The sequence below is a fragment of the Euprymna scolopes genome, chromosome 45, assembly GCF_053919585.1.
Source record: "Euprymna scolopes isolate OS-2025 chromosome 45, ASM5391958v1, whole genome shotgun sequence".
In the NCBI taxonomy this organism is placed as follows: Eukaryota; Metazoa; Mollusca; class Cephalopoda; order Sepiida; family Sepiolidae; genus Euprymna; species Euprymna scolopes.
The window spans coordinates 10,162,859-10,292,309 of record NC_136526.1 but is presented as its reverse complement, the minus strand read 5'-3'; the positions used below and the strand labels follow the sequence as shown (position 1 = coordinate 10,292,309).

The 129,451-nt window shown below is 33.3% G+C and overlaps 2 protein-coding genes across 3 annotated transcripts in view; both read right to left on the bottom strand.

The window, feature by feature from the left end:
- Nucleotides 1-7,849: 7,849 nt before the first annotated feature.
- Nucleotides 7,850-67,689, bottom strand: LOC145269243 (developmentally-regulated GTP-binding protein 1-like). Of its 2 annotated transcripts, none has more exons than XM_080124865.1 (8): nucleotides 67,357-67,689; nucleotides 23,492-23,657; nucleotides 18,838-18,968; nucleotides 15,752-15,821; nucleotides 13,328-13,497; nucleotides 11,881-12,066; nucleotides 9,729-9,841; nucleotides 7,850-7,991 (listed from the first exon to the last, which is right to left on the bottom strand). In XM_080124865.1, the coding sequence occupies exons 2-8, from the start codon at nucleotides 23,655-23,657 to the stop codon at nucleotides 7,865-7,867; spliced, it is 963 nt and encodes a 320-aa protein (XP_079980991.1). In that variant the 5' UTR covers nucleotides 67,357-67,689; the 3' UTR covers nucleotides 7,850-7,864. The 2 variants fall into 2 exon arrangements, with proteins under 2 accessions (XP_079980991.1, XP_079980990.1); XM_080124864.1 differs by lacking the exon at nucleotides 67,357-67,689 and adding an exon at nucleotides 27,181-27,204.
- Nucleotides 67,690-112,362: 44,673 nt separating this feature from the next.
- The window catches only part of LOC145269049 (developmentally-regulated GTP-binding protein 1-like), a gene marked incomplete at its 5' end in the record, with an annotated part of 20,664 nt that continues 3,575 nt past the window's right edge, over nucleotides 112,363-129,451 (bottom strand). Inside the window, 5 exons of the mRNA XM_080124651.1 lie at nucleotides 112,363-112,472; nucleotides 116,873-117,006; nucleotides 125,017-125,139; nucleotides 126,877-126,989; nucleotides 129,029-129,214. Of these exons, the coding sequence (XP_079980777.1) occupies nucleotides 116,907-117,006; nucleotides 125,017-125,139; nucleotides 126,877-126,989; nucleotides 129,029-129,214 (522 nt within the window). The remainder of the gene's footprint in view (nucleotides 112,473-116,872; nucleotides 117,007-125,016; nucleotides 125,140-126,876; nucleotides 126,990-129,028; nucleotides 129,215-129,451) is intronic.

Here is a 129,451-nt window from a genome sequence, read left to right as displayed (position 1 = left end):
TTAGGGTTATGAAATGACAAAATGTAGGACAAATCTCTGGTGATTCAGCAAAAATCAGTCTTTGCTTAAAAAAAAATGTCAACTCTGGATAGTTCAGTCCTATCCGATTGAAATAATGAAGAAATAAAGGAGAAAAGATTTTGATGGTTGTTTATTTTGTTTTTTTAAACAAACGCATTTCAGGTGAAAACATTACATACTTGCATGTCATGGAAAAATTAGTATAAATTACAAACAAAAGAAAATGATCCAGTAGAAAAAAATTAAAATTAAAAAGAGAATTTATTCCGTTTTATCGTCTGTTTTTACGTGAAAGAGTTGTGCAACCAATTCAGTATCAAAAACAAGGGGGATAACCTTTGACTTAAATTGATAAATTAAAGGTCATCCATTTTAAAACCAAACATAATTTTGGATGACTTTTTTGTCAAAATTACATCTAGCAAAACTTCTAACGAATCATGTGTCGTAATTTTTAAAAATTTATTCTAAATTCACCATGACACGTAAGTATGTAATAATCGTTTTATTTTTAACTAAAAAAAAAAAAATCAAATTTCATGAGTAAGCAAAAAGGGACAGTTTCTACATCGCCATCTTGAAGAAACATAAGATAACTCCACAATAATTTAAACTTGTGAGATTAGTCTAAAATTTAGTATTAATCGTTTCAAATTATCTAAAAATGATTTTCTTTCTGAAAATAAAACTACCTGATTTATGTGACTTTTGGAATATGATCTTTTTGTTCTATCACGGAAACATACATCAAAGATTTTTCTCGGCAACCATCCAATATTTATTTCTGAGAAAAGTGTTAATTTGTTGCATATGAAAACTGTATATGACATGTGCATTGAAAGTTGGATCAAAGGGGGAGAACTTTGTCGTATGTTTCGCTAAAGTTACCCAATTATTTTCACATATCAAAAAACAAAAAAAAACAGTAAACAACCCCAAGAATACGAAACCAGAAATGAGGCCATCCATTTTTAAACCAAACATAATTTTGGATGACTTTCTTGGTCAAAATTACATCTATATATATATATATATATATATATATATATATATATATATATATATATATATATATGACACATGCATTGAAAGTTCAATCAAAGGGGGATAACTGTTGTATGTTTGACTAAAGTTATTCAGTAGGCATGAAGTTGTCATGTCACAGTAATGAACATATCCAAAACTTAAAAAAAAACGATGAGATAGAAAATTAATTATTAATGAAAACTGTTTTTGAAGACAATTAGCGAAAACAAAGTTTTGCAGAAAAAAAAGAAAAAAAAACATTACTAAGCTACCACCTTACATTCATTAATCCTTATCCTCGAATGGCCATTGGACCTTGATAAATGGTGACTCCCAAGTAAAAAAAAAGGGGGGCAGTTGTGTGTGTGCGTGTTCGATCAGAAAGTCAGAAACTACACAGTGCACATTCACAAAGTTCATATTCTTTTTCGGCATTTTCTCACAACGAATACGAACATACCTTGTTTCTTCCCTGTTAATGTACCTATTCACAATGCCTCCCAACGGGAAAGAGTTAGACACCAGGGTCGTTTTTTAATGTGGAGAAAAGGTACAAAAATAAAAAAATTGTCTCAGTCGTGAAGGACTGCTCCTCCACCGAAAGAGAACAAGAAATGGAAGCGCATCATCAGAAGAACAGATACTACACTTTGATCTTGGCCAAGAAAATTCGAAATATTGAATTTCAAACGAAACCAATGGTATCTACTTAATTGTCATGTCCCAGTAATGAGCATATCCAAAAATTATGAAAAACGATAGGGTAGAATATTAATTATTAATGAAAATAGGTTTCGAAAATTGAGTTTTGCAAAAAAAAAAAAAAAAAAAAAAAAAAAGGGAGGGGGGATGCGAGTTTTAATTTTAACAAAGGGGAGGTAAATATTTTTCTGAAAATCTGGGCCAATTTAGCAAAACTTAATTTCCCCTAATCGTCTTCAAAAGCTGTTTTCATTAATTACTAGTGAGGGGTACCCGGCGTTGCCCGGGTGTTTTTCGGGGTATGTGAAAAAACCCAGAAAATGTGAAAAATAAACGAAGCCTTCACGACGCACAGTTGGAAAAGTGTTTTAAAAAAAACAGGTGCGCGTTTTTGATTGACGTGATGGCGATAGGTATTCAGCAGTTAGAGTTTTGTGCGGGACAGTTTTGAATGAGGTGAATAAATCGGTTTATTTGTTTTTAAAAACCCGCTCCCTGTTTATTAGGAGGAGCGAAATGAAAGCTACAGTCTGATATGACGAAGTCGACATTGAACAAACGTTACTTAGTTCTCTTGAGACAACTGGCTTTCGGCCTGTGATTAGAGTCAAGTTTCGCTTTTTTTTATACCGAATGTAACGCGTGCCGATGCGGGAAATGTGGAATAATTAACGTTTGAAAGTCAATAAAATTAAATAGACAGGCGAGCTCCATGGGTAACTCTGAGATATTACAATTTATAGATGATATAAAAAGTTTTAAGAAGTTGCGAAATGAGCGCTTCTCTGAAAGAAGCCTTTTGCGGACATCGAGGAAAAGCGTACATACATACACACATACATTTTCGCTTTTATATATATAGATTATCGTTTCGTAATTTTGGTTTGTTGGTTGTTTTTGTTTTACGGCATATCAACCCCTTTTCAGGTCATTTAATGCCAAATCCAATGATTTTGAAGAAAATTTTTTTTTAATAGAATATATTTGCTTTTTTTGTTTTTCAAGTCGGTTTCTATTTAACCCATAGTTGGGACCCTAACAGGTACTACCACTCTGGGTCAGAGTGGACCTGGAAGTGATGGCAATTAAAGAGTGGCTCCACACGCTCCAAAACCCACAAGCTGGGGCCTCACCATCAGATATAGTTTAAGGTCATATCCAGGACCATGTAATTTTGGGATATTTTCATTACCGTGACACGACAATTCAGTAGATATCATTGCTTTCGCTTGAAATTCGATATTTCAAATTTCGCTAAAATAACGAAGAAGACAAAAAAAGGCAGTTGTTTGTGTGTGTGTGTGTGCGTCCCATCTTTAAATCAGAAACTACACAGTGTACATTCATGAAGTTTATATTCTTTGTCAGCATTGTCTCACACAGAATACGGACATATCTTGCTTCTTCTTTGTTAGTGTAGTGAAGTTTGAAAATTTGAAATATTGAATTTTAATTGAAACCAATGGTATCTACTGAATTCTCATGTCGGTAATAATTTATGAAAACTTAATTTTCGCTAATTGTCATCGAAAACTGTTTTCTTTAATAATTAATTTTCTACCTTATCGTTTTTCATAATTTTTGGATATGTTCATTACTGTGACGTGACAATTCAGTAGATACCATTGGTTTCGTTTGAAATTCAATATTTCAATGTTAGAATTTCGCTACACTAACCAACTAAGAAACTCAACAAAATCAAACACTCGGTTGAGTTGGGTATTCTTGGGTTCTATTATAACAAGGATTAGTTGCACCACATGCAGAACAACAGGTAACTGGTTGGTTGGTTGTTTTTGTTTTACGGCATATCAACCCTTTTCGGGTTATTTAATGCCGAATCCAAAGATTTTGAAGAAAAATTTTTTTAATAGAATATATTTGTTGTTTTCACGTCGATTTCTATTTAACCCATAACAGGTACTACCACTCCGGGTCAGAGTGGATCTGGGAGCAATGGTAATTAAAGGGTGGCTCCACACTCCCCAAAGCCCATAAGCTGGGGCCTCACCACTGGATATAGTTTAAGGACCCCCATTGAGGGACTTTTACCCTCTGCAGGGGGGCAGTCGGCGTATTCTAATGTCCTACCGACAGGGCCACAGGTAACTGGACTACACTATGTCACACTTTGATGATGGCAAACCATTCCTGTAATGATCGGGTCCCTGTTGATTTTGTGGTGGGAGTTTAGTTCTGTGCAGTTCTAGGAGGTCCAGGCTTCATCTTTCTTAGGCACCCTTACAAAGGAATGCCAACGGGGTTGCTAGGCACTTTTTGCAGGGGCACTGACTTATCAATCACACTTTCTGACCCTGGTGTCGGAGTTCTTGCAGTGGGGGAGAACTAAACATAATTTATAGTGTGTGTGTGTGTGTGTGTGTGGGGGGATATTGTAAAGAAAGTTTTTGATGCAAGGGAAGTAACTCTCGATCAGCAAGAAATTTATAAAGTTGTTCCAAATAGGAATCAGACGCTAAAACCAACCTAACTTGTAGTAAGTGACTAGTGTTTAGTCCGTAGTAGAACCAAGCCAAGCATACAAGGTCCCTCTCCACAAGTGAAAAATTTACTTTCACCATGACTAATGTTTGAGCAAAATTTAAAAAAAAAAAAAAAAAAGTGTGTGGTCATTGAGAAAAGTGCAAAAAAAAAAATTAACAGATGGAACGATTCGGGAGCAATTTTTACCCCTATAATGGACCCTGGAAGAATAACCAGAGTTATTCCGGAAAAGCCATTCTGGCAAAAAATTGATTTTCATCATAACTAATGTTTGAGCAAAATTTCAAAAAGAAAAAATAAAACAAAAAAACAAAACCAAGGTGTAGTGATTGAAAAAAGTGCGAACAAATGAACAGATGACGATTTGGGGCCAATTTTACCCCTTTAATGGCTGCTTGAAGGGCAACGAGAGTTATACCAGAAAATCCATTCCGGCAAAAATTTACTTTCACCATGACTAATGTTTGTGCAAAATTTAGAAAAAAAAAAAAAAAAAAAAATCCATGGTGTGGTTATTGAGAAAAGTGTGAACGGACGAACGGGAATAATTACTAGGTCCAATTTCTTTGTTGGAGGATGAAAAACAAATACACAATCAAATAAAACATAACTAAAACACAAATTACTAAACATAGTTTGTAGTGTAAAAGAAAGGTAGTTTGACATGTTTAGTTGTACCTATTTACAATGCCTCCCCACCGGACAGAGTTAGACACCAGGGTCGTTTTTTAACGTGGAGAAAAGGTACAAAAATAAAACTTGTCTCAGTCGTGAAGGATTTCTCTCCCTCTGAAAGAGAACGAGAAATGGAAGTGCCGCATCTGAAGAACAGATACTACACTTTGATCTTGGCCAAAAGGCCAAGTTTGTAGATATAAAAGAAAGGTGGTGATGCAAGGGAAGTAACTCTTGGTAAGAAATTTATCAAATTGTTCAAGATAGAAGTTGGATGCTAAAACCAACCCAACTTGTAATAAGTGAACAGTTCGTATTATAAAATTAAATACAAAATCAAATAAAGACTTCATCTTATATGGGGTGGGGGTGGGGGTCAAAAACAAAAATCTGTATAATGTATGTACCCATGACAGAATGAAAAATGTCATATTCCAAAAGTCACATAAACTGATCAAATAGTATTAGTTTTAACTAAGAAAACAACATTTTATGAGGATGTGAGAATGAAGTGTGGCGCTCTACCATCTTTAAAAAATAAAGGGAGATAATTTGAAATTTGAGAGATCAAAATAAGCCTTGTAATGGCTACGATTTGCCATTAATCACTTAAAATTGTAAAAAATAAAATAAAATAAGAAAATATTTTTTTATATAAAAAAGAAAAACTATAACAGCCGTTGCATTGTTGTTGTTATAAAAAAAAAAAATGTTTGATGCTAAAAGTAGATAGTGCATCCTTTGCTCAGATGGACGCAAACCTGGTTAAGATTTGAAAATTTGGTACGTGTACAGTTTTAATGAAGACATTAAAAATGGAAATATTTTAAAAAAATGTTATATTGTACGTACTCGTTATGGAATTGAGTTCTCTGAAAATAAATTCCACTTAATTTGAACAGGTATTTTTTGGGACAGCGAAAAAACAATTTTTTATGACAATGAGCTGAAGGTAGCCATGTTTGAATTTAAACATGTAGACGGAGGGAGGGAGGGATACGAGAAGATAACTCAGTATAAAGTGCGAACACCTCCCCTCTCCCCATGTTAAATAATAGTTTCTCTTCCTTCCTCGAGGTCTCAAAATCGAAACATGGCTACCTTTTGCTCGGTGTCATAAATTGTTTTTCTGCTGTAAAAAAAAACAAAAAAAAACTACCTAATTAAATTTTTTTTTTATTAACATGCTTAGTGTAGCATTGCAGACATCTTGATAGACAACTTCAAAGAAATGACCAATTTCTGCCTTCAAGTATGTGGATATTTTATAGTTAGACTAGCAAGGGTACTGGGCGTTGCCCAGGTTTTTAGAACAAGCGAAGTAATAACTCTGTTTAAATATTTAAAAAACGAACAAAAACAAAAAAACGTTTTAGGATGAAGGTAGGCTCGAACCCAAAGCCTTGAGGTTAATAGCCTGATGACATAACGACACAGCAAAGACTAACTTTAGATGAGTCGAAAATAAGTGTTTATAAACCCAGGTGGTTTTCTAGGTCAAATCTCATGCCATAGCAGCAGCAGCAGCAGGAGGAGAAGCAGGAGGAGCAGTAGAGAAAAAACGAATTCACATCTCAAATTTTGTTGTAAGATAAAAGTCGTTGAAATAAAAGACTTTTACTACGTCATTTCGTAAGCGTTACATATTATGATCTAGATAGCATATAAAAAGTTATAAGAAATAGTAACCCCCCTCCCACCTGGAATCCCAGCGAAAAAACTTTTGCGTACACACACACATTTTCGCTTTTATATATAAAAGTTAGATAGTCATTTTGTTTTTCATCCTGTTAATTGAACCTGGTTTAGTCACCGATAATCATAGCATTCTGTCAAAAACAATGACAATCTATAATATAAATCTCATCTGTCTGTTTAAATGTATGTATGTATGTTTGTATGTCTACCTAAACACACACACACGGTGCTAGTTGGCCGTTGACCCCGAAAAAGGGTTCATTCGCCCTTTGGTGTGTGTTTGTGTGTATGTGTGTGTTGGGGTGGAGAGGACTCCTGTAAACCGTGGTGAAGGTAACCTTTCTAGGAGAAGCAAATCCCTGATTTAAAAGACCATAAAGCGGGAGACCAGTACCCACATTAAGCTGGTCTGCAGTTTAACTTGTTGCTGGCTATCTTGCTCTTGCTTTTTGCTGGATCTCAACATTTTGAACCGAGAGAGAGACTTTGCTGTCGTACAAAGCTAAGACTCTGTAACATCATCTGTGTATGGATACTCCCTCAGGCATTTGTCTATAAAAGTGGTCCTGTGGCAATGGAAAAATTGTGATGCATGGAGGCTTGAAATTCTGGAAGCGTGTAATAATTGATCTCAATGACCGTCTTCGGTGTCATGCTTGCTTGAGCGTATGAATTCATTAGTAGGACTAAAAGAAAAAGTCATTTTTGGGCTCATTGACTTTAAGTGTCTGAGGGAGTGGCACTCGTCTGACAAGACGTTGCTATCATCATGTCTACCTAAAACTTTCAACAGAGGTGATGGACTTTCACGAGATTGGTATCGTTTTGAAGCTCAACCCTTCGGACGAATTGATTAAGTCGTTTTTCTTTTAATTAAGATTAAACAAATTTTATGAGCAAACAAAAAGAAAAAAAAAAAAAAGGAATTGTCTCGCATCGCCAACTTGAAGAAACAAGGGTAGATAACTCCACAATAATTCAAACTCGTGAGATCAGTTTTGTAATGCCTAAAATTCACCATTAATTGCTTAAAAAATTATTTTTTTTATAAAAATAAAACCATTAAACCAATTTACATGATTTTTGGAACATGATCTTTTTGTTCCATCACGGATGCATCACATCATAAGAATTTTTCTGTATTTTTTGTCTTTTAACATAGGGGAAAATTTTGCACAAGAACTTAAAAATTTTGTCAAGTCTGAAAATGAAACATAACCAAATAAAAGAGTAACACTTACTGCTTGAATTCACGCATAATATTCCGATGTATTTTATCGCAAAAGTCCTCAACGCTGCTATGGCCTTCTTTCAGTACGACGGGCGCGCTGTAATCTGGTAGTTGACCCTTTGGTTTTGTGTAACTAGAAATTTAAACAATAAAAATTATGACAAGAAATTGAAGTTGGAAGATAAAAAAAAATGTTCTGTTATGTAAAAAGAAGAATCGAAGAAATTATTATGAGATGCTATAATATGGTTCGTACAGATTTGCAATGTCCATTTTCAAGGCTTTTCAAAGTTCCTCAAGGCTTTCTCCTCACAAAATTCAAGTTTTCAAAACAAACTTTGGGGTTTATTTTTTGGACGAACATAAGTGTCTAATAAAGCGGTAAAATAGTGCTGGAGTTTATACAGGTTTTCAAAGTCCGTTTACAAAGTTTTTCAAGGCTTTCTCTAGACAAACAGTTTTCAGAACAAAATTCAATTTACAATCGACAACAATTTGAAGCAGTGGTAAAAAAATCAAATATATAACAAATAAAAGTTGCTTTAAAATCCACTTGCATAATTCTCTCTGATGTTCTGATTATATGCGAAGGTGGCCAACATGGCCCATCCTGGCTTTGAACCGCCTTTCTCAGTGGGGGCAGGCTGTTCTATTTTCACCTGGAGGATTAGCTTGCGAGCGTTCTTCTCTCTGATGACACTCAAATACATTTTTTTTTTACTTTTGAAATCACAACTCTATAATAATATGAAATCTGGACCAAATAAAATATCATACTTAAGTGTATTTTACGATTGGGCAAATTGTTTTGAAATTTAAGCTTTGTTTTACAACAAGACAGAGGTACGAAAAAGTGGTAAACAAACAAATATGCAACAAATAAATGTTACCAAAGGCAAGATAAGTTACTCAAGATTAGTTTTTGGCGTTTTAACTGATTTTAAAATTTGTTTTAAGTGTGAAACGTAAGTTGTGCTGAGCGCTTCAGTTGAAAAGAAACCAACATAGCGACAGGATGTTCTTTGGTGTCCTGTTAATTTGTCCAAAAACCGATAAAAAAAAAAAACAAGCAAAAGGAAAAAAAAAAAAAGCTGACATATCCCCTGAATAAATGTTACAATGTCACTGTGACATTTATTTGGTGGATTTCTGCCAGTATCAATTTTTGGGGGCAGTTTTTGACCAATTAACGAGATTCTAAAAGCAACAACATCCTGGCGTCATATTGGTTTTCGTTTCAACTGAATCAGCACAATTTACGTTTCACGCTTAAAACAAATTGAGAAAAGTGCAAGCAAATGAATGAACTTTTTATATATACTCCCTAGATTATAATATCTACGATTTACGAAACAAGGTTGCGTCTATCTTTTATTTGAGTGACTTTTGCACACTATTTTCACGGTATTTCTTATTCTCCACGTGTTTGTTTAGCTTTTCCGTATATGAGGGAAACTGAATCTGTATACAAACGAATCTCCCTGGCACTCGAGCTTTGATCAATGCGGGCAAAACCCGTCATATCAGGCAATTGCTATTCATTTGGACACTCCCCTTTTTTATGGGGAGCTGGTTTTCCCCAACATCTCGGGGAAACTGGCTTGCAGCCAAAGTTAAGTGCGGGATTTCATTCCCGTATGGCGTGATGTTTGACCTCATTAAATTCACACACCTGTCACTTAAATTTTTAATCGTTTAATTTCAACCATTCTCATTGCCGCTTCCCTCGTAGCGTCGCAGTAAGTTATCAGGCTATTCGCCTCAAGGTTCGAGCCTACCTGCCTCTCAAAACTTTTTTTTTCTTTTACACCTCCAAACACCTGGGCAATGCCGGGTATTCACGTTAGTTTATATAAAAGAAATTACTTACATCCTAACGAGCTGCAAATAATCCCAAAGTTTTTCCAAAAGGTCATCAAAGTTCCATTTATGATGAGCGGACAGCGGAACACAATGTGGGATCCGGTAAATAATATCCAGTTCCTGGCAACAGATGAAATGAAACGAAACAATTAAGGGGCACAACTATAACAACAATCATACAACTATATTGTCCTTTTGACTACTCTACACTCTTTAACCCTTATCCTTGAGTGGCCTATCGGCCTTGATAAGTGGTGACGTCTATGAAAAAAAAAAAAAAAACTTTATTGGGATTTTAGGGATTTATAGCACATAAACCTTGAAGGTCATTTGGTGCTTGTACAGCCGACAGAACAATTTTTTTTATATCGTTTTCGACATACTTCATTGCCATGCTGAAAATAGTAATATATCCAAAAATTACGAAAAATCAGAGTATAAGTATATTTATAATTAAAAGTAATTTATACGGAAAATGGGGTAAAATTGCATTTTTCTTAGACTTTATTGAGTAGATTGTAAGCATAAGGCACAGAGGCTGTTCTTGGTCTTCAGGCCAGGAGCGGAAAAGGAAGTAATCAGTTTTGGTCAATGTGGGGGGCAACCCTTCATATCAGACAATTGCTAATTTTGGATCCTTCCAGAGTGCCCCCTTGGGGGAGCTGGTTTTTCCTCCCCACATTAAAAAAAACGCCTCGTGCCTAATTTTCTCAGTGGGGAAGCAAATAAATAAAAAGCATCTAAATGCAGGGGACATAACTCCGAAAGGAATATTTTAGATTATTTGTGTTATGGCTGCAATATTCGTTCCTATTTACAGTGCCTCCCCACGAACAGATACTACACTGTGATCTTGTCTTGAAGGCCAAGTACGGTGTATCTGCAATATTTGTTACCTATAGCGATAGACTATTTATTTTTTTACTAAAAACACAATAGCAGTTGTTCTACTACATAAATTTTCATAATTTTTGGATATATTACTATTTTAGACATAACAATTAAGTATGTAATATTGTCTTTGCTTAAAACGATATATTTAAAAAATCGATTTGTCGGCTGTCAAGCACCGGTCATTTTGCGCTATGTATTTATATCATTTAAATAATTATTTAAATAATTTAGAACACTAAATAATCTGTATACCTAAAACAACACATGAACCTTCCTGGTCATTTCTTGCCGACAGATTGATTTTTTTTTAAAGCAAAAACAATTATGACATACGTAATTGTTATGCTGAAAATTGTAATATATCCAAAAATTACGTCATAATCACGTTCACACATCGGTTCCTGTAAGCAACGTTGAACCTGGTCAAGGTGCTGTTTTAGTCTCTACTTCAATCCCACATATAAGACCTTGGTCAATGTAGGGGCAACCCTTCATACCAATTGTCACTATCCAGCTCCCCTACTCCCCGGGGACTTGGTCGCCATTTCCCCTACACTCCTCACTTTAAAAATCGGCCTCGTGCCTAATTTGCTCAGTGGGGGAGCAAATATATACCTCAAAGTGTAGTATCTGTTCTTCAGATGCTGCACTTCCATTTCTTGTTCTCTTTCGGTGGAGGAGAAGTCCTTCACGACTGAGACAGTTTTTATTTTTGTACCTTTTCTCCACGTTAAAAAAACGACCCTGGTGTCTAACTCTGTCCCGTGGGGAGGCATAGTAAATAGGTACACACACAGACACAGCGACGAACGGACTTGGCGACGTTAAAAAAACGACCCTGGTGCTAACACTGTCCCGTGGGGAGGCATTGTAAATAGGTACAATTTGTCACTGTGAAGAGGGAGACAACTCTCGTTTACTAAAAGATTTGTCCATTTTTTTTTCATCTCATAATTTAGGACACAATATTTTTTTTTTTTTAAATCAAAACATTAAAAGAAGAAAGCTGCGACAAATTTTTATTTTAATCTAACAAAGTTGATAACACTAATACAAAATTACTTAATTTTACATAGATAACGTTCAAATTTGATCTCGAATAAAGTTCAGTTTAAGTAGTAATCGAACTGTGTTCCTTTTTCTTTTTAAAAATAAAGGAACAAAAAAAATAAAAATAAAGAAACAAAAACAAAAAAATAAAGAACAAAAAAAATTTAAAAATAAACGAACAAAAAATTTTTTTAAAAGATGGCCGATAATGTTACCTCGACTGAAATCTGATCAATTTTGTTGAGAATGTAGATGCAAGGAATGTAAACTCTGTTTCCTTCCACAACATCAATAAGGTCTTCGGCAGTGGCATCGTAGCGCAAGACAATATCTGCATTGTGGATGCGGTATTCTCCTAGGATCGTCTTCACAGTATCCAAATCCAATTCAGATTGGGACGTCTGGAAAGAAGATGAAAACGGAAATGATCAGGTTGAAACGAGCAATTAAAAGAAGGAAAAATTAAGGAAAAAAAAAAATGGGGAAAAAGAAAAAAAAAAGAAAAGAAAGCGGAAAAGAAAAAAAAACAGAAAAGACAAAAGAAAAAACTGAAAAGAAAAGAAAGAAAAACGGAAAAGAAAGAAAAACAGAAAAGAAAGAAAATAGGAAAAAAAGGATAAAAAAAGGAAAAAAAATAAAGGAAAAAGGAAAACAGAATAAAAAAGGTAAAAAGGAAAAATAAAGCAAAAAAAGGAAAAATAAAGGAAAAAGGGGCAAAAAAAGGAAAAGAGGGGAAAGGAAAAAAAAAGGAAAAAAAAGGAAAAATAAAGAAAAAAAAGGAAAAATAATAAAAAGGAGAAATAAAGGAAAAAAAGGGGGAAATAAAGGAAAAAAAAGGGAAACAAAAAAAAAGGAAAACAAAAACAAATCAAAGCAAAGAAACTTTTTCCATGCAAAATACGATCAACACAAGAAATGCCCTTTTTTCAACGCTTTTTTACAATTTGTCATTGTTCTGAGGGAGACAACTCTGTTCTACTAAGAGATTCATTCATTTTTTTTCATCCCGTAATTTAGAACGCTAATAATTCTGTCAATAAGTTTTCACAAGCAGTTTACAAAAAACATACTTGGAGAGAGGGGGGCACCACAACACTTCACCCCCCCCCCCTCCATAATGTAAACAGAATCTTTATGAAATACGAAACGGTTTTTCTGCTCAGTTAATGTCGGCGCGTTACTTACAGAAAAACGGTTAATTAAACTGCAGAAGCACCTGACTAAAAATCTATACAAGTTCTATAATTAAATACCCTTCCGCCAAGAAAAGGAACGAAAAACATAAAAGTATGTTTCTGTAAAAAATACTGCGAGCATTATTAGCGTCCTAGATAATGAGATGAAAAAAATGAACGAATCTCTTTGTAAAAGAGAGTTGTCTCCCTCAGAACAATGACAAATTGTAAAAAAGCGGCGTGAAAAGGGCATCACCTACTAGATTTCGAATGACAAATTGTAAAACAGCAGTCTTTTCTTCCCTGTACGTTGTGAGTCTGTTCCTACTCTATCATTATTTTCATGGCAAGTGCTCGCCTGAGCTTCAATCTATGATCCCCCTCCCTAGCCAAACTTTCACAAGAAACCCTTGTCTAGCTATAAGCTGGTTCTTACGACTCTTAGTGATAGCCAACAGACGGACAAGTAATAATGAAAGGTTCTTACCGTTGAAGTGAGATTAATTCCTCCTTTATCTTTCCGTCGGAAGTGAATGTTTGGTGGTGTTTTGTTGAGTCGGATACCAAATCCTTCCAATTCATATTCTATAAGTTTTTTATGCTGCAACGGCTTCAAGACATCGAGCACGATAAAGATAAGACTGCACGTACGAGCAACTGAAAAGCAGATAAACCGAATAATACCCATCAAAAACAAAATTTAAACCGCATTATCAGAATAGCCATGAGAGTACCTGGTCTTCAAATATGGCTAAGACAAATATACACAAACTTTTATTTTCTTTATCCAATGAAACCTGGTCTCACTTTTTTTATTTTTACCGGGGTGGGGGTTGGGTGTACGCCCAGCTTTTGCCCTGTCGTAAAATACGCTTAAATATGATATTTTAATTTGTCCAGATTTTGTATATATTTTTATAGAGTCGTGATTTCAAAAGTAAAGAAAAAATATTTGGGTGCCATCAGCTAGAATTGAAACCAAAAGCAAAACTGTAGCATTCAAAGCTGGTGATGTTACCACATTACCAACGTGACATGCATATGAACTGATCTGTATATCTATAAAAGTGAACGTGTCTGTGTGTCTGTCTGTCTGTGTACATTTCCCTATGCAATAACTCTGTCAATTTTAAGTCTACAGACTCGAAATTTGATATACAGGGTACTGAGATTTGGGAAAATCTTTATGATCAGTTTTCGGACAGAAATTTGGCTGTTAAGGGATCAAAGTTCAACAATTTGACCTTTGAGATCTCTACTAAACTCCTCTGGCAATTTTGGGTCTAAACACTTGAAATTTTAGATATAGGTTCCTTCGACATGGATCTAACTTAATAACTTGATTTGAGCTCAAAACAATAAATTTTAAGGGGTCAAAGTTAACAAAAATTGACCATTTTTTCTTTTTTTGCTCAACATACACCTCGAAACACCCGGGCAACGCTGGGCTGAAATGCTAGTTAAAATTAAAAAATAAACTAAGGGACAGGCAATTCTGGGAAAGAAGCTTTGTTCATGGAATCTGCATTTAGATTTAGGCACAGATAGAGAGTGGGGGAAATCGTATATAGTGGTTGAAGCTAGTCAAGTGTTTTTTTTGTGAAAGTTTGGCAAGGCGGGGAGGAGGGAGCCATAGATTGGAGTTCAGTCGAGCACTTGCAATGAAAATAAGGATAGAACAGAGACAAGCTCGCAACGTCCTTTATATAATGCATGGTATTAGCTACACAAACTCAAACGTTAACTCCAAAAGCTTAAAAAAAAACAAGTGAAGCATGCATGGTCCCCCGTGAATGCACAGTGAACGAGGCATAAAAAATGACTAAGTTCAGCATTTGCCCCCTCTCCCCCATTTTGCCCCAAAAGTCTCCAGGGAACGTCAAATCCTAGTGAAAATGAACTGTGAAGTTTTAGGCTTCAACAAATGTAAATTTGAGTTCTGCACCATGCAAAAAAAAAGAAATGACCAAGTCCATCACTTGCCCCTCCCCCATTTAGCCCCAAAAGTCCCCAAGACCATAACATATTTAAATTTGAGTTCAGCACCATGCAAAACTGCTAAGTAGGCATACACAGAAAATTTTGGACAAATATGGTAAAATAGTCCCAAAAGTGGACTGTTTTTATTAGCCCTAAAAGAGCCCCTGGGTCACATCCAAGAGTTATTGCGAAGTACAGACAAACAAAATTATACAGAAATCAGTTCGTTACAACTTTTAAGAAAGTTTTATAAAAATCAAAGGCAATAATAATAAGCACAAAAGTGTCAATTTTAGCCATTTTGACCCGAAAGGCTCCCCTAGGGAGGGGAGCAACCGGAGTTTTCCCCAAAAATCTGTTCTGTTACTTTTTTATTCATGTCATGTTTAATGTTTGTGCAAAATTTCAAAAAATTCCAAGGCGTAGTTATTGCGGGGACCAATAAAAGGGACGATTGTTTATATTGATTGGATTATTGTTCTCATCTTGAGTTTTTATTGTGTAACGTTCTTTGACCATCTTCATGTTGGTTGTTGTTTCGAAAAAAAAAAAAAGAAAAAATTACTAAGAAGACTATGCTTAGATTTTAATAACATTTGGGAGCCTCTAATTATAGAAAAAGAGCAAACATTGTACACCCTTAAAAATTTGGTGATGGAGGAGAGATAATCCCCTATTGAGTTTGACTAGAGTTGCCTTCCCTTTGTCAACCAATTTTTACACAAATTCGAAACTATAACCATAAAATAGAGACTAACTCACAGCATACGAAAAGCATATACGGAGTAACTTTTCTCTTTTCTTTTCCAAACAACAACCAGCATGCCCGAAGACGGTCGAAGGCCAATCCGACAGGAACGCTGCACAAATAACACTCAGGATGAGAACAATAGTCCGATCAATACAAGTAATATAAATTAAAGGGACTTACCAGCAATGACCTGTTTACCCCGACCTTTACCGTCTTTGGCTCCTTCAATAATACCAGGCAAATCAAGAAGCTGAAATGGAGAGAAAATAAACGGTAAATCCAGCAAAGAATAAAAGTGAACAATTATATATTACTTGGAGGAGAGACTTTGCCCGGTCGTAAAATACGCTTAAATATATTTTAATTTGTCCAGATTTCATATATTATAGAGTCATGATTTCAAAAGAAGAGTCTTATATTATTATAGTGTCATATATTATTATAGAGTCATATATTATTATAGAGTCATGATTTCAAAAGAAGAGCCTTATATTATTATAGTGTCATATATTATTATAGAGTCATATATTATTATAGAGTCATGATTTCAAAAGAAGAGTCTTATATTATTATAGTGTCATATATTATTATAGAGTCATATATTATAATAGAGTCATGATTTCAAAAGAAGAGTTATATTATTATAGTGTCATATATTATTATAGAGTCATATATTATAATAGAGTCATGATTTCAAAAGAAGAGTCTTATATTATTATAGTGTCATATATTATTATAGAGTCATATATTATTATAGAGTCATGATTTCAAAAGAAGAGTCTTATATTAGTATAGTGTCATATATTATTATAGAGACATATATTATTATAGAGTCATGATTTCAAAAGAAGAGTCTTATATTATTATAGTGTCATATATTATTATAGAGACATATATTATTATAGAGTCATGATTTCAAAAGAAGAGTCTTATATTATTATAGTGTCATATATTATTATAGAGTCATATATTATTATAGAGTCATGATTTCAAAAGAAGAGTTTTATATTATTATAGTGTCATATATTATTATAGAGTCATATATTATAATAGAGTCATGATTTCAAAAGAAGAGTCTTATATTATTATAGTGTCATATATTATTATAGAGTCATATATTATAATAGAGTCATGATTTCAAAAAGAGACTTATATTATTATAGAGTCATATATTATTATAGAGTCATGATTTCAAAAGAAGAGTCTTATATTATTATAGTGTCATATATTATTATAGAGTCATGATTTCAAAAGAAGAGTCTTATATTATTATAGTGTCATATATTATTATAGAGTCATATATTATAATAGAGTCATGATTTCAAAAGAAGAGTCTTATATTAATATAGTGTCATATATTATTATAGTGTCATATATTATTATAGTGTCATATATTATTATAGAGTCATGATTTCAAAAGAAGTTTTATATTATTATAGTGTCATATATTATTATAGTGTCATATATTATAATAGAGTCATGATTTCAAAAGAAGAGTCTTATATTATTATAGTGTCATATATTATTATAGAGTCATATATTATAATAGAGTCATGATTTCAAAAGAAGAGTCTTATATTATTATAGTGCCACTTTGAAGTAGGGGGCTATTTGTTTGGGGTGAAAATTGAATTATAAAAAATAAAAAATTGCACAGAGTGGCATTAAAATTGGTGCGCAGGTTGTTGTCACCAGAATAAAAGGTCCTCTGTGTTCACGTTGCACAGGACCTTGTATGATATTATTTCTATTTACTTTCCTCGTTTACTGTGAAAATGAGATAAACGCCACCCCTGTCACAGGATCATAGGTAAACTAAACCTGGGTTTGTTGTAGACGCATACACTAAAATATGAAACATGGTAATATGTTAAAGATTGTCTTTGCGTCCTTTACTTATTTATTTGTTTAATTGTTTAATTTACGATTCTTTTTACTTTAAATTTTTTGTGTTCTTACATACGTGTTCTTACTTATATGTGTGTGTGTGCATTCTATTCTTACCCAGTTTCTTGCACAGGACCTTCTGGATACTGCAAACACTGATTCTGAATTTCTGAACACTATAACTGGAGATGAATCATGGATGTACGGGAACGACCCAGTGTTAAAGATTTCGCGTTTGCGTCCTTCTTATTTTATTTATTTACTTCTTTTACTTATTAAACGTTAATTTAACGATTCTTCTTACTTTATGGTAAAGTCTGCGTGTTCTTATTAATACGTGTTCTTATCTATATTGGTGTGTGTGTGTGTGTGTGTGTGTGTGTTCTATTCGTACACAGTTTCTTGCCTTGAAGGGTCTCGACATGTATGCGCAAATATATAATGTGTACATACCTGCTTGCCTTGTCCAGCGGATGATATCTTCTTGTCACTGGCTCCATCTCATGGGGAGCGGTACTTACTGCTGCAGATGCATCGATAACACAAGACGGATTGAAGCTTCAATTTGTTTCATTAAAAAGGCAAGTCTATGTCTCGAACCAATGGTTGTCAGAGGAGAGACCCTAATGTCACGTCTGCTTCATCTGCAGTCCAAAACCAACTCTAACCCATGGTCGCCAACCGGAAACCTACGACCACAATTCCTGTTACCCCTAATTTCCGGTGCATCTAACTAAGTTGACAAAAGGTAACTTGAGTTTGACGACTGTCAAATCTAACCTTCTGTGACCCCACTAAACTGGCTGGTGGGAATTGAAAATATATCTACATAACTTGCTATTTCTACAACTACCTGGATAGCATTTAAGCTAGGATTACAAATCCTACAGACGTTGAAATGGATTGGTTGTTTTTGTTTTACGGCATGTCAACCCTTTTCAGGTTATTTAATGCCAAATCCAGTGATTTTGAAGGAAAGTTTTTTTATAGAATATATTTGTTTCTATTTAACCCATAGTTGGGACCCCAACAGGTACTACCACTCTGGGTCAGAGTGGACCTGGGAGCAATGGCAATTAAAGGGTGGCTCCACACTCCCCAAAGCCCGCAAGCTGGGGCCTCACCATCGGATATAGTTTAAGGTCATGTCCAGGACCCGTTGCAATGGAATACTTTGAATAATTGCAAGGTCAAATACTTTTAGACAGGCCTCGTAGAAATAAATGAAATAGTAAACTAATGCCCCTTTTGTATATATTAATCGAATTGTGAACAGACAGACAGACAGGACTACAAATTTATATATATAGATTAATTTTTCAAGTATTTCTAGCATCATCAGCGAACTTGTGAACGGAAATGATGGGAAGCTGACTCACCTGAATTTTAGCTCCCTTGTACCTGATCACACCCGGAACTGTGGTCAACGTGGTGAACTCATAGGCGGCCACCTCGGAATAGACTCCGGCCAAATTGCTAAGGAGAGTTGATTTGCCCACCGATGGGAAACCTGGAATGAATACCAACACGCGTCAATTTTTAGTCAACTTTTGGGAAAGAAATCTATACGAAAGAGCCATATTTCTGTCTATCCGGCTCGCATCGTTTATTTTATACTAGTGATATGATATTTTAATTTGTCCAAATTTTATATATATTATTATAGAGTCGTGATTTCAAAAGTAAAAAAAAAAAAATATTTGGGTTCCATCAGCTAGAATCGAAACCAAAAGCAAAACTGTAGTATTCAAAGCTGGTGATGTTACCACAGGACTAACTTAAATATATTTTAATTCGTCCAAATTTTATATATATATTATTATAGAGTCGTGAACTCATAGGCGGCCACCTCGGAATAGACTCCGGCCAAATTGCTAAGGAGAGTTGATTTGCCCACCGATGGGAAACCTGGAATGAATACCAACACGCGTCAATTTTTAGTCAACTTTTGGGAAAGAAATCTATACGAAAGAGCCATATTTCTGTCTATCTGGCTCGCATCGTTTATTTTATACTAGTGGGGTGGGGTGGGGGGGTGCCTGGGTGTAAAATACACTTAAATATGATATTTTAATTTATCCAGATTCTGTATATACTATTATATATGTATACATAATTATAGAGTCGTGATTTCAAAAGTAAAAATAAAATAAAAATTAGGGTGCCCTCAGTTAGAATCGAAACTGAAAGCTGGTGATGTTACCACTATCATCTCATCTCCGTCATCTTTCAGGACGCTTCACCACTGAATCTACACGACTTCTCCAGTTCTCTCGATCTCGCATGATAGTTTGCAGGTGGCAAACACTTTCCAATCCGGTGTCCTATAACAGGTTATCAATATAGGTTATTCTTCTTCAACCACAATTTGGGTGTCCATCTGTTGGTATCCAGAGAACTAGCTTGATGGCTTCCTCTTTGCTGTGCCTCATGCAGTGGCCAGCTACGCTCCTCCTTCTCTGCTGTACTTTCAGTGATACTGGTACTGGTGGTTTGTTTGTGTGGCTCCTCCGTGATGTATTAAGGGCCATCCTGAGCATCTGAGTGTAACAGCCAACTAGTCTCTTCTTCAGCGCATCTTCACTGTAACAAATACTTTTTTTTACTTTTGAAATCATGATTCTATAATAATACTAGACTGCCCGTGACCCATTGGGTCAGTATGTGATATTAGCTATGGAAGTCATGTATGAGCGTGACGCTTGTGACGTAAAGAAAACAGTTTTTTTGTTGAAATAACAGAAAAATTTCTATGAAAGTATATTAAAATGAAAAAAGAATATACATAGATTTCTATGAGTCGTTCTGTTTATTATAATTGATTATTTTTGAAAAAAAAATACCGTTACTGAATTATAAGTGGTTGACCATACTTATAGGTAAATGTGCACTGAACAGATACCATAATACTTATTATAGTTAAATTCAAATTTTGATATCTGTTTTTTTTTTTTACATCGTTCATTTCTGTATTACATTTAAGTTATTCTAAACCCCACTCTTCCCATGTTAAATAATAATTTCGAAATAATAACATTAATATTTCAGTGCGCAGGTTATGCGCTCATGCGCAACCGGATGTCGTAAGCCGGAAAGTGGGTTACATACATCGTTACAAGGTCATTTGAGTTTTATAATTATATAGATATACGAAATCTGGACAAATTAAAGTATCATATTTAAGCATATTTTATGCCTGGGCAAAGCTAGCTGCCCCACTCCCACTAGTTTAGAGTTGAGGAAAAAAAAACAATACAAAAAGGCATATCTTTCATTACTGCAACAATAATTTCAAGTCCAGAGTATAGAGTGGCAACATGAATAAATATAATTTGATGCTAGTCCACAACCCATCGTTATGAACAAAAACAAATTTTTATAATGTACATACCTGTGATGGAAAAAAAATATTGTACACCTAAAATCACATAAATTGATTAAGCAATTTTATTCTATGTTTCTGAATTTTTGAGATGAGGATTGATTATTCGTATCATTTGGATTCATCGGACTACAGTTCTCATCTTGAGTTTTATTTTCACAACGTTTCGGTCGATGTAAACTTTTTCAGGTGCATCTTGTCAAACTCAGGAATCGGGACAGAATTTTGAATGGAACCCTTTTATTTACTTCAAATGGATAGTATGTTCTTGTTCTGTCAGCCATGACATGAGAAGTGTGGCAATTACACTCCATTAACCTTAGAGGTAGGACATAGTTTCAGTGGTAGTAGGTACACTATGTGTAGTATCAAGTCTTCTGGAAGGACATTTGAAAAAACTAGCAATCCCTGATATGACTTGGGCGGTCTTAAGACCACTGCTATTGTTGATACCACCAATATCCTTAGGGGAAAAAGCCTCGTCTTTGAAGCTCCTGGTTTTGAGTCAGGATTGAGGGAGAGTCTTCTGAGAATGAATCCCATTTCTTTTCAGAGTCGTTATAAAACAAAATCAGAATTATCATTTGTACTCACTAGGAGTTCTCACACAGGTAACCATCAGAGATTACTTACTGACAAAAACTGGTAGTGTTTCCTGGAGTCTGAGTGACAAAACGTTTCCTCAGATATCCAGTATTATTTACAATTGATTTTTCCAAGTACTTTAACCATTTCACCACAGGTTTTTTTAAACGAATGTGTTTTCTAATGCTCTTTACCATGTTAAGAATGGCTTTCTAAAATCTCTCAAAGTTCCTCCCTTAACTTGCAAAATGGTGCAGAGAGAAAATTTGATTTTAAATATAATATTGTGATTAATGCAGATTTCCTATTTATTATAATACTAGCGGCGGGATGGGGTACCCGGCGTTGCCCGTGTGTTAAAAAGAGGTGTAAAAGAAAAAAAAAATTTTGGTCGGAAGGTAGGATTGAACCCCAAAGCCTTGACACGAAGGTGGAAACGAAAGCGAAAAAAAGCCAGTCACCTAACCATCTCGGCCACGAGGGAGAGGAACTGATAAGGGCGTCATATGAAGGTTTACGAAGCGAAATAAACAGGTGCGAGGAAGTGGTGTGGTGTCTGACCTAGTTTTGTGCTGCAGGCCAGATAATTCGCTTTCGCTTTTCAAAGACGCAACGAACTGATAAAATTCGGGCTAATTAAATACACACGCGACCCCCGTTGTTAAGTCGTAGTTATGATGATTTAGACGCGATATAAAAAGTTTTAAGTATGAGCGAGCCTACCCAGAAGGCCTGGGAAAAAAAGTCTTTCGCGGACATACACAAAAAGCAAACACACATACACACATTTTCGCTATTATATTTATAGATTACTAGCGAGGGGTACCCGGCATTGCCCGGATGTTTGGAGGTGTGTGTGGAAACTCCGGGGGGGGGGGGGGGGGGTAAAAAAAAAATGTTTTGGTAGGTAAGGATCGAACCCGAACCGATGAGGCAAAGTTGTAAATTAAAGTGTGAAAAAAAAAAAAAAAAAGTGCGACGTTAACGATTGCCCCACCGCGAGATGCTAACGGAAACACGTTTGAATTTATTTAATTACTTGGATTTGGCAGGTGCCCGTTTTATTGAGTTAATGACGTCAAGTTTGCCTGCGGGATAGTATCATTTACTGCGGGAACGCTCCCCAAGATGTTATAGGAAAAAGACTAACCCACATGCGGCGAGCGACAAATGTTGAATATTTATCTTCCCGAAATCGAGAAAATTAAACAGATAGGCGAGCTTTGTTGTTAAGTCTGAGATATTACGATTTATACGTGATATAAAAAGTTTTAAAAAGTTTTGAAGCGACCGACCGCTTCTCTGAAAAAAGCCTTTTGTAGACATACAGAAAAAGCGAACACACATACATACATTTTCGCTTTTATATTTATAGATAATGACCTGAATTGTAACTATCACGGAAAGCAAAGAAATGCTTATATTCCAGGTCAGGGAGTTAGAATTGCGTAACGCAAAATAAAGATGAACAATTAAATATTTAAAATATTTACATTTCTGGAATGTCAGTTGATGTATTTATAAAACACGAATAACATAAACAAAAACAAAAAAAGGCTTCCTTCAGCCTTGACAGACTATGCTAAAACCCAAATATAAAATTTCACATGGGTTTGAATAACCTATATATTAAGTTTTATGTCTGTAGACCAAAAACTGACAGAGGAGTTTAGTATGCAAAATTTTTTTAAACAAATATACATACGCATACATAAATATATATAGAAAGAGTTTTGTGTTTACTATAATCTTTATACGCAAATATTACGCAAGTATAAATCATGTAGAATATCTGCATGAATATAATTACACGTAATAGTTAACTAAAGATGATCATCCCATAAGAAAACCGAAAAAACTAAGAGGGAATTCATTAAAATGAATGTTTAAAAGAATATGCAAATTAGCTAGATCTTTTGCTAGGTGAATGCAATTCCACAATCCATACATAACAAAGTTGTATTTCATTTTTTAAATAAATAAAAAAAAAGGGGTTTTAAATATGAATATCAATACACACACACAAAAAAAAAAATTTATAGGACAATAGATAAAGCCATGCTTACCTACAAAACCAATTCTGGCGTCTCCAGTTTTGGCCACATCAAAACCTTCACCACCACCCCCACCACCGCCTTTTGGTTCAATGAGCTCACGCCTTAATTTGGCCAGTCGAGCCTTCAGCAGACCCAAATGCCCCATGGTGGCTTTGTTTCTTTGGGTTTTGGCCATCTGAAAGACAAAGACGAAATATAAAGATGCAAAATACCTTTGGCATTTTAAAAATAAAGTAAAATAAAATTGGTATGTGGGGTTTAGGGCTAGGAGCATGAATATACTGGTTCTTATTAATTCCCGGCAGGTGTCAGATATGTTAAGTATGTATGCATATATATATATATATATATATATATATATATATATATATATAATATATAATATATATATATATTTTTTTTTTCTTTTATTTATATATTTATCTAATAAAAACGCGAAAACTTTAAACTTATATCATTGAGCATAAAGAGCCTAATTAATTGTAGACGTATGTTTGAACTGCGTTGATATTACTCGTGGACGTATGTGAGATGATAAATATGTTGGCTGGATACATTCTGTCTTTTTTTTGACATGTTCATTTCTGATGCTTGGATTGTATCTTCTGTTTGTATTTGTAATAATGTTTCATTATTGAATTGTATAATTGTTCATAAATTGGTTGACACGCAGATTTTTTTTCTTTTTCCTTTTTCTATATACTGTCAAATTCTTACTTTCTCTCTTTCTCTCTTTAACTAGATCTCATCATTCTTTCCTTTCCTTTCCCTTCTAGTCCTTATTCTCTTTATAATAACCATATATATCTTTTTTCTTTTCTTCTCCATATTATATATATATATATTTTTTTTTCTCTCTATTTTTTTTCTCTATTTCTTTCTCTATTCCTTTTTTTTCTCTTCTCAATCACTCTCTCTCCATTGTAATCTTTTAACTTTATTTAAATTGCCCCTCCCTCTTTACATTTTATAATTAAAGTTCTGTTTTTTAAGTTTTTTAAATCCAACTTTTAAAGAGTTCCTACCTAAAATAAAAATCCATTATTCATTGAACTTTTGAATAGTCAAGTCGCTGCCTGATGATATCTGTTGTTTGATTGAAACAAGTGGCTATTTGTAGCAGAGGGATGTGAGCATGTTTATATAACAATAAACAAGTAATATATATATATATATGTATTTATTTTTATTGTAAAATTTTTCATTAATAATGCTGTTTTCTTATATTTTATTTCAATATATTGCTTTACAAGAGAAATACTGAAGAACAATAAAAGTGATGAAACTGATCTTATATATATATATATATAAAATCACTAAAATAAAAGATAGAAACAAACTCCTTTTGTAAATCAGAGATATTATAATCTAGGGAGCATATAAAAAGTTCTAAGAAATGGTACCCCCCCCCAAAAAAAAGCCTTTGCCGGACATACAAATAAAGCACACAAACTAACACACATTTTCGCTTTTATATAATAGATATATAAAATTGATATATATATATATATATATACATTATATATATATATATATATATATATATAATATAAAGCTGAATGTCTGTGTGTGTATGTGTGTGTGTCAGGTTACGAATAGGCTCCTATATGGTTGACTATTTTAAAAAACTCATTACATATAATGATAAAAGATGTATCGAGACACATGTTTGATCTGGCAGAACAGTGGTTCATTAAAATTGTGGGGTCTGCATTCGCGTCTGGTTCACAAAGTATGGAAATAAAAAATTAAAAAAAAAACGTTTACAAGTGTTTTTGATATAGATGTACATAAGAATACTTTGATAAGTATGTTTTAACTTAAATAGGGATGGTATAATAAAATTGTGGAGTCTGCATTCGCACCTGGCCTCCATAGAAGGGAAATAGGCACAAACTTTAATAAAGACTTTTCATATCTATCTGTGTAATAATAATTCATAATTATGTTTCTGTTTGAATAAATATGGTATAATAAAATTATGGGGTGTTCGTTCGCACCTGACCTCCATAGAATGGAAATATGTCACAAAGTTTAACAAGGTTTTTTAATATATATATATTAGCAAAAGTACCCATCGTTGACTGGGCTCAAAAACAGTCTACAGAACATGGACTCTGATTTATGAAAGTATGATAGGTTATGAAAAGGAAGGGTTGTAAAGAGATAGCTCCGAATTTGGGGGTATCAAAACCAAAGCAAAATATGATGAAAGTAAAAATAAAATAGATAAACCCCATAATTTATTATACCATACCTGTTCACACTGAAACACTTATCACAATATTCTGTGGATCTATATATGAATCATCATTATGCCAGATCAAACATACCCATTCCTGTGTCTTAATACATTGGCAATGTGCCTTGTTTGGGGTGAAAATGTAATAAAAAAAAAAAAAAAAAAAAAATGTAATCAGTTTTCTATAATAGTCATCATATAGGAGCCTATTCATGACCAGACACACACACAGACGTTCAGCTTTATATTATAGATATATATATATATATATATATGTATATAAAATCAATAAAAATATATATATCTATAAAAGTGAAAGTGTCTGTCTGTCTGTGTGTGCATGCGTGTCTGTCTGTCTGTGTACATTTCCCTACTCAATAACAGTCTACAGATTCGAAATTTGATATACAGGGTATGGAGATTTGGGAAAATCTTGGTAATCTGTTATCGTACAGAAATTTTGCTGTTAAGGGTTCAAAGTTCAACGATGTATGCATGTCTGCCTAAAACTTTCGACAGAAGCAACGGATTTTCACAAGATCAGTATCGTTTTGAAGCTCGGCCCTTCAGACGACAAATACCGAAAAATTGGCTAAAGACATTAATTTCTTCACCCTCAGCTGGGCACTTTTCTACAGAGAGGGGCCGCTTTTTTCACCAATATTTTCGAAAGTCGTCCCCTCTTTTCCAGCCTTATTTAGCTTTATTTCTAGCCTTAATTTAAACCTACATCACTTCCGGTTTCACAGTGGTCATAACAGCAAAGGCGTCACAATTTTTCCTCCTTCATGGTAAGGGTTCAAGCCTGCCCCTTTCTACAACCACTGTTTCTTTTTTTTTTTTTTGCTCAACACACACCTCCAAACACCCGGGCAATGCCAAGCATCCATGCTAGTATATATATATATATATATATATATATATATATATATATATATATACTAGCATTTCAGCCCGAGAGAGCGGCAGCAAGAGTGCCTGTCTGTGGATTTTGGCTTAATTGGTTTATTGAAGAAAAATTAGGCTTTTTAAGGGATTGAAGTGGCTCCCAGAAAGACTATAATATAAAAGCGAAAATGAGTGTGTGTGCATTTTTTTTTTGTATGTCCGGCAAAGGTTTTTGGAAAGTGGGGGGGGAGTCACTGTTTTTTTTAGAACTTTTTATATCCTCCATAGATTATAATATCTGCGATTTACGAAACAAGGTTATCCTATATCTTTTATTTGAGCGACTTTTATGTTACAAAATTTGCGCCGTGATTTCATTTCTCTATGGCGTGATGTTTGACACGTTCAAAAGTTTTTCAAGGCCTTCTCCAGACAAAATTCAAGTTTTCACAACAAAATTTGATGTTCACTTAAAAATCCACAGCGATTCGAAAACATGGTAAAAAAAAAAAAATCAAATATACAAATAAATGTTACCATAGCCAATAAAAGTTACTTTGCAACCTACCTGCATCATTTTGTGGTATCTTTTAAAGTTGTTTTAAATGTTTTTTATTTCAACTCTTTTTACGGCTTTTAAATTTCAAACCAAGATGGTTGCTGTTTAATCAATTGGGGGGGGGGGGATCGCCATTAGAGAGTCCCGTTCGCACAAGGAAACTATTTTTTTTTTTTAGAGGGGAGGTGGATAATTTTATTTATAGTGGCTGCCACTAATCCCCCCCCAAAAAAAAAATAAATTAAATTATAAATGAGAACAAAAATAGACGGATATTTTAATTTTTATCCCAAAACTACTAAAAGTAGTTTATCATAAAACTACCTCGGGTAGTTTTATGATAAAGGGACATAATTCTTGTTTCCACAATAATACAATGTAATTTCAGAACAATATATTTTGATTTTGTTTTCAATATTTTAATGGTATTTTTATTAATATTTAAAAAATAATTTAATAGTATTTATTTCGATTTTATTTTTAATATTTTAACAAATTTTTACTCAGCATGATATAATTTTCAAGTCCTTTTCAAGCAATTTTCGAGACATTTTCCATATTTTCAAGGATTTTTCAAAGTAATAAAAGAAATAAAGCCTTTTCAAGGCAAAAGTCAAAATTCCAGGAATTTTCAAGTCCGTACGAACCCTGTCATTTTAAAGGCTCCAAAGTTACTTCTGAATTTGAACAGGTCACAAAGTAAAAATACACAAACCATTTTCAAATGTATTAATAATTAATCATTGCTGACATTTGTGATCCTTTGTAATTCAAGTGATTTTGAAGCCTTAAAACTGTTGATTAGAAATTTAAAAGATCACATCCAAGGAAAACAAGTTTTTTTCGATTGTTTATCACCGTGCACATCAATATCCTTGGACCTCTATTGTTCCTGATATTCATAAATGACCTCCCGACAACATTGCCTCTGAGATGGGTATATATGCTGATGACACTACACTCTATGGCAGGCACGACAGGAAGACGAATGAACACATTTCTAAAGAAATGGCAGAAACACTAGAGGAAGACCTCCAATCTGTAGTGGAATGGGGACAAAAGTGGTTGGTCGCGTTCAATGCTGCCAAGACTAAACTAGTTTCATTCAATAATTACAAGAAACCCTATCTACCACCCATAGCAATGGCCAACGACTCTTTATCTGAGAGTCCATCTTTCAAACTCCTTGGCCTAACGTTCACAGGAAACATGAGTTGGAACAATTACATTGAAGGCATTGGCAGGACCACTGCAAGAAAGGTGGGCTCTCTCTACCGTGCTAGATAACTACTAACACCCGAAAGTATCCTGTACCTCTATAAGGCCACCATTCTCCCATGTATGGAGTATTGCTGGTGCATCTGCTACTAGTCTCTCGCTCCTTGACAAGGTTCAAAAGAGAGTCGCAAACCTGATAGGCCCTGAACTGGCATCTAAGCTTCAGCCTCTGTCCCATCGACGTAATGTTGCATCCCTCTGCCTTTTCTACAAGTATTTTAGTGGTGAATGCTCTGACGAACTGCAATCACTTGTGCCCCCACGACGTGAGCACCCTCGACAAACCCGACAGGCTGCTTAATCCCACCCCCACACTGTAGAGATCCCTAGATGTAAAAGATCTTTTTACTCCAATAGTTTCTTCCCCAGAACCGCTAGACTCTGGAATTCCATTCCAGGTCCCTGCTTCCCCAACAGTACTGACGTGCAGAAGTTCAAGTGTAACGTGAACCGACACCTTGCTGCCCAAATCCCTACATAGTACCCCAGTACTTGTACCCCTGATAGTAGCTCCCTACACCAAAGTGGCAATTTGCCTTGTTTGGGGTGAAAATGTAATAAAAAAAAAAATAAATAAAAAAAATAATCATCAAGTGGTGTCCGGCATTGATGTCTATGGTTTCCCATCTCTCTCCCTCTTGAGGCATTCATGAATTCATTGTTGTTCATCATTATTAAAGTTGCCCAGGTATTCAGACTGTCAGCGTATGTTTCTCGCTGTCGTCCTCTGCTTCTTCTACCCACGATCTTTCTTGCCAAACTAATCTGTTTTATTCCGCTTTTTTTCTGTAGACCCATGAATCTCGTTTGTCTTTTTCATACTGTTCTTATTAGAGACCTTTCTGTGTTTGCCATTTCTAATACCTCCTGGGTTTTCTTTTCTGTTCAGGATATCTTAAAAATTCTCCCCAGGAGCCATTCGTTGACATCTATGCTGATGACACAACCATCTATGGCAACACATCAAAGGCCATAAATGACAAAGTTCTCTCTGATTCTCCCTCCTCTGATCTCGAGCACGTGGTACAGTGGAGGAAGAGGTGGCTGGTTACTTTTAATGCATCTAAAACCAAGTTCCTATCTTTACATCACCAACGCTCTGATCCCCATCTGGCATCAATTGAAATGGATGACTCTCATCTATAATTTTCCCCACTCTTTATCTGTGCCTAAATCAAAACGTACATTCCATGAACAAAGCTTCTTTCTTAGAAGTGCACGCCTGTGGAACTCTCTTCTGTTTGCCTGTTTCTCACCTGACTACAACTTGGATGTCTTCAAGTCCAACATAAACAAATTCCTGATCAACCTCCCCCTTAAGGCACTTTATCAAATCTCCAATACTAACGATTACTACGATACTATCCCATTGATACATGCAATAACCCTTATCCTCGAATGGCTTCCGGGGCTTGATAAGTAGTGACCACCGTGTAAAAAAAAAAGTTTCAGTTGCCTCTAGTCTTTTCCTCGTGGTGTTGGTGATTGTCCAACACTCACAATCGTATAATAGAACAGACCCTACGATACTATCCCATTGATACACGCAATAACCCTTATCCTCGAGTGGCTTCCGGGGCTCACAATCATATAATAGAACAGACCATACATATAGTAAGTATTGTACACATAGGGTATCTCAAATGCATGACATCATAAAGAATGAATGGTAGACGAGAGAGTTTGAAAACAGCAGCAACCATAACCGCTGGCTACTGCTAATTTATCAACCAATATTAAAATCAAGATCATATATTTAATTGCTGTAGGGGGACCTTCTTAGATATTAGGCTTTATTAATGAAAATTCTGCCTACATCGCCTCCCTCCTGTGGGCCCTAATATCTCCCATATTAATTACTGTTTCCTTTATCACGCAAATGTTACTAGAAATGGAGTTTATTATTTTCTTTAATTCTTCATTAATTGTGTCTGAGTGTACGACACAATCACGTTGACACACCGGTTCTTGCCAGATCATCGAAGTTAAGCAACGTTGAGCCTGGCCAGTACCAGATGGGTGACCAGTTGGGAAGGCTAAGCGCTGCATGTACCGAAAAAAGAACTCAGTCGCTACAAAACCATCTACAAAAGTTGTAGATGGCCTATGCCCCTCCAGATGGTCTATGCCCCTCCAGATGGCCTATGCCCCTCCAGATGGCCTATGCCACTCCAGATGGCCTATGCCCCTCCAGATGGCCTATGCCCCTCCAGATGGCCTATGCCACTCCAGATGGCCTATGCCCCTCCAGATGGCCTATGCCACTCCAGATGGCCTATGCCCCTCCAGATGGCCTATGCCCCATGGCTATGGATGGATGGTGTGTCTGAGCACGTGTGTTGGTATATAAAACGGTCTCTACACAAACTATATCATTCAAACACGGTACTGTTTGAATATATGGTTATGTGGCAGTTTTAGTTGTTTAGAACTGCTTTAAAGCTTCACCGCTCACTCATTTTTCGACCAAATTTCAAACAATTATTACAGTTTATAGATCACCTTCTCAGCTATATTGTGAAAATTTTTTTTCAATTTTCGTTCAGTAAAACAAAAGTTATGATGAATTTTCTGCCGTTCAAAATCATAAAAAATATAAAGAGGTGAGTGACGTTTTTTATGACTGGTTTTCATAGCAACCACGTTGCTTCAGCGACTACTGTTGCTATTAATTCACTAATGAAAGCATGAAAAGAAGAAAGTTGGGGAATTTTATTGAAAGCAGACAAGTGTTATTACATATGTGTTTATGGGGGCAAAAAAATAAGACTGAAATTAAACAAAGAACAAGTGAATTTACTGGAAGCCTGGAAAAATGAATTACAATAGAAAAATGCGAGCATGAAAAGTAATATGGTTAAGCTTAAACATGGAAAAGTAAAGGGCTAGTTGTTAAAACTGGAAAAGGACATGATATTCTAGTAAAAAATATAATAAATTTATAACTTAAAATATTGCAGCATTAATTTTTTTAAATTCAATTTATAACATTATATAATCAATTCTTTATGCTGCAATATTTTAAGCTATAAATTTATTATATTTTTTGCTCGAACATCTTGTCCTTTTCTTTTCCAGCTTTAACAATTAGTCCTTTACTTTTCTAAGTTTAATCCTAACCATGTTACTTTTCATGCTCGATTTTTCTATTGTAATATATATATATATATATATATATATATATATATACATATATATATACACACATGTTATATATATATATATATATATATATATATATATATATATATATATATATATACACACATATATTTATTAACATTATATAATCTATTGTAATAATATATACAAATACTGACCCAACATCATGTTTAATATAATACCGAAATTGATAATTTTGTCTGCGCAATAGATTGGTACATCGTGAATAAGATGAGAAGTAGTGGGAGGAGGGGAACATGAATGCATTACATATAAAAGTCTCATAATCTTAAAACTGTGGGTTCAATCCCAGTACAGTGTAGTACATTTTTTTATAATTTTATCTTCAATCCTACTTAAAAAAAAAAAAAAAATAGCTTTTTTTATCAGTCTATACTTTTTTTTTTTTTTTAAATACAACTTTGGGGTATTTAGCAGAGAAGCCAAGAAACAACTATACGAAAAATAAATAAGCGCGCATACCAAGATGGCCTGTAGCAATAACATAAGAAATAAATAACATTACTTAATATATAGAAAATTACTTATTTACGGAAAATTGGGTAATTTAGCAGAGAAGCCAACAAAGAACTATATGAAAAATATATATATACAAGAAATAAATGTTATCGTAGGCAATCAAAGTTAATTTAATATCTACCTGGCTCATTTGTTTTGGTTTTCAAGTAGTTTTATTGATCTTTAATCTAAAAAAATTGTTTTTCCGAGCAGATTTTTGGAAAAAAAATTTAAAAAAATAAAAAAAGATAAAATAAATTGGAAAAAGGAAACCTCGTTTTGAATTTTTCAAACTTATCTCTGCCCAAGTCTTTATTTATCCTTCTTTCTCACAAGTTACCGAACGAACTCACACAGACACACAAAGTGACTTGTATATGATAGTATATGTATATATATATAGCCAGTAGAGTTTAGTTTCCTAGAAGTACATCCAATGAAACAACATGTGTCTACCAAAATAGTGCTCAATGAGTGAACAGAGCAGGTATATTAATTTTATTTTGACTTTTGACGGTAATTCTTGGCCTGAAGACGTAATCCCCCAACGTGGGTGATTACAGAAACATGTATGCACATATGTAGCCATTAATGTATGTATAAATAAAATTAATATATATATATATATATATATATATATATATATATATATATATATATATATATATATATATATATACTATCATATATAAGTCACTTTGTGTGTCTGATATATATATAGATATAGATTTGAGGTGTTTAAAAGTCGGGACTAAGACAACGAGGTTGTTAGATAGTGCTCAATAAAAATTTTTTTTTATTATTTGAGGGTAAACAGTTACATATGGTCGCTACAAATAGCCATCTGTCTCAGTCAAAGAGACTTCCTCAGGCGATCTACGACCTCTGGACGCCAAAAAGAACAAAAAAAAAAGGGCTTTTTTGTTGGTTTTTTTTTTCTGTTTTTGGCGTCAAGAGGTCCTACGTCGCCTGAGGAAGTCGCTTTGACTGAAACAGATGGCTATATGTAGTGAGCATATGTAACTGTTTACCCTCAAATAATAATAATAATAATAATATATATATATATATATATATATATAATAGTTTACCATGGGGTCCCGATTTTGAATCTCGTTAGATTTAGCCACTCTGATGAGTCGTAGACGACGAAACACATGTCAATGGATAATTACATTTAAAAAACGATGCATACGCCGCTTCCTATTTGGGGGTACCAAATGGGTCAAAAGGGAAAATTATTCCGAATTTGCATTTAGGTAAAAATGCACTTTCGTTAAAAAATTATTGCAAAACCAAATACCGTCTATATATTGGAAGAGGGCAATTTGACTTTATCGTTAAAGCAAGAAATAAGCCAAACTTTTGTATTTATTTCTTTAGATTTTAATAAGCAGCAAAATTTATTAGAAGTGGGGGGGGTCACTAAAAAAAAAATAATTACATTAAATTTATTTTCATGGCAAATGCTCATCTGTGTTCTAATCTATGGTCCCCCTTGCCAAACTTTCACGAAAAAAAAAAAAACACTAGTTGGAGAGAGTAGTTGCAGGAAGGCCATACAAGGTGCCTTTAATAAGTTTCCAGACTTTTTTTGTACAGGCATTTAAAACTGTCATGGACTCTTGAAAATTCAGTATGTTATTAATATCCACCTTATGAGATGACTGACCAATTTTTATGATTTCAAATTCAAATGAACAGCTACAGCAGGAATTGAAGTGCACGCCTGTGGAACTCTCGCCGATTTGCCTGTTTCCCACCTGACTACAACTTGGATGTGTTCAAGTCCAACGTAAACAAATTCCTGATGAACCGCCCCCTTAAGTAAGACACTTTATCAAATCTCCATTACTAACGATTAACGTGATACTATCCCATTGATTACTGTGCACGCAATAACCCTTATCCCTGAGTGGCTTCTGGGCCTTGATATGTGGTGACTAAAGCCTGATTGCCATCGTTTCAAAAATGCAATCTGGATGTTAGGACATTTTAGAAGAACGATGGACAGCACTGCATTTTGCAGATTTCATTTCCTGGGAGACTAGCTAATTCGCATAGCAAAAATTATAAAAATCATGAAAAAAAACAACAAATAATAAACAAGAAATACTGGCTGAAAACACTATCAATAATTTTCCCCACTCTTTCTTCTTTCTTTGAACTGCACGGCTGTGGAACTCTGTTCTGTTCTTCTGCTTTCCAACTGACTACAATATGGTCGTCTTCAAGTCCAACATAAACAAATTCTTGATGAGCCATCCCCTTAAGTAACCCAATTTATCAAATTTCCGCTACTAACAATTACTACAATATTGTCCCATTGATTTCTGTACACTCATTAATCCTTATCTTCGAGTGGCCTCCAGGCCTTGATACGTGGTGACTTCTTATATAAAGAAAAAAAAAGTAAGCTAAATATGTCAAACAATAAAACGTTTAATAATATAGGATTGGAATGTTTAGTTTTAATAAACAAAGATATGAGAGAAAAAACCAGGCAAGGATCTTTGGTTACGTAGATACATGACGTAACAAGTTTAGAGATGCTTTAGAAAGTTAGTTAGTATTGAATCTGTAGCAGGCAGCCAAGAGAGATCTATAGTTGCCTCTTGCAAAACTTTCACGAAAAACACTCGTCTAGCTAAAACCACTATCAATTTCCCCCACGCTCTATCCGCGCCTAAACCTAAACATGGAATCCATGAACAATGCTTCTTTCTTAGAAACTGCATGCCTGTGGAACTCTGTTCCGCTTGCCTGCTTTCTAGCTAACTACAATTTGGTAGTCTTCAAGTCCAACGTAAACAAATTCTTGATGAACCATCCCCCTTCAGTAATCCAATTTACCAAATTTCCACTACTAATGATTACTACAATACTGTCCCATTGACTACTATACACTCTTTAACTCTTATCCTTGAGTGGCCTCTGGGCCTTGATTCATTGACTACTGTACTGTAGTATTGGGAATCCCAGCTTAATTGCTACATAGGTAGTTTTAGAAATAGAAAGTTATATAAGCATATTCTGATTTCCCATCAGCGATTTAACAGGGTCAGAAGGTTAGGTTTGACAGGCATCAAACCCAAGTCACCTTGAATGACCTAGATTAGATGTACCGGAAATTAAGGGGTAAAATGGGAATTGTGGTCGTAGGCTCCCAGTTGACGACCACATGGAAGAGTGGCTTTGGGCAGCAGAGAATGCAGACAGGAGATTTCGGGTCTCCGACAACCAGGGTCCGAGATGTTAGGCTTGCCTTGAATAAAAAAGATTGAAGCTTCAAATTCCATCTTGTTGTTCATTGATGAATCTGTCTGCAGCATTCACTCCCCAGCAAGACGGAGACCAGCGACCAAGAAGGCATCATCCGCTGGCCAAGGCAATCAGGTATGTTCGCATTACATTTGCACATACATGTCTCGGAAACTTCCAAGGCAAAAAGCACTATAAGAATAACACACACACCCACACACACATATAACAGTGAACTGCATGTTAGATACGTAAGAACATACACACCCACACGTATGTATGTAAGAACGTACACACCCACACGTATGTACGTAAGAACGTACACACGCACACGTATGTACGTAAGAACGTACACACGCACACGTATGTATGTAAGAACGTACACACACTTATATACGTAAGAACATACACACACGTATATACGTAAGAACATACACACTCACACGTATATACGTAAGAACATACACACTCACACGTATATATGTAAGAACATACACGTATATACGTAAGAACATACACACACGTATATACGTAAGAACATACACACTCACACGTATATACGTAAGAACATACACACTCACATGTATATACGTAAGAACATACACACACGTATATACGTAAGAACATACACACTCACACGTATATACGTAAGAACATACACACTCACATGTATATACGTAAGAACATACACACTCACATGTATATACGTAAGAACATACACACTCACATGTATATGTAAGAACATACATACACGTATATACGTAAGAACATACACACACGTATATACGTAAGAACATACACACACGTATATACGTAAGAACATACACACACGTATATACGTAAGAACATACACACACGTATATACGTAAGAACATACACACTCACACGTATATACGTAAGAACATACACACTCACATGTATATACGTAAGAACATACACATGTATATACGTAAAAACATACACACTCACACGTATATATGCATAATAGAGAATAATAGTAAACACAAATCCTTTTCGTTACGGTAACAGTACACTCATTAACCCTTATCCTCGAGTGACCTCCAGGCCTTGATAAGTGGTGACTCGTTTGCAAAAAAAAAAAAAAAAAAAAAAAAACCTCTACATTCTGTCGCACCATTTTTTTTTTTGTTGATGTAAATAATGGGACAAATAATTGGGTTATTTTGCGACTCAAAACAATGAAAAGACCGACTGTACTACAAGTGTGTGTGTGTCACGTCATGGTGGTGAAGGGGGATTACAAAAGACTTTTCTCTTGTTTTTAGATTAGTTTTTAAATTCAGAGAAATGCTATCTCCATCTCCACCATTGTATAAAATTTTGTGTGTGTGTGTGTGTGTGTGTGTTTGAGAATGTGTGTGTGTGTGTGTTCGAGAATGTGTGTGTGTGTGTGTGAGAATGTGTGTGTTTGAGAATGTGTGTGTGTGTTTGAGAATGAGAATGTGTGTGTGTAAGAATGTGTGTGTGTGTGTGAGAATGTGTGTTTGAGAATGTGTGTGTGTGTGTGAGAATGTGTGTGTTTGAGAATGTGTGTTTGTGTGTGTGTGTTTGAGAATGTGTGTTTGAGAATGTGTGTGTGTGTGTGTGTGAGAATGTGTGTGTGGGTGTCTGTGTGTGTTTTCTATGGATTCGAAAACGTCTGGGCTGATTTTTATGAAATTTCGCACAAAAGTACTTTATATGCCTGGCAGTGTTCTTGTGTGTGTGTGTGAGCGTGAGTGAATGTGTGTGTGTGAGAGATTGTGTGAGAGTGAGAGTATGTGTAAGTGTGTGTGCGCTTGCGCGCGCGCGTGTGTGTGTGTGTTTTATATGGATTCGAAAACGGCTGGGCTGATTTTCTATATATATGAAAGCGAAAATGTATGTTCGTTTTCTGTGTATGTCCAAGAAAGGCATTTTTCAGAGAAGCGGTCGGTCGCCTAACAACCTTTTAAAACTTTTTATATCACATGTAAATCGTAATATCTCAGATTTAACAACAGAGCTCGCCTGTCGATTTAATTTGCTCGACTTTGGGAAGATAAATATTCAACAGTTTTCGCTCGCCGCATGTAGGTTAGGCCTTTTCCTATAATGTTTTCCTCCAACGTCTTGGTGAAAAAAAAAAAAAAAAGCATTCCCGCACTAAATGAAATGCTACCCCGCAGTCAAAAGTTGACCTCATTAAGTCATTAAAACGTGCACCTGCCAAATCCAAGTAATTAAATAAATTCAAACGTCTTTCCATTAGCATCTCGCGGTGGCCCAATCGTTAAAACCGTCGCACTCTTTTTTTTTCACACTTTAATTTACAACTTTGCCTCAAGGGTTCGGGTTCAATCCTCATACACCCGGGCAACGCCGGGTACCCTTCGCTAGTATTATATAAGTCTCATCTGTCTGATTAAATGTACACATGTATGTCTGCCTAAAACTTTCGACAGCAGTGACAGATTTTCACGAGATCGGTATCATTTTGAAGCTCAACGTCTCTGACGACAAATATTGAAAAATTGGCCAAAAACATTAATTCCTTCACCCTTGACTGGGCAGTTTTCTACAAGGAGGGGTCGATTTTTTGCGAGCCATTTTTGCAAGTCATTGTATCAGTTGGATTGACTTTGCCTAATTTTAACGTTCCGAACTGCCGGTCGTGTCATGGAGTAGCGGTAAGACGTCAGATTTTCTTTCGCTTTCTTTTCTGCCTTCGCGTCACGGGTTCAAGTCTACCTGCCTGTCTACTACCACTTTTTTTTTTTGCGCAACACACACCTCTAAACACCCGGGCAATGCTGGGCACCCAGGCTAATTGAACAAAAAGGTCACCTGTAATGTTTATTGCATTTTTGGTCTGGGAGCCAATATCTTCAAACAGCCTGATCTAGTAGCACCGGATGCCCTGACAGATATTACCACTCTGAACCAAAGTGGATCTGGAAGCAATGGTAATTAAGGGGCAGCTCCACATTCTCCAAATGGGCCCTCACTACTCGATGTTCTTAAAATCATACCCATTTATAACATACTAGCCTGGGTGCCTGGCAGTATGTTTAAGGGTGTTAGTTGAGCGCAAAAAAAACAAAAAAAAAAAAAAAAAAACTAAGAGTAGCAGGCAAGCTCAAAAGTGCAGGAGGAAAAGGAGGCAAAAAAAAGCAAACGGTTTTATCGATGCGCCCACCATGATTGTGATGTCACGGGCGGTCGTAATAACGTGTTTTGTGCAACGTCGTTCAATTCAAGGTTTCAATGACTTGCAAAAAGGTTGACAAAACAAGCACCTTGCCGTGTAACAAACAGCCCAGTTGATGGTGAAATAAATAATATTTTTGGCCAATTTTTCGATATTTGTTGTCCAAGACATTGAGCTTTAAAACAATACCAATTTTGTCACGGTGGACGCGTTGGTCGAAAGTTTTTGGCAGACATACAAACACACACACATACATACATTTTGCTTCTTATTATAAACTAGCCTGGGTGTTTGGAGGTGTGCGTTGAGCAAAAAAAAAAAAAAAAAATGGGGGGGGGGTAGCAGGCTCAAACCCGTGACATGAAGGCGGAAAAGACAATGTAAAAAAATCTGACATCTTACCAATATTCCATGACGCGATCAAAGTCTAAAGCGTTTAAATTTAACATAGTCAATCAGAAACAAAAGATGACTTACAGAAAGGCATTGCTTTTAAACCTCCCACGAAGGTCGTTTTTAATGCAGCTTCCCCCAAAATAGTAATTGTCTCAGTAGGAAGGGTTTCCCTTACATTTAATAAGGATTAAAGCGTTTTTAATGTGGGGAAAACCAGCTCCCCCCAAAAAGAGGGCATTCTGGTAGTATCCAAATAAATAGTTATTGTCTCCCCTACATCTCAGTATGAAGGGTCTCCCCTACATTGACCAAGGACATATTACCTTATCAGAACAGACTACTCGGCCCGAAGGCCAAGCAGTTGCGTTCCAATAGTTTCGCTCTATTTATACGAAAAACACAAACACTGGAAACGATGGCATGGTGGGAATTTTGTTTAACGCTATCAAAAAAAAGACAATGTCCGTTTGCAAATGCGAAATATTACAATCTGGGAAGTATGCGAAAACTTCTCGCGGAATCTAACCAACGTGAGAAGCCCGACGCAAAAAAGCCTTTCGTGGACGTACACAAATGCTCATGCCCATTTTGCTTTTTCTATATTAGACTAGCGGGGGTACCCGGCGTTGCCAGGGTGTTTGGGAGTTGGAGGGGGGAGATGAATCAAAACAAACTGGAAAATAAAGAATAAGCGAACGTAATAATCCCGTTTAAATATTATTAAAAAAACTTCTTAAAAAAAAAATCGGAAAAACAAAAAAAAACAACAAACGTGATGGAAAAATTTTTTAAAAAATGAAAAAAATCGGAAAAACAAAAACAAAAAAAATAAAATAAAAAAACAGCGAACGTGATGGAAAAAAAAAAAACAAACGTGATGCAAAAACAAATGTTAAAACTTCTTAAAAAAAAAAAATCGGAAAAACAAAAAAAAACAACAAACGTGATGGAAAAATTTTTAAAAAAATGAAAAAAATCGGAAAAACAAAAAAAATAAAATAAAAAAACAGCGAACGTGATGGAAAAAAAAAACAAAAAAAAAACAAACGTGATGCAAAAACAAATGTTAAAACTTCTTAAAAAAAAATCGGAAAAACAAAAACAACAAACGTGATGGAAAAATAAAAAAAAATGAACAAAAAAATGGCATAAATAACCCTGTTTCAATATTAAAATCAAAATCAAAAAAAGAAAAATCTTACATCATGCAATCTTAAGATAACGATGCTGCTATTTAACCGACTGAGCTATGATCACGTCAGCGAAATAGGGTCGCTTTTTTATTTACATTTCAACTAATTCAAGAATGTTTTTTTTTTTGCACATGCTTGTTTGGTTAAATTGTCATGAAGGAACGATTTTCTGCTACCCCTCCCTGTAGAAAAGTGCCCAGTTGAGGGTGAAGGAATTAATGTTTTTAGCCGATTTTTCGATATGTGTCGTCCGAAGGGTCGAGCTTCAAAATGATACTGATCTCGTGAAAATCTGTCTCTCCTGTCGAATGTTTTTGCGAGACATACAAGCACACACATTTTACCTTTTATATATATAGACTAGCGGGGGTGCCTGGCGTTGTCCATGTGTTTTGGAAGTGTGAAAGAAAAAAAAAAGTTTTGGTAGGAAGGTAGGCTCGCACCCAAATCCTTGACACGAAGGTGGAAAAGAAAGGGAAAAAGAAGGGAGAGGAATGAAAACCATTTTAATTTAACGACTAAAAACTTAAGTGACAGGTGTGTGAATTTAATGAGGTCAAACATCACGTCATGTGGGGAAACTTAACTTTGGCTGCAAGCCAGTTTCTGCGTTTCCCACAAGATGTTGGGGAAAACCTCCCCATAAATAGAGGAGTGCCAATATGAATAGCAATTGTCTGATATAAGGCGTTTCCCCCGCATTGATCAAACCTCATTGCTTTTTTGGACATCCCTGTCACGAGTGTCAGAGAGCTGTGTTTATGGTACGGATTCAGTTTCGCTTTCATACTGAAAAGCCAAACAAACACGCGTAGACCAAGAAATATGGCGAAAGCGTGTAAAAATCGCCTAAATTAAAGATACATGCGAGCTCGTTTTGTAAATCATAGATATTATAATCTAGATAGCATATAAAAGGTTTTAAGAAAGAGTTACCGCTCTGAGCGCTCCCTCTCCAAAAGCCTTTGCCGGACAAAATTTTTATATTATAGACTAGCGGGGGTGCCCGGCGTTGCCCGGGTGTTTGGAGGTGTGTGTGTGTGTGTGTGTTCGGGGGGGCGGGGCGGGGTAGAGCAAAACAAAATGGAAGCTAAAAAATAAGCACAGTAATAACCGTGTTTAAATATTTAAAAAAAAAAACAATGTCAAACTTGTTAAAAACGAGTGGAAAAACAAAAACAAAAAAAAAATAGTGAAAAAAGTTTTGGGAGGGAGGTAGGCTCGAACCGGAAGCCTTGAGGTGAATAGTCTGATGACTTAGCATGACGCCACAAAGCCAGGGACTTGGGAACAGCCGAAAATCAACGTTTAAAAATGCAGGTGGTTGAATGTCAACGTATGGTTTTCTAGGTCAAATATGACGCCAAAGTAGTGGTAGAGAAAATGAATTCACGGCACAAATTCTGTAAGATAAAAATCGCTGAAATAAAAGATTTTTACGACATCGTTTCATAAATCATAGATATTATCATCTAAGGAATATATAAAAAGTTTTAAGACATAGATAGTAACCCCCCAGAGAACTCCCGCCCAAAAAAAAAAAAAAGCCTTTGCCAGACATACAGAAAAAATGCACACACACTAGCACACATTTTTCCTTTCATTGGATCCAATATATAGTAATGATTTAAAATGTTATATAAAAAAAAAAAATGACTCGTGGCACACCACTGAGAATCTAAACCAAAACATTTAGTTTACAATTTACTTTTTTCCTTTAACGTTAATGCCTGAGCGAATGAGGACACGTTTGCTGCAAGGCTAAAAATTAAAACATGAGCCACTAGCTATTACGTTACGCATGCATATTCTTAATGCCGTCATTTAACCAACACCTGGCAAATTTCATTTCTTAAATTTTCACATATTTGCACGGATTTTAGCCAGCTAAAACCTAAACAAAGTTTTGCGTGGGTTCGAATACTCTATATATTAAGTTTCATGTCTGTAGACCAAAAACCGACAGAGGAGTTATGTAAGCAACATTTTTTTAAACAAATATATATATGCATACATTAGATTAGCCGTTTTCAGATTATTTAATGCCGAAATCGGTCAATTTTGGTTAGAATTATTATGCTTCAAGTTCTTAATATCTCGAAATATTTATTCATGGTGTTTGGTAACTTTCCTATTCGGCGAGTAAATAAAAATATTTAGTTGTCAGAGGTCAACTAAAGATAAATTTGTCCTTAGAGCCCTGCAGTTTAAACAAAATGAAAAAAAAAAAAGACAAGAAAAATTAGACACACATTTTTACAATTCCAATACCCACAAAAGTTCTGATTTTCCCAGATTCCTGATTAATCGTCCCTACACTAATACTTAACCCTTATGCTACGCTGGCTGTTAATTTTTTAACACCTAGTTTTTACGATTACAAACAAGTGCAACAATGGTGTCTTCAAGGATTATGGAATTCGTTGTCCTGCATTAATCAATGAATGAAACCCGTGTTTGAATATTTGATTAAAAAATTATTTTTCAAAGACCCTAGTCTTGATTTTATGTAATGTGAAAAAATTCACACCCATCGTAGGCAATGCATGTAAAAATACCATCGCAACCCAAGGGTTAAAGCCAAATTTTCCACTTGCATATTAAGAATGGCTTTCTATTTAGAAAACTATTCTTAACTTGGGGAAGGGGAATTTCACAAATTATTTTTGATTTAACAAATTTCACGTTTTCATTGAAACTTGTCTTCCGACATCTGATTGGATAATCGCCTCAGCATCTTCTGGTTGTTTAACCTGCCAGAAGATACTGATAGAAAGTTGTTAGAGATTAGGTCATAAACTGGCTAAGTACTATTGTTGGGACGATTATTCGGAATTGGGAATCGGAAAAAATCGGAACCAGAATCGGAAAAAAAAAAAAAATTTCTGCCTGTTTTCCGATGCCAAAGACGATTTCTTTATTTATCTTTTTTATTTGATTTTGTTTAATCCTTAGTCTACACTAGTTGTTAATTTTTTAACACCTAGTTTTTACGATTACAAACGACTGCAACAATGGTGTCTTCAAGGACTATGGAATTCTTCTTTGCCCTGCATTAATCAATGAATGAAACCCATGTTTAAATATTTGATTAAAAAATTATTTTTCAAAGACCCTAGTCTTGATTTTATGTGATGTGAAAAAATTCACACCCATCGTAAGCAATGTGTGTAAAAATACCATCATAACCCAAGGGTTAATGCCAAATTTTCCACTGATGGTAATAATGATAAAAATAATAAATATTTATTGATTTTAACTAACAACTCTATTGTTAAGAATTTAGAGATTTATAAAGAATTGGAATTGGTAATTTAATTGAGTACGGAATCGGTAATTGTATTGGAATCGGAAATTTAGTACGGAATCGAGGGAAAATATTGGAATTGTCCTGTCACTAGTAAGTACCAAAAATTCTTGAATCATTATTTACATAATGCTAAAAATCACAATGACTAATGTATACCTATTAACCCTTATCCTCGAGTGGCCTCTGGGCCTTGATAAGTGGTGACACCCTTGTAAAAAAAAAAATAGATAATAGATTATCCACTCATGGAGGAGTAGCCAATCAAAACTTTAAGAGTGGACGCCCATCTCAGCATAATGGAACATTCCAGACTCATCAGGAACAAAATAAGGGAGTTAAATCGCAATCCAGAGATTCTGCAATCTGTCATGAATAATGTTTTGGAAAAAGCGCAAATATGCGAAGCTGAAAATGGACAACATTTAAAAGACATTATTTTTCATGAATAAAAATTGTTTGAATTGCTGGCTGTTAATTTTTTAACACCTAGTTTTTACGATTACTGCAACAATGGTGTCTTCAAGGACTATGGAATTCTTCTTTGCCCTAACTGCATTAATCAATGAATGAAACCCATGTTTGAATATTTGATTAAAAAATATTTTTCAAAAACCCTAGACTTGATTTTATGTGATGTGAAAAAATTCACACCCATCGTAGGCAATGTGTGTAAAAATACCATCATAGCCCAGGGGTTAATTGCAAAGGGAAAAGAAAAAAAGAAACAGCGAAAAATTTACTTTCACCATGACTAATGTTTGTGCAAAATTTCAAAAACATCTGAGAAGTAATTATTGAGAAAAGTGTGAACAAACGAACAATTTGGGAGCAATTTTAACCCTATAATGGCGATTAGTGAGGCAACCAGAGTTATTCTGGAAAATCCGTTCTGGCAAAAATTTACTTTCACCATGACTAATGTTTGTGCAAAATATTTAAAAAATTCAAGCTGTGGTTATTGAGAAAAGTGCAAACAGACGAACGGAAGTAAATTATTAGATCTAATCCCTCCTTTGTTGACTTTTGCAAAGGAAAAAAAAAAAAAAAAAAAAGCCAAGCATGCAAGGTCCCTTCCACGAGTGAAAAATTTACTTTCATCACGACTAATGTTTGCGCAAAATTTCAAAAAGGGAAAAAGAAAAAAGCAAACAATAACATCAATGTTTGGTACCTTTTTATGTCAAAAAGCCGGTATCTTCATACAGCTTAAAAACAACTAGCAAGGGTACCACTAAAAGCCTTACGACAGTCAAGGAACTTCTCAACAAGATCAAACACCCAGTAAAGTCGGGGATGCTGTGGTTTTTCTACCACGACGCTCAAAATAATACAGGCGGTCCACTTAAAAGTAGCCCAACCTCTCTAATCTTTCTCTTAATGACCAACTGACACCACAAGACAAAATGCAATTCTTTTTCCAACAAGATGGCGCTACATGCCACACGTCTCACAGATCATATGACATGAGTTCATGACATGTTTACGGAAGAGAGAACAATAAGCAAAGGGTTATGGCCAGCACGTTCCCCGGACTTGTCATCATGTGATTTTTTTTATCTTTGGGGGACTTTAAAACAAAATGTTTATGCAAATAATCCTCACAATCTAGACCAACTAAAGGAGAACATTGCCAACGTTATCAGGAGAATCGCAAGAGAAGATCTACAGGCAGTATCTGCAAACGTTGTTAAACATGCCTACATGTCGACGAGTAGCACTTTCAGCATCTTTTATAAAACTACAAGTAATTTATATATATAAAAGCGAAAATGTGTGCATGTATGTATGTACGTGTGTTCGCATTTTGTGTATGTCTGTAAAAGGCTTCTTTCGCTGGACTTTCATAAAACTACAAGTAATCTATATATATATATAAAAGCGAAAATGTGTGTGACCATTTTGTGTATGTCTCGCAAAGGCTTTTCTCGCACGCGCTCTCGGTGGGGGGAGAGGTTACGATCGCTTAGAACTGTTTATATAGGCCGTAGATAATAATATCTAGGATCTGGGAAATGCAGAGCTGTCCATCGTTCTTCTAAAATGTCCTCACGTCCAGATTGCATTTTTGAAATTAACCAGCTTTTACAATAAGGCTTTAGTAGGGTGTATTCCAATTCCTGCTGTAGCTGTTCCTTTGAACCTGAAATCATAAAAATTGGGCATTCGTCTCATAAGATGTATAGCAATAACATACTGGATTTTCAAGAGTCTATGGCAGTTTAAAATGCTTGTACAAATTGGTAAATTGGATTACTTGGTAAATGCCTGTACAAATTGGATTACTTAAGGGAACAGCTCATCAAGAATTTGTTTAGGTTGGACTTAAAGACAACCATATTGTAGTCAACTGGAAAGCAGGCAAATGGAAGAGAGTTCTACAGGTGTGTAGTTTTCTAAGAAAGAAACTTTGTTCATGGAATCTACGTTTTAGTTTCAGATAAAGAGTGAGGGAAATTATTGATAACGGTTTCAGCTCGACGAGTGTTTCTTGTGAAAGTTTGGCAAAGGGGGGACTAAAAATTGGAGCTCAGACGAGAGGACCTTTGTTAAGAGTTAAATAGAGAGAATAGTTGCAGGAAGATCATATGAGATGCCGTCAATAAGTTTCAAGATTTTTTTTTTTTTTTGTACAGGTATTTAAAATTGTCGTAGACCCTTGAAAATTCAGTATGTTATTGCTATACATCTTATGAGATGACTGACCAATTTTTATGATTTCAGGTTCAAATGAACAGCTACAACAGGAATTGGAATACAGCCTACTAAAGCCTGATTGTCACAGCTGGTGAGGTTCAAAAATGCAATCTGGACGTGAAGTCGTTTTAGAAGTACGAAAGACAGTAGTGCATTTATTTATTTAGAGTTTAATAAATAAATTCATCAGAAAGAGGAGGGGTCGACTAAAACAAATAATTATATTCAATTTATTTTCATGGCAATTTCTAAACTTTTACAAAATAATGCTAAGTGGAGAGAAAGTAGTTGCAGGAAGGTCATACAAGACGTCTCCAATAAGTTTCCAGACATTTTTTGTATAGTCATTTAAAATTGTCATAGACTTTTTTTTTTTTTTTTACATAGGTATAACCACTTATCAAGGCCCAGAGACCACTCGAGGATAAGAGTTAAGTGTACAGTAGTCAATTGGACAATATAGTAATTGTTAGTCATGGAAATTCAGTAAATTTGTTAACTTAAGTGGAACGACTCATCAAGAACTTGTTTACGTTAGACTTGAACACAACCATATTGTAGTCAGCTGGAAACCAGGAAAACGGAAGACAATTCCACAGGCGTGCAGTTCTAAGAAAAAAGCTTTGTTCATGGAATCTACGTTTAGGTACAGATAAAGAGTGGGGGGAATTATTGATAGTATTTTCAGCTAGACGAGTGTTTCTTGTAAAAGTTTGGCAAGGGGGGACCATAGATTAAAGCTCACTCGAGGACTTGCCATGAAAATAACGATAAAGCAGAGACAAACTCGCAACATCTCTTCTGTGAGAAAGAGGTTGCAGGGAAGAGAAAAGGACATCTCTTGAAAATTCACTATGTTATTGCTATACATCTTGATGACTGACCAATTTTTATGATATCAGGTTCAAATGAACAGCTACAGCAGGAATTGGAATACACCCTACTAAAGCCTGATTGTCACAGCTGCCGAATTTCAAAAATGCAAGTAATTGTCTGTATTTTTGAGATGAGGTGTTTTCATTGATTGGAAAATGTTCATGTCCTCAAAGGTTAAAGAATGTGCTGATTCTGGAATCATTCATCTGTTATTTTTAATGTTTCCTATCGAATCGAAAGCTTTTAATGCTATTCTTTGGTATTTTTTGATGATTTTCTTTGATTTAGACATAAAATCAATACAAAATTAATACCTTGAAAAATTGGAAAATGTTCATGTCCTCAAAGGTTAAAGAATGTGCTGATTCTGGAATCATTCATCTGTTATTTTTAATGTTTCCTATCGAATCGAAAGCTTTTAATGCTATTCTTTGGTATTTTTTGATGATTTTCTTTGATTTAGACATAAAATAAATACAAAATTAATACCTTGAAAAATTGGAAAATGTTCATGACCTCATAGGTGAGAGAATGTGGTGATTCTGGAATCATTCATCTGTTATTTTTAATGTTTCCTATCGAATCGAAAGCTTTTAATGCTATTCTTTGGTATTTTTTGATGATTTTCTTTGATTTAGACATAAAATAAATACAAAATTAATACCTTGAAAAATTGGAAAATTTTCATGTCCTCAAAGGTTAAAGAATGTGGTGATTCTGGAATCATTCATCTGTTATTTTTAATGTTTCCTATCGAATCGAAAGCTTTTAATGCTATTCTTTGGTATTTTTTGATGATTTTCTTTGATTTAGACATAAAATCAATACAAAATTAATACCTTGAAAAATTGGAAAATGTTCATGTCCTCAAAGGTTAAAGAATGTGGTGATTCTGGAATCATTCATCTGTTATTTTTAATGTTTCCTATCGAATCGAAAGCTTTTAATGCTATTCTTTGGTATTTTTTGATGATTTTCTTTGATTTAGACATAAAATCAATACAAAATTAATACCTTGAAAAATTGGAAAATGTTCATGACCTCATAGGTGAAAGAATGTGGTGAATCTGGAATCATTCATCTGTTATTTTTAATGTTTCCTATCGAATCGAAAGCTTTTAATGCTATTCTTTGGTATTTTTTGATGATTTTCTTTGAATTAGACATAAAATAAATACAAAATTAATACCTTGAAAAATTGGAAAATATTCATGACCTCAAAGGTTAAAGAATGTGGTGATTCTGGAATCATTCATCTGTTATTTTTAATGTTTCCTATCGAATCGAAAGCTTTTAATGCTATTCTTTGGTATTTTTTGATGATTTTCTTTGATTTAGACATAAAATCAATACAAAATTAATACCTTGAAAAATTGGAAAATGTTCATGTCCTCAAAGGTTAAAGAATGTGGTGATTCTGGAATCATTCATCTGTTATTTTTAATGTTTCCTATCGAATCGAAAGCTTTTAATGCTATTCTTTGGTATTTTTTGATGATTTTCTTTGATTTAGACATAAAATCAATACAAAATTAATACCTTGAAAAATTGGAAAATGTTCATGACCTCATAGGTGAAAGAATGTGGTGAATCTGGAATCATTCATCTGTTATTTTTAATGTTTCCTATCGAATCGAAAGCTTTTAATGCTATTCTTTGGTATTTTTTGATGATTTTCTTTGATTTAGACATAAAATAAATACAAAATTAATACCTTGAAAAATTGGAAAATGTTCATGTCCTCAAAGGTTAAAGAATGTGGTGATTCTGGAATCATTCATCTGTTATTTTTAATGTTTCCTATCGAATCGAAAGCTTTTAATGCTATTCTTTGGTATTTTTTGATGATTTTCTTTGATTTAGACATAAAATAAATACAAAATTAATACCTTGAAAAATTGGAAAATTTTCATGTCCTCAAAGGTGAGAGAATGTGGTGATTCTGGAATCATTCATCTGTTATTTTTAATGTTTCCTATCGAATCGAAAGCTTTTAATGCTATTCTTTGGTATTTTTTGATGATTTTCTTTGATTTAGACATAAAATCAATACAAAATTAATACCTTGAAAAATTGGAAAATGTTCATGACCTCATAGGTGAAAGAATGTGGTGAATCTGGAATCATTCATCTGTTATTTTTAATGTTTCCTATCGAATCGAAAGCTTTTAATGCTATTCTTTGGTATTTTTTGATGATTTTCTTTGATTTAGACATAAAATAAATACAAAATTAATACCTTGAAAAATTGGAAAATATTCATGACCTCAAAGGTTAAAGAATGTGGTGATTCTGGAATCATTCATCTGTTATTTTTAATGTTTCCTATCGAATCGAAAGCTTTTAATGCTATTCTTTGGTATTTTTTGATGATTTTCTTTGATTTAGACATAAAATAAATACAAAATTAATACCTTGAAAAATTGGAAAATTTTCATGTCCTCAAAGGTGAGAGAATGTGGTGATTCTGGAATCATTCATCTGTTATTTTTAATGTTTCCTATCGAATCGAAAGCTTTTAATGCTATTCTTTGGTATTTTTTGATGATTTTCTTTGATTTAGACATAAAATCAATACAAAATTAATACCTTGAAAAATTGGAAAATGTTCATGACCTCATAGGTGAAAGAATGTGGTGAATCTGGAATCATTCATCTGTTATTTTTAATGTTTCCTATCGAATCGAAAGCTTTTAATGCTATTCTTTGGTATTTTTTGATGATTTTCTTTGATTTAGACATAAAATAAATACAAAATTAATACCTTGAAAAATTGGAAAATATTCATGACCTCAAAGGTTAAAGAATGTGGTGATTCTGGAATCATTCATCTGTTATTTTTAATGTTTCCTATCGAATCGAAAGCTTTTAATGCTATTCTTTGGTATTTTTTGATGATTTTCTTTGATTTAGACATAAAATAAATACAAAATTAATACCTTGAAAAATTGGAAAATTTTCATGTCCTCAAAGGTGAGAGAATGTGGTGATTCTGGAATCATTCATCTGTTATTTTTAATGTTTCCTATCGAATCGAAAGCTTTTAATGCTATTCTTTGGTATTTTTTGATGATTTTCTTTGATTTAGACATAAAATCAATACAAAATTAATACCTTGAAAAATTGGAAAATGTTCATGACCTCATAGGTGAAAGAATGTGGTGAATCTGGAATCATTCATCTGTTATTTTTAATGTTTCCTATCGAATCGAAAGCTTTTAATGCTATTCTTTGGTATTTTTTGATGATTTTCTTTGATTTAGACATAAAATAAATACAAAATTAATACCTTGAAAAATTGGAAAATATTCATGACCTCAAAGGTTAAAGAATGTGGTGATTCTGGAATCATTCATCTGTTATTTTTAATGTTTCCTATCGAATCGAAAGCTTTTAATGCTATTCTTTGGTATTTTTTGATGATTTTCTTTGATTTAGACATAAAATAAATACAAAATTAATACCTTGAAAAATTGGAAAATTTTCATGTCCTCAAAGGTGAGAGAATGTGGTGATTCTGGAATCATTCATCTGTTATTTTTAATGTTTCCTATCGAATCGAAAGCTTTTAATGCTATTCTTTGGTATTTTTTGATGATTTTCTTTGATTTAGACATAAAATCAATACAAAATTAATACCTTGAAAAATTGGAAAATGTTCATGACCTCATAGGTGAAAGAATGTGGTGAATCTGGAATCATTCATCTGTTATTTTTAATGTTTCCTATCGAATCGAAAGCTTTTAATGCTATTCTTTGGTATTTTTTGATGATTTTCTTTGATTTAGACATAAAATAAATACAAAATTAATACCTTGAAAAATTGGAAAATATTCATGACCTCAAAGGTTAAAGAATGTGGTGATTCTGGAATCATTCATCTGTTATTTTTAATGTTTCCTATCGAATCGAAAGCTTTTAATGCTATTCTTTGGTATTTTTTGATGATTTTCTTTGATTTAGACATAAAATAAATACAAAATTAATACCTTGAAAAATTGGAAAATTTTCATGTCCTCAAAGGTGAGAGAATGTGGTGATTCTGGAATCATTCATCTGTTATTTTTAATGTTTCCTATCGAATCGAAAGCTTTTAATGCTATTCTTTGGTATTTTTTGATGATTTTCTTTGATTTAGACATAAAATCAATACAAAATTAATACCTTGAAAAATTGGAAAATGTTCATGACCTCATAGGTGAAAGAATGTGGTGAATCTGGAATCATTCATCTGTTATTTTTAATGTTTCCTATCGAATCGAAAGCTTTTAATGCTATTCTTTGGTATTTTTTGATGATTTTCTTTGATTTAGACATAAAATAAATACAAAATTAATACCTTGAAAAATTGGAAAATATTCATGACCTCAAAGGTTAAAGAATGTGGTGATTCTGGAATCATTCATCTGTTATTTTTAATGTTTCCTATCGAATCGAAAGCTTTTAATGCTATTCTTTGGTATTTTTTGATGATTTTCTTTGATTTAGACATAAAATAAATACAAAATTAATACCTTGAAAAATTGGAAAATTTTCATGTCCTCAAAGGTGAGAGAATGTGGTGATTCTGGAATCATTCATCTGTTATTTTTAATGTTTCCTATCGAATCGAAAGCTTTTAATGCTATTCTTTGGTATTTTTTGATGATTTTCTTTGAATTAGACATAAAATAAATACAAAATTAATACCTTGAAAAATTGGAAAATATTCATGACCTCAAAGGTTAAAGAATGTGGTGATTCTGGAATCATTCATCTGTTATTTTTAATGTTTCCTATCGAATCGAAAGCTTTTAATGCTATTCTTTGGTATTTTTTGATGATTTTCTTTGATTTAGACATAAAATCAATACAAAATTAATACCTTGAAAAATTGGAAAATGTTCATGTCCTCAAAGGTTAAAGAATGTGGTGATTCTGGAATCATTCATCTGTTATTTTTAATGTTTCCTATCGAATCGAAAGCTTTTAATGCTATTCTTTGGTATTTTTTGATGATTTTCTTTGATTTAGACATAAAATCAATACAAAATTAATACCTTGAAAAATTGGAAAATGTTCATGACCTCATAGGTGAAAGAATGTGGTGAATCTGGAATCATTCATCTGTTATTTTTAATGTTTCCTATCGAATCGAAAGCTTTTAATGCTATTCTTTGGTATTTTTTGATGATTTTCTTTGATTTAGACATAAAATAAATACAAAATTAATACCTTGAAAAATTGGAAAATGTTCATGTCCTCAAAGGTTAAAGAATGTGGTGATTCTGGAATCATTCATCTGTTATTTTTAATGTTTCCTATCGAATCGAAAGCTTTTAATGCTATTCTTTGGTATTTTTTGATGATTTTCTTTGATTTAGACATAAAATAAATACAAAATTAATACCTTGAAAAATTGGAAAATTTTCATGTCCTCAAAGGTGAGAGAATGTGGTGATTCTGGAATCATTCATCTGTTATTTTTAATGTTTCCTATCGAATCGAAAGCTTTTAATGCTATTCTTTGGTATTTTTTGATGATTTTCTTTGATTTAGACATAAAATCAATACAAAATTAATACCTTGAAAAATTGGAAAATGTTCATGACCTCATAGGTGAAAGAATGTGGTGAATCTGGAATCATTCATCTGTTATTTTTAATGTTTCCTATCGAATCGAAAGCTTTTAATGCTATTCTTTGGTATTTTTTGATGATTTTCTTTGATTTAGACATAAAATAAATACAAAATTAATACCTTGAAAAATTGGAAAATATTCATGACCTCAAAGGTTAAAGAATGTGGTGATTCTGGAATCATTCATCTGTTATTTTTAATGTTTCCTATCGAATCGAAAGCTTTTAATGCTATTCTTTGGTATTTTTTGATGATTTTCTTTGATTTAGACATAAAATAAATACAAAATTAATACCTTGAAAAATTGGAAAATTTTCATGTCCTCAAAGGTGAGAGAATGTGGTGATTCTGGAATCATTCATCTGTTATTTTTAATGTTTCCTATCGAATCGAAAGCTTTTAATGCTATTCTTTGGTATTTTTTGATGATTTTCTTTGATTTAGACATAAAATCAATACAAAATTAATACCTTGAAAAATTGGAAAATGTTCATGACCTCATAGGTGAAAGAATGTGGTGAATCTGGAATCATTCATCTGTTATTTTTAATGTTTCCTATCGAATCGAAAGCTTTTAATGCTATTCTTTGGTATTTTTTGATGATTTTCTTTGATTTAGACATAAAATAAATACAAAATTAATACCTTGAAAAATTGGAAAATATTCATGACCTCAAAGGTTAAAGAATGTGGTGATTCTGGAATCATTCATCTGTTATTTTTAATGTTTCCTATCGAATCGAAAGCTTTTAATGCTATTCTTTGGTATTTTTTGATGATTTTCTTTGATTTAGACATAAAATAAATACAAAATTAATACCTTGAAAAATTGGAAAATTTTCATGTCCTCAAAGGTGAGAGAATGTGGTGATTCTGGAATCATTCATCTGTTATTTTTAATGTTTCCTATCGAATCGAAAGCTTTTAATGCTATTCTTTGGTATTTTTTGATGATTTTCTTTGATTTAGACATAAAATCAATACAAAATTAATACCTTGAAAAATTGGAAAATGTTCATGACCTCATAGGTGAAAGAATGTGGTGAATCTGGAATCATTCATCTGTTATTTTTAATGTTTCCTATCGAATCGAAAGCTTTTAATGCTATTCTTTGGTATTTTTTGATGATTTTCTTTGATTTAGACATAAAATAAATACAAAATTAATACCTTGAAAAATTGGAAAATATTCATGACCTCAAAGGTTAAAGAATGTGGTGATTCTGGAATCATTCATCTGTTATTTTTAATGTTTCCTATCGAATCGAAAGCTTTTAATGCTATTCTTTGGTATTTTTTGATGATTTTCTTTGATTTAGACATAAAATAAATACAAAATTAATACCTTGAAAAATTGGAAAATTTTCATGTCCTCAAAGGTGAGAGAATGTGGTGATTCTGGAATCATTCATCTGTTATTTTTAATGTTTCCTATCGAATCGAAAGCTTTTAATGCTATTCTTTGGTATTTTTTGATGATTTTCTTTGATTTAGACATAAAATCAATACAAAATTAATACCTTGAAAAATTGGAAAATGTTCATGACCTCATAGGTGAAAGAATGTGGTGAATCTGGAATCATTCATCTGTTATTTTTAATGTTTCCTATCGAATCGAAAGCTTTTAATGCTATTCTTTGGTATTTTTTGATGATTTTCTTTGATTTAGACATAAAATAAATACAAAATTAATACCTTGAAAAATTGGAAAATATTCATGACCTCAAAGGTTAAAGAATGTGGTGATTCTGGAATCATTCATCTGTTATTTTTAATGTTTCCTATCGAATCGAAAGCTTTTAATGCTATTCTTTGGTATTTTTTGATGATTTTCTTTGATTTAGACATAAAATAAATACAAAATTAATACCTTGAAAAATTGGAAAATTTTCATGTCCTCAAAGGTGAGAGAATGTGGTGATTCTGGAATCATTCATCTGTTATTTTTAATGTTTCCTATCGAATCGAAAGCTTTTAATGCTATTCTTTGGTATTTTTTGATGATTTTCTTTGATTTAGACATAAAATCAATACAAAATTAATACCTTGAAAAATTGGAAAATGTTCATGACCTCATAGGTGAAAGAATGTGGTGAATCTGGAATCATTCATCTGTTATTTTTAATGTTTCCTATCGAATCGAAAGCTTTTAATGCTATTCTTTGGTATTTTTTGATGATTTTCTTTGATTTAGACATAAAATAAATACAAAATTAATACCTTGAAAAATTGGAAAATATTCATGACCTCAAAGGTTAAAGAATGTGGTGATTCTGGAATCATTCATCTGTTATTTTTAATGTTTCCTATCGAATCGAAAGCTTTTAATGCTATTCTTTGGTATTTTTTGATGATTTTCTTTGATTTAGACATAAAATAAATACAAAATTAATACCTTGAAAAATTGGAAAATTTTCATGTCCTCAAAGGTGAGAGAATGTGGTGATTCTGGAATCATTCATCTGTTATTTTTAATGTTTCCTATCGAATCGAAAGCTTTTAATGCTATTCTTTGGTATTTTTTGATGATTTTCTTTGATTTAGACATAAAATCAATACAAAATTAATACCTTGAAAAATTGGAAAATGTTCATGACCTCATAGGTGAAAGAATGTGGTGAATCTGGAATCATTCATCTGTTATTTTTAATGTTTCCTATCGAATCGAAAGCTTTTAATGCTATTCTTTGGTATTTTTTGATGATTTTCTTTGATTTAGACATAAAATCAATACAAAATTAATACCTTGAAAAATTGGAAAATGTTCATGTCCTCAAAGGTTAAAGAATGTGGTGATTCTGGAATCATTCATCTGTTATTTTTAATGTTTCCTATCGAATCGAAAGCTTTTAATGCTATTCTTTGGTATTTTTTGATGATTTTCTTTGATTTAGACATAAAATAAATACAAAATTAATACCTTGAAAAATTGGAAAATTTTCATGTCCTCAAAGGTTAAAGAATGTGGTGATTCTGGAATCATTCATCTGTTATTTTTAATGTTTCCTATCGAATCGAAAGCTTTTAATGCTATTCTTTGGTATTTTTTGATGATTTTCTTTGATTTAGACATAAAATCAATACAAAATTAATACCTTGAAAAATTGGAAAATTTTCATGTCCTCAAAGGTGAGAGAATGTGGTGATTCTGGAATCATTCATCTGTTATTTTTAATGTTTCCTATCGAATCGAAAGCTTTTAATGCTATTCTTTGGTATTTTTTGATGATTTTCTTTGATTTAGACATAAAATCAATACAAAATTAATACCTTGAAAAATTGGAAAATGTTCATGACCTCATAGGTGAAAGAATGTGGTGAATCTGGAATCATTCATCTGTTATTTTTAATGTTTCCTATCGAATCGAAAGCTTTTAATGCTATTCTTTGGTATTTTTTGATGATTTTCTTTGATTTAGACATAAAATAAATACAAAATTAATACCTTGAAAAATTGGAAAATATTCATGACCTCAAAGGTTAAAGAATGTGGTGATTCTGGAATCATTCATCTGTTATTTTTAATGTTTCCTATCGAATCGAAAGCTTTTAATGCTATTCTTTGGTATTTTTTGATGATTTTCTTTGATTTAGACATAAAATAAATACAAAATTAATACCTTGAAAAATTGGAAAATTTTCATGTCCTCAAAGGTGAGAGAATGTGGTGATTCTGGAATCATTCATCTGTTATTTTTAATGTTTCCTATCGAATCGAAAGCTTTTAATGCTATTCTTTGGTATTTTTTGATGATTTTCTTTGATTTAGACATAAAATCAATACAAAATTAATACCTTGAAAAATTGGAAAATGTTCATGACCTCATAGGTGAAAGAATGTGGTGAATCTGGAATCATTCATCTGTTATTTTTAATGTTTCCTATCGAATCGAAAGCTTTTAATGCTATTCTTTGGTATTTTTTGATGATTTTCTTTGATTTAGACATAAAATCAATACAAAATTAATACCTTGAAAAATTGGAAAATGTTCATGTCCTCAAAGGTTAAAGAATGTGGTGATTCTGGAATCATTCATCTGTTATTTTTAATGTTTCCTATCGAATCGAAAGCTTTTAATGCTATTCTTTGGTATTTTTTGATGATTTTCTTTGATTTAGACATAAAATAAATACAAAATTAATACCTTGAAAAATTGGAAAATTTTCATGTCCTCAAAGGTTAAAGAATGTGGTGATTCTGGAATCATTCATCTGTTATTTTTAATGTTTCCTATCGAATCGAAAGCTTTTAATGCTATTCTTTGGTATTTTTTGATGATTTTCTTTGATTTAGACATAAAATCAATACAAAATTAATACCTTGAAAAATTGGAAAATGTTCATGACCTCATAGGTGAAAGAATGTGGTGAATCTGGAATCATTCATCTGTTATTTTTAATGTTTCCTATCGAATCGAAAGCTTTTAATGCTATTCTTTGGTATTTTTTGATGATTTTCTTTGATTTAGACATAAAATAAATACAAAATTAATACCTTGAAAAATTGGAAAATATTCATGACCTCAAAGGTTAAAGAATGTGGTGATTCTGGAATCATTCATCTGTTATTTTTAATGTTTCCTATCGAATCGAAAGCTTTTAATGCTATTCTTTGGTATTTTTTGATGATTTTCTTTGATTTAGACATAAAATAAATACAAAATTAATACCTTGAAAAATTGGAAAATTTTCATGTCCTCAAAGGTGAGAGAATGTGGTGATTCTGGAATCATTCATCTGTTATTTTTAATGTTTCCTATCGAATCGAAAGCTTTTAATGCTATTCTTTGGTATTTTTTTGATGATTTTCTTTGATTTAGACATAAAATCAATACAAAATTAATACCTTGAAAAATTGGAAAATGTTCATGACCTCATAGGTGAAAGAATGTGGTGAATCTGGAATCATTCATCTGTTATTTTTAATGTTTCCTATCGAATCGAAAGCTTTTAATGCTATTCTTTGGTATTTTTTGATGATTTTCTTTGATTTAGACATAAAATAAATACAAAATTAATACCTTGAAAAATTGGAAAATATTCATGACCTCAAAGGTTAAAGAATGTGGTGATTCTGGAATCATTCATCTGTTATTTTTAATGTTTCCTATCGAATCGAAAGCTTTTAATGCTATTCTTTGGTATTTTTTGATGATTTTCTTTGATTTAGACATAAAATAAATACAAAATTAATACCTTGAAAAATTGGAAAATTTTCATGTCCTCAAAGGTGAGAGAATGTGGTGATTCTGGAATCATTCATCTGTTATTTTTAATGTTTCCTATCGAATCGAAAGCTTTTAATGCTATTCTTTGGTATTTTTTGATGATTTTCTTTGATTTAGACATAAAATAAATACAAAATTAATACCTTGAAAAATTGGAAAATGTTCATGTCCTCAAAGGTTAAAGAATGTGGTGATTCTGGAATCATTCATCTGTTATTTTTAATGTTTCCTATCGAATCGAAAGCTTTTAATGCTATTCTTTGGTATTTTTTGATGATTTTCTTTGATTTAGACATAAAATAAATACAAAATTAATACCTTGAAAAATTGGAAAATTTTCATGTCCTCAAAGGTTAAAGAATGTGGTGATTCTGGAATCATTCATCTGTTATTTTTAATGTTTCCTATCGAATCGAAAGCTTTTAATGCTATTCTTTGGTATTTTTTGATGATTTTCTTTGATTTAGACATAAAATAAATACAAAATTAATACCTTGAAAAATTGGAAAATTTTCATGTCCTCAAAGGTGAGAGAATGTGGTGATTCTGGAATCATTCATCTGTTATTTTTAATGTTTCCTATCGAATCGAAAGCTTTTAATGCTATTCTTTGGTATTTTTTGATGATTTTCTTTGATTTAGACATAAAATAAATACAAAATTAATACCTTGAAAAATTGGAAAATTTTCATGTCCTCAAAGGTGAAAAGAATGTGGTGATTCTGGAATCATTCATCTGTTATTTTTAATGTTTCCTATCGAATCGAAAGCTTTTAATGCTATTCTTTGGTATTTTTTGATGATTTTCTTTGATTTAGACATAAAATAAATACAAAATTAATACCTGTAAAAATTGGAAAATATTCATGACCTCATAGGTGAAAGAATGTGGTGAATCTGGAATCATTCATCTGTTATTTTTAATGTTTCCTATCGAATCGAAAGCTTTTAATGCTATTCTTTGGTATTTTTTAATGATTTTTTTTTGTATTTAGACATAAAATAAATAAAAATTTCTAAGTCCAAACAAGAGGGGATGTAGGTATAGATAGGTGACAATCTTATAGACCAGGGCATGTCAGCGTGTATTCAATTGGAAAATTTCTAAGTCCAAACAAGAGGGGATGTAGGTATAGATAGAGTTCAATCTTATAGACCAAGGCATCTCAGCGTGTATTCAATTGAAAAATTTCTAAGTCCAAACAAGAGGGGATGTAGGTATAGATAGGTTACAATCTTATAGACCAAGTCATCTCAGCGTGTATTCAATTGAAAAATTTCTAAGTCCAAACAAGAGGGGATGTAGGTATAGATAGGTGACAATCTTATAGACCAAGTCATCTCAGCGTGTATTCAATTGAAAAATTTTTAAGTCCAAACAAGAGGGGATGTAGGTATTGATAGAGTGCAATCTTATAGACCAAGTCATCTCAGCGTGTATTCAATTGAAAAATTTCTAAGTCCAAACAAGAGGGGATGTAGGTATTGATAGATGACAATCTTATAGACCAAGTCATCTCAGCGTGTATTCAAGTGAAAAATTTCTAAGTCCAAACAAGAGGGGATGTAGGTATAGATAGGTGACAATCTTATAGACCAAGTCATCTCAGCGTGTATTCAAGTGAAAAATTTCTAAGTCCAAACAAGAGGGGATGTAGGTATAGATAGGTGACAATCTTATAGACCAAGTCATCTCAGCGTGTATTCAAGTGAAAAATTTCTAAGTCCAAACAAGAGGGGATGTAGGTATAGATAGGTGACAATCTTATAGACCAAGTCATCTCAGCGTGTATTCAAGTGAAAAATTTCTAAGTCCAAACAAGAGGGGATGTAGGTATTGATAGGTGACAATCTTATAGACCAAGTCATCTCAGCGTGTATTCAAGTGAAAAATTTCTAAGTCCAAACAAGAGGGGATGTAGGTATAGATAGGTGACAATCTTATAGACCAAGTCATCTCAGCGTGTATTCAAGTGAAAAATTTCTAAGTCCAAACAAGAGGGGATGTAGGTATTGATAGGTGACAATCTTATAGACCAAGGCATCTCAGCGTGTATTCAAGTGAAAAATTTCTAAGTCCAAACAAGAGGGGATGTAGGTATAGATAGGTGACAATCTTATAGACCAAGTCATCTCAGCGTGTATTCAATTGAAAAATTTCTAAGTCCAAACAAGAGGGGATGTAGGTATAGATAGGTGACAATCTTATAGACCAAGGCATCTCAGCGTGTATTCAAGTGAAAAATTTCTAAGTCCAAACAAGAGGGGATGTAGGTATAGATAGATGACAATCTTATAGACCAAGTCATCTCAGCGTGTATTCAAGTGAAAAATTTCTAAGTCCAAACAAGAGGGGATGTAGGTATAGATAGGTGACAATCTTATAGACCAAGTCATCTCAGCGTGTATTCAAGTGAAAAATTTCTAAGTCCAAACAAGAGGGGATGTAGGTATAGATAGGTGACAATCTTATAGACCAAGTCATCTCAGCGTGTATTCAAGTGAAAAATTTCCAAGTCCAAACAAGAGGGGATGTAGGTATTGATAGATGACAATCTTATAGACCAAGTCATCTCAGCGTGTATTCAAGTGAAAAATTTCTAAGTCCAAACAAGAGGGGATGTAGGTATTGATAGGTGACAATCTTATAGACCAAGGCATCTCAGCGTGTATTCAAGTGAAAAATTTCTAAGTCCAAACAAGAGGGGATGTAGGTATAGATAGGTGACAATCTTATAGACCAAGTCATCTCAGCGTGTATTCAAGTGAAAAATTTCCAAGTCCAAACAAGAGGGGATGTAGGTATTGATAGATGACAATCTTATAGACCAAGTCATCTCAGCGTGTATTCAAGTGAAAAATTTCTAAGTCCAAACAAGAGGGGATGTAGGTATTGATAGGTGACAATCTTATAGACCAAGGCATCTCAGCGTGTATTCAAGTGAAAAATTTCTAAGTCCAAACAAGAGGGGATGTAGGTATAGATAGGTGACAATCTTATAGACCAAGTCATCTCAGCGTGTATTCAAGTGAAAAATTTCCAAGTCCAAACAAGAGGGGATGTAGGTATTGATAGGTGACAATCTTATAGACCAAAGCATCTCAGCGTGTATTCAAGTGAAAAAATTCTAAGTCCAAACAAGAGGGGATGTAGGTATTGATAGGTGACAATCTTATAGACCAAGTCATCTCAGCGTGTATTCAAGTGAAAAATTTCTAAGTCCAAACAAGAGGGGATGTAGGTATTGATAGGTGACAATCTTATAGACCAAGTCATCTCAGCGTGTATTCAAGTGAAAAATTTCTAAGTCCAAACAAGAGGGGATGTAGGTATAGATAGGTGACAATCTTATAGACCAAGGCATCTCAGCGTGTATTCAAGTGAAAAATTTCTAAGTCCAAACAAGAGGGGATGTAGGTATAGATAGGTGACAATCTTATAGACCAAGGCATCTCAGCGTGTATTCAAGTGAAAAATTTCTAAGTCCAAACAAGAGGGGATGTAGGTATAGATAGGTGACAATCTTATAGACCTAGGCATCTCAGCGTGTATTCAATTGAAAAATTTCTAAGTCCAAACAAGAGGGGATGTAGGTATAGATAGGTGACAATCTTATAGACCAAGTCATCTCAGCGTGTATTCAAGTGAAAAATTTCCAAGTCCAAACAAGAGGGGATGTAGGTATAGATAGGTGACAATCTTATAAACCAGGGCATGTCAGCGTGTATTCAATTGAAAAATTTCTAAGTCCAAACAAGAGGGGATGTAGGTATAGATAGGTGACAATCTTATAGACCAAGTCATCTCAGCGTGTATTCAATTGAAAAATTTCTAAGTCCAAACAAGAGGGGATGTAGGTATAGATAGGTGACAATCTTATAGACCAGGGCATGTCAGCGTGTATTCAAGTGAAAAATTTCTAAGTCCAAACAAGAGGGGATGTAGGTATAGATAGGTGACAATCTTATAGACCAGGGCATGTCAGCGTGTATTCAAGTGAAAAATTTCTAAGTCCAAACAAGAGGGGATGTAGGTATAGATAGGTGACAATCTTATAGACCAGGGCATGTCAGCGTGTATTCAATTGAAAAATTTCTAAGTCCAAACAAGAGGGGATGTAGGTATAGATAGGTGACAATCTTATTGACCAAGGCATCTCAGCGTGTATTCAATTGAAAAATTTCTAAGTCCAAACAAGAGGGGATGTAGGTATAGATAGGTGACAATCTTATAGACCAGGGCATGTCAGCGTGTATTCAATTGAAAAATTTCTAAGTCCAAACAAGAGGGGATGTAGGTATAGATAGGTGACAATCTTATAGACCAGGGCATGTCAGCGTGTATTCAAGTGAAAAATTTCTAAGTCCAAACAAGAGGGGATGTAGGTATTGATAGGTGACAATCTTATAGACCAAGTCATCTCAGCGTGTATTCAAGTGAAAAATTTCTAAGTCCAAACAAGAGGGGATGTAGGTATAGATAGGTGACAATCTTATAGACCAAGTCATCTCAGCGTGTATTCAAGTGAAAAATTTCTAAGTCCAAACAAGAGGGGATGTAGGTATAGATAGGTGACAATCTTATAGACCAAGGCATCTCAGCGTGTATTCAAGTGAAAAATTTCTAAGTCCAAACAAGAGGGGATGTAGGTATAGATAGGTGACAATCTTATAGACCTAGGCATCTCAGCGTGTATTCAATTGAAAAATTTCTAAGTCCAAACAAGAGGGGATGTAGGTATAGATAGGTGACAATCTTATAGACCAAGTCATCTCAGCGTGTATTCAAGTGAAAAATTTCTAAGTCCAAACAAGAGGGGATGTAGGTATAGATAGGTGACAATCTTATAGACCAGGGCATGTCAGCGTGTATTCAATTGAAAAATTTCTAAGTCCAAACAAGAGGGGATGTAGGTATAGATAGGTGACAATCTTATAGACCAGGGCATGTCAGCGTGTATTCAATTGAAAAATTTCTAAGTCCAAACAAGAGGGGATGTAGGTATAGATAGGTGACAATCTTATAGACCAAGTCATCTCAGCGTGTATTCAATTGAAAAATTTCTAAGTCCAAACAAGAGGGGATGTAGGTATAGATAGGTGACAATCTTATAGACCAGGGCATGTCAGCGTGTATTCAAGTGAAAAATTTCTAAGTCCAAACAAGAGGGGATGTAGGTATAGATAGGTGACAATCTTATAGACCAGGGCATGTCAGCGTGTATTCAAGTGAAAAATTTCTAAGTCCAAACAAGAGGGGATGTAGGTATAGATAGGTGACAATCTTATAGACCTAGGCATCTCAGCGTGTATTCAATTGAAAAATTTCTAAGTCCAAACAAGAGGGGATGTAGGTATAGATAGGTGACAATCTTATAGACCAAGTCATCTCAGCGTGTATTCAAGTGAAAAATTTCTAAGTCCAAACAAGAGGGGATGTAGGTATAGATAGGTGACAATCTTATAGACCAGGGCATGTCAGCGTGTATTCAAGTGAAAAATTTCTAAGTCCAAACAAGAGGGGATGTAGGTATAGATAGGTGACAATCTTATAGACCAGGGCATGTCAGCGTGTATTCAAGTGAAAAATTTCTAAGTCCAAACAAGAGGGGATGTAGGTATAGATAGGTGACAATCTTATAGACCAGGGCATGTCAGCGTGTATTCAATTGAAAAATTTCTAAGTCCAAACAAGAGGGGATGTAGGTATAGATAGGTGACAATCTTATTGACCAAGGCATCTCAGCGTGTATTCAATTGAAAAATTTCTAAGTCCAAACAAGAGGGGATGTAGGTATAGATAGGTGACAATCTTATAGACCAGGGCATGTCAGCGTGTATTCAATTGAAAAATTTCTAAGTCCAAACAAGAGGGGATGTAGGTATAGATAGGTGACAATCTTATAGACCAGGGCATGTCAGCGTGTATTCAAGTGAAAAATTTCTAAGTCCAAACAAGAGGGGATGTAGGTATTGATAGGTGACAATCTTATAGACAAAGTCATCTCAGCGTGTATTCAAGTGAAAAATTTCTAAGTCCAAACAAGAGGGGATGTAGGTATTGATAGGTGACAATCTTATAGACCAAGTCATCTCAGCGTGTATTCAAGTGAAAAAATTCTAAGTCCAAACAAGAGGGGATGTAGGTATTGATAGGTGACAATCTTATAGACCAGGGCATGTCAGCGTGTATTCAATTGAAAAATTTCTAAGTCCAAACAAGAGGGGATGTAGGTATAGATAGGTGACAATCTTATAGACCAGGGCATGTCAGCGTGTATTCAAGTGAAAAATTTCTAAGTCCAAACAAGAGGGGATGTAGGTATAGATAGGTGACAATCTTATAGACCAAGTCATCTCAGCGTGTATTCAAGTGAAAAATTTCTAAGTCCAAACAAGAGGGGATGTAGGTATTGATAGAGTGCAATCTTATAGACCAAGTCATCTCAGCGTGTATTCAAGTGAAAAAATTCTAAGTCCAAACAAGAGGGGATGTAGGTATTGATAGGTGACAATCTTATAGACCAAGTCATCTCAGCGTGTATTCAAGTGAAAAAATTCTAAGTCCAAACAAGAGGGGATGTAGGTATTGATAGGTGACAATCTTATAGACCAAGTCATCTCAGCGTGTATTCAAGTGAAAAAATTCTAAATCCAAACAAGAGGGGATGTAGGTATTGATAGGTGACAATCTTATAGACCAAGTCATCTCAGCGTGTATTCAAGTGAAAAATTTCTAAGTCCAAACAAGAGGGGATGTAGGTATTGATAGGTGACAATCTTATAGACCAAGTCATCTCAGCGTGTATTCAAGTGAAAAATTTCTAAGTCCAAACAAGAGGGGATGTAGGTATAGATAGGTGACAATCTTATAGACCAAGTCATCTCAGCGTGTATTCAAGTGAAAAATTTCTAAGTCCAAACAAGAGGGGATGTAGGTATAGATAGGTGACAATCTTATAGACCAAGGCATCTCAGCGTGTATTCAATTGGAAAATTTCTAAGTCCAAACAAGAGGGGATGTAGGTATAGATAGGTGACAATCTTATAGACCAGGGCATGTCAGCGTGTATTCAATTGAAAAATTTCTAAGTCCAAACAAGAGAGGATGTAGGTATAGATAGGTGACAATCTTATAGACCAAGGCATCTCAGCGTGTATTCAATTAGAAAATTTCTAAGTCCAAACAAGAGGGGATGTAGGTATAGATAGGTGACAATCTTATAGACCAAAGCATCTCAGCGTGTATTCAAGTGAAAAATTTCTAAGTCCAAACAAGAGGGGATGTAGGTATAGATAGGTGACAATCTTATAGACCAGTGCATCTCAGCGTGTATTCAATTGAAAAATTTCTTAGTCCAAACAAGAGGGGATGTAGGTATAGATAGGTGACAATCTTATAGACCAAGGCATCTCAGCGTGTATTAAATTGAAAAATTTCTAAGTCCAAACAAGAGGGGATGTAGGTATAGATAGGTGACAATCTTATAGACCAAGTCATCTCAGCGTGTATTCAAGTGAAAAATTTCTAAGTCCAAACAAGAGGGGATGTAGGTATAGATAGGTGACAATCTTATAGACCAAAGCATCTCAGCGTGTATTCAATTGAAAAATTTCTAAGTCCAAACAAGAGGGGATGTAGGTATAGATAGGTGACAATCTTATAGACCAAGTCATCTCAGCGTGTATTCAATTGAAAAATTTCTAAGTCCAAACAAGAGGGGATGTAGGTATAGATAGGTGACAATCTTATAGACCAAGTCATCTCAGCGTGTATTCAATTGAAAAATTTCTAAGTCCAAACAAGAGGGGATGTAGGTATAGATAGGTGACAATCTTATAGACCAAGTCATCTCAGCGTGTATTCAATTGAAAAATTTCTAAGTCCAAACAAGAGGGGATGTAGGTATAGATAGGTGACAATCTTATAGACCAAGTCATCTCAGCGTGTATTCAAGTGAAAAATTTCTAAGTCCAAACAAGAGGGGATGTAGGTATAGATAGGTGACAATCTTATAGACCTAGGCATCTCAGCGTGTATTCAATTGAAAAAATTTTAAGTCCAAACAAGAGGGGATGTAGGTATAGATAGGTGACAATCTTATAGACCAGTGCATCTCAGCATGTATTCAATTGAAAAATTTCTAAGTCCAAACAAGAGGGGATGTAGGTATAGATAGGTGACAATCTTATAGACCAAGTCATCTCAGCGTGTATTCAAGTGAAAAATTTCTAAGTCCAAACAAGAGGGGATGTAGGTATAGATAGGTTACAATCTTATAGACCAGTGCATCTCAGCGTGTATTAAATTGAAAAATTTCTAAGTCCAAACAAAGGGGATGTAGGTATAGATAGGTGACAATCTTATAGACCAAGGCATCTCAGCGTGTATTCAATTGAAAAAATTCCAAGTCCAAACAAGAGGGGATGTAGGTATAGATAGATTTTAATTCTATAGACTAAGGCAAGTCAACGTTTATTCAATTGATAATTTCTAAGTCCAAACAACAGGGCATGTAGTTATAGATAGATGATAATCCGTAAGACCGAAGCATCTCAGATTGTATTCAAGTCCAAACAAGAGGGGATGTAGGTATAGGTAGATGAGAATCCTATAGACCGAGGCATCTCAGCGTGTATTCAATTGAAAATTTCTAAGTCCAAACAAGAGGGGATGTAGGTATAGGTAGATGAAAATCTTATAGACCAAGGCAAGTCAACGTGTATTCAAATGAAAATTTTTAAGTCCTTACAGGGGTGGACGTAGGTATAGGTAGATGAGACCAACACATGTCCACGAGTATTCAATTTAAATTTATAAGTTCCAAACAGTGTAAATAAGTGTCTGGAAGTGCCCGATCGACGCCTACTGCCATGTTGGGTGCATGTAGACGTAGCAAAATGCCTTCTAATCTGCTAGGCACATCGGGACTTAGTTTTTTTTCTGTCCTTTCTCTGCACCGTGTAGGTTGGCGTCTGGATGTGCCTCATCGATGCCTTGTCATATAAACGTGTAATCAAGTTAAAACTTCTAACTTCAAAACGGGAGTTAGGTACCGGTAAATGAGAAGCTTATCAATCTAGACATGTTGAAATTTATAAGTTCACACATAGTGGATAGCAAGGCGAGGAATAGGGATATAGAATAAGAAAAGAGAGATAGACAGATCTAGATAAATACAGAGGTATAAAGAGAGACAGGCAAGGGAGATACATTTCATGATTCAACTTATATGCTAATAAGAAATAGTTGGTATATCAGGAACACAAGCATTGTATTTACTAGTTAATTTTACATCAGAATACACTTGTAGATTTTATGTAGCTTTTTTTCTATAGGGAACATGCAAATAGCAGACATAACATCTAGACATATAAATATATACATAAAACAATTATAGTTATGAGATATATCTTAACTAATCCAAAAAGACAATAATGATGAATATCATCACTTACCTTGGAAAATTATCCAGGCTGTATGCCTACTCACATTCCATCAAACACCAGAAAATCATGAGCAATTGCTTGGTTGATTTTTTTCATTTTTTTTATTTTAATTTTTTTCATACACATTTGTAATTGTGTCTTGTTTTATCAAGTATTTTTGTAGTTAATCTGTGGTCTTGGGAGAGGTGTTAACATGAATCAATTTTGCTTAACATTTTTTATTATGTATATTTTTTCAGTTTACAGAGTCATTGCAGTACCAAGTCTGACACTGTAATTGCTTGAAAAGTATTGCATTGGGAAGGAATCTTTTTTTTTTTTTTTTTTTTTGAGGTGTGCAGGAATTTCAGTAGGGGATGTTTCTACTGAATTCAGATTCCAAGACAGCAAATTTGTATTTTATTGTTTGTGCATTCTTTTATCAAGTTTTTACAGATGTTTTTGTGTTATGAAAGTTAAAATGAATGAGTTGCAAAGACATTTACATTTTTGCATTCTTTTTTTAATTCTTCACCTTTTTTGTTTTAATGTCCCAAGAGTGAACCAAGACGGATGAGTCTTATTCAGCAGAGTCGAAAAAAACAGGTTACCTTTGGTTGTCCTCAATGGATTTGTCCATAGTATAATGTGTCCAAGTTATTGCCCTAATAAAGTGAGAACCATACCCCAAAACTAATGCAGAACTCTACTTAATTAAATGAGCACTCTCAAAGACAATTTATCTAACATAATTTTGAAATATGTTTTATAAAGTTACCATAGAGCTCTCAAATATATTAGGCACACAAATAGGAAACTTGTTTCAAATACTTGTCATATATATATATATATATATATGTATATATATATATATATATATATATATATATATATTAAAAACTTACAGTATATCTATACTTATGTATTGACATTTAGGTTTTCAAAACATACTGCAGAGCTCCTCATGTTTTCTGAATTTTATGCTTTCGTCTACTAATCTATTGAGCACTCTTAAGTATATTTGTGTAGCTGAATTGCCATACATGTTTTTGAAAGTGTATATTTAGCTCTACTAATGTATTGTACTCTGTCAAAATAAATTTATGCAGTTGAAATGCCATATCTGTTTCTCAAATGTTTTATTTAGCTCTACTAATATATTGAGCACTCTGGAAGTAGATTTGTCTAAAATAATTGCAAAAATGTTTCCAACTCTTACTACAAAGCTCTTTAAATGCATTGAGCACTCTTAAAGTAAAATCGTCTTGTATAATTAAACAAAGCAATTTTTAAACTTACTACACAGCTATATAAAACTATGGAGCACATGCAAGCATCATTGGTATATATATAGATCACATAATTATTAGAAGTTATTTTTTTACTTGAAATACATATATATATATATATATATATATATTCAAGGGAGACAATTTGTATATGGATGACATAATTAGAAGTTATTTTTTTAATTGAAATACATATATATATATATATATATAATCTATATCTATATATATTCAAGGGAGACAATGTATATATACATCACATAATGATTAGAAGTTATTTTGTATATATATTCAAGGGAGACAATTTGTATATAGATCACATAATTATTAGAAGTTTTTTTTTTATTGAAATAAATATATATATATATATATATATATACATATATATATATATATATATATATATATATATTCACGGGAGACAATTTGTATATAGATGACATAATAATCACAAGTGATTTTTTTAAGGAAATATATATATATATATATATATATATATATATATATACAAGGGAGACAATTTATATATAGATCACATAATTAATGGAAGTCTTTTTTAATTGAAGTAAATATATATATATATATTTTTTTTTTATTTCAATTCCATCAATGAGACATAGAGCAATAAAGTCATGTTATTTACATTTTGACTTAATAATAACCCTTTAAAATAGTGCTCAAAACTAGACAGAGCTGATATTATAAAACGTTTATTTTATTACAGGATAAATAAACATTAAGATTGAACTAGATTTATATAAGAGTGCTCAATAAGACATAGAGCAATAAGGACATTGTATTTAGATTTTTATTAAATAATTACACTTTAAATAGTGCTAAACAAAGGGAGACAATTTGTATATACATCACATAATTATTAGAAGAAATTTTTTATTGAAATATATATATATATATATGTATATATTCAATGAGACAATTAGTATACAGATCACATAATTATTAGAACATATTTTTTTTATTGAAATATATATATATGTATATATATATATATATAAACCTATATTTAAGGGAGACAATTTATATATAGATCACATAATTATTAGAAGTTATTTTTTTATTGAAATAAATATATATATATAATATATATATATATGTTCAAGGGAGACAATTTGTACATATATCACATAATTATTAGAAGTTATTTTTTTAATTGATATATTTTTATATATATTTATATATATATATATATATTCAATTTTTATATGTATTTTTTTTATTACAGGATAAATAAACATTAAGATTCAACTAGTTATATAAGAGTGCTCAATGAGACATAGAGCAATAAAGACATTTTATTTAGGTTTGTACTTAATAAATACCCTTTAAATAGTATTCAAAACTAGACAGAGCTGATATTATAAAACGTTTATTTTATGACAGGATAAGTAAACATAAAGATTTAACTAGAGTTATATAAGAGTGGTCAATTAGACATAGAGCAATGAAGACATTTATATATATATATATATAATCTATATATATTTTATATATATATATATATAGTCTATATATATATGTTCAAGGGAGACAATAGTTATATAGATCACATAATTATTAGAAGTTATTGTTTTATTGAAATATATATATATATATATAACTAAATATATATATATAAAATATATATTTATATATATAGATATAATATATATATATAATCAAGGGAGACAATTAATACATAGATCACCTAATTATTAGAAGTTTTTTTCATTGAATTAAATATATATATATATATTCAAGGGGGTCGTTTGTATATATATCACATAATTATTAGAAGTTATTTTTTTAATTGAAATATAAATTTTTATATGTATTTTATTTTATTACAGGATAAATAAACATAAAGATTCAACTAGTAATATAAGTGTGCTCAATGAGACATAGAGCAATGAAGACATTTTATTTAGGTTTGTACTTAATCAATACCCTTTAAATAGTGCTAAAAACAAGACAGAGCTGATATTATAAAACGTTCATTTCATTCCAGGATAAATAAACATTAAGATTTAAATAGAGTCATGTAAGAGTGCTCACTGAGACATAGAGCAATAAAGACATTTTATTTAGATTTGTACTTAATAATTACACTTTAGTGGTAAAAAAAGGGAGACAATTTATAGATAGATCACATAATTATTAGAAGTTATTTTTTTTTAATAAATACATATATATATATATATATCAATATATATATATATATAATCTATAAATTTAATTTATATGTTCAAGGGAGACAATTGTTATATAGATCACATAATTATAAGTTATTTTTTATTGAAATATATATATATGTATATATATATATATATAAATATATATTTATATATATAAAAGATGTATTTATATATTCAAGGGAGACAATTAATATATAGATCACCTAATTATTAGAAGTTTTTTATTGAAATAAATATATATATATATAATATATAATATATATATATATATGTTTAATGGAGACAATTTGTATATATATCACATAATTATTAGAAGTGACTTTTTTTATTTAAATATATAAGTCATTCAATTTTTATACGTATTTTATTTTATTACAGGATAAATAAACATTAAGAATCAACTAGTTATATAAGAGTTCTCAATGGGACATAGAGCAATAAAGACATTTTATTTAGATTTGTACTTAATAAATACACTTTAAATAGTGTGCAAAACTAGACAGAGCTGATATTATAAAACGTTTATGTTATTACAGGGTAAGTAAACATTAAGATTTAACTAGAGTTATATAAGAGTGCTCAATTAGACATAGAGCAATAAAGACATTTTATTTATAGTTGTACTTAATAATTACACTTTAAATAGTGCTAAAGAAAGGGAGACAATTTTTATATAGATCACATAATTATTAGAAGTAATCTTTTTAATTGAAATATATATATATATATATATATATATTCAAGGAGACAATTTGTATATAGATCAAATAAATATTAGAAGTTATTTTTTTAATTGAAATATATATATATATATATATATTCAAGGGAGACAATTTATATATAGATCACATAATTATTAGAAGTTGTTTTAGTTATTGAAATATATATATATAAAATATATATATATATACATATATATATATACAATATATATATATTCAAGGGACATAATTAGTACATAGATCACCTAATTCTTAGAAGTTTTTTTTATTGAAATATAAATATATATATATATATATATATATATATATATATATATATATATATATATATATATTCAAGGGAGACAATTTGTATATATATAACATAATTATTAGAAGTTATTTTTTTGTATTGAAATATATATATATATATATTCATTCAATTTTTATATGTATTTTATTTGATTACAGGATTAATAAACATAAAGATTAAACTAGTTATATAAGAGTGCTCAATGAGACATAGACCAATAAAGACATTTTATTTAGGTTTGTACTAATAAATACCCTTTAAATAGTGTTCAAAACTAGACAGAGCTGATATTATAAAATGTTTATTTTATTACAGAAAAAATAAACATTAAGATTTAACTAGAGTTATATAAGAGTGCTCGATTAGACATAGAGCAATAAAGACATTTTATTTAGATTTGTACTTAATAAATCCACTTTAAAATAGTAATCAAAACTAGACAGAGCTGATATTATAAAACGTTTATTTTATTACAGGATAAGTAAACATTAAGATTTAACTAGAGTTATATAAGAGTGCTCAATTAGACATAGAGCAATGAAGACACTTTATTTAGATTTCTACTTTATAATTACACTTTAAATAGTGCTAAAAAAGGGAGACAATTTGTATAGAGATCACATAATTATTGGATGTAATTTTCTGTTGAAATACATATATGTATATATATATTCAAGGGAGACAATTGATATATAGATCACATAATTATTATAACTTATTTTTTTTATTGAAATAAATATATATATATATATATATATACATATATATATATTCAAGGGAGACAATTTATATATAGATCACATAATTATTAGAAGGAATTTTTTTAAATAAATATATATATATAAATATATTTATATATATATATAATATATATATTTTTTATATATATATATAATCTATATATATTTTATATATATATATAGTCTATATATATATGTTCAAGGGAGACAATTTTTATATAGATCACATAATTATTAGAAGTTATTTTTTTATTGAAATATATATATAACTAAATATATATATAAAATATATATGTATATATAGATATAATATATATATAATCAATGGAGACAATTAATACATAGATCACCTAATTATTAGAAGTTGTTTTTATTGAATTAAATATATATATATTCAAGGGGGTCGTTTGTATATATATCACATAATTATTAGAAGTTATTTTTTTAATTGAAATATATATATATATTCATTCAATATTTATATGTATTTTATTTTATTACAGGATAAATAAACATTAAGATTCAACTAGTTACATAAGTGTGCTCAATGAGACATAGAGCAATAAAGACATTTTATTTAGGTTTGTACTTAATAAATACCCTTTAAATAGTGCTAAAAACTAGAGAGAGCTGATATTATAAAACGTATATTTCATTCCAGGATAAATAATCATTAAGATATAAATAGAGTCATATAAGAGTGCTCACTGAGACATAGAGCAATAAAGACATTTTATTTAGATTTGTACTTAATAAATACACTTTAAATAGTGTTCAAAACTAGACAGAGCTGAGTTTATAAACCGTTTATGTTATTACAGGATAAGTAAACATTAAGATTTAACTAGAGTTATATAAGAGTGCTCAATTAGACATAGAGCAATAAAGACATTTTATTTAGATTTGTACTTAATAATTACACTTTAGTGGTAAAAAAAGGGAGACAATTTATAGATAGATCACATAATTATTAGAAGTTATTTTTTTTAAATAAATACATATATATATCAATATATATATATATATAATCTATAAATTTAATTTATATGTTCAAGGGAGACAATTGTTATATAGATCACATAATTATAAGTTATGTTTTATTGAAATATATATATATGTATATATATATATATATAAATATATATTTATATATATAAAAGATGTATTTATATATTCAAGGGAGACAATTAATATATAGATCACCTAATTATTAGAAGTTTTTTTATTGAAATAAATATATATATATATATAATATATAATATATATATATATATGTTTAATGGAGACAATTTGTATATATATCACATAATTATTAGAAGTGACTTTTTTTATTTAAATATATAAGTCATTCAATTTTTATACGTATTTTATTTTATTACAGGATAAATAAACATTAAGAATCAACTAGTTATATAAGAGTTCTCAATGAGACATAGAGCAATAAAGACATTTTATTTAGATTTGTACTTAATAAATACACTTTAAATAGTGTGCAAAACTAGACAGAGCTGATATTATAAAACGTTTATGTTATTACAGGGTAAGTAAACATTAAGATTTAACTAGAGTTATATAAGAGTGCTCAATTAGACATAGAGCAATAAAGACATTTTATTTATAGTTGTACTTAATAATTACACTTTAAATAGTGCTAAAGAAAGGGAGACAATTTTTATATAGATCACATAATTATTAGAAGTAATTTTTTTAATTGAAATATATATATATATATATATATATATATTCAAGGAGACAATTTGTATATAGATCAAATAAATATTAGAAGTTATTTTTTTAATTGAAATATATATATATATATATATATATTCAAGGGAGACAATTTATATATAGATCACATAATTATTAGAAGTTGTTTTAGTTATTGAAATATATATATATAAAATATATATATATATATACATATATATATATACAATATATATATATTCAAGGGACATAATTAGTACATAGATCACCTAATTCTTAGAAGTTTTTTTTATTGAAATATAAATATATATATATATATATATATATATATATATATATATATATATATATTCAAGGGAGACAATTTGTATATATATAACATAATTATTAGAAGTTATTTTTTTGTATTGAAATATATATATATATATATTCATTCAATTTTTATATGTATTTTATTTGATTACAGGATTAATAAACATAAAGATTAAACTAGTTATATAAGAGTGCTCAATGAGACATAGACCAATAAAGACATTTTATTTAGGTTTGTACTAATAAATACCCTTTAAATAGTGTTCAAAACTAGACAGAGCTGATATTATAAAATGTTTATTTTATTACAGAAAAAATAAACATTAAGATTTAACTAGAGTTATATAAGAGTGCTCGATTAGACATAGAGCAATAAAGACATTTTATTTAGATTTGTACTTAATAAATCCACTTTAAAATAGTAATCAAAACTAGACAGAGCTGATATTATAAAACGTTTATTTTATTACAGGATAAGTAAACATTAAGATTTAACTAGAGTTATATAAGAGTGCTCAATTAGACATAGAGCAATGAAGACACTTTATTTAGATTTCTACTTTATAATTACACTTTAAATAGTGCTAAAAAAGGGAGACAATTTGTATAGAGATCACATAATTATTGGATGTAATTTTCTGTTGAAATACATATATGTATATATATATTCAAGGGAGACAATTGATATATAGATCACATAATTATTATAACTTATTTTTTTTATTGAAATAAAAATATATATATATATATATATATTCAAGGGAGACAATTTATATATAGATCACATAATTATTAGAAGGAATTTTTTTAAATAAATATATATATATAAATATATTTATATATATATATATAATATATATATATTTTATATATATATATAATCTATATATATTTTATATATATATAGTCTATATATATATGTTCAAGGGAGACAATTTTTATATAGATCACATAATTATTAGAAGTTATTTTTTTATTGAAATATATATATAACTAAATATATATATAAAATATATATGTATATATAGATATAATATATATATATAATCAATGGAGACAATTAATACATAGATCACCTAATTATTAGAAGTTGTTTTTATTGAATTAAATATATATATATTCAAGGGGGTCGTTTGTATATATATCACATAATTATTAGAAGTTATTTTTTTAATTGAAATATATATATATATTCATTCAATATTTATATGTATTTTATTTTATTACAGGATAAATAAACATTAAGATTCAACTAGTTACATAAGTGTGCTCAATGAGACATAGAGCAATAAAGACATTTTATTTAGGTTTGTACTTAATAAATACCCTTTAAATAGTGCTAAAAACTAGAGAGAGCTGATATTATAAAACGTATATTTCATTCCAGGATAAATAATCATTAAGATATAAATAGAGTCATATAAGAGTGCTCACTGAGACATAGAGCAATAAAGACATTTTATTTAGATTTGTACTTAATAAATACACTTTAAATAGTGTTCAAAACTAGACAGAGATGATATTATAAACCGTTTATGTTATTACAGGATAAGTAAACATTAAGATTTAACTAGAGTTATATAAGAGTGCTCAATTAGACATAGAGCAATAAAGACATTTTATTTAGATTTGTACTTAATAATTACACTTTAGTGCTAAAAAAGGGAGACAACTTATAGATAGATCACATAATTATTAGAAGTTATTTTTTTTAAATAAATACATATATATATATATTTTATATATATAATATATATATGTTCAAGGGGGACAATTGTTATATAGATCAAATAATTATAAGTTTTTTTTATTGAAATATATATATATGTATATATATATATATATATATATATAAATATATATTTATATATATAATATATATATTTATATATACAAGGGAGACAATTAATACATAGATAACCTAATTATTAGAATTTTTTTTTTATTGAAATAAAAATATATATATATATATATATATAATATATATATATATATTCAAGGGAGACAATTTGTATATATATCACATAATTATTAGAAGTTTTTTTTTTAATTGGAATATATATATATGTAGTCATTCAATTTTTATATGTATTTTATTTTATTTCAGGATAAATAAACATTAAGATTCAACTGGTTATATAAGAGTTCTCAATGAGACAGATAGCAATAAAGACATTTTATTTAGGTTTGTACTTAATAAATACCCTTTAAATAGTGCTAAAAACTAGACAGAGCTGATATTATAAAACGTTTATTTTATCCCAGGATAAATAAACATTAAGATTTAACTAGAGTAATATAAGAGTGCTCAATTAGTCATAGAGAAAAGAAGGCATTTTATTTAGATTTGTACTTTATAATTACACTTAAAGTAGTGCTAAAAAAGGGAGACAATTTGTATATACATCACATAATTATTAGAAGTAATTTTTTATCGAAATCTATATAAATATATATATATATATATATATATTCAATGAGACAATTAGTATATAGATCACATAATTATTAGAACTTATTTTTTTATTGAAATAAATATATATATATATATATATATATATATATATATATATATATATATATTTAAGGGAGACAATTGTTATATAGATAACTTAATTATAAAAGTTATTTTTTTTATTAAAATATATATATATATAAATATATATATATATATATATATAATATGTATATTTATATATTAAAGGGAGACAATTAATACATAGATAACATAATTATTAGAAGTTTGTTTTTAATGAAATAAATTTATATTATATATATATATATATATATATATATATATATATATATATATATTCAAGGGAGACAATTTGTATATATATCACATAATGTATAGAAGTTATTTTTTTAATTGAAATATATATATACATATATATATATATATATATATATATATATATTTATTCAATTTTTATATATAATTATTAGAAGTTATTTTTTTAATTGAAATATATATATATATTCAAGGGAGCCAATTTGTATATAGATCACATAATTATTAGAACTTACTTTTTTATTGAAATAAATACATAAATATATATATATATATATATATATATTCAAAGGAGACAATTTATATATAGATCACATAATTATTAGAAGTTATTTTTTTTCTAAATGAATATATATATATATATGTATATATATAAATATATATATATATATATAATATATGTATATTTTATATATATAATCTGTATATATATGTTCAAGGGAGACAATTATTATATAGATCACATAATTATTAGAAGTTATTGTTTTATTGAAATATATATATATATAAATACATATATATATATATATAAAATATATATTTATATATATATATATATATATATAATATATATATATATTCAAGGGAGACAAGTAATACATAGATTACCTAATTATTAAAAGTTTTTTTTATTGAAATAAATATATATATATATATATATATATATATATATATATATATATATATATATATATATATATATATATTCAAGGGAGACAATTTGTATATATGTAACATAATTATTAGGAGTTATTTTTTTAATTGATATATATATATATATTTATATATATTCAATTTTTATATGTATGTTATTTTATTACAGGATAAATAAACATTAAGATTCAACTAGTCATATAAGAGTGCTCAATTAGACATAGAGCAATAAAGACATTTTATTTAGATTTGAACTTAATTAATACACTTCAAATAGTGTTCAAAACTAGACAGAGCTGATATTATAAAACGTTTATTTTATTACAGGAAAAATAAACATTAAGATTTAACTAGAGTTATATAAGAGTGCTCAATTAGACATAGAGCAATAAAGATATTTTATTTAGATTTCTACTTATTAATTACACTTTAAATAGTGCTAAAAAAAATGGGGAGACAATTTGTATATAGATCACATAATTGTTAGAAGTGATTTTTTTAATTGAAATATATATATATATATATATATATATATATATTCAAGGGAGACAATTTATATATAGATCACATAATTATTAGAAGTGTTTTTTTATTGAAATATATATATATAAATATTTATATATATATATATTGACATTTTAGATTTATCATTGAGAATCATAACAGTTAGAATAAAATTATTAAAATTTATATTACATTATGTCATATTCACACAAGAATACCAAAAAAATTGTGGTCATCTAAATTGACGTTTACATTTTTTTTTAAGTTATTACCTTGCTCTACTGATGTATTGAGCACTCTACATATAAGTCCTATCATTTGAATTTCTGTGTATATATTTTAAATATTAACAGTTAGCTCTAAGTCTTATCATCAAATTGCCATACATATTTCCAAAAATTTAACAACTATCTCTACTAATTCATTAATCATTGTATATATTTAACTTTCTGTCTCTCATTATTTATCTATCTATCTATCTATAGAATTGAATATGTCTGTCTGTGTGTACATTTCTCTGTCAATTTTAGTCTACATATTCCAAATTTTGATACAAAGGGTACTGAGATTTTAGAAAATCTATGTGATTTGTATTTGAACAGAAATTTTGCAATTAAGGGGTCAAAGTTCAATGATTTGGCCTTTGAGAACCCTACTAATTTCCTCCGACAATTATGGGTCTAAACACTTGAAATTTTACATATAGTTTCCTTGGACATGGATCTAACTTAATATCTCCATTGGAGCCCAAAACAATAAATTGTAAAGGTTCATAATAGGGGTCAAATTTTTTAAAATTAACCGTTTTTCTGCTTTTTTTTTTTGGTTGGGGAGGGGGGCAGCATACACCGCTAAACACCGGGGCTAAGGCAGGAACTCATGCTAGTATAATATATATATATATATATATATATATATATATATATATATATATATATATTTTCATATATATATATATATATTCATATATATATATATATATATATATATTAATATATATATATTCATATATATATATATATATATTCATATATATATCAATTAAAACATAACTTCTATTTCCATTATTTTCATATATATATATATATATATATGCATATTTATATCAATTAAAACATAACTCCTAATAATTATCTGATCTTTATACAAATTGTCTGCCTTGAATATATATATATATATATATATATATATATATATATATATTTATGTGAATTAAAAAGAATAAGTTCTAATGATTATGTGATCTTTATACAAATTGTCTCCCTCGAATATATATATATATATATATATATATATATATATATATTCAAGGGAGACAATTTGAATATAGAAGACAGTTATTAGAAGTTATTTTTTTAATTGAAATAAATATATATATATATATATATATATATATATATATATTTGAATTAAATAACTTCAAATAATTATGATCTATATAAAAATTGTCTCCCTTGAATATATATATTATATATATAAATATATATATATATACATATATTTCAATAAAAAAATAACTTCTAATAATTGTCGTCTATATACAAATTGTCTCCCTTGATTATATATATATATATATATATGTATATATATATACATACACATATTAAAGGGAGACAATTTGTATATAGATGACATAATTATTAGAAGTTATCTTTTTTATGCTTAATTGAATTTTAATGCTTAGTTTTTCCATCAATTGTTTTACTTGGGTAATTTTTTGTAATGTATATTTGAAAAAAATCTATGTGCTAGTTGAGATAAGAAATAAGGAAAATTCTTACCTGTTACTTCCCAGGTGTTATCTCCACTTTTTCTCTGTTCTGCTTCTTGCTGAAACTCATGGCAATTTCATGTTTGTTTGTGTTCTTTGTTACATATATATATTTTTTAATGTGAGGATTTTTTTTCTTTTAATAATTTAAAAACTTTTTTTTTATTTATATAATAAAGAGAGACAACATAACTAATGGATTTTTTTTAAATGATATATTCAACTTTCTGGTTATGATCAAATGTACTACTTTATTTTTATTTTTTTTTTTTTGTAGTTGCATAAGTTAGCTGATGAGAAGAAATACAAGCAGAACTGCATTCATTTAAATAAAGCTAATAGTTTAGAATTTGATTTTACCCAGATGTGCATGTACACAAAGAAAGAAACACTTACTTGAGGACTTCTGTAACTACAGGAAACATGTGGCAGCTAGGATAGGTGATGCTGCTGGATTCAGTTGTTTTTTCCAATCCACATAATTCTCACAATAGCTTATAGTAGAATTCCACCATGATCAAGGGGAGTACCTGAAATTACAGAAATATACACACAGAAGGAAAGAAAAAGAATACTTACTCTACTTCTATGACAATGATTGCTGCGAAGACTTCAAGATGCTAATGTAGGAAGAAACAGATAGACATACATCATACGCAGTTTAAGTGTACCCAGATGTGCTTGAACGCAAAGAAAGAAATACTTGATTCAAACTGCACAAGACATGTGGCAGACAGGAACGGTGATGCTGCTAGGTTTCATTGCTTGTTCCAATCTATAAAAAAGAGATGATGTTTATAGTGTTTATAATCTACTGCTGTGTGAAAGCTGGAACAATGGAAACAGTTAAATTAAATTATCAAATCACAAAGACTGAAATCGAAATAGAAAGAAGAAAGGGTGATACTATACTCATCTTCCTGTTGGTGCAGACCACTTGCTCGTGACTGTTCGTTCGCCATGAAACTGGAAAGTAAAATAAATAAAAAAAGAAAAAAAGAGAGGTTCCACCGGGGAAAGCTCGTGTCTGGGCAGCGAGGTGATGAACTCCCGAAAGGAGGGGCACTATATAAAAACAAGCTTTGCTGCGAACATCTCCTAAAAAGCGGTTTCTACTCAGAATAACAGGCGGAGCAGAAAACAGAGGTGTTCTCTCTACCCAACAGGATTCGTAAAGATACCAATAGTTTGTGTTCATAAGACGGCGATGATCGCTCACAAAACTGGCATTCCTACTGTCATGTCGGAGGACCGTCATATATAATTGCACTACCATTTCGTATTGGAGGACGGTCATATATAATTGCACTACCATACCGTTTCGGAGTTCCTAGACAGTAGGAATAATAAAAGCGGCCTTAAAGCGGCTTGTGAGCACACAATCTAGTCGAACTCTAGTCGTCCTTAGTCGAATCGAGGCAAGCCTGCATTATATAGTAACACGAGCACGTGTCGCCTGCTTAGAGGGTAGCCCCCTTCGGGAGATTCGAAAGCGCACCTCACAGCGGAAGAGCTTCGGAACCAATCGGACCGTACCCAGACTTGCAGCTATTTGTTAACTTGGAAGTGGAGTCAACACCCCGACACTGAGAAAAGAGCTTTCCAAAAGCTCAAAACCAGTTGCATGCAAAGTCGGGGAAACTGGGAGCAGGCTGGGGAGAACACGGGGCCTTGCAGGGAGGCCCATTTTTCTCTTTCGTTCGGTTTACATCTTTCGGGTATTGTTCTCCTTTCAGCCTGCCCCCATCACGCCTTTTTGCTCGCCACATGCAAGCGTATAAAAAGACGACCAGATGACGGACGCAACAAACTAATGCCGACATTTTCTGGATTTTTTTTTTTTTTTGCCAGAGCCCATTTAGCCGTGTAGCTATTAAACTACAACGTTACACCCCCCTACCACGGTGAGGATAGGGTTGGACTTTAGGGGGGAAAATACACATCCAGTATTTTATCCAATAAAAGAACGGTTTATAAACTGCACAATTGTCAGGGTAATTCTACAGTTTATGGACCGCCCTTAAATAATATTATATACATGCTTTCATCTAACAAATTTTAAAAAAAGGCGTTAATTTAGATTTAAATTTTAATATTTTTTCCCCAGAACAGCACGGATTATAAACTGCACAATTGTCACGGTAATTCTATAGTTTATCGACCACCCTTAAATAATATTATATGTATGCTTTCACCTAACAAATTTAAAAAAAAAGACGTTAATTTAGATTTAAATTTTAATATTTTTTCCCAGAACAGCACGGTTTATAAATTGCACAATTGTCACGGTAATTCTATAGTTTATTGACCACCCTTAAATAATATTATATGTATGCTTTCATCTAACAAATTAAAAAAAAAAGACGTTAATTAAGATTAAATTTTAATATTTTTTTCCCAGAACAGCACGGTTTATAAATTGCACAATTGTCACGGTAATTCTATAGTTTATTGACCACCCTTAAATAATATTATATGTATGCTTTCATCTAACAAATTAAAAAAAAAAGACGTTAATTTAGATTTAAATTTAAATATTTTAACCAAGAACAGCATGGTCTATAAACTGCACAATTGTCACGGTAATATTTGTTGGCTGGCTTTCTAACAGTATAATAAAATATAAAAAGACGTTAAACGTTAAAATCGTGTAAACTACACAAGTGTCGAAATTTGAAAAGAAATTCGACGTGTTTATGAACTGTGCTCATACTAACAACGTTCATTTGAACACTTGTGCAGTTTACACAACTGAAATAAATGCGTCATCTACTTTGAAACGACAAGAAATACCTTTTTTTTTTTTTACATCAGAGAAGTAGACAGAGGAGCGGCAGGGCGGCGGCTTAGCTGGGTCGACTGGCTGGTCATCTATTCTTCCGGAACTCATCTCGCTGCCAGGGTCCAAACTGAATTTACAGCCCGTTTTAGGCCTCTTTTTATATTTCACCATCGCCGTGAAAACCGTTAACTTTTCCGGGAAAAACCGAACAGTTCGCAGTCGATGTCGCAACCTTTTTACCTTTTATGGAGTTTGTGTTACCTAGCTGCCTTTTCATTGGTTGATTTAAACTTGTTTAGTTGAAGAGTGAACGTGGCGTGATATGCGCGCACGCACGCACGCACGCACACACAGAGTAATACTTTGTGTTTGTGTGTGTTGGTGTCTTTATGCGAGTGTGTGTATGTGTGTGTGTGTGTGCTGAGTTAAATTTGTTTAGTTTGAAGAGTGAACGTGGGCGTGTGTGTGTGTGTGTTTATGCAAGTGTGTGTGTATGTGGGTGTGTGCGTCGTTGAGAGAGAGAGAGAGAGAGAGAGAGAGAGAGAGAGAGGTTAGCACCCGGTAATTTAAAAAGTTATAAAAAGTTAAAAATATAATATATATATATATATATATATATATATATATATATATATATATATATATATATATGGTCGCCAGTGATTTACATTTCAAAATACACGCATTAATAAAACTAGCTCCAAGACTATTTTTCTCTGCTAATTTTCCTTGCGATATTCGTTTTCAGCATACCTGAAAAAACTGACGGTTCGAGTTTTCCGGGTACGGTTTTTCCGGAGACGAGTTTTCTCGGGACAAGTTTTCCGGGCACTGGTATAAGTGCTATGGGTTCATCAGAGCACATCCCATTAAAGTACTTGTAAACAGGGATGCAACACCGAGGAGGCGATGGGACAGACGTTGGAGATTGACCTATAGCACGCACGGGGCCTATTAGATTAGATACTCTTTTTTTTGTTGTTTTTGTGCTCAACGATAAAAACCGACTTCTTCATTTGTGTTTGCTTCTCATTTTCGCTTTTTCTCTGATAAGTGTTTCGCTAATGTGAAAAAGAAAACATGTTCGAACGTTTGCTGACATTTATTGGATGTGTTCCTACCAGTATTTTGCTTAATTTTCGAGTTTGGAGCGATTATCGAGTCTCACAAGATGTCTGTAAAATGTCAGACACTTCTTTATTGTTCTAACTTAAAACCGTGCGCTACTTTTGTTTGTGTTAAATAAACGTTTTAAAATAAGTTAAAACAACAAAAATGTGATCTAGGTAGAAGAGTAACTTACCTTGCCTTTGGTAACATTCATTTTCTTATATATTTATTTGTTCACTACTTTTTCGTTTTGTTCTCTTGAATGCGAAATATTCGCCATGAAATTTCCACGGGTCACGATTATTTCGTTTTATTAATCTTAAGTTTCATAGAATAAAAAGTTCTGACACAACTTTGTCGAGCGATTTATAATCGATTTCATTTAACTTCTGTTTGACCCCGGCACGTACGATCCTTTCTCTCCTTCCCCCACTCTCTCTCTCTCTCTTCTTTAGCTTGGTGACAAGCGATATGCTTATGTGTGCGTGCGTGTGTGTGTGTGTATGTGTGTACATGCGTGCGTATGTGTGTTGTCGTATTCACGAAAATTTAAAAAAATAAAAACGTTTTTCCCCGACCGGCCGGATTAGGGTTGTGAGGTGTGGTTAGAGTTCATGAAAATAAATGTTAGCAATAAAAACTTTTTAAAACCAAGTTAGAAAAAAGAATACAATTTACTTCCCCACAGAGCCACCGATTCTTCTTCTTTTTTTAGGCGATGTAATAAGCCATATTTTTGAGCAGGGTTGCCTCCTCTCTTTATTTTGGTTTGTATATTTTTCATGTTGCAAAAATGCTCCCGGGAGATCTTTTTAGGATTCTAAAGGTTTGCTTTTTTTTACACTTTTTATTATCTTCGAAAAATGTAAAAAAAAAATGTAAACAGGCAGTTTACGATTTGAAATGCATCGTTAAAATGATATTTTTTGCTAGTTCTTTCAACTTTATATTTTTATTTCGTCGTCTTCAAGTCCAATGTAAACAAGTTCTTGATGAGCCGTTCCTCTTAAATAATCCAATTTACCAAATTTACACTTCTAACGATTACTATGATATTGTCCATTGACTACTGTATGTACACACTTTAACCCTTATCCTCGAGTGGCCTCTGGGGCTTGATAAGTAGTGATTCCTTTATAAAATAAAAAATATTTCAATACTTTGATGGTGAGTCTATAGTCAGTCTGTGCTGGTTTTCCTTGCGATATTCGTTTTCAGCATACCTGAACAAACTGAGGATTGGCCCCTTTCATATGCCGCCTGTTAAAACTGTTCACACATGGTCGCCAGTGATTTACATTTCAAAATACACGCATTAATAAAACAAGCTCCAAAACTAGTAGTCGGTCATTCTCTGCTAATTTTCCTTGCGATATTCGTTTTCAGCATACCTGAACAACTTGATGGTTGGCCGCTTTCATATGCCGCCTGTTCAAACATGGTCGCCAGTGATTTACATTTCAAAATACACGCATTACTATCTCGAAAACTATTCGTCTGTCTGTGCTAATTTTCCTTGCGATATTCGTTTTCAGCATACCTTAACAAACTGAGGGTTGGCCCCTTTCATATGCTGCCTGTTCAAACATGGTCGCCGTGATTTACATTTCAAAATACACGCATTAATAAAACTAGCTCCAAAACTATTTGTCTCTGCTAATTTTCCTTGCGATATTCGTTTTCAGCATACCTCAACAAACTGAAGGTTGGTCCCTTTCATATGCCGCCTGTTCAAACATGGTCGCCAGTGATTTACATTTCAAAATACACGCATTAATAAATCGAAAACTACGTGTCTGTGCTAATTTTCCTTGCGATATTCGTTTTCAGCATACCCGAACGATTTTAAAATGACAGTCCGAATGTTAACGAAGCACACACACACACACACACACACACACACACACACACACACACACACACACACACACGTAAACTCAGTGAAAATCTCTACTGTCGATAAGCTAGTTGTAAATTAGATTACTGGCTCTTATGAGTTTTAGTCTAACCACCCTTTACAACTGTGATACAGTAGAACAGTCCGTCTCTGGACAATTAGCAGTGTATCGCATAACTCAATGACAGTGTCGAATGTCGACTAGCTAGTTGTAAGTTAGGTTACTGGCTCTGATGAGTTACACTCTAACCACCCTTAATAACTGTGATACAGCGGAACAGTCCGTTTTTGGACAAGTGGCGGTGATCGCATAACTCATTGAAAGTGCCGAATGTCTATTAGCTAGTTGAAACTTAGACTACTGGCTTTGATGAATTTCAGTCTAACCACACTTAATAACTGTGATACAGCGGAACAGTCCGTCTGTTTCGCATAACTCATTGACAGTGTCGAGTGTCAATTAGCTAGTTGTAACTTCGTAGCCAGCCGAAAAGCCCCTTTAAGAAGAGACTTGAAGATAATAATTATTGTTTTTATTTGTAATGTTATTCTTATCGTCCAGCCATGCACGTGCAGAAATGCATTTCCAACGCAACTGATACGCGAATGACGATACATAGAAATGAAAGCTGTTGATTTTATGTATTGAATTTTACGACTTTGCCGGCCCTCGTGACAAGATGTTCCGGCAGATACTGCAGGCTATGACTAGCTATGACTAGCAAAGACCAGATGTGGGGGCAACCCCACATGCCTGACCATTAACCAGCTCCCATTTCCCACCTCTCGGGAGCTGGTCCCCTTTTTCCCTTCCCCCTCTCTTCACTCCTCACATTAAAAATCGGCCTTGTGCCTAATTTGCTTGGTGGGGGAGCAAATAAATACCATCTGTTCCGGCAGATACTGCCAGCAAAGACCGTATGTGGGGCCGACCCCACATATAAGACCTTGGTCAATGTATGGGGTAACCCTTCATACCAATTGTCACCATCCAGCTCCCCTACTCCCCGGGGAGTTGTTCCCCATTTCCCCCTCAGTCCTCACATTAAAAATCGGCCTTGTGCCTAATTTGCTCGGTGGTGGGGGAGCAAATAAATACCATCTGTTCTTCAGATGCTGCACTTCTATTTCTTGTTCTCTTTCGGTGGAGGAGAAATCCTTCACGACTGAGACAGTTTTTATTTTTGTATCTTTTCTCCACGTTAAAAAAACGACCCTGGTGTCTAACTCTGTCCCGTGGGGAGGCATAGTAAATAGGTACACACACAGACACAGCGACGAACGGACTTGGCGACGCTTTCGATTGTAAATATAAGAGCGTTGTCGGCGGCGACAACCGGAAATGGCAAACCCTGTGTCAGTCAGATTTGTTTATTTCACGCCAATTTGGACCGCGAAATAATTCGTTTTAACTAATGAGACCTGTGGAAATTCTAAGGTTAATCCTTCGGAGTTAAGACAACCAAGCGTAAAAGTTGATATACAAAACAAATATATAATATATAAATGTTACCAAAGGCAAGATAAGTTACTCTTCTACGTACTTGAACAAGTGTTTTAAGTTCTGCTGCGATATTCGTTTTCAGCATACCTGAACAAACTGAGAGTTGGCCCCTTTCATACGCCGCCTGTTCAAACTGTTCAAACATGGTCGCCAGTGATTTACATTTCACAATACACGCATTAATAAAACTTGCTCTAAAACTATTTGTCTTAGCTACTTTTCCTTGCGATATTCGTTTTCAGCATACCTGAATGAGAGTTAGATTCTATAGACCAAGGCAAGTCAACGTGTATATAAAAAAATATTTTCGTTAACAGATACTACACATTGATCGTTTATTTTATTTGATTTGATGTATTTTATATTTATTTATTTTTTATTGATCTTATTTTCATTTAACATTTAATGTTTTGGTGTTGTATTACTGTACACATAGATTCGAAAAAGTTGTAATAAAAACAAATATATAACAAATAAATGTTATCAAAGGCAAGATAAGTTACTTTTCTACCCAACTGGATATATTTTTCGTGTTTTTATTCAATATAACATGTTTATTCAGCCGTAAGTTTGGGAAAAGGTGTTATAAATAAAAACCCAGATAAAATACTGTACAAACTCGATCAATATATGTTACCGTGACATAGGTGGACATATATTCGGCGGGTTTTTAGTAGTATTGTGTATAGTTTTTTATTTATAACACCTTTTCCCAAACTTACCGTGTTAAAGAGAGAATCAGACGCCATTTTGAATGTTCCAATACATCGGTAAACACTATGTTTTTCGAGCTGAATAAACATGTTACCTTGAATAAAAACACAAAAATTATATCCAGTTTGGTAGAAAAGTAACTTATCTTGCCTTTTGATAACATTTATTTGTTATATATTTGTTTTTTGACAACTTTTTCGAATCTATGTGTACAGTAATACAAACCCGATGTTTTTTTTTTTTATTAAATAGTTAGGTGACTGTACGGAATAGTTACAAAACGCCTTCCTCTCCCCATTTTAAGAACGACTTTCGGAATTGGGGGGAGCCCAATCTCTCCATGGTAAGAACGGCTTTCCAGATTGTGAGGTGTTTTTTTTTCAGAAAGCCGTTCTTATCATGGAGAGATTGAAAGTGTTAATACAAGTTAAATTGAATTTTTATCAGATCTTCTGCTTATTAAATTATTGGACAGAATAGTTAACATGATCCTCTCTACATTAAGAATGGCTTTCTGAACTTTTAAGGTAACGATTTCTTAAAAAAATACAATTTAATAACAAAAAAAAAAAAAACAGTTATTTTTACGATCCGAAAGAGGGAGGCGGTGGGAGGGGGAGGAATTGGCGCGTTGAAATAAAATTCGTTAAATTTCAAATTCGCTTCATACCCCCACCCTTCGCCACGTCATGACAGAAACAAAACTTTGACGAGATGTAATGTATTTGATTTAACTTCCGTTTGACCCCGGGCAAGAGTGCAAACACGTGCGGAGTGTGTGGGTGTGTGGGTGGAAGTTTTATTGTTTTATTACTTTCATAATTTCATTATTTTCCGTCTTTCTCTCCCCCCTCTCTCTCTTTCTGTCTCTCTCTCTCTCTCTCTCTCTCCCCCTCTCTCTCTCTCTCTCTCTCTCTCTATCCCCCTCTCTCTCTCTCTCTCTCTCTCTCTCTCTCTCTCTCGTGCTCACATGAAATAAACGCGGGAAGAAATATGTTTTTGGCGGAATTTGCCATTTCACGAAACGTCGTGGTTAGAGACACAGACACATGTATTTTTACTGGGAGTTTTCACTAGAAGAAAGGTAAGTAATTTTTGGTATAATTTGTGATTTTATTTCAGCATTTCTTTTATGTAAAATAATAATCTTGTTTTTTTTTTTAATGTTTAAAGTGAATAATAAAAAAAAATGATATTTTATTTAAGTTATTATAATTACCTCGTGTTATTAAACGAAAAAAAAAAAAATGAACAGACACTACACATTTCGTTCTTTATATATAATTTTCAATATAATTTATATCTATGTGTACAGTAATACAAACCCTATATTTGTTAATGAATATCACTTAAATAAACCACTCTACAGATGGATGTGATATTTGGAATATGCTGTAACATTGATAAAGACGAACTAAGGAACAGTTACGTCATAGACACAAAATATACGTATGATTATAATAGGAAAAAAACAAAAACCTGCAAAAGTATATGCAGTTATGCTACCGTGCCGAAATAAAAACGGTGTTATTTAGAAATCTATTCTTTGTATTCTAACATTGTAATCAAGTTGTCGTGAAACTTGAATTTCAAATGAAAAAAACAAAAAAAAAAACAAAAAAAAATTAGTACATTCTTTTATTAGATAGTTGTTTTATCAAATTGAGATCCATGTTATTAGGTTGAAATGGGCGCTTCTACACTATTGGGACGAGATTTCAGAATTGTAGGGATGCGAGTTAATGCGACAGTTGATGTTGAATTCGAAAGTGATTTTGGAGCCTTTAAACTGTCATTAATAATAATAAAACAAATACTACACTTTGAATTATTTGCTAATAATTAAAAAAAATATTTTCGTTAACAGATATTACACATTGATCGTTGTTTTTATTTGATTTGATGTTTTTTTATTTTTATTTATTTTTTTATTGATCTTATTTTTATTTAACATTTGATGGTTGTTATTAAATTGTTAGATGCTTGTACGGAATGGTTACAAAACGCCCTCCTCCTCTCTCCATTTTAAGAACGACTTTCGGAATGCCCATATCCCAATCTCTCCATGTTAAGAACGGCTTTCTAACGCCGACACTTGACTTCGCACCGATACGCGAATGACGATTCATAGAAATTAAAGCTGTTGATTTTATGTATTGAATTTTCCACGACTTTGTCGGCCCTCGTGACAAGATCAAAGTGTAGTATCTGTTCCGGCAGATACTGCACTTAAGATAATTTGTACCAGTCAATGGAGGGGAAACCCTCTATACTGGGACAATTATTATTTTTGGTAACCAGAGTGACCCCTTTTAGGGGAGCTGGTTTTTACCTCACATTAAAAACGGCCTTGTGCCTAATTTGCTCAGTGGGGGAGCAAATAAATACCATCTGTTCCGGCAGATGCTGCACTTAAGATAATTTGTACCAGTCAATGGAGGGGAAACCCTCTATACTGGGACAATTATTATTTTTGGTAACCAGAGTGACCCCTTTTAGGGGAGCTGGTTTTTACCTCACATTAAAAACGGCCTTGTGCCTAATTTGCTCAGTGGGGGAGCAAATAAACACCATCTGTTCTCTCAGTTACGAAACTGTCCGCCACCGGGTTTCTGGATAGGTTAAGGTGTTTTCATACTAACCTTCGTTAGCAAGGACCGACTCCACATTTGTGGGAGCTTGGACCCGGAAACCGATCCCCTTTTTTGGGAGACTGGAATCTCGGGACCAACACCACTAGCTGGTAGTTGAGACCTGCTTTTGTTGGTTTTTTGCATGCGTTTTTTCTTCGTTCCGGTCTCTTCCCTCTAGAGACAGGGGATGGTCTAATTTCTCCACACTTAATTGCCTGAGCAGCACTGACCTGCCAGGCCCAAACTTTGTCTATCTTCGCTGCTCTCCCAGTGGATCGAGCAGACAGGGCTCTCTTTCTCGCTTCCGTTGGGGTAAGTTAGTGGGTAGTTGGGAGCTTGGACCCGGAAACCGATCCCCTTTTTTGGGAGACTGGAATCTCGGGACCAACACCACTAGCTGGTAATTGAGACCTGCTTTTGTTGGTTTTTTGCATGCGTTTTTTCTTCGTTCCGGTCTCTTCCCTCTAGAGACAGGGGATGGTCTAATTTCTCCACACTTAATTGCCTGAGCAGCACTGACCTGCCAGGCCCAAACTTTGTCTATCTTCGCTGCTCTCCCAGTGGATCGAGCAGACAGGGCTCTCTTTCTCGCTTCCGTTGGGGTAAGTTAGTGGGTAGTTGGGAGCTTGGACCCGGAAACCGATCCCCTTTTTTGGGAGACTGGAATCTCGGGACCAACACCACTAGCTGGTAATTGAGACCTGCTTTTGTTGGTTTTTTGCATGCGTTTTTTCTTCGTTCCGGTCTCTTCCCTCTAGAGACAGGGGATGGTCTAATTTCTCCACACTTAATTGCCTGAGCAGCACTGACCTGCCAGGCCCAAACTTTGTCTATCTTCGCTGCTCTCCCAGTGGATCGAGCAGACAGGGCTCTCTTTCTCGCTTCCGTTGGGGTAAGTTAGTGGGTAGTTGGGAGCTTGGACCCGGAAACCGATCCCCTTTTTTGGGAGACTGGAATCTCGGGACCAACACCACTAGCTGGTAATTGAGACCTGCTTTTGTTGGTTTTTTGCATGCGTTTTTTCTTCGTTCCGGTCTCTTCCCTCTAGAGACAGGGGATGGTCTAATTTCTCCACACTTAATTGCCTGAGCAGCACTGACCTGCCAGGCCCAAACTTTATCTATCTTCGCTGCTCTCCCAGTGGATCGAGCAGACAGGGCTCTCTTTCTCGCTTCCGTTGGGGTAAGTTAGTGGGTAGGGTGACGTGGGGTAGGGCGGGTGCTTCGTTTCTGCTCCCCTCTGTGGGCAGGGATTCCTATCCCCTCTCTCTCTTAATTGCGACGCGGCACTCTGGCCCGCTAGCACCCACTGCGTCTTTCTTCTCTGCTCTCCCCCCCTCGCGGGGGGATCTGAGCTGCTAACCCGACATCCCCGTGAGGGGAAGTCAAAAACTCTAATTTCTTCAAAGTCCGCTCCTCCCCCTCCATTCCCCTGGGTTTTCTTTTCCCCCACTACACTTTGGTCTGCGTCAGCGGCCAGTGCAACCGCCACGATGCCAGGCAGGAGGGGTACGTTACCCCAAATGCGCAAGATTTATTAATAAATAATAAACTAGACAAAATACTTTGAGAAATTCGCTCAATATATGTTAACGTGACATAACTTGACATATATTCGGTGGTTTTTTAATAGTATTTTGTCTAGTTTATTATTTATAACACCTTTTCCCGAACTTACCGTGTTAAAGAGACAGTCGGTCGCCATTTAGAATTTTCCAATACATCGGTAAACACTGTATTCTTTTCGAGCGCTGAATAAACATGTTAAACTGAATCAAAACACGAAAATTATATCCAGTTTGGTAGAAAAGTAATTTATCTTGCCTTTGATAACATTTATTTGTTATATATTTGTTTATTGACAGCTTTTTCGAATCTATGTGTACAGTAATACAAACCCTATAATTATTTCATGTCATTAAACGAAAAAAAAAAGAACAGATACTACACGTTTCCTTTTTTTACAGATATCATTGTCAAATAAAATGTATATTTATTTATAATTTGTTGTATTTTTAATCGTTTGCTGCAAACTTTAAATCGAGTATTAATCTTCTGTTTGAGAATATGTGTTAAATTATCGATGGTTTTATATTGTATTTTTTTATTTATTTATAATTTTATTTCAGCATTTATTTAATATAGAATAACCACGTCGCTTATTTAATCATAAATAAAAAAAAAAAAAAAAAAAATTATTCTATAAAAAGCATTTTCATTCCAAAATACTGAAATCGCCATTAAATAACCTGGAAAAGGGTTGATATGGCGTATAAGCAAAAGGCAGACTAAGAAATCAAGGGCAGATAATCGGAAATCTTGATTGTCTCCCTTGACGAACTTGTCTCCACGGAATTTCACGAGTGTTGTGGTCGGCGTTACGGAAATTACCGACCGTTTACTGATTTTATTTGTTTAGTTTTTTTCACCTTTGTTTGGTTGAGAGATGTTTGAGTACTCGTGCAGTTTATTGACCACCGGTGTGAAATATTAACGTCGTATTTATGTGTGCTTTCCACCTAACAGTCGAATGACGTTAAAATTGATTTACACACTCACTTGTAAAGTCGCCAATAGTAAGATGTCCAAAAATTACGAAAAACGTTTACTCATTTTATTTGTTTAAATAATATTATATGTAGACTTTCACCTAACAAATTAAAAAATTAGAAGACGTTAATTTAGATTTAAATTAAAAATATTTGTCTGTCTGTCTATCTATCTAGCTGTACTGTATCTCTCCAACTACATCCTCTGTCTGTCTGTCTCTTTAACCTCGCATCGGCTCTCTGCTTGGTTCCTTATTTCAGCCCACCAAACTGGATATAATTTCCGTGTTTTTATTAAATTAAACATGTTTATTCAGCTCGAAAAAACAGTGTTTACCGATATATTGGAAAATTCAAAATGGCGCCCGACTCTCTCTTTAACACGGTAAGTTCGGAAAAAGATGTAATAAATAATAAACCAGACAAAATACTGTTAGAAATTCGCTCAATATATGTTACCGTGACATAACTTGACATATATTCGGTGGTTTTTTAATAGTATTTTGTCTAGTTTATTATTTATAACACCTTTTCCCGAACTTACCGTGTTAAAGAGACAGTCGGTCGCCATTTAGAATTTTCCAATACATCGGTAAACACTGTATGCTTTTCGAGCTGAATAAACATGTTAAATTTAATAAAAACACGAAAATTATATCCAGTTTGGTAGAAAAGTAATTTATCTTGCCTTTGATAACATTTATTTGTTATATATTTGTTTATTGACAACTTTTTCGAATCTATGTGTACAGTAATACAAACCCTATAATTATTTCATGTCATTAAACGAAAAAAAAAAAAGAACAGATACTACACGTTTCCTTTTTTTACAGATATCATTGTCAAATAAAATGTATATTTATTTATAATTTGTTGTATTTTTAATCGTTTGCTGCAAACTTTAAATCGAGTATTAATCTTCTGTTTGAGAATATGTGTTTAATTATCGATGGTTTTATATTGTATTTTTTTATTTATTTATAATTTTATTTCAGCATTTATTTAATATAGAATAACCACGTCGCTTATTTAATCATAAATAAAAAAAAAACAAAAAAATTATTCTATAAAAAGCATTTTCATTCCAAAATACTGAAATCGCCATTAAATAACCTGGAAAAGGGTTGATATGGCGTATAAGCAAAAGGCAGACTAAGAAATCAAGGGCAGATAATCGGAAATCTTGATTGTCTCCCTTGACGAACTTGTCTCCACGGAATTTCACGAGTGTTGTGGTCGGCGTTACGGAAATTACCGACCGTCTACTGATTTTATTTGTTTAGTTTTTTTCACCTTTGTTTGGTTGAGAGATGTTTGAGTACTCGTGCAGTTTATTAACCACCGGTGTGAAATATTAACGTCGTATTTATGTGTGCTTTCCACCTAACAGTCGAATGACGTTAAAATTGATTTACACACTCACTTGTAAAGTCGCCAATAGTAAGATGTCCAAAAATTACGAAAAACGTTTACTCATTTTATTTGTTTAAATAATATTATATGTAGACTTTCACCTAACAAATTAAAAAATTAGAAGACGTTAATTTAGATTTAAATTAAAAATATTTGTCTGTCTGTCTGTCTATCTATCTATCTAGCTGTACTGTATCTCTCCAACTACATCCTCTGTCTGTCTGTCTCTTTAACCTCGCATCGGCTCTCTGCTTGGTTCCTTATTTCAGCCCACCAAACTGGATATAATTTCCGTGTTTTTATTAAATTAAACATGTTTATTTAGCTCGAAAAAACAGTGTTTACCGATATATTGAAAAATTCAAAATGGCGCCCGACTCTCTCTTTAACACGGTAAGTTCGGAAAAAGATGTAATAAATAATAAACCAGACAAAATACTGTTAGAAATTCGCTCAATATATGTTAACGTGACATAACTTGACATATATTGGGTGGTTTTTTAATAGTATTTTGTCTAGTTTATTATTTATAACACCTTTTCCCGAACTTACCGTGTTAAAGAGACAGTCGGTCGCCATTTAGAATTTTCCAATGCATCGGTAAACACTGTATGCTTTTCGAGCTGAATAAACATGTTAAATTGAATAAAAACACGAAAATTATATCCAGTTTGGTAGAAAAGTAATTTATCTTGCCTTTGATAACATTTATTTGTTATATATTTGTTTATTGACAGCTTTTTCGAATCTGTGTACACTGTACAGTAATACAAACCCTATAATTATTTCATGTCATTAAACGAAAAAAAAAAAAAGAACAGATACTACACGTTTCCTTTTTTTACAGATATCATTGTCAAATAAAATGTATATTTATTTATAATTTGTTGTATTTTTAATCGTTTGCTGCAAACTTTAAATCGAGTATTAATCTTCTGTTTGAGAATATGTGTTAAATTATCGATGGTTTTATATTGTATTTTTTTATTTATTTATAATTTTATTTCAGCATTTATTTAATATAGAATAACCACGTCGCTTATTTAATAATAAATAAATAAAAAAAAAATAAATAAATCCCAAAAAATTATTCTATAAAAAGCATTTTCATTCCAAAATACTGAAATCGCCATTAAATAACCTGGAAAAGGGTTGATATGGCGTATAAGCAAAGGCAAGACTAAGAAATCAAGGGCAGATAATCGGAAATCTTGATTGTCTCCCTTGAAGAACATGTCTCCACGGAATTTCACGAGTGTTGTGGTCGGCGTTACGGAAATTACCGACCGTCTACTGATTTTATTTGTTTAGTTTTTTTCACCTTTGTTTGGTTGAGAGATGTTTGAGTACTCGTGCAGTTTATTAACCACCGGTGTGAAATATTAACGTCGTATTTATGTGTGCTTTCCACCTAACAGTCGAATGACGTTAAAATTGATTTACACACTCACTTGTAAAGTCGCCAATAGTAAGATGTCCAAAAATTACGAAAAACGTTTACTCATTTTATTTGTTTAAATAATATTATATGTAGACTTTCACCTAACAAATTAAAAAATTAGAAGACGTTAATTTAGATTTAAATTAAAAATATTTGTCTGTCTGACTATCTATCTATCTAGCTGTACTGTATCTCTCCAACTACATCCTCTGTCTGTCTGTCTCTTTAACCTCGCATCGGCTCTCTGCTGGGTTCCTTATTTCAGCCCACCAAACTGGATATAATTTCCGTGTTTTTATTAAATTAAACATGTTTATTCAGCTCGAAAAAACAGTGTTTACCGATATATTGGAAAATTCAAAATGGCGCCCGACTCTCTCTTTAACACGGTAAGTTCGGAAAAAGATGTAATAAATAATAAACTAGACAAAATACTTTGAGAAATTCGCTCAATATATGTTACCGTGACATAACTTGACATATATTGGGTGGTTTTTTAATAGTATTTTGTCTAGTTTATTATTTATAACACCTTTTCCCGAACTTACCTTGTTAAAGAGAGAGTCGGTCGCCATTTTGAATTGACATTTAAAAAGAAAAAAAAAGAATCATAGCTACTGAGTTGTAGTCGACAATCGTAACATATCCCAAAATTACGAAAATGCAATCATTAAAGAATTTCCTAATTTTCTGTTTATTACAACAACATTGCAAGAGTAAGATTAGTAAATGTGGATGTGTATTTTCCCCCCTAAAGTCCAACCCTATCCTCACCGTGGTAGGGGGGTGTAACGTTGTAGTTGAACAACAACTACACGGCTAAATGGGCTCTGGCAAAACAAAATCCAGGAAATGACGTCCGTCATCTGGTCGTCTTTTTATACGCTTGCATGTGGCGAGCAAAGAAGACGTGTTAAGGAAGGAGCAGGCTGAAAGGAGAACATTCCCCGAACAAAAAAAGAAAAATGGGCCTTACCCTATCCCTTTCCCTTATCCTAACCCTAACCCCTCCCGTTTGCTTCCAAGGCCCCATTTGAGCGTGTTCTCCTCCGCAGGCCTGCTTCTCCAAGTTTCCCCGACTTTGCAGGTTTGGAGGCTTTCTAAAGCTCTTTTATCAGTGTCGGGGTGTTGAGTCCACACTTCCAGCTCAACAAATACCTGCAGTGCAAGGTGCGCTTCTCCGAATTTCCCCGAAGAGGGAGCGACACGTGCTCGTGTTTCTACTGTGTAATGCATGCGTGCCTCCACTTGACTACGGATGACTAGAGTAATACTAAAATAGTTTGTGTGTGCTCACAAGCTGCTTGAAGGGCGCTGGTAATATTATTCCTACTATCTATCAACTACGAGCTGGGGCGGTAATGCAATGATGGACCTCCGATTAGTAATATCCGATACGATAGTAGGAATGGCAGTTTTGTGAGCTTTCATAGGCTCTTCCACATTCACGCACAATCTTGTGGTATCTCTCTAGGAATCCTGTTGGGTAGAGAGAACAAGAAGTCCCTTCCCTCGTTTTGGAAGGTTGTTCGCAGCAACGCTTGTTTTATATGGTGCCCTCTTTAGGGAGTTCAACACCTTGTTGTACGGAACCCGATCAAAATCCAGTTAATGAATGACGGCATGAGTTTGTTGCGTCCGTCATCTGGTCGTCTTTTTATACGCTTGCATGTGGCGAGCAGAAAAGACGTGCTCGAGCAGGCTGGAAGGAGAACACTCCCCCGAAAGAGAAAAATGGGCCTCCCTCTCTCCCGTGTGCTTCCATCAAGGCCCAAATTGTGTGTGTTCTCCTTCGCAGACCTGGTCCTCCAACTTTCCTCGACTTTGCAGGTAACTAATCTGGAGCTTTTCTAAAGCTCTTTTCTCAGTGTCGAGGTGTTGAGTCAACTCCCAGCTCAACAAATACCTGCAGCGCAAGGTGCGCTTTTCCGAATTCCCCCGAAGAGGGAGCGACACGTGCTCGTGTTTCTACTATGTAATTCACGCGTGCCTCCACTCGACTACGGACGACTAGAGTAATACTGCTATTAGTTTGCGTGTGCTCACAAGCTGCTTGAAGGGCGCTGGTAATATCATTCCTACTATCTATCAACTACGAGCTGGGGCGGTAATGCAATGATGGACCTCCGATTAATAATATCCGATACGATAGTAGGAATGGCAGTTTTGTGAGCTTTCATAGGCTCTTCCACATTCACGCACAATCTAGTGGTATCTCTCTAGGAATCCTGTTGGGTAGAGAGAACAAAAAGTCCCTTCCCTCGTTTTGGAAGGTTGTTCACAGCAACGCTTGTTTTATATGGTGACCTCTTTAGGTAGTTCAACACCTTGCTCTCCTTGACTCTTCTCATTGTCGAGGTTCTGAGTCCGGTTCCAGGTGTACAAATAGGTGCAAGTCTGGATAGGGAATCTCCCCAAGTGGGTGAGCCTACGCTCTTTCTTATCAGGCGACACGTGCTCGTGTTACTACATAATGCATGCATGGCTCCATTCGACCAGGAACGACTAGAGTAATACTACCATTAGTTTGTGTGTTCTCACAAGCTGCCTGAAGGGCGCTGGTAATATTATTCCTACTATCTATCAACTACGAGCTGGGGCGGTAATGCAATGATGGACCTCCGATTAATAATATCCGATACGATAGTAGGAATGGCAGTTTTGTGAGCTTTCATAGGCTCTTCCACATTCACGCACAATCTTGTGGTATCTCTCTAGGAATCGTGTTGAGTAGAGAGAACACTTCCGTTTTCTGCTCCGCCTTTTATTCCGAGTAGAAACCGCCTTTTTCGGAGGATGTTCGTAGCAATGCATGTTTTATGTAGCGCTCCACTTTGGGGAGATCATCACCTACCTGCCCAAACTGTCCTTCCCTGTACGGTACCTGGTAACTAGTGGATTCCACCCTTTCCCTCCTTTTTCAGTTTGATGGCGACCACGACCAGCCAGAGGTGAGTAAAGCATCAAGGGTTTCTTCTTTTCGGTTTCAGTTTTTGTAATTGACAAGTTTAATTTTCCTCTTTTGTATTACTGCAGCTTCTAGTAAGAATCAGCACAAGTCCTCAGTTAAGTATTTCTTTCGTTGTGTTGCTAGTGATTAAAACGAATTCCTTTCTGCTTATATTTCCTTTAACCAACTTTAGCAAGTCTAACCAAAAATATTCACCCATGCTTGATCATAACCAGAATTATTTTTCTGTTACAGGTATTTTATTTTATTACTACATAATGCATGCATGGCTCCATTCGACCAGGAACGACTAGAGTAATACTACCATTAGTTTGCGTGTGCTCACAAGCTGCTTGAAGGGCGCTGGTAATATTATTCCTACTATCTATCAACTACGAGCTGGGGCGGTAATGCAATGATGGACCTCCGATTAGTAATATCCGATACGATAGTAGGAATGGCAGTTTTGTGAGCTTTCATAGGCTCTTCCACATTCACGCACAATCTTGTGGTATCTCTCTAGGAATCCTGTTGGGTAGAGAGAACAAGAAGTCCCTTCCCTCGTTTTGGAAGGTTGTTCGCAGCAACGCTTGTTTTATATGGTGCCCTCTTTAGGGAGTTCAACACCTTGTTGTACGGAACCCGATCAAAATCCAGTTAATGAATGACGGCATGAGTTTGTTGCGTCCGTCATCTGGTCGTCTTTTTATACGCTTGCATGTGGCGAGCAGAAAAGACGTGCTCGAGCAGGCTGGAAGGAGAACACTCCCCCGAAAGAGAAAAATGGGCCTCCCTCTCTCCCGTGTGCTTCCATCAAGGCCCAAATTGTGTGTGTTCTCCTTCGCAGACCTGGTCCTCCAACTTTCCTCGACTTTGCAGGTAACTAATCTGGAGCTTTTCTAAAGCTCTTTTCTCAGTGTCGAGGTGTTGAGTCAACTCCCAGCTCAACAAATACCTGCAGCGCAAGGTGCGCTTTTCCGAATTCCCCCGAAGAGGGAGCGACACGTGCTCGTGTTTCTACTATGTAATTCACGCGTGCCTCCACTCGACTACGGACGACTAGAGTAATACTGCTATTAGTTTGCGTGTGCTCACAAGCTGCTTGAAGGGCGCTGGTAATATCATTCCTACTATCTATCAACTACGAGCTGGGGCGGTAATGCAATGATGGACCTCCGATTAATAATATCCGATACGATAGTAGGAATGGCAGTTTTGTGAGCTTTCATAGGCTCTTCCACATTCACGCACAATCTAGTGGTATCTCTCTAGGAATCCTGTTGGGTAGAGAGAACAAAAAGTCCCTTCCCTCGTTTTGGAAGGTTGTTCACAGCAACGCTTGTTTTATATGGTGACCTCTTTAGGTAGTTCAACACCTTGCTCTCCTTGACTCTTCTCATTGTCGAGGTTCTGAGTCCGGTTCCAGGTGTACAAATAGGTGCAAGTCTGGATAGGGAATCTCCCCAAGTGGGTGAGCCTACGCTCTTTCTTATCAGGCGACACGTGCTCGTGTTACTACATAATGCATGCATGGCTCCATTCGACCAGGAACGACTAGAGTAATACTACCATTAGTTTGTGTGTTCTCACAAGCTGCCTGAAGGGCGCTGGTAATATTATTCCTACTATCTATCAACTACGAGCTGGGGCGGTAATGCAATGATGGACCTCCGATTAATAATATCCGATACGATAGTAGGAATGGCAGTTTTGTGAGCTTTCATAGGCTCTTCCACATTCACGCACAATCTTGTGGTATCTCTCTAGGAATCGTGTTGAGTAGAGAGAACACTTCCGTTTTCTGCTCCGCCTTTTATTCCGAGTAGAAACCGCCTTTTTCGGAGGATGTTCGTAGCAATGCATGTTTTATGTAGCGCTCCACTTTGGGGAGATCATCACCTACCTGCCCAAACTGTCCTTTCCTGTACGGTACCTGGTAACTAGTGGATTCCACCCTTTCCCTCCTTTTTCAGTTTGATGGCGACCACGACCAGCCAGAGGTGAGTAAAGCATCAAGGGTTTCTTCTTTTCGGTTTCAGTTTTTGTAATTGACAAGTTTAATTTTCCTCTTTTGTATTACTGCAGCTTCTAGTTAGAATCAGCACAATCCTCAGGTAAGTATTTCTTTCGTTGTGTTGCTAGTGATTAAAACGAATTCCTTTCTGCTTATATTTCCTTTAACCAACTTTAGCAAGTCTAACCGAAAATATTCACCCATGCTTGATCATAGCCAGAATTATTTTTCTGTTACAGGTATTTTATTTTAATAAAAATTAACAAAATAATTAACATACACTCAGTAAAATGCAATGTACTAAAGTAACATAAATAAAACAAAAACAAAATGTAAAAATAATAATGCAAAATACAAGTAGTTATTACAGGTTTCAACAGCAACAGCCATGACCCTGTCATCCCAATATTGGATGCAGTTCCAGAAAGTCATAAAGTAAGTATTGATATCTTCTTCTAATTATAATTTTTTAAAAAAAGAAAATTTCACAAAAAATAAAATACTGTGATCTAAAGGAAAATAAACCGAAAACAAAATGTAAAAATAATAATGCAAAATACAAGTAGTTATTACAGGTTTCAACAGCAACAGCCATGACCCTGTCATCCCAATATTGGATGCAGTTCCAGAAAGTCATAAAGTAAGTATTGATATCTTCTTCTAATTATAATTTTTTAAAAAAAGAAAATTTCACAAAAAATAAAATACTGTGATCTAAAGGAAAATAAACCGAAAAAAAAAATGTAAAAATAATAATGCAAAATACAAGTAGTTATTACAGGTTTCAACAGCAACAGCCATGACCCTGTCATCCCAATATTGGATGCAGTTCCAGAAAGTCATAAAGTAAGTATTGATATCTTCTTCTAATTATAATTTTTTAAAAAAAGAAAATTTCACAAAAAATAAAATACTGTGATCTAAAGGAAAATAAACCTAAAAAAAAATGTAAAAATAATAATGCAAAATACAAGTAGTTATTACAGGTTTCAACAGCAACAGCCATGACCCTGTCATCCCAATATTGGATGCAGTTCCAGAAAGTCATAAAGTAAGTATTGATATCTTCTTCTAATTATAATTTTTTAAAAAAAGAAAATTTCACAAAAAATAAAATACTGTGATCTAAAGGAAAATAAACCGAAAACAAAATGTAAAAATAATAATGCAAAATACAAGTAGTTATTACAGGTTTCAACAGCAACAGCCATGACCCTGTCATCCCAATATTGGATGCAGTTCCAGAAAGTCATAAAGTAAGTATTGATATCTTCTTCTAATTATAATTTTTTAAAAAAAGAAAATTTCACAAAAAATAAAATACTGTGATCTAAAGGAAAATAAACCGAAAACAAAATGTAAAAATAATAATGCAAAATACAAGTAGTTATTACAGGTTTCAACAGCAACAGCCATGACCCTGTCATCCCAATATTGGATGCAGTTCCAGAAAGTCATAAAGTAAGTATTGATATCTTCTTCTAATTATAATTTTTTAAAAAAAGAAAATTTCACAAAAAATAAAATACTGTGATCTAAAGGAAAATAAACCTAAAAAAAAATGTAAAAATAATAATGCAAAATACAAGTAGTTATTACAGGTTTCAACAGCAACAGCCATGACCCTGTCATCCCAATATTGGATGCAGTTCCAGAAAGTCATAAAGTAAGTATTGTTATTTCCTAATTATAATTTCCAAAAAAATAATTTCATAAAAATAAAATGCTATGAAATAAAGGAAAATAAATAAAACAAACAAACCAAAAAAAGAAAAAAACAATTAAAAAAAAAGAAAAAGTTATTCAAGTTTTCAGCACCAGCAGCAGCAACACCCATGACCCCTCTCATCCCCATCTTGGAAGCAGTTCCAGAAATTCCTAAAGTAAGTAATAATATATTTTTTTTTTTATAAGCAACTCCAACTTCCCATCGAATTCATAAAGGTTTCATTTATTGTATCAATGTGTCTTGGTGGTGCTGCAACCACTACCTTGATTTATTTCTAATTTTCTAGTGATTGTTGAGACTTCAGGACTCTAAACCACCTTTTAGCACTTGTTTTGTACCAGCTGCTGAATTTGCTTTGTTTTAGATGGGTTTCAGTTAATTTCTTAATTTACTTGATTTCTTTTTTGTCTAATGACTTTTGATGATTCCAGCTTCTAATTAGCCCTTTCTTTTCTTGTTCTCCAGTACCGTTGAACATTACTCGCTTTTTTCGCACCTGATAAATTTTGCTAATTTCTTTTTTCTCTTTTTGTTCCAGACTTTATCCTGTCTATTAACTTTTATTCTCTTTCTAGTTCTCTTGCAGCGTTGAACATTACTTGTTTTTTTAGTTATTTTTACTAATGAGTGTTGAGACTTGAAGATTCTAAAAGAGCATTTCTTTACAGCACCTGATGAATTTTTTCTTATAATGTCCTATTTACTTGATTTCTTTTTTGTCTAATGACTTTTGATTAGAAACAAAATTTTTCAAATAAATGCCAAAACTGGCTTATTACCTTCATTTATATGTAAATAGATGGGAACAAGTGATTTTGTTCAAACGGGTCAAAATTGGAGGGTCGCTGGCCCCAAACGTGATTTGACCGCGTCAACGCGTGAAAATAGCCCAAATTTCGGCCCCGAACACACTTAATCATTTATTGAAAGCCACAGGGTGCATTTTTTCGCTATAAATGCATTTGTATCATTAAATCTAACATTCCCATTGGCTATCCCACAAGTAGGGTTTTTTTTTTTTTTAGGGTATCTCAGAGTCAAAATGGGTCAAAATTACCCCAAAATTAGCCAAAAATGGTCGGAAATCACAGATTTTCCAAAATGCACCTCCCATGGGCTCAAAGACACCTCTACATGGCAGAAACTGTTGGGAAATGCTTGAAGCAGGCACTCTCCTAACTTTTGCACTGTTAATGAGGGGTATAAGGACCTTTAAAAGGGGCTAAATATGGCCGATTTAGCCAATGAGTCAAAAAGTCCCTAAGAATCAACATAGGTTGTCAAAAAGGGGCTTAATTTGAGTTATAGATGGAAAATTACCAAATAAGGAAATGTTTTCTTTCTGTATCAATGGAATGGCATCTTTAAATAGTCACGATAACATTGCATAGCATTAATTGTGAATTTGATTGAACTAAGATTATAATTACGACGATTGGACTTATCTTCTGCTTGATTCTCTTCCAACTGAGGCTGAATGTGTTCAAGCTGTGCAGCAACATCATGCTGCCAAATATGGTACCACGACACAGAAAAATCATATTGACCAGTTCTCCTTGCGATTACTACAATTGTGGCAGAAAGCCTTTGGAAGTGATGTTCGTTATGTTACAATACCTGGGATAAAACATAAACTTGATCGATGGCTAAAAATTTACGATAAAGATGTCTACGAAGCAAAGGGTTCCAGACGTGTGAATATAATTAAATGGAAACGAGAGCACCATGTCCTTCTCAATATACTTTCAAAAGATGTGAATCCTGATGAATTTGATGTACATGAACGAAGATTCTTTGCCGATCAAAAGTCTCTCTCTCTCGCAAATGGCTCATTGTGCCAGAGCATGATACCTCAAACAATTTGAACTACTCATTAAACAGATCGGGTACAATCCGTAGCACTGTCCCATGTACCGAGATCGCCAGCCAAACACATGTCACTTACAATCTGCGAACTGGTGCACGGAATTTCCAGGAGTCAATCAAAATAGCTGTAGCAAATTCCTGTGCTGCAGCCAACATTTAATGCATTATATTGATATTTTACTGTTGAATGATTTTAAAGTAATGGGAAGTGAAGCTGTGTCTTGAAATAAGAAAATAATTCCTTTGCTAATTACTCATAGCTTTTATCAAGTTATTCAATATATTGGTTACAAATCTAGAAATAGCGAATCGAGGGCCATTTTCATCAATTTTGGGGTAACTATGAGAACACTATGAATTCAGACTCTTCTTGGACAGCATTTTATTGACATTCAATGTTCAATTTACAATTAATTACTTTCTGAGAAGTTGATGTAGTAAAGTTACAATGTTTCTAAACAGTATCATTGATGAATGAACTAATGATTCATATGTTATGTACCGTAAAGCGTAATTTTGTCATTTTTGGATTGTTTTGACCCTTTTTACATCCCCCAAAGATCTCTAAATACAAATGGAAGTCTTCCAACTGTAAAAAGCCATACAGGAGTTTTTATAGGAGCCCGATGAGATATAATACCTGCATTTTGGGGATTATCCGTGATTTTCATTCATTTTTGGCTAATTTTTGGGTAAATTTGACCCATTTTGAACCCTTAAGATACCTTGAAAAGCCCTATATAGGTGGGATAGAATGTTAGATTTAAATTTATAGAGCCATTTATGGTCAAAAATTGCACCCTGTGTGTCTTGGGAGGTGCATTTTGGAAAATCCGTGATTTCCAACCATTTTTGGCTAGTTTTGGGGTAATTTTGACCCATTTTGGACTCTGAGATACCCTTAAAAAAAAAACCCTACTTGTGAGATAGCCAATGGGAATGTTAGATTTAATGATACAAATGCATTTATAGTCAAAAAATGCATCCTGTGGCTTTCAATAAATGATTAAGTGTGTTCGGGGCCGAAATTTGGGCCATTTTCACGTGTTGACGCGGTCAAATCACGTTTGGGGCCAGCGACCCTCCAATTTTTTTGTTCCCATCTATTTACATATAATAAGCCACTTTTGGCATTTATTTGAAAAATTTTGTTTCTATAGCCTACCCCTATTTTGATGATTCCAGCTTCTAATTGGCCCTTTCTTTTCTTGTTCTCCAGTACCGTTGAACATTACTCGCTTTTTTCGCACCTGATAAATTTCGCTAATTTCTTTTTTCTCTTTTTGTTCCAGACTTTATCCTGTCTATTAACTTTTATTCTCTTTCTAGTTCTCTTGCAGCGTTGAACATTACTTGTTTTTTTTACTTATTTTTACCATACGCACAGATTTGGTAAAGTTAGCCGAAAACAATTATATATAACATTTCTTCAGTTTGAACTCATTTTTGCCGAGAGAGATAGGTTTCCTTGTTCATGTGGATTTGTATGTAAATGCATGAACAATATGCTTTGTAATTATATACAAATATTTACATTACTATTTTTTTTTTTTTTTTATTACAATTTCACCCCAAACAAGGCACTTTGCCACTATCAGGGGGAAACATCTACTAGGGTACTATGTAGGGATTTGGGCAGGGAGGTGTTGGTTCACGTTGCACTTGAACTTATGCATGTCAGTACAGTTGGGGAAGCAGTGACCTGGAATGGAATTCCAAATTCTAGCAGTTCTGGGGAAGAAACTACTGGAGTAGAAAGATCTTTTAAATGTAGGGATCTCTACAGTGTGGGGGTGGGATTTTGCAGCTTGTCAGGTCTGTCGAGGGTGTTTACGTTGTGGGGGCACAAGTGCTTGCAGTTCATCAGAGCATTCACCATTATAATACTTGTAGAACAGGCAGAGGGATGCAACGTTTCGACGATGGGACAGAGGCTGAAGCTTAGATGCCAGTTTAGGGCCTATCAGATTTGCGACTCTCTTTTGAACCCTGTCAAGGAGTGAGAGACTAGTAGCCGATGCACCAGCCCAAATATGACAGCAATACTCCATACATGGGCGAATAGTGGCCTTGAGAGAGAGCCCACCTTCCTCGCAGCGGCCCTGGCAATGCTCTCGATGTAATTGTTCCAGCTATAATTATCATTTTCATTATGGATCAGTAATATAATTTTACTACTGTTAATATATTCTAATAAATTATAATATATTAAATAACTATAAAAACTAAAACTAATAATTAAAAACAAAAAAAATCATGATTAGATACTAAAACATAACTTATAAATTAGCGCTAAATTAAATTATAACTGATCAAATAATAAACACTAAACCTCGACATAAATGTAAATATCAAAATGTTAAATTGTATAAATACTGAAAGATTAAACACTAATACTAAAATAATACTTTAAAACCAAAAATATACCAGAGAATAAGTGATAAGCTGTTCTAAAAATAAACTTATTACTAGTAAAAATATCTTGCTGATCCATATAAGAAAATGATGATAATAATAATGGCATATTAAAAATTAGCAATTATTAGAATAACGATTGCGCTCAAATTCGAGTTTGCCCTTTACACGCCTTTGCAGTAATATTTATGCCCCAAAACTGAAAAATGTGGCTGATTACTTGGACCTGAAAGTTCTAAACTAGCATAATTGTCTGGCATCTCAGTACTTTGTACAAAACTAGCATTTTAGCCGTGGGAGTTTGGGGGTTTTGTGTTGAGCCAAACAAGGAAAAACGCGTGGTAGCAGGGAGGAAGGCTAGAACCCGTTACGTGTTTGCGTGTATGACCACTGGCAGTGACGTAGGTTTAAATTAAAGCTAGAGAAAAGAAAGCACGGCATGACTTACAAATACATCGTGGATTAAAGCAACCCCCTAGCTATTTGTCGCGTGAAGTAATAATTACACTTATATATATTTTTCCTTTATTTTTAACTTTGACACAGTAACCATTATTGATTAAGGGTCATATGAATTTATTACGTTAGATCCATGGCCAAGGAAACTATATCTAACATTTCAATGGTTTATACTATAAGTTGTACACTTTCACTTTTATAGATATATCCATTTCAAAATTACTCGGACTTGTAGCGACATGATTCCATTTCCGTTGGATTAAAACTTGTCTCTTTTTTCTTTTTTTTTTTTTAGCAACCAGCCGAAACTTCTCCCAGAAGAAGACCACTCCCATCCAAAATTTCTACAAGAACAGGATAGCCGCCGCCACTTCAGGGTCCTGGATATGACCTTAAACTGTATCCGATGGTAAAGCTCCATAAGCGGGCTTGGGGAGTGTGGAGCCACCCTTTAATTACCATTGCTCCCAGGTCCACTCTGACCCGGAGTGGTAGTACCTGTTAGGGTCCCCACTGTGGGTTACATATTTTTCTTCTAATAAACCTTTTAAAACTATAAGTCTATTTTCTGTGTTATCTATTTGTTATACATCATGTTTATTGATATCTGGTAAACGATTTATAAGCCCAGAATTTAATTGTGATATTCGTTTTCAGCATACTCGAAAACATTAAAAAAAATCGACATAGAATTACATATCAAATATAAAAAAAAAAAAGAAGCTAACCCTGACCCCCAACCCTAATCCATCCTAGAGACAATTTGATCAAAGAGGAGCAGCATGAATATCAGCAATAATGTATGCAAAAAAAAAAAAATTACTTAATATTGGTTTGAACTATAAAGAACTCTGCACTTGGTGAGTTTTGGTCATTTTTGGATATATTACTATTTTCGGCATGACCATTAAATACTTAATATTGGTTTTGTCTTTAAACGACACTTAAAGTCAAACAGCATTTTTGAAGTAGTTTTTAACAAACATACAAATTACTTTGAACTATAAAGAACTCTGCACTTGTAGAGTTTTCGTAATTTTTGGATATATTACTATTTTCGACGTGACAATTAACTACGTATGGAGGTTGGCTTTGTTTTAATATGCAGGGAGACGACGGTCTCATGACAGTCACCTCGGTCTTGTTCTAATTTGAGCCTGAACACTTGTTATGTTCCAAAGTAAATAAACGCTTTAAAATAAGTTAAAACAAAAAGAACTTCTCAGATATTAATCAAGGCAGATAATTCAAGTCAGAGTTACCTTTAGGAAACCATATGAAAATATACTCACAAATATATGTATATATATATGTGTGTGTGCTTTCTCAAGGGAGATAATAAAAATAAGAGTTATCTCCCTTTAAAAAAACATGAAAATGTACTAAAAAATATATATATATATATATAGTAATTTATGAAATATATATGGCGATTAAGCTACACTGAATATTCGGCGTTGCATCCACTATAGGATTTGTCAGGCTAACGAATCCTATAGTGGATGAAACGCCGAATATTCAGTGTAGCTTAATCGCCATATATGTTTCATAAATTACTAACGAGCTCTACCAACGTATTGAGCAGTTTTGAAGTAAATACTTAAAGTTTATGCATAAATCTATACTTTCGTATATTAATTTTATGTGAGTAAATGAAGTAGTTATATATATATATATACAACTTCTTAATTTACTCACCTAAAATTAATATACGAATATTCGTTTTCAGCATTCCTGACCAAATTGAGGGTTGGCCCCTTTCATATTCCGGCTGTACAAACATGGTCACCAGTGATTTGGTCACCAAAAATTATATATATATATATATATATATATATATATATATATATATATATATGAGCAAACACTTAATAAAATATATGAAAAAAACACTTTGAAATGAGTTAAAAACATATTTAATCTGAAAAGGAAACACTAGATAAATGGATAGTCCTTAATCCGCGGAGTTTTGAAGAAATACTTTCCTTCTCATCAGAGGGTAGGAATTAGCAAAATGCAGGATCGGATTTTGCATGCAGAAGTATTTGATGAAACAACAAGTAAGTCAAAGATCTTACTTGAAAACGAAAAAAAAGTGAAGCAGAGGGAATATGGTGAAGAAAAAGGTGATTACATATTATAAGCTCTATTTCCTATTTGGTTTTATCGAGCTTTTACATCTGGCTGAGATCATTTTATGAATATTAATTCTTTAATATTTATAATATACTTTAATTTTACTATCTTGGATCATTTTGGTAAATTTAATTGTAATTTATATATATATATATATATATATATATATATTGTTCTCCAAACGAGGATATAATTCCACTTAGTCTTTTTTGCTCCTAATGAACCCTGCTCTAGATGCCGCATCTTCACCATGCTACCTAGCATCTTCTCTACTATTCTGATGAGAAGCATTAGGCTTCGAAATGCCCTGGCATTAATATTGGCCATGCAGACATTAGATGGCTTGCGCTTTCAATCGCTGAGTGGCAAAACCTACACTGGCCATTTGTTTGTAGGCCAGCCATTTTTTTAAATCCATTTGTAAGTAAGCCCTGATCTTGCCTGGCTACAATAAGTCTTTCCTCATCAAATGGCAGTCTCCCACTCTTGAGCCATTGGAGTGAAGCATCTTTGTCTATGTATTGCTGGTTCAGCTCCTCCAGGAACTTCCCTGCTCGCTTATTTTGTTTCCATCCTTTCTATTTCGGTGTATTTTTTTCTTGTGTATCGTCACGTGTGTATATAGATATGTGTATACAGATAAAACACATTTACCTTTCAGTTATGAAAGCATGAACACAAACAGTTTACAAAATATGATAACTCTTTATTCTACCAGCCAGTTGATTGATGAATCAACAATTCAAGCCTTTGTTGTATCTTCCCATCTTCGCTTCAAGAGGGTTTCAGCTAACTTGACTCTCCCTAAGTTGCTCCTCAACTCTGTCTTTCTTCTTCTAACTGACGTGAATCCATCTCAATATATTGGAATTTCCCCCTTTTAAAAGCATGCCTCGCCATGTGAATTTCATTCACGTGGATTTCACCTATGTATGTCCAAGCATGCCTTTAGCAAACAAAGAAATTCCTAAATGAGTTGTTTCATTTATAACCTATTTATTTCATCATTGTTTCTAAACTGCATTGTTCATATCTAACTCTGACATAAATATTTAGTTATTTCCAAGAACAATGAAAATCGTTCTACATTCCTACGATTTCAATATGTATTCTTTTTTAAACTTTTCTTACTGGGTTCGATTCTAACCTTTTCCAAACATCATTTTCAAACTTATCTAGTTTGCTCTTTTAATTACTGGGGTCTGTGGCCTTTGCTTTTTTACTTACGTCTGTCCCCTTCTCATGTAACAATACATATGAAAGTGGTATGAATGTCCTGTTTCTTTTTTTCTAAGGGCATAGCTTCACTCTCTGACTCTCTCTCCCTGGCTGTCAGTGTGACTATGTGATTATCTCTAATTATTATCTCTGATTATCTGCCCTAACTTCGAACCTTGTTTCAATATATTGAGAATCACCCTTGTTTATGACGTCAGAGGCTTTCAATATGTATTCTTTTTAACTTTTCTTACTGGGTTTAATTTTAACCTACTTTTCCGAATCTCATTTCCAAACTTATCTAGTTTGCTCTTTTAATTACTGGGGTTTCCGTTTCACATGCAACGTCATGATAGTTCTTTTATCATTATGTTAATACGGAGCTGAGATGAGAATGATCCGATGTGTAATCTGAGTCCTTTAGATCCGACGACCTCAGTAAGAAAATTAAATCTCGACAACATAGAGAGATGGTTTGTCCACGTTGAAAGAACGGACGAGAGTTCCTGGGTTCATTGATGTCGAGCAGTTGAGGTAACATGTTCAGTTCACAAAAGAAAAACCAAGGAAAACATAAAATAAGAGTGGACTTGAGAGAAAGAGGGATAAATAAAGACCTGACCAGAGATAGGTCAGTTTCGAAATCAATTTTTAAACCAAACATTACACTGAATATGATGACAAAGCAACCAGAAAAAAACGGAACATAATAACATGTTAAAGAAATATGGGCACAAGAAAGAAATTTAACCATTTTTTTTTTTTTTAAAGAACAAGATTTGGTGTATTTTTATTAAAAATCTCCTGCAACAACCAGAAAAAAAAAATAAAAATAAAAAAAAGAAATAATAACAAATCACTTCTTTTTCACGTCTCCTGACGTCACGAGAAACTCAAATTTCATCATTTTTATCATGGGAGGATGGAGGGAGAGTGACAACTCCTTATATCATTGTTTTTGTTTTGTTTGATTTTCTTGGAACGGGGGGGGGGGGATATAAGGGTACCGTGAGGGGTTTCTTAAAAGATATATATAAAAAAAAAAGGAGGGGGGGATTAGGATTAGGGTTACTGCGTTTTTAAAATCTTTTTTTAGTGTACTGTGTTTTCATTTTTTATTTGTTTATTCATTTTTTTTTTTACTTCATCATTTTCCCATGTTCATTTTTGGTGGATAAGGAATTGCGAGTGTCAGAAGGAGGAGGGAAAGGGACGTGGTAACTGGAAGTTGAGGGAATCCTTTCTTTCTTTTTTTTTAATTTTATTTCGTTCTATTTTATTTTTTCTTAAGTCCGAACTGATTCAGCAGAGACCGTAAAGGGCAGGCCAGAAGCTATCACAATCTGAAAAAGAGAAGAAAAGAAAAACACTTAAAGTCTTGATTAACCTTTTTTTTTTTTTTTTAACTCATGCTCATCTATAACAAGGCATATCGCCACTTGGACCTAAGGGGCTACTATCATGGATATCGGTGATTGGAGAGACGTCTTTTAATTGTTAAAAGAAAGCAGCTTAGTTTTACTAGCATTAAATGTTACCATCCATTTGCGACCCCATTCCATTACGGTCTGGAGGTCATTGTCAGAACAGATGTACATAAATCTAAAACAATGGCAGAATCGTTACGTTTTAAATTTATGTACATCTGTTCTTCCTGCATATTATAAAGTGTTGTATCATCAGCAAATATACCCATCTCGGACACAATATTATCATGCATGTTATATTGTGTCCTCAACAAATCTTCCCATCTCGGACACAATGGTGTCAAATAATAGAGAATCATTTAAATACTTCAAAGTGTAGTATCTGTTCCGGCAGATGCTGCAAAGCTATGACTAGCACAGACCAGCTATGACTAGCAAAGATCATATGTGGGGGTAACCCCACATATCTGACCTTGGTCACTGAAGGGGCAACCCTTCATACCAACAGTTTCTAATCCAGCTCCCACCTCTCAGGAGCTGGATCCCCCTTTCCCTCCCCCTTCCCCCTATCTCCACATTAAAAAACGGCCTCCTGCCTAATTTGCTCAGTAGCAAAACCCTGGTTGTTTAATGTTTAATATTCAACATCTATATAAAAACTGAACAACCGGTAATTGAGCATTACATGGTAGCTTAACTTTCAAACATTGAGTTATGAAAGCAAAAAATTTTTTTATTACTTTTTTGTTTTTAAATAATTATGTTTATTTAAATTATTGCTATATACGATGGTAAAACTGTTTAGATATTTTAAAAATTATTTTCATTTAAAGAACTATAAAACAAGTATGCATGGTCCGCCACTCCCCCCACCCCATTTAGCTCCAAGAGTCCCCAGGGGTTGTCAAATCCTTGTGAAAATGAACGGTGCAGTTTTAAGCCTTAACATATGTAAATTTGAGTTCTGTACCATGCGAAAAAAAAAAAAAATGACTAAGTCCATCATTTATCTCCACCCCACCCCCCCCACATTTAGCCCCAAAAGTCCCCAAGACCTTAACATATTTAAATTTGAGTTCAGCACCATGCAAAACTACTAAATAGACATACACAGGAAATTTTGGACAAATATGGTAAAATAGTCCCAAAAATGGATTGTTTTTATTAGCCCTAAAAGAGCCCCTGGGGCACACCCAAGAGTTATCGCAAAGTATAGACAAACAAAATTATATAGAAATCAGTTAGTTACAACTTTTCAGAAAGTTTTATAAAAATCCAAGGCATCATTTTTTTTTTTTTTAATAAGCACAAAAGTCTCAATTTTAGCCATTTTAACCCGAAAGGAACCCCTGGAAGGGGGGGGGGGCAACCAGAGTTTTCCCGGAAAATCCGTTCTGTTACATTTTTACTCATATCATGTTCAATGTTTGTGCAAAATTTCAAAAAATTCCAAGGTGCAGTTATTGAGAAAAGTGTGGACAACGAACAGACGCATAGACAAGGGTGAATTTACAGCCCTCCCCCACCCATTTTGTCGGCGGACCAAAAAAAAACAAAAAACAATGAAACATTCGCAGCAAACACTCGTCTGGCTACAACAACTGCCAATAATTTCCCTTATAATCTATCTGGGCTTAAAAGTATTCCATGAGCAAAACTTCTTTCCTAAAACTAACCATCTATGGAACACGGACCGCTTTCCAGCTAACTATAACATGGTCGTTTTCAAGTCTAATGTAAACAAGTTTCTGTTCAGCTGTTCTCTTTAATAAACTTACCCAAATATCAATAGTATGTGTGTGTGTGTTAGAAACGACAATAACCCTATTCAGGTTTAACTGGCTTCCTCTAAAGCAAGTTTGATGCGATTATGAAATTCACAAGCGATTCCCAGTCGTGTGTATATCCCCGATGATGATGTTAGGTTTTTGCAACTTTTGCAGGAGGGTGTCGACGTCTTCCTACATACAGCGCCTGAAATTCTCAAATTGGTCAAGTCCTTGACTTTTGACCACTTCTCCACCGTCCTTTCTCTTTTTTCGAGTCTGTGCAAACCCTGGCGCCATAAAACATATTTAGCATCTTCTTTTCTGTTTTGTAGTTTTTTTCTTTTTTTTAATAAATTTCAAATCTTAGCGTTTGCTGTGTAGCAGGAGGTTCATTATTCAGGGACTAGCGAGGGGTACCACGCATTGCCCAGGTGTTTGGAGGTGTGTGTGGAAACTCTCGGGGGGGGGGGGGGGTAAAATAATAAAAAAAATGTTTTGGTAGGTAGAGGGGGGGGGGGGTAAAATAATAAAAAAAAATGTTTTGGTAGGTAAGTATGAGGATCGAACCCGAACCCTTGAGGCAAAGTTGGAAATTAAAGTGTGAGAAAAAAAACCGTGCGACGTTAACCATTGCGCCACCGCGAGATGCTAACGGAAACACGTTTGAATTTATTTAATTACTTAAATTGGCCGGTGCACATTTTAATGACTTAATGAGGTTAACTTTTGACTGTGGGGTAGCATTTCATTTAGTGCGGGAATGCTTTTTTTTTCCCCAAGATGTTGGAGGGAAGGGGGGAAACATTATAGGAAAAGGCCTAACCTACATGCGGCGAGCGAAAACTGTTGAATATTTATCTTCCCGAAGTCGAACAAATTAAATAGACAGGCAAGCTCCGTTGTTAACTGTGAGATATTACGATTTACATGTGATATAAAAATTTTTAAAAAGTTGTGAACCAACTGACCGCTTCTCTGAAAAAGCCTTTCTTGGACATACACAAAAAGCCAACATACATTTTCGCTTTTATATATACAGATGGCAAGGAGTTCATATTGGGCGAATACATATAACGGATATAACGATAGTGATAAGGGAGAGGAAGAGAGGCATTTAGATGCACAGTCCTTATATTTCTTACTAGCATGGGTGCCCGGCATTGCCCGGGTATTTGGAGGTGTATGTTGAGCAAAAAGAAAAAAAAAGCGGTCAATTTTTTTTAACTTTGACCCCTATTATGACCTCTTAACATTTATTGTTTTGTGTTCAAATCAAGTTATTAAGTTAGATCCATGTCAAAGAGACCTATATCTAAAATTTCAAGTGTTTAAACCCAAAATTGTCGGAGGAGTTTGGCAGAGTTCTCAAAGGTCAAATCGTTGAGCTTTGACCCCTTAATTGCCAAATTTTTGGTCGAAAACCGATCACGTCGATTTTCCCAAATCTCAGTACCGTGTATATCAAATTTCGAGTCTGTAGACTTAAAATTGACAGAGTTATTGCATAGGGAAATGTAGACACACAGACACTTTCACTTTTTCACTTATCTAATGTTCTTATTTACATGGAAAGGGACAGCCCTTTTTTCTGTAACATGTTTACTGAAGACATTTCTTTATTCAAACCAAACCGGTCTATCTCTCACATGATAGTTATTCATTCCTGTGTTTAATCCCCCCCCCCCAAAAAAAAATAAGCATCTTATTTGTTTGTAAAAGAAAAAGAAAAAAAATGAAAATGGCAAAAGTCCTTCTGAAAATATTTCAAGATTATTATTTCACTTTCTGTGAGGTATTTTATTTATTTGTTTCTTTATTTATTTGTTTATTTGTTTATTTATTTATTTGTTTATTTATTTATTTATTTATTTGTTTCTTTATTTATTTGTTTATTTGTTTATTTATTTGTTTGCAGACTATTATCCTCATCTTCATTGTTGCTCTTGTTTCACCACGTTTCGACCAACTTATCCTCTGGCCTTCTTCATGTGGTTAACCACAATGGTATAGGAATGCTGAGTTTTGTAACTTCCATAGTTGTCGTCGTCTCAAGTTCAATATGAACAGACATCTTGCTGCTCAACTCCCTACATAGTATCCCTGCAATTATGTCCTAAATACCACATTAAAGTGGCACTGTGCTGTGCCTGGGGTAAAAAAAAAACCCAAAAAAATTTAAACAAAAAAAAAAATCTGAATCTCCTAACTGCATTCTCAGCAACTACTGCCATCCATAGTTATTGTCATCTCAACACGTTCTTAAAAGTCCAAGGAGGTATTCAACGTCTCTATCCGGGGCCCGTGGCGCAGTGGATAGAGACGTTGAATCTCTACGGTTTTGTCTGAAGATAGCGGTTTCAATCCTACCCAAGGCTGGCCAGAGGCTTACTTGGCCAAAACGTGGTGAGACGCAACAACTATGGAAGGCAGTAATTGCCGAGAATGCAGTTAGGAGATTCGGAGTTCCTATCTTGTCGCGAAACAACAACTAAGAAAGATGAGGATAATAGTCCGCAATAAATAAATTAATAAATAATTGTTACTTACAATTTGCATGGAAGTTTAAAGGTTCGTATAACCCTCACTTCTTGACGATCTGAACAACGTCTTCATCACAAAGGACATGGTCTTTTCCGACCTTCTGGGGTTGATGCTTTACTGAGCTACCCCAAACCAAAGCACTGAAAAAAAAAAAAAAAAGAAAGAAAAAAAAAAGATCAAAGATACGGTTATCAGGGATGTCAGTAGCCAACAACAAAGAAGGCTGAAAGTGAGATTGATTTCCCAACGGGGCCATGACCTCACTAATTTCCCAACTGATGGTTAGGGTTATGAAATGACAAAATGTAGGACAAATCTCTGGTGATTCAGCAAAAATCAGTCTTTGCTTAAAAAAAAATGTCAACTCTGGATAGTTCAGTCCTATCCGATTGAAATAATGAAGAAATAAAGGAGAAAAGATTTTGATGGTTGTTTATTTTGTTTTTTTAAACAAACGCATTTCAGGTGAAAACATTACATACTTGCATGTCATGGAAAAATTAGTATAAATTACAAACAAAAGAAAATGATCCAGTAGAAAAAAATTAAAATTAAAAAGAGAATTTATTCCGTTTTATCGTCTGTTTTTACGTGAAAGAGTTGTGCAACCAATTCAGTATCAAAAACAAGGGGGATAACCTTTGACTTAAATTGATAAATTAAAGGTCATCCATTTTAAAACCAAACATAATTTTGGATGACTTTTTTGTCAAAATTACATCTAGCAAAACTTCTAACGAATCATGTGTCGTAATTTTTAAAAATTTATTCTAAATTCACCATGACACGTAAGTATGTAATAATCGTTTTATTTTTAACTAAAAAAAAAAAAATCAAATTTCATGAGTAAGCAAAAAGGGACAGTTTCTACATCGCCATCTTGAAGAAACATAAGATAACTCCACAATAATTTAAACTTGTGAGATTAGTCTAAAATTTAGTATTAATCGTTTCAAATTATCTAAAAATGATTTTCTTTCTGAAAATAAAACTACCTGATTTATGTGACTTTTGGAATATGATCTTTTTGTTCTATCACGGAAACATACATCAAAGATTTTTCTCGGCAACCATCCAATATTTATTTCTGAGAAAAGTGTTAATTTGTTGCATATGAAAACTGTATATGACATGTGCATTGAAAGTTGGATCAAAGGGGGAGAACTTTGTCGTATGTTTCGCTAAAGTTACCCAATTATTTTCACATATCAAAAAACAAAAAAAAACAGTAAACAACCCCAAGAATACGAAACCAGAAATGAGGCCATCCATTTTTAAACCAAACATAATTTTGGATGACTTTCTTGGTCAAAATTACATCTATATATATATATATATATATATATATATATATATATATATATATATATATATATATGACACATGCATTGAAAGTTCAATCAAAGGGGGATAACTGTTGTATGTTTGACTAAAGTTATTCAGTAGGCATGAAGTTGTCATGTCACAGTAATGAACATATCCAAAACTTAAAAAAAAACGATGAGATAGAAAATTAATTATTAATGAAAACTGTTTTTGAAGACAATTAGCGAAAACAAAGTTTTGCAGAAAAAAAAGAAAAAAAAACATTACTAAGCTACCACCTTACATTCATTAATCCTTATCCTCGAATGGCCATTGGACCTTGATAAATGGTGACTCCCAAGTAAAAAAAAAGGGGGGCAGTTGTGTGTGTGCGTGTTCGATCAGAAAGTCAGAAACTACACAGTGCACATTCACAAAGTTCATATTCTTTTTCGGCATTTTCTCACAACGAATACGAACATACCTTGTTTCTTCCCTGTTAATGTACCTATTCACAATGCCTCCCAACGGGAAAGAGTTAGACACCAGGGTCGTTTTTTAATGTGGAGAAAAGGTACAAAAATAAAAAAATTGTCTCAGTCGTGAAGGACTGCTCCTCCACCGAAAGAGAACAAGAAATGGAAGCGCATCATCAGAAGAACAGATACTACACTTTGATCTTGGCCAAGAAAATTCGAAATATTGAATTTCAAACGAAACCAATGGTATCTACTTAATTGTCATGTCCCAGTAATGAGCATATCCAAAAATTATGAAAAACGATAGGGTAGAATATTAATTATTAATGAAAATAGGTTTCGAAAATTGAGTTTTGCAAAAAAAAAAAAAAAAAAAAAAAAAAAGGGAGGGGGGATGCGAGTTTTAATTTTAACAAAGGGGAGGTAAATATTTTTCTGAAAATCTGGGCCAATTTAGCAAAACTTAATTTCCCCTAATCGTCTTCAAAAGCTGTTTTCATTAATTACTAGTGAGGGGTACCCGGCGTTGCCCGGGTGTTTTTCGGGGTATGTGAAAAAACCCAGAAAATGTGAAAAATAAACGAAGCCTTCACGACGCACAGTTGGAAAAGTGTTTTAAAAAAAACAGGTGCGCGTTTTTGATTGACGTGATGGCGATAGGTATTCAGCAGTTAGAGTTTTGTGCGGGACAGTTTTGAATGAGGTGAATAAATCGGTTTATTTGTTTTTAAAAACCCGCTCCCTGTTTATTAGGAGGAGCGAAATGAAAGCTACAGTCTGATATGACGAAGTCGACATTGAACAAACGTTACTTAGTTCTCTTGAGACAACTGGCTTTCGGCCTGTGATTAGAGTCAAGTTTCGCTTTTTTTTATACCGAATGTAACGCGTGCCGATGCGGGAAATGTGGAATAATTAACGTTTGAAAGTCAATAAAATTAAATAGACAGGCGAGCTCCATGGGTAACTCTGAGATATTACAATTTATAGATGATATAAAAAGTTTTAAGAAGTTGCGAAATGAGCGCTTCTCTGAAAGAAGCCTTTTGCGGACATCGAGGAAAAGCGTACATACATACACACATACATTTTCGCTTTTATATATATAGATTATCGTTTCGTAATTTTGGTTTGTTGGTTGTTTTTGTTTTACGGCATATCAACCCCTTTTCAGGTCATTTAATGCCAAATCCAATGATTTTGAAGAAAATTTTTTTTTAATAGAATATATTTGCTTTTTTTGTTTTTCAAGTCGGTTTCTATTTAACCCATAGTTGGGACCCTAACAGGTACTACCACTCTGGGTCAGAGTGGACCTGGAAGTGATGGCAATTAAAGAGTGGCTCCACACGCTCCAAAACCCACAAGCTGGGGCCTCACCATCAGATATAGTTTAAGGTCATATCCAGGACCATGTAATTTTGGGATATTTTCATTACCGTGACACGACAATTCAGTAGATATCATTGCTTTCGCTTGAAATTCGATATTTCAAATTTCGCTAAAATAACGAAGAAGACAAAAAAAGGCAGTTGTTTGTGTGTGTGTGTGTGCGTCCCATCTTTAAATCAGAAACTACACAGTGTACATTCATGAAGTTTATATTCTTTGTCAGCATTGTCTCACACAGAATACGGACATATCTTGCTTCTTCTTTGTTAGTGTAGTGAAGTTTGAAAATTTGAAATATTGAATTTTAATTGAAACCAATGGTATCTACTGAATTCTCATGTCGGTAATAATTTATGAAAACTTAATTTTCGCTAATTGTCATCGAAAACTGTTTTCTTTAATAATTAATTTTCTACCTTATCGTTTTTCATAATTTTTGGATATGTTCATTACTGTGACGTGACAATTCAGTAGATACCATTGGTTTCGTTTGAAATTCAATATTTCAATGTTAGAATTTCGCTACACTAACCAACTAAGAAACTCAACAAAATCAAACACTCGGTTGAGTTGGGTATTCTTGGGTTCTATTATAACAAGGATTAGTTGCACCACATGCAGAACAACAGGTAACTGGTTGGTTGGTTGTTTTTGTTTTACGGCATATCAACCCTTTTCGGGTTATTTAATGCCGAATCCAAAGATTTTGAAGAAAAATTTTTTTAATAGAATATATTTGTTGTTTTCACGTCGATTTCTATTTAACCCATAACAGGTACTACCACTCCGGGTCAGAGTGGATCTGGGAGCAATGGTAATTAAAGGGTGGCTCCACACTCCCCAAAGCCCATAAGCTGGGGCCTCACCACTGGATATAGTTTAAGGACCCCCATTGAGGGACTTTTACCCTCTGCAGGGGGGCAGTCGGCGTATTCTAATGTCCTACCGACAGGGCCACAGGTAACTGGACTACACTATGTCACACTTTGATGATGGCAAACCATTCCTGTAATGATCGGGTCCCTGTTGATTTTGTGGTGGGAGTTTAGTTCTGTGCAGTTCTAGGAGGTCCAGGCTTCATCTTTCTTAGGCACCCTTACAAAGGAATGCCAACGGGGTTGCTAGGCACTTTTTGCAGGGGCACTGACTTATCAATCACACTTTCTGACCCTGGTGTCGGAGTTCTTGCAGTGGGGGAGAACTAAACATAATTTATAGTGTGTGTGTGTGTGTGTGTGTGGGGGGATATTGTAAAGAAAGTTTTTGATGCAAGGGAAGTAACTCTCGATCAGCAAGAAATTTATAAAGTTGTTCCAAATAGGAATCAGACGCTAAAACCAACCTAACTTGTAGTAAGTGACTAGTGTTTAGTCCGTAGTAGAACCAAGCCAAGCATACAAGGTCCCTCTCCACAAGTGAAAAATTTACTTTCACCATGACTAATGTTTGAGCAAAATTTAAAAAAAAAAAAAAAAAAGTGTGTGGTCATTGAGAAAAGTGCAAAAAAAAAAATTAACAGATGGAACGATTCGGGAGCAATTTTTACCCCTATAATGGACCCTGGAAGAATAACCAGAGTTATTCCGGAAAAGCCATTCTGGCAAAAAATTGATTTTCATCATAACTAATGTTTGAGCAAAATTTCAAAAAGAAAAAATAAAACAAAAAAACAAAACCAAGGTGTAGTGATTGAAAAAAGTGCGAACAAATGAACAGATGACGATTTGGGGCCAATTTTACCCCTTTAATGGCTGCTTGAAGGGCAACGAGAGTTATACCAGAAAATCCATTCCGGCAAAAATTTACTTTCACCATGACTAATGTTTGTGCAAAATTTAGAAAAAAAAAAAAAAAAAAAAATCCATGGTGTGGTTATTGAGAAAAGTGTGAACGGACGAACGGGAATAATTACTAGGTCCAATTTCTTTGTTGGAGGATGAAAAACAAATACACAATCAAATAAAACATAACTAAAACACAAATTACTAAACATAGTTTGTAGTGTAAAAGAAAGGTAGTTTGACATGTTTAGTTGTACCTATTTACAATGCCTCCCCACCGGACAGAGTTAGACACCAGGGTCGTTTTTTAACGTGGAGAAAAGGTACAAAAATAAAACTTGTCTCAGTCGTGAAGGATTTCTCTCCCTCTGAAAGAGAACGAGAAATGGAAGTGCCGCATCTGAAGAACAGATACTACACTTTGATCTTGGCCAAAAGGCCAAGTTTGTAGATATAAAAGAAAGGTGGTGATGCAAGGGAAGTAACTCTTGGTAAGAAATTTATCAAATTGTTCAAGATAGAAGTTGGATGCTAAAACCAACCCAACTTGTAATAAGTGAACAGTTCGTATTATAAAATTAAATACAAAATCAAATAAAGACTTCATCTTATATGGGGTGGGGGTGGGGGTCAAAAACAAAAATCTGTATAATGTATGTACCCATGACAGAATGAAAAATGTCATATTCCAAAAGTCACATAAACTGATCAAATAGTATTAGTTTTAACTAAGAAAACAACATTTTATGAGGATGTGAGAATGAAGTGTGGCGCTCTACCATCTTTAAAAAATAAAGGGAGATAATTTGAAATTTGAGAGATCAAAATAAGCCTTGTAATGGCTACGATTTGCCATTAATCACTTAAAATTGTAAAAAATAAAATAAAATAAGAAAATATTTTTTTATATAAAAAAGAAAAACTATAACAGCCGTTGCATTGTTGTTGTTATAAAAAAAAAAAATGTTTGATGCTAAAAGTAGATAGTGCATCCTTTGCTCAGATGGACGCAAACCTGGTTAAGATTTGAAAATTTGGTACGTGTACAGTTTTAATGAAGACATTAAAAATGGAAATATTTTAAAAAAATGTTATATTGTACGTACTCGTTATGGAATTGAGTTCTCTGAAAATAAATTCCACTTAATTTGAACAGGTATTTTTTGGGACAGCGAAAAAACAATTTTTTATGACAATGAGCTGAAGGTAGCCATGTTTGAATTTAAACATGTAGACGGAGGGAGGGAGGGATACGAGAAGATAACTCAGTATAAAGTGCGAACACCTCCCCTCTCCCCATGTTAAATAATAGTTTCTCTTCCTTCCTCGAGGTCTCAAAATCGAAACATGGCTACCTTTTGCTCGGTGTCATAAATTGTTTTTCTGCTGTAAAAAAAAACAAAAAAAAACTACCTAATTAAATTTTTTTTTTATTAACATGCTTAGTGTAGCATTGCAGACATCTTGATAGACAACTTCAAAGAAATGACCAATTTCTGCCTTCAAGTATGTGGATATTTTATAGTTAGACTAGCAAGGGTACTGGGCGTTGCCCAGGTTTTTAGAACAAGCGAAGTAATAACTCTGTTTAAATATTTAAAAAACGAACAAAAACAAAAAAACGTTTTAGGATGAAGGTAGGCTCGAACCCAAAGCCTTGAGGTTAATAGCCTGATGACATAACGACACAGCAAAGACTAACTTTAGATGAGTCGAAAATAAGTGTTTATAAACCCAGGTGGTTTTCTAGGTCAAATCTCATGCCATAGCAGCAGCAGCAGCAGGAGGAGAAGCAGGAGGAGCAGTAGAGAAAAAACGAATTCACATCTCAAATTTTGTTGTAAGATAAAAGTCGTTGAAATAAAAGACTTTTACTACGTCATTTCGTAAGCGTTACATATTATGATCTAGATAGCATATAAAAAGTTATAAGAAATAGTAACCCCCCTCCCACCTGGAATCCCAGCGAAAAAACTTTTGCGTACACACACACATTTTCGCTTTTATATATAAAAGTTAGATAGTCATTTTGTTTTTCATCCTGTTAATTGAACCTGGTTTAGTCACCGATAATCATAGCATTCTGTCAAAAACAATGACAATCTATAATATAAATCTCATCTGTCTGTTTAAATGTATGTATGTATGTTTGTATGTCTACCTAAACACACACACACGGTGCTAGTTGGCCGTTGACCCCGAAAAAGGGTTCATTCGCCCTTTGGTGTGTGTTTGTGTGTATGTGTGTGTTGGGGTGGAGAGGACTCCTGTAAACCGTGGTGAAGGTAACCTTTCTAGGAGAAGCAAATCCCTGATTTAAAAGACCATAAAGCGGGAGACCAGTACCCACATTAAGCTGGTCTGCAGTTTAACTTGTTGCTGGCTATCTTGCTCTTGCTTTTTGCTGGATCTCAACATTTTGAACCGAGAGAGAGACTTTGCTGTCGTACAAAGCTAAGACTCTGTAACATCATCTGTGTATGGATACTCCCTCAGGCATTTGTCTATAAAAGTGGTCCTGTGGCAATGGAAAAATTGTGATGCATGGAGGCTTGAAATTCTGGAAGCGTGTAATAATTGATCTCAATGACCGTCTTCGGTGTCATGCTTGCTTGAGCGTATGAATTCATTAGTAGGACTAAAAGAAAAAGTCATTTTTGGGCTCATTGACTTTAAGTGTCTGAGGGAGTGGCACTCGTCTGACAAGACGTTGCTATCATCATGTCTACCTAAAACTTTCAACAGAGGTGATGGACTTTCACGAGATTGGTATCGTTTTGAAGCTCAACCCTTCGGACGAATTGATTAAGTCGTTTTTCTTTTAATTAAGATTAAACAAATTTTATGAGCAAACAAAAAGAAAAAAAAAAAAAAGGAATTGTCTCGCATCGCCAACTTGAAGAAACAAGGGTAGATAACTCCACAATAATTCAAACTCGTGAGATCAGTTTTGTAATGCCTAAAATTCACCATTAATTGCTTAAAAAATTATTTTTTTTATAAAAATAAAACCATTAAACCAATTTACATGATTTTTGGAACATGATCTTTTTGTTCCATCACGGATGCATCACATCATAAGAATTTTTCTGTATTTTTTGTCTTTTAACATAGGGGAAAATTTTGCACAAGAACTTAAAAATTTTGTCAAGTCTGAAAATGAAACATAACCAAATAAAAGAGTAACACTTACTGCTTGAATTCACGCATAATATTCCGATGTATTTTATCGCAAAAGTCCTCAACGCTGCTATGGCCTTCTTTCAGTACGACGGGCGCGCTGTAATCTGGTAGTTGACCCTTTGGTTTTGTGTAACTAGAAATTTAAACAATAAAAATTATGACAAGAAATTGAAGTTGGAAGATAAAAAAAAATGTTCTGTTATGTAAAAAGAAGAATCGAAGAAATTATTATGAGATGCTATAATATGGTTCGTACAGATTTGCAATGTCCATTTTCAAGGCTTTTCAAAGTTCCTCAAGGCTTTCTCCTCACAAAATTCAAGTTTTCAAAACAAACTTTGGGGTTTATTTTTTGGACGAACATAAGTGTCTAATAAAGCGGTAAAATAGTGCTGGAGTTTATACAGGTTTTCAAAGTCCGTTTACAAAGTTTTTCAAGGCTTTCTCTAGACAAACAGTTTTCAGAACAAAATTCAATTTACAATCGACAACAATTTGAAGCAGTGGTAAAAAAATCAAATATATAACAAATAAAAGTTGCTTTAAAATCCACTTGCATAATTCTCTCTGATGTTCTGATTATATGCGAAGGTGGCCAACATGGCCCATCCTGGCTTTGAACCGCCTTTCTCAGTGGGGGCAGGCTGTTCTATTTTCACCTGGAGGATTAGCTTGCGAGCGTTCTTCTCTCTGATGACACTCAAATACATTTTTTTTTTACTTTTGAAATCACAACTCTATAATAATATGAAATCTGGACCAAATAAAATATCATACTTAAGTGTATTTTACGATTGGGCAAATTGTTTTGAAATTTAAGCTTTGTTTTACAACAAGACAGAGGTACGAAAAAGTGGTAAACAAACAAATATGCAACAAATAAATGTTACCAAAGGCAAGATAAGTTACTCAAGATTAGTTTTTGGCGTTTTAACTGATTTTAAAATTTGTTTTAAGTGTGAAACGTAAGTTGTGCTGAGCGCTTCAGTTGAAAAGAAACCAACATAGCGACAGGATGTTCTTTGGTGTCCTGTTAATTTGTCCAAAAACCGATAAAAAAAAAAAACAAGCAAAAGGAAAAAAAAAAAAAGCTGACATATCCCCTGAATAAATGTTACAATGTCACTGTGACATTTATTTGGTGGATTTCTGCCAGTATCAATTTTTGGGGGCAGTTTTTGACCAATTAACGAGATTCTAAAAGCAACAACATCCTGGCGTCATATTGGTTTTCGTTTCAACTGAATCAGCACAATTTACGTTTCACGCTTAAAACAAATTGAGAAAAGTGCAAGCAAATGAATGAACTTTTTATATATACTCCCTAGATTATAATATCTACGATTTACGAAACAAGGTTGCGTCTATCTTTTATTTGAGTGACTTTTGCACACTATTTTCACGGTATTTCTTATTCTCCACGTGTTTGTTTAGCTTTTCCGTATATGAGGGAAACTGAATCTGTATACAAACGAATCTCCCTGGCACTCGAGCTTTGATCAATGCGGGCAAAACCCGTCATATCAGGCAATTGCTATTCATTTGGACACTCCCCTTTTTTATGGGGAGCTGGTTTTCCCCAACATCTCGGGGAAACTGGCTTGCAGCCAAAGTTAAGTGCGGGATTTCATTCCCGTATGGCGTGATGTTTGACCTCATTAAATTCACACACCTGTCACTTAAATTTTTAATCGTTTAATTTCAACCATTCTCATTGCCGCTTCCCTCGTAGCGTCGCAGTAAGTTATCAGGCTATTCGCCTCAAGGTTCGAGCCTACCTGCCTCTCAAAACTTTTTTTTTCTTTTACACCTCCAAACACCTGGGCAATGCCGGGTATTCACGTTAGTTTATATAAAAGAAATTACTTACATCCTAACGAGCTGCAAATAATCCCAAAGTTTTTCCAAAAGGTCATCAAAGTTCCATTTATGATGAGCGGACAGCGGAACACAATGTGGGATCCGGTAAATAATATCCAGTTCCTGGCAACAGATGAAATGAAACGAAACAATTAAGGGGCACAACTATAACAACAATCATACAACTATATTGTCCTTTTGACTACTCTACACTCTTTAACCCTTATCCTTGAGTGGCCTATCGGCCTTGATAAGTGGTGACGTCTATGAAAAAAAAAAAAAAAACTTTATTGGGATTTTAGGGATTTATAGCACATAAACCTTGAAGGTCATTTGGTGCTTGTACAGCCGACAGAACAATTTTTTTTATATCGTTTTCGACATACTTCATTGCCATGCTGAAAATAGTAATATATCCAAAAATTACGAAAAATCAGAGTATAAGTATATTTATAATTAAAAGTAATTTATACGGAAAATGGGGTAAAATTGCATTTTTCTTAGACTTTATTGAGTAGATTGTAAGCATAAGGCACAGAGGCTGTTCTTGGTCTTCAGGCCAGGAGCGGAAAAGGAAGTAATCAGTTTTGGTCAATGTGGGGGGCAACCCTTCATATCAGACAATTGCTAATTTTGGATCCTTCCAGAGTGCCCCCTTGGGGGAGCTGGTTTTTCCTCCCCACATTAAAAAAAACGCCTCGTGCCTAATTTTCTCAGTGGGGAAGCAAATAAATAAAAAGCATCTAAATGCAGGGGACATAACTCCGAAAGGAATATTTTAGATTATTTGTGTTATGGCTGCAATATTCGTTCCTATTTACAGTGCCTCCCCACGAACAGATACTACACTGTGATCTTGTCTTGAAGGCCAAGTACGGTGTATCTGCAATATTTGTTACCTATAGCGATAGACTATTTATTTTTTTACTAAAAACACAATAGCAGTTGTTCTACTACATAAATTTTCATAATTTTTGGATATATTACTATTTTAGACATAACAATTAAGTATGTAATATTGTCTTTGCTTAAAACGATATATTTAAAAAATCGATTTGTCGGCTGTCAAGCACCGGTCATTTTGCGCTATGTATTTATATCATTTAAATAATTATTTAAATAATTTAGAACACTAAATAATCTGTATACCTAAAACAACACATGAACCTTCCTGGTCATTTCTTGCCGACAGATTGATTTTTTTTTAAAGCAAAAACAATTATGACATACGTAATTGTTATGCTGAAAATTGTAATATATCCAAAAATTACGTCATAATCACGTTCACACATCGGTTCCTGTAAGCAACGTTGAACCTGGTCAAGGTGCTGTTTTAGTCTCTACTTCAATCCCACATATAAGACCTTGGTCAATGTAGGGGCAACCCTTCATACCAATTGTCACTATCCAGCTCCCCTACTCCCCGGGGACTTGGTCGCCATTTCCCCTACACTCCTCACTTTAAAAATCGGCCTCGTGCCTAATTTGCTCAGTGGGGGAGCAAATATATACCTCAAAGTGTAGTATCTGTTCTTCAGATGCTGCACTTCCATTTCTTGTTCTCTTTCGGTGGAGGAGAAGTCCTTCACGACTGAGACAGTTTTTATTTTTGTACCTTTTCTCCACGTTAAAAAAACGACCCTGGTGTCTAACTCTGTCCCGTGGGGAGGCATAGTAAATAGGTACACACACAGACACAGCGACGAACGGACTTGGCGACGTTAAAAAAACGACCCTGGTGCTAACACTGTCCCGTGGGGAGGCATTGTAAATAGGTACAATTTGTCACTGTGAAGAGGGAGACAACTCTCGTTTACTAAAAGATTTGTCCATTTTTTTTTCATCTCATAATTTAGGACACAATATTTTTTTTTTTTTAAATCAAAACATTAAAAGAAGAAAGCTGCGACAAATTTTTATTTTAATCTAACAAAGTTGATAACACTAATACAAAATTACTTAATTTTACATAGATAACGTTCAAATTTGATCTCGAATAAAGTTCAGTTTAAGTAGTAATCGAACTGTGTTCCTTTTTCTTTTTAAAAATAAAGGAACAAAAAAAATAAAAATAAAGAAACAAAAACAAAAAAATAAAGAACAAAAAAAATTTAAAAATAAACGAACAAAAAATTTTTTTAAAAGATGGCCGATAATGTTACCTCGACTGAAATCTGATCAATTTTGTTGAGAATGTAGATGCAAGGAATGTAAACTCTGTTTCCTTCCACAACATCAATAAGGTCTTCGGCAGTGGCATCGTAGCGCAAGACAATATCTGCATTGTGGATGCGGTATTCTCCTAGGATCGTCTTCACAGTATCCAAATCCAATTCAGATTGGGACGTCTGGAAAGAAGATGAAAACGGAAATGATCAGGTTGAAACGAGCAATTAAAAGAAGGAAAAATTAAGGAAAAAAAAAAATGGGGAAAAAGAAAAAAAAAAGAAAAGAAAGCGGAAAAGAAAAAAAAACAGAAAAGACAAAAGAAAAAACTGAAAAGAAAAGAAAGAAAAACGGAAAAGAAAGAAAAACAGAAAAGAAAGAAAATAGGAAAAAAAGGATAAAAAAAGGAAAAAAAATAA

What these genes read in the sequence shown, in the direction of transcription:
- LOC145269243 (XM_080124864.1), bottom strand. An exon ending in GAATTAATCTCACTTCAACG is followed by an intron (nt 12,067 to 13,327) that starts GTAAGAACCTTT and finishes TCTTCTTTCCAG; the next exon opens with ACGTCCCAATCTGAATTGGA. An exon ending in TATTTGCAGCTCGTTAGGAT is followed by an intron (nt 7,992 to 9,728) that starts GTAAGTAATTTC and finishes TTAAATTTCTAG; the next exon opens with TTACACAAAACCAAAGGGTC.